Raw genomic sequence first — 144,179 nt, forward strand, 5'->3', positions numbered from 1 at the left:
GCAATCCAGTAAATACATATGAAACAGCAGCATCTGTTTTTCTTTAATGATTTTATGTATAGAAGATGATTTTTCTTCACCAGGTTTTAAGCTCTTTGAAGTCCCCCAAAGACTTTTATTTCCTTTGACTACCTTCACTATGTTCAGTAGACGATGGGGCATATTGATCCTAAAAATAGTCTTTGATGGGAAAGTAAAAAATAATCTCTGTGATAGGATTTAGACCCTCTAAGGGGCTAAACAATATAACTTCTTACCATTATTTATGTTTGACGCTTTCTCTAGGGCAACTCAAAAAGACATCTAGACACTTAGGATTCTATAACGTTAGACTGATACTGGACCACTAACAACCCAAAATAATAATACAAAAAATAACAACCAACTTTTACGATAATGAGCTAATAATGATTAGCGCTAATAATGATTAGCACTAGTAACGTGCCAGGCACTGTGGTCCGTGTTTATATTCATTATCTTATTTATTCTCCACAATAATTTTATTAAATTGGAACTGTTTTATTACTCCCATTTCACAGGTGAACAGACCAAGGTTTAGAGAGGATAACCAAAATCACATGGATCGTGAGAGGCAGAACGAGACACTGAATCTGGTCAGTACAGCTGCCGATACCCCAAGGGGGGTACCATTTCTGGAAGCTGAATCTACCTGATTTACCACACTAAAAAATATCTAGAATTTTAAATCAGTCTAGACCAGTGTTCTCAATGGAAGACAATTTTGCCACCCAGGGAATATGTGACAGTGTCTGGAGACATCTGTGGATGTCATGACTTCACATGTGCTATAGAAACCAGACGTGATGCTGAACATCCTTCAGATCAGAGCACCACACCCCCAGCCCCCAACAAAGAATGATCTGGTCCAAAATGTCAATAGAGAAAACCCGACCTAGACCTGTCTTTCCATGCCAGGGCAGTTCTGAGGTCAATCAGGGACTCCCTTCTAATGGCTCAGGCACTCATTGCAAAACATGACCTAAAAGGCCAGCACAAGAGCTCAGGGAAACGTAAAGAGGCAGCACATGTTCCCAGAGCTTCTATGAAAGGCAACATGATGTGGAATATTTTTTTCCCAGAGGTAGGAAGAGCATTCTCCTTTGATATGTATTATTTTTTGGTGAAATCTGAAATTTGTAAAGGTTTCATCTATAGTTCATTTCTCCCCAACTACCCTCCACACTTTTCATTAATTTAGAACAATGTCCTATTGTTTTTTAAAATATATAATCTAGCTGAAGATTATATTGAGCTGCAACTAACACAATACTGTAAATAAACTACTTCAATTAAAAATTTTTTTAAAATTTACAGTGTTTATTCATTTTTAGTACTTTGTTTTAAACATCTTTATTGGAGTATAATTGCTTTACAATGGTGTGTTAGTTTCTGCTTTATAACAAAGTGAATCAGCTATACCTATACACATATCCCCATATCTCCTCCCTCTTGCGTCTCCCTCCCACCCTCCCTAGCCCACCCCTCCAGGTGATCACAAAGCACCGAGCTGATCTCCCTGTGCTATGTGGCTGCTTCCCACTAGCTACCTATTTTACATTTGGTAGTGTATATATGTCCATGCCACTCTCTCACTTTGTCCCAGCTTCCCCTTCCCCTTCCCCGTGTCCTCAAGTCCACTCTCTACATCTGTGTCTTTATTCCTGTCCTGCCCCTAGGTTCTTCAGAGCCATTTTATTTTATTTTTTTTTAGACTCCGTGTATGTGTTAGCACACGGAATTTGTTTTTCTCTTTCTGACTTACTTCACTCTCCATGACAGACTCTATGTCCATCCACCTCACTACAAAAAATTTCGTTTCTTTTTATGTCTGAGTAATATTCCATTGTATATATGTGCCACAACTTCTTTATCCATTCATCTGTTGATGGACACTTAGGTTGCTTCCAGGTCCTGGCTATTGTAAATAGAGCTGCAATGAACATTGTGGTACATGACTCTTTTTGAATTATGGTTTTCTCAGGATATATGCCCAGTAGTGGGATTGCTGGGTCAATGGTAGTTCTATTTTTAGATTTTTAAGGAACCTCCATACTGTTCTCCATAGTGGCTGTATCAGTTTACATTCCCACCAACAGTGCAAGAGGGTTTCCTTTTCTCCACACCCTCTCCAGCATTTACTGTTTGTACATTTTTTGATGATGGCCATTTTGATGGGTGTGAGGTGATATCTCATTGTAGTTTTGATTTGCACTTCTCACATGATTAGTGATGCTGAGCATCCTTTCATGTGTTTGTTGGCAATCTGCATATCTTCTTTGGAGAAACGTCTGTTTAGGTCTTCTGCCCATTTTTGGATTGGGTTGTTTGTTTTTTTGATATTGAGATGGATGAGCTGTTTGTAAATTTTGGAGATTAATCCTTTGCCAGTTGCTTCATTTGCAAATATTTTCTCCCATTCTGAGGGTTGTCTTTTGGTCTTGTTTATGGTTTCCTTTGCTGTGCAAAAGCCTTTAAGTTTCATTAGGTTCCATTTATTTTTGCTTTTATTTCCATTTCTCTAGGAGGTGGGTCAAAAAGGATCTTGCTGTGATTTATGTCATAGAGTGTTCTGCCTATGTTTTCCTCTAAGAGTTTTATACTGTCTGGCCTTACATTTAGGTCTTTCATCCATTTTGAGTTTATTTTTGTGTATGGTGTCAGGGAGTGTTCTAATTGCATTCTTTTACATGTAGCTGTCCAGTTTTTCCAGCACCACTTACTGAAGAGGCTGTCTTTTCTCCACTGTATATTCTTGCCTCCTTTATCAGAGATAATGTGACCATATGTTTGTGGGTTTATCTCTGGGCTTTCTATCCTGTTCCATTGATCTATATTTCTGTTTTGTGCCAGTACCATACTGTCTTGATTACTGTAGCTTTGTAGTATAGTCTGAAGTCTGGGAGCCTGATTTCTCCACCTCTCTTTTTCTTTCTCAAGATTGCTTTGGCTATTTGGGGTCTTTTGTACTTCCATACAAATTGTGCAATTTTTTGTTCTAGTTCTGTGAATAATGCCATTGGTAGTTTGATAGGGATTGCATTGAATTTGTAGATTGCTTTGGGTAGTACAGTCATTTTCACAATGTTGATTCTTCCAATCCAAGAACATGGTATATGTCTCCATCTGTTTGTATCATCTTTAATTTCTTTCATCAGTGTCTTATAGTTTTCTGCATATAGGTCTTTTGTCTTCTTAGGTAGGTTTATTCCTAGGTATTTGATTCTTTTTGTTGCAATGGTAAGTGAGAGTGTTTCCTTAATTTTTCTTTCAGATTTTTCATCATTAGTGAATAGGAATGCAAGATTTCTGTGCATTAATTTTGTATCCTGCTACTTTACCAAATTCATTGATTAGCTCTAGTAGTTTTCTGGTAGCATCTTTAGGATTCTCTATGTATAGCATCATGTCATCTGCAAACAGTGACAGTTTTACTTTTAGAAGTATATAGCTAAAGTCTTGCCTATATTTGAGACTCTTTCCATCTAACAGTTATATGGCTTTATCTATGAGTAGCTAAGATAAATAGCTATGGCAATTTCATGGTAGTTAAAATCACATTTCTTAGTAATCTCTAGATTTTCAGGGACCATTAGAGATCCCTGTGTGAATCTTGAAATAATGAAAAGTACATTTTAGCAAATATTTTAGGTATTCTACTATTGCTGCATTGATTTAGAAACACATTTCTAAATCAATTTTTTTCCCTGCAATTTTAACTTGTAATAAAATGAGTCTTAACAAAAGTGCCCTTTGCAATCTAAATGCTTAGTCTGAGTAACAGAGGGCCAAATTGAGAATTAATTAACATTTTGAAGCCACAGTGCTATATTGCTTAATCCTAAATTGTACTTCAAATAGGGATCGATTTCTACACCGGAGCAAAAAAAAACCCTATTTTCCCTTTCCATGCTTTTTTTTTTTTAATAAAAAATATGGATGGCATGTCTTTAGACAATAAGATTAAATAATGCAATCATTAAATGTTTCTGATGAGGCCATAATAATATCCTATTACAGAATCCATGTTCTCCAAGTCATCTTTAAAACTTTGAGAAAGATTCATTACTGAATAAGGAAGACAGAAAACCAACCAATAGTGAACACATTAGTATAATTTAGTATTCATAAAACTGATAATAGACATCTATTTCTAAAAATCCTTAAAGCACAGGTAATAATGGAGCCAGTCAGCAATTTGCCACTTGCAATTAATCACTCTCTTCATATTCACAACATTCAATTCTTCTTGCTATTTGAGAGAGTAATGATTAATTGATAAAAGTTTAACAAGTGCACTAATAGCAGGTGCTCCTAATTGCAAAGTCTTCAGAATGATTCTCCCCAAACCTACTTTATGTTAATTTTTACAGCATGAGTCATAACACTTTATGATTTTACTTTTAAAACGACTTTTCTTTTAGTCACCCTAATTTAATTAAGAATTTTAACTAGTTACATGTATCAAGAACACCAATGAATTTTAAATTTGTGAGTTTGATTACCATAAGAGATTAACAAGAGGACTCATAAAAATGCACGGCTGCCAATTAGAAGCACCAACACTGTGTAAATTAGAATTTGTTAATTGGTTTAGCAAATGTAAATTCAATTTTTTGAAATTTTATGAACTGAAACATTGATTATATTTTTGTGAGCCTCCAGAAATATCTTATTAGTAATGGTATTTGTTTCAGCAGTTCCTGAGATTATGCTTGTATTTTAGCCATAAATATTTCTATTTCATTTATTTCAAAAATATCTGATTATAGAATTCATTTTTCATCCACACATGTTTGCCTCTCACCATCTACACTATTAAATGAATATTTAAGTACACATTTTTCTTTCATCTGTCTTTCCTCTCAGCAAAACAGATAAAATATGCATTCAAGGTAAGGTTTGTTACTTTGTACTATAATACTAAAGTGTATGTAATTAATTTAGTTTCCTTAAACACTATGTGTTTATGACAAAACCTAAAGATGCTTTTTACAAAGACGAATACTGAAACAGCATTTCAGGTGTGTAGATTAATACTGTTTGCCTCTAGGAAACAGACCCTGGAATCTTGTATTTTATAATTATAAGAGGAGCAGAAGCTGTACTTCAGTATGCATTGTGGAATGGCAGGGTCTCTTAGCAATGTAAGATTAAAATCCATTCTCAGCGACATACAGACACAGTCTGAGCACTAACCTCCCATCAGTCACTCCCAGGCTGAATTGCAGTCAAGAAAACTGAGGGCAGAATTGAGGACAGGCCTAAAATACTCTTATGGCAGAGTCTACATACTGTAAGTGAGGAGCTGGGGAAACGGTGCCTTGGATTGTTCTGTGAACTCAGCACTCCATTTTCCAGATAATGTGACTCGTTTGATAGTAACCACAAACACCCTCACTTGGCCCCTTAACTACTCCTACCCCTCCCAGAAATGTTTTTGAAAATCACAATGCATGATAATCTCTCCTGAAGGCTCCAAATTTAGCAGAAAATTATTTGGCTGTTCAATACCTCTTGCATTCATGCATTATCCTAAATTAGTGTAATTAGATTATTCTATCCATGATTAGCTCCCGAAAGGGATAAAACACAGGATGAGACCAGACGGAAAAGGAATCATGAACTCAGTGCCTTCCCCTTTTATCAATGTGGGTAGGAAAGGACTTGACATTTACAGAGAACACGCCTCCTGCGTATAGTTCCTCATCATCTTTAAGCAGGAACTGGGACCCACGCAGCCAGATACGGGAACCAAGTAGCAGAAGGAAAGCATCTGACCTGGGAGGGCTCCTGCAGGAACTCAGGGTTAAAAGAGATGGAGTTCCTAGAAGTCAGCTGGGTCACAGAAGCAGAGCAGTCCCTGACTGCCAAGAAACAGGGTGGCTTTGATTTTTCACCCAGATCCCGTCCTCCTTGTTACACTCACCCTTCCCCAACATGATCTTCATGTTATACTAGTTTAAACGAAAAAAAAAAAGTGGAAAACCACCTCAATTTCCAAAAACCAAAGATTGTTTAATAAATTTAGATATTAGGGGACTATTATGCCACTATTAAAATAATAATGAAGACATAAATAGAGAGAGAGAGACATGGAAATATGTTCACTACTTCTTAATTCATTGGTTCACCGAATATTGTTGCCTGCTTGTCATGTGTCAGGCTCTGATCTGTTTGAGCAAAGAAAACAGTGAGAGATTCAAAAAATTAAAAACTAAACAAGTACATAATGTAATTTCAGGAATGATCGTTGCTATGAAGAAATGTAAGGCAGGGGAAGGAATGGGGGGAGTATGTGGGAATGACACTTGAATAGATAAAGAGCTGAGACCATTCCCAGCAGAGGGAAAAGTCAGTGTGAAAGCTCAGAACTGGGAGTAAGAAGGCCAGACACATGGGGGGAAAGAACGCCTGAGGCTGAAAAGGAAGCAGAATGAGAGGTGGGACAAAGAATAAAGATTGCAATGGTGGCAGCAAACTGGAGATGCTCTAGCGCCCTCATTTAGCTATCCTTTCCCAGGATGGTTCCAAGAAAGGACCCATCATCTGCCCCGAGCGGGTGGTAGTTCTGGGTGTAAGAAGGCATCTCTGGATGCTGTGCCCTACACGTGTTAATAACCAGGGGTGTCGAATGCATTTGTCTCCTACCCAGTGGAGAGAGTGCAAGGACGTCTGCACCCTAAATATGTGCAATTAAAAATAAAACACTGTATAGGCCAGACGGATACATCTGTGGGCTGTATGAGGCCTTTGGGCTGGAAGTTTTTTCCCCCATTTTAAACCCATTTAGTGAACATTCCAGGACTGACTGTGCTGGAGAAATTGGGAAAACGTGTGTTGCAGTCTAAGGAAATTCCTTGAGCAGGAGACTTTCTCTGGGAGCAGGCCAACTTTCTGATACATTGCCCTTTTCCCTCTTTTCTAGATGTACCCTGGGACATCTTCTCTAGTAACAGAAGCCCGCTGTAAGTTTCACCACTTTGAAGCTCCCCCTCATAATGTGGTATTGGTAAACTTTATGGTCTGCTCCTAGCCAATACAGGGACTCTTAACTCTCAACTCTCCAGTTGAGGTATTTTGGGGGAGTCCTGGGCAAAACCATGCCACTTGAAGCTACAATTTCTTAAGCTATTAATAAGGAGAATAATATTTACCTTTCCCACAGGGCAGTGTGATGGTTGATTAATAAGTGCTTAAAGGATGCTTTGAAGATTACAAGTGTCAGCTATTACAGTGATTATTATTAGCTGATCCTACAATCCAGAATTAAAATGAGCACCAGGTTACAGCTGACTCTTTCATCTTCTGTACACACGTTCTATCCACCGGAGGAATTAAATTTAAGCCCAGCATAATTAATTAATGTTTATAAAGCATGTTTTTAGTCTCAACTGCTCTAAGTGCCAAGCGCAGTTATAAGAAACACCACAGCTTTGGTGTGCACCTTGTAGTAATATTACATTCTGATTGACTTCATTTACATCACAGATCAAGTACTCAGGGGCTCATTTCTACTTTCTGTGCAGTGCCCAGCAGCCTGCTGGCATATCATAACTATCCAATAAAAGCAGAAATAAAGTTGTAATCTCCTTTCCTTTTCTCTTGATTTGTCTTTACATATTAAAAAAAAAAAGTAGACTAGACAGGAAAAAAGATGCTCTCTTATTTTTGGCAAAAGATGACTCAAAATCTTTGCTAATGGGAATATGGAATCTTCTTTCTCCTGCCTACCAATCAGGAAAATGAAAATTATTTACTCCGGGATGTCTGGTTGTATCACTCTTAAATCATTTATAGTCCACTAAGTGCTTTGAATAATGGAGGAGCTAGGAGGGCCCCTGATTTAATTTGATCTCCTGTGTTCTTTAGTATCTTTGTGCTTTCTTACATTTAGGGGAATAGCATGGAAGAGAGAGTTAAGAATGATTTTTTTTAAAAAGAAAGCTATTAAAAGCTTTTACAAGCTTTAATAAAACCTCTCTGCATGCAGGAAGGCCAAATCTCCAGGGATTTGGAAAAAGGCACCCTCAAAGTTAAACATTTGAAGAGCAAACTAAATTCATGACTTTAACATCACTTCCTTTCTTCTCTCACCCTTATCCTCCTTGTAAGATACAACATTGGGTCAGCACATTCTTTAACCCCAAATCTCCAAGAGATTGCAGTATCAAATTATAACAGCACATATTTGTCTGACATTTTAGTTTATAAAATTCATATGTACTGGTTTTCTATTGCTGCCATAACAAATGACCATAAATTTACTGGCTTAAAACAGCAACTTATTATTTCATAGTTCTGTAGGTCAAAAGTATAGGCACAGGTTGGATTAGCTGGTTCTCTGCATCAAGTTTCACAAGGCTGAAATCAAGGTACCTGTAGGGCTGTAGTCTTCTTGAGGCTCTGGGGATGTATTCACTTCCAAGCTCATTCACTGTTGCTGGCAGAATTCACTTCCATGTGGCTGTAGGACTGTGGTACCCGTTTCTCTGAAGCTGTTGGCCAGGGATTATTCTCTAGTTTCACCGGCCACCCACACTCCTACACTGACGGCTTGCTTCCTCCATCTGCGAAGACAGAAATGGTAGATCAACGCCTTTTCAAGCTATGAGTCTTTCTGATCTCACCTCTGCCTCATCGCTTGTCTGCTTCCCACCTGAGAAAATTCTCCTCTTTTAAGGGCTCATGTGATTAGATTGGGCACAGCTGGATAATCCAGAATCTCACCATATCAAGGTCTGTAACCTTCATTATATCTCAAAGTCTTTTTTGCCTTGCAACATAACATATTCACAGATTCCAGGGATCAAGGCATGGACATCTTTGGGGATAGAACATCTTTCTGCCTATTATTTCATGGAATTATTCTACTAGGCAAGGAGAACACTATTATCCCAGTGTTACAGATGAAGAAATGCAGGATCTCAGTAGTATAAGTGATTTAACCCAGATCACAGAGCAAGTAGATGGCAGAATCCAAGGGTAATGACTAAAGTCTTTCTGTTATTTTCAGTTATTCTTTGCTTTCAATAAATATTTAAAGGGTGCTTTTTAAGAGTCAGGTTTTGTACTAAGCCTGGGAATAAAGGGGTGAAAACTGAAATTTCTGCATTCAAGAGGTTCACAATCTTCCAGGCTAAACTGACAAATATACAAGCCATCTTAATACCGTTTGTAAAGGCTTAATAAAGAACACAGAAAGAGCACAATCTCAGGGAAGGAAATGAGTGGGCATTAGGAAAGACTTCCTGAAAGAGGTGATCCTTGAAAAGGCTTTTCAAGAACGAGTAGGAGATCATCAATTAGATATCCAGGGTTTAGTGGGAAAAGCAGGTGCAAAGTCTTTGTGGCAAGAAAGTCTAGGGCTCCTTTAAGAGCCGGCAAATGGGATAAAGGGCACAGGTGAAGAAGAATTAACAGAGAAGCTGTAAGGGTGGGTAGTACTACATTGTGACAAGCTTAAAAAAAAATACTCCCCTTCCCACCATGGAAAGGAACAGTTGAAGCATTTGAGCCAGGTTTGACCTAATCTAATGAACATTTTAGAAAGGTATAAAATGAGGAGATTCAATTAAATGGAAGCTGAGATGCTGAACAACAGTGACCATCATATTCAAGGCACTTGTTAATATTTTGAGGTTTAAAAATACAAATTAAACATTTGTCCTTAATTTTTTTCATCTTATGTCAGAACTCTTTTGGTTGCAAGGAGCAGAAAGCCAATTCAAACTAACTTTGACCAAAGAAGGAGAATCTATTGATAATCACAGGGATAAATGGTTTCAAGCCAAGCTGGATGCCGGAGCTCAAATTATGTCATTAAGGGTCTATCTCCACCTCTGACTTCTGACTTTCTCTTACTGGACTCATTTCAGAGAGCTTTCTTTCATGTTGTACCAAAGATGACCAGCACCAACTCTAGGTTTACATGGACTTTACAAGTAATAATCCCAGAGAAAAGAGCATGTCGTGTCTCCCAGCATCCTTATGATTCAGAAAAAGGGTTTGGTTTACCCATGCCCAGCCATGGACCACTCTGTTCACAGGGATAGGGTAAGTCAATAGCTTACCTGAGCTATACATCTATACATCCACCTCTGTAGTAGAAAAAGTGGAACCATCCTCATGTGTTGGAGTTGGGGTATTTTTTGAAATAGGGAAATGATAGATTTTCTGAAATAGAGAATGGTAGGTGAATATATCAGATCTCCATTACACCAGTGCCTACAAATCACCTGAGGATCTTGTTAAAATGCAGATTATGATTCAGTAATGTTGGGGTAAGATCTGAAATTCCGTATTTTTAACGAGCTCCCAGGTAATACTGCTGCTGCTGCTGCGTGGACCACATTTTGAGCAGCAAAGCACTATACTATCTATTGAGGGAGCCAAGGTCAGCATGTGGAAAGATATAACCATAATAATAAAAAGTACAAATGGTAATTCAAGATGATGACAGAAGACATGTGGAAAAAGGGAATGTCACACAAACTGTAAAGGCCATAGGTAGCTTAGGATTTCAAAGAAGAGAGGGTTTCCTTAAGCTACATCAGCAGTTTTCAAACCATGGTCTGCAGTTTGACATGGGACCTTTTCAAGAGGTCCATGAGGTCAAAACTGTTTTTTAATGATAATCCTAAGATGTTACTTGACTCTTTCCTGTTAGCACATGTAGTAATGGTGTAAAAGCAATGATGAATCAAACAGCTGGCACCTGGGCATGAATCAAGACGGGGCATCAATTGTATAGTATTTATCATGGCCATGTTCTCATGAAAAGAAAAGAAAACAGCACTTTCATTTAAGAATGACCTCAATGAAGCAGTAAAAAGTATTAATTTTTATGAAAGCCCAAGCCCGGATTTTTTTTTTTTTTTTTTTTGCGTTACGCGGGCCTCTCACTGTTGTGGCCTCTCCTGTTGCGGAGCACAGGCTCCAGACGCGCAGGCTCAGCGGCCATGGCTCACGGGCCCAGCCGCTCCGCGGCACGTGGGATCTTCCCGGACCGGGGCACGAACCCGCGTCCCCTGCATCGGCAGGCAGACTCTCAACCACTGCGCCACCAGGGAAGCCCTCAAGCCCGGATTTTATTCAGTCTTTTTAATACTTTGTGTGGTAAAATGGGAATTACACATAAAACAATTCTGCTGCATCCCAAAGTAGAATGGTGTCAGGAGGAAAAGCACTTGTGTGATTGTTTGAGTTATAAGCTGAAGTAGCCACTTTTTTTTTAATGGAAAACATTTATTACTTGAAAAAGTGACTAGCAGATAAACTATAGTTATTCTAACTTGGGTATTTGAACATTTTCTTAAAAATAAACAAGTAAACCTACTTCAAGAAAAGAAATGATAGCATTCATTTTTAATGATAAAGTTTGAGCTCTCAAGCAAAATTAGAACTTCTGAAAATGTTTATCAGTCACCATGAGCTTCACAGCATCTCAAGTTTTAAACGCTTTTCTGATGAGAATGAAGCTATATTAATAAATGTGATTTTTTCCACATTGCTGTGTCATCATCTGGGTGGTTTACATAATTCAGTGACTCAAATTTTCCAGATGGCCAATGCATAGTGTTACAAAACTATGCATGGGTAAAACACCCAATGAAAGTGCAAGACAGACCTATAGATTTAACTATAACATGTACAAAAATACCATTGATATGGTTTCAGATTCCATATTGCAATAAACCTGTAACAAACTACCACTTCTTAGGTTTGAGTGTAGCATCAAAGAAGACTATCCAGAAATGTCAAAAAAAAGCTATTAAAATATTCTTCCCATTTCAAACTATATAGTGTATCCGTGAGGGCCAGATTATTTTCTTGTACTTCAACCAAACATATATTGCAGCAGACTGAATGTGGTAGGTGACATAAAAACTCAGCTATACTCTCTGAAATCAGACATTAGAGGGATTTGTAAAAATGTGAAACAAAGTCACTCTTGTCACTAATGATTTTATTTATCTATGGCTTTGGAAAATATAGTTATTTTTTCCTAAAAGGATGTCATTTATTTTAGCATGCGTTTGATTAAATGTTATTTTTAATGGCATAAAAATAGAAATTAAAAAAATTTTCCATTTCAAGTGTTCTAATTCTGTAAACATTTATTGATATAATCCACGTACAAAAAGCTCTTGGGGTTCTTAATAGTTTTTGAGAGTGTAAAGTGGTCCTGAGACTAAAAAGCTTGCGAATTACTAAGCCAGGCTTATCAGAAAAACTGAAGATTGCTAGTTTTTTACTGCGATTGAATTATGGGTATATCATAATAGAGCAAAAGCATGGATCCTCACTCTTAGAATAAGCTTCTGTCATCTAGTTGGGCAGAAGCTTAGGTCATTTCTTAGATATGGTATTTGGAATACAATCTATGCTTTTAGAATCTATCAGACAAAAAATAAAACAACCTCCCCCAAACACCCTTAAGTAAATGTAGTTGGTCTTATTTAAATGCCACTGAATAGAATGTGGCATTAATATTTGTCCCTTTGTTTAAAATGTGATTCTTCAAAATAAAGTTTAGAGATCAAGTCTCTCACATTTTTGAAATAAATGCTATCTGGCAGGGCTTCCATTTGTCCTAGTCTTTCTATTGCTTTCTGGGATGTCAAAACACCCTTAAACAGCTCTTTAGGGTTAGAAGTTCTCTTTTTTTTTTTTTTTGGCACTTTGCCTTCCCTTCTAATGCTACTAAAGGTTGGATCATTAGAAAGTTGACCGATAGATGTATTCCACCCAAGGTTATCACCTCAAGATGAGGTTATGAAACCCCTTATATGGATAGCCATACTCCTTCTACCTGAAAATAAAGCTTTAGAAAAATAAAACTTCAGGGCTCCGTACAACAAGGCTTGTACCACTTATGATATTCCAAGTAATTTTCGAGATGCTTTACAAATGTTGACCCATTTAAATCTTGTAACAATCTTATGAAGGGACAATGAAATTGAAGAACATAGAGGTTAAGTTACTCATTCAAGGTCACACAGCTGTTGCATGAGAGTCCAGAGAGTCCAGACAATCTGACTTCAGACGTGTGTCATTAACCAGGATAGTATGCTGAAATAGTGCTTTAATTGGGGATAATTTTAAAAATAACATTTCAAATGAAGAGTTGCTCGATTTTGGTGGACATAATCTTAATTAAATTTACTTGTGCTTTGGACAAATATGCTTATGCTTATAAAACTTCTGAGAAGAGATTCAGGAGCAACTGAAGGCACAGGGGATAGAAGCTGCAATGATTTGGAGTTGCCAGAAATCTAGCTACGCTGCTCAAACTCTGCCAGTAAAATACCCAAGAATGGCAGAAGTATGAGAACCCTGGTTCTCTGGTACTAGTGACAAATGCCTTTGAAATTTCATGCTTTCTTTTGTAAATGTTCTTGAATTCTGCAAACTATAATACTATATTTTAATACAAAAATCATGTTTTAAATGACTCCTCATTGAAAATAAATGAGGCTCCAAGAAGACCCAGTTACTACAATTCTTTGTTGCTTGAAGTGGTTCCTACCATACTGTCCCAATCTTAGAGAAGCCCAGCTCCATAGAATACTTTTGGAAGGCCCTGGAGGATGATCTCCTTTTTGTATCTCTTTTTCATGCACTATTGTCCAGGAACTCTGTACAAGTCCGAACTTGGTTACATAGCTCTAAAATAAAATGACAGTAAGATAGTGCAGGGAGCAGCAGGGAGGGGGGGGGGGCGGGTACTCTGTAAGCGCTATAAGTTTGGCAAAGCCATTGAATGGTCCCCCTTTCATTGCTCCTTTTAATTTAAACCCATAGTTATGGAGTCAAATATCTAAAGAGACAAGGCAGGCAACAAGAATGAATGAACCAAGCCAGGTAGGAAATGCTGGGGGCTCGCGCACATGTGCTATTTAATGTGGGCTGCACCACACACCTCCAGCCCAGTAAGAATGGGTCCAGATTTGCCAGGTATCCTGATTTTTTTTTTTTTTTTTTTTTTTGCGGTACGCGGGCCTCTCACTGTTGTGGCCTCTCCCGTTGCGGAGCACAGGCTCCGGACGCGCAGGCCCAGCGGCCATGGCTCACGGTCCCAGCCACTCCGTGGCATGTGGGATCTTCCCGGACCGGGGCACGAACCTGCGTCCCCTGCATCAGCAGGCGGACTCTCAACCACTGTGCCACCAGGGAAGCCCTAAAATATTTTTAATTTTAGTAAATAATTCCATTTTATAAAATATGTGGCCAACCAAAAGAGTTTCAGGCCTATGCTATACATTCTTTAATGTACAGCATTGAAAATATTAAAAATATTTTATTAAATTTCTATGATTTCTATAAAACCATTATTCACACTTTATTAAACTTCTATTCTGAATTTCTAGTATTTCTATTATCTATTAAACTTCTATTATTATCTACAGTAAAATATTTTTAATTTTAGTAAATAATTCCATCTTATAAAATACGTGGCCAACCAAAAGAGTTTCAGACCTTTGGCCTATGCCGTACATTCCTCCCAGAAACCCCATAAATGTTCAACATTCACAGTGCACAACTGTATATGTCTTTGGTTGGAAGATGGATACTCTCTGGCAGTGTGTGTTTCAGGGACAGTGTGAGAAGAGAAACTTTTGTCCTCTGATCATATTAAAGTTTTGTTTCTTCCTACTTACAAGTCCCAAGAGGGAGAATTAAGATGACTCTTCTTAAATAGGATAAAGAATGGCCTCTTTATCGCGTTTATGGTGTTATCCTCTGAGGATCACATATTTCTTTTGCTTTCTTTAGCGTAAAAGGGGAACAACTGTTTCCCGTCCTCTGAAAAAGTCTTTTTGTATTTTGAAATAGTTATTAAGGCTCTCCTTGCTCACATCTTTGCTCTCTTCAGACAAAATAACCCCACATCCTTCAACATTTCCTCAAGGATTTCTTTTCTTCTTAAATTTTAATTATTTTCATTATAGACCTCTGGACCCTCTCCCAAGTCTCCCATATCTTGCTTATTATGTGGTCACAGTGGAATGACTTGTCCTCATAAAATCTCAGCCAAAACTAAGTACAGATAGAAGATGATTTGCAGTTACTACATGTTATGTCTTTGTGTGACTGTCAAATGGCATTGCATCTCTGACCAATACGTTAACCTGTAATCTGCTCCAAGCCCCGTATCATTTCCAAAGTTTTTATGCGTAGCCAGTTTTCTTCTTATTCTCATGACATAATTTGTGACTTTTACTGCCTTATCGTTCATCCTATGTACTTTTCTTTCTGTTTACTCTTTTCTCTATACCCAGAGTGCTGGAACTTTAATGCCAACATCTACATAGTGCCAAGTATACAACAGGTTCTTAAGATATGTTTACTGAGTGAAATAACTCAAAATACGATTTAGGCAATATTCCCACTAAAAAAATTTTATTGAATCTAGTAGAAATTTCTGGTACCTTTTTCAAAACTTGACTAAATTTCTGGATTCTCTTTAGAGAAAGATCTGTGTATAAGTCTTGGCCCTTGATTCTTAATAGCTATTTGACTTGGATAAGTTATTTAAATTCCTTAAGTCTTTGTGTCTAACCTATAAAATATGCATAACAGTATCTATCTCAAGTTACTGTGACATTTATATGAGACACTGCATGTAAAATAATTGGAAGTGTTCTTAGTACATAATAAATCCCCCCCAAGATGCTAGATTAAGAAAAATATACTATCCCAAACAGAGTTCTATATCTGAATAAGTTAAAGAAGAGATTATTTCATCTCAAGTTTTCCCTTCTAAAAGGTCTTATGCTGGAAGTTATTTCTGGACTCTGAGAATTCTTGTTCATGGTATTCTCTCTTGACACTTCACTTTCTCATCTTTCTGCTCAAATTGAACACAAGCATAAATGTTTAGTCCCAGTAAAATACTCACTACACAATGTTAGCATCTCAAAATCATCAGTAGTTTTAGTTTCATCTTTTCCTATATCTTCATGAGCTAAAAATCTAAATGGAAGATAAGAGTCCACTGACACAAAAAGAAATTGTATAACTGCTATTGAAATACTTTAAGGAAGAATAAAATATTTGAGCATTCAAAGAAGACGCCTGGTCCCAATGCAAGGAAAGAAGCAGGTCTTACCCAGACTGTGCTCCAAAGAAGGTGCTGGATAAGTGTCTCTTGGCTGATGGTGGTGGTGATGGTAGTGGTGGTGTTGAAGTCGTGGACAAGTTCCCATGTCACAGAAAACAGGGTGCAGCCACTAGAGGAACAACAGAGGGTTAAGTATCCCAGTGAGTATCAGACGATGGCAAATCTTTAGGAATGACGGGAGAAGTAAGAGGAAATGACAGTACAGAAGTGATTCACAGCAACAGGAATGTAACAAGCCGTCAGACTTCATGGATGTTAAAATTCACAGTTCTAAAATGGTCACCAACTTAACTCCTGAAGTGTGTGTCTCAGCAGAAATTGTAGTTTAAAGTGGAGATTTACAGTTTCTTTAGCAGGAGGTGAATTGCTTAGGAACAAAACTTTTATAAGGCTTATTAGTTGTCAACAAATAATAGCATTTAGGCATGTCATCTGTTAGCACAAGTGGCTATAAGGTGATAACTCACATAAAGTTTATATTAAGCTTAGGATTCATTAGAAGAATTTTTGTAATCCAGATGACCTTGCAAGCAATTTTCATCTTTAGCCACTACAGTAAATCATTTCATTTCCTACTCAGAACTACTTCAAAATTATCATGTGTCCCAAGGACACACTGAACTTTATTTTTATACCTGCCCAGTTTTACCTTTTCCATGAAAAAGGTCGTTGACAATGAGATAAATAAAATCATAAGATCCTATAATCATCACTACTACTATTAGGCTCACTGATGAGGATACATCAAATAATGAAAAGATTACACTTTTTTACATTGAGGAATACAACACCTTTCAAATTATAATATATTACTAGCCTAAACATCTGTGCCAATTTGTTGTCTATATTTTCTTGGGATGATTGAATACAAAATGCCTCAAAAAACAGTGAAACTAACACAGGTCTAGGAATCAAATAACAATTTTGTATTAGTTCTATCACATTTGATACCTGTATACCATTTGTTAGGCAAAAACGTTGAGCCTCATTTTTCCCTTTAGTGAAATGGGAATGACTTCACAGTGCTATTTACTAGTACAAAGGTGATAATGAAGTTCATTTAAGACTCACAAGGGCTGAATGCACACATGTAAGGCTCAGCTACTACTACTATAGCTACTACTTTTACTACTATTACTGCTATGACAATGGCTACCACCACTGCTAACAGCATTATTCTTTCTTGGATTTGCTTCAAGCAGCTATTTCTCATCCTGGGTTTGTATATGATTAATATATAGATAGATAGATAGATAAACTACGTATGTACATTCCTCTCACACCTATATAATTAAAAACAATGAAAGATCATGGAGAGTGTGGTAATATGCTTTTATGTATTTATTTTTAATAAAATTAATACATATCAATTACAAAAAATGTCAAAAAATAATATAGAGTTTTAACGTAAAAAGTAAAGTATTTGAAGAAACAGAAGAATGACTGTCTTGCGTTATTCTCTCCCAATTCCATTCCCCATTTGAGTCTGTTTCTTCAGTCTGCTGCACTCAAGGCTAGCTGCTTAAGGAACAGAATATATACATTTTGAATGTAAACTGTTCCATACGAGGTAAGTTTCTACACAAGTAAGTTAGCAGGTAAGGGCCTTCAAATACTTTGCCTTTTAGTAAAAAGACAAAGCTAACTTAAAATATTGTCATTGACAAACAGATTTTGAGTGCCTGTTAGACACGGTGCAGAGTACTGGATACACTGACAAGTACAAATTCTCAGCTCTATTTTTTGCTAAGCCTCTTGCAGACTGTTTTTCTCTTCTATCTATGGTGACCATTATAGCATCCCTCTTTTTATTTTTAATAGATTTTAAGACTGTCTTACAGTCTTAAAGATACTGATTTCCATCCATCTTAAATGGAGTAGCTGGAGATCTGGAGATCTGAGAAACAAGATAAGGTAGACAGCGCTATAAGTGAGCCTGCCCAAGATTATCCAAGGATTATCCAAGTGGAGCTGCTACACCGAGGTAAAATCCGGTTGCTGATACTGACAGGACCAAGGCTATGTTTGGTCTGCGCAGGCAGGGGTCATCAAAGAGTAAGGCATCAAGAAGACATAAAACATGCTTTCACTTAAAATTAGAGCTGAAGCATTTCTCCATGTAAATTTAAATGACTATATGATAATCATGCAGATACCATTTACCACTGTTGTGTTACAGTGTTTCTAATGTTGCATTATAAATAATGGCTACGTGGAACGCATAAAGATCTCTACATATTTGTGCTCATTTCATTAGAGCGGAGTCCCTGAGGTAAAAGTTTAAAGTCAAAGAATATGAAAAATGTAAGGACTACATACAATATTGCCTAACTCACAACAGTTTCACTTACAGCCTGGATGCCTGAGATGATGCATCCCGCTGATTCCTCCACCTGCCCTCTGACTCTTCACTCCTGGTTTGGTTAATATACAAAATATATAAAGAACCAATAAAAATCAATAGCAAAACAACAAATAAACACCCCGCCCCCCTGACAACGATATGATTTAAAATGGGCAGAGGAGGAACTGAATAGGAGACATACAAATGGCAGGTACAGGAAAATGTGCTCCATATCACCAACGATCAGGGTCCAGGGTGCATGAAATGGTGCATGAAAAGGCACATGAAAAGATACTCAACATCACTAATCATCTGGGACATCCAAATTAAAAGCACAATGAGATATCACTTCACAGCTGTTAGAGTCGTGATAACAGCCACTGTCTAGGATTGGGAAAAAGAAAACCCTTTTGCCCCATTGGTGGGAATGTACGTTGGTGGTTCCTCAAAAATTTTCAAAAGAACTACCAAAGGATCCAGGAATCCACCTTCTGAGTATATATCCAAAGGAAATGAAAACAGGATATCAAAGATATATTTATACTGCTCTGTTCATTGCAGCGTTATTCACAGTCGCCAAGATATAGCAACAACCTAAGTGCCTGTCAACAGAAAGATGGATAAAGAAGTTGTATATACACATACAATGGAGAAAGAAGGACATCCTGCCATCTGCCACAACATGAATGAACCTTGAGGGCATCATGTTAAGTGAAAAAATTCAGAGAAAGAAAAAGACTGTATGGTATCACTTATATGTAGATTTTAAGAAAGCCAAAACCCATAGAAACAGAGACTACAGTGGTAGTTACCAGGGGCTAGGGGGTGGAGGAAAAGGTAAGATGCTGGTCAAAGGGTACAAACTTCCAATTATAAGATAAATGAGTTCTGAGGATGAAATGTACAGCATAGTGACTACAGTTAATAATACTGTATTAGATACTTGCTAAGAGAGTAAATCTTATATGCTCCCATCACAAAAAAGAAATGGTAATTATGTGACATGATGCACTTATTAGCTGACGCTATGGTGATAATCATTTTCCAATAATATAAATGTATCAAATCAATATGCTATATGTCAATTATATCTCAATAAAGCTAGAAAAAATATTTCTATTTTTTCTCTTGTGAATTGCTGATTAATATGGAAAACCTTATACAAACCTTAATAGTTTGATGTTTTATGTGGAAATTGTCTCAACCCATTGTCATACTTGTATAATAACATTGCTTCCAGATTTTTTTTTTGCCTTTTAATTTGGATTATGTTTTCTTTCATTTATAGAATAAAAAGTATTTTATGAAATCAAATTAATGGCCATTTCCTTTATTGTTTTATTTCCATTAAACAATGCAATTAATCACAGGTAATAATGCAAGGTCACTTAAATAACTCTAAACTAATACTACTACCATCACCAGCACCACCACTACCATTTTAGTTTGCAGTATACCAGATAAGAAGTGAAAATCTGTCTTCATCCAACGTCTCCACTCATCCAAACCCAAAGCAGAGATAACGGCCAGCAGTTTGATGTTTATCCTTCGTAGCTTTTCTTTTTTCCTTTCTTTTTTTTTTTTTGTGGTACGCGGGCCTCTCACTGTTGTGGCCTCTCCCGTTGCGGAGCACAGGCTCTGGACGCGCAGGCTCAGCGGCCATGGCTCCCGGGCCCAGCCGCTGCGCTGCATGTGGGATCTTCCCGGACCGGGGCACGAACCCCTGTCCCCTGCATCGGCAGGCGGACTCTCAACCACTGCGCCACCAGGGAAGCCCCATAGCTTTTCTTTTACATGAATTTACAATCTCCTTTGCCCTCATCCTTCTCATCCTATCATCCAATGAGCTCAGTAGATGTAACTTTCAAAATACATTTTGAATTCTCCATTTCTTTTTGTTTTCTTTTCTGGTCGAAGTCATCATCCTCTCTTGCAACAGCCTAATAATTGGTCTCCCAACTTCCACTCCATCTTCCCAACAATCCATTAACTTCATAGTTGCCCACAATAATCATTTAAAAAATATGCTTTCCTTTAAAGCCATTGAGTGGTTTTCCATTACAATTAAGTTAAAATATACATCTTTTTTTTTTTTTTTTTTTTTTTGCAGTACGCAGGCCTCTCATTGCCGTGGCCCCTCCCGCCGTGGAGCACAGGCTCCGGACGCGCAAGCTCAGCGGCCATGGCTCCTAGGTCCAGCCGCTCCGAGGCACGTGGGATCCTCCCGGACCGGGGCACGAACCTGCATTGGCAGGCGGACTCCCAACCACTGCGCCACCAGGGAAGCCCTAAAATATACATCTTTAATCAGCTTAAAATGCCCTGCAGGGATTGGCTCGTGTCTGTTGCTCCAGTCTCTTGCTTTGACTCTTTTCGGCTTACAGCACTATTTTTTTTTTTTTTACATGTTTATTGGAGTACAATTGCTTTGCAATGGTGTGTTAGTTTCTGCTTTTATTTTTCAGGTCCTTGGAGCTCTTTCTCAACTCAAGCCACGTACTGTTCCCTCTCCTTGGGCTGCTCTTCCCTCCCTATCGTCTATGCCTGACTAACTCCTACTCAGTCTTCGTGTTATATATTACTCCTTCTGATTTGTCTTCCCACAGTTTCCCCAATCTAAATAGTATTTCTCTTTTTGCACTTTTCATTTTTCCTAATAATAAGAGTACCACGTATTAATAATCATTTGTCTATTTATTTACTTAATATTTGTCTCTGCCAGTAGACCATAAGTTCCACGAGAGGGTCTAGTCACTTAGTGGAAAGGAAATATTACCCAGAATCGAACACCAGGTAAACTTCTAAAGTGCTGAAAGCATTTCATATCTTGATTTGGGTGGTGGTTACGTGATTGTATATATTTATTTTTACATGTGCACAAGCATATAAATTTGTAAAAACGAAGATTTCTGAAGTTTATCATATATGCATGTTATTCTTAATGTTTTATACTACTTTTTTATTCTTTAATTAAAAAGTTTAATGAATTAAATCAAAGATACACATTTTAAAATTTTCATAGTAAATATCAGATTATCTTTCAAAAGCTGTAACAATTTAGGTTCCCACCAACAGTATATGAAGGTACTCTTTTACCCCATGCCCTCATCAATAAACTCTTTCCACCAACATGACAAGCAAAAGATTGTATCTCACTGATGTTTAAATTTGCTTCCTGGATTAGTAGTAAAATTGAAAATTTTTAATCCATCTTGGATTTATTTTAATGCATGATATAAGAATTAATTTATTTTGCCGATCCTGTTGTCTGAGCGCCATTTATTGAATCATCTTTCCCTTCCTCTTTGGTTTGTTATGCCATTAATCTTTATCATAGTTTTGTGATGTCAATGGCCTTCATAATATAATAAATTCTTGTATGTAGTAGGATCTGTGTCTGAGATATCTATTCTCCTCTATTCATTTGTCTCTTTATTGTTTCACCAGTGCCATGCTGATTAAATTAACATAACTTAAAAACAGTCATCCTCATTAATCTTCTTTTTCAAATGTAAAAAGGATCCTGATACTCTAAATGATGTCTAAAATGGTTTTGTCAAGTCAAAAATTACCGACTGAGATTTTGATTTGAAATTCACCTTAGGTAGGTGGCATTGGGGATACAGACATTATGATGGAGGTTTGCATGCAGTTAGTTTATGGAGAATGCTCGTGGGAATAACCCCTGTGAAGGCTGCAGAGGAGAAGTCCAGCTACGATGAAGTTACAACAGAGGCTCCAGCTGATCCCATCAGAGGCTATACGGCTAGGATGATTCTTCCGGATTGACCAGAATTAAAACAAAGGGGCTACATTAACCAGGCAATAGATACAGGTTGAGGGCCAGTTCTTAGAGAAGGACTCAGCTCTGAGCTGTCAGGCGCCAACACTCAACCTCTGGAAGTGAGAGTCTCGATCCTGAACGGGGATATGGGTGGTGAAACCACAGCGTCCACTGCACAAGCTTCACAAAACTGCTTCCTTTGCCAGGGAAATGATTAGCCTTTCCTTTTATTCAATGTTTTTATATCTTAAATAACTTCTTGAGGCTAAAAATACAAAAGAAGACAACTGGAAAAGCTGAGTAACTTTTCTGTACAATGACTGCTAGTCAAAAAATCAACTCAGTAGACTGGAATAATGAGCCCAAATCAACAAGGGAATTTAACAGGAATAAACAACCATCTTTTATTCAACGTTCGCTAAAAGTATAACGTGGCCATTAAAAAAAATCCAGTTCTTTCCTTTGCTTCACTTAGTTTTTCTAAACTCTTTGCATCCTCCTTGGGTGACGAAGTAAATGTTACGAGCCTCCTCTCTTTCTTTTCCCCGCTAAGTCTGCTTCTTTTGATGTAGCTAACAACAAACACCCAGCATTTGCCTGCACAAATATCTGCTGAACATCTCTTTCATCCCAGTATATTCATTATCTTTCTCCCTCAAACCCAGTCCTCCCTTGTGTTTTCTTGGGGCATCTCCAACTGTTTTCCCTCATAGCCTAGTTTCAGTTTGTGGTCAGGATTTACCATGTCTACCTGCCTCTTGTTTTTATTCTCAATGATATGGACAAAGTTCACATCAATGTCATTTGTTGCGTGGATTAATGTTGTAAATTTCTAATTGATTTCTATATCTCCAATTATTCCTGTCTATAACCAATTATGTCAGCGACAACACCATCATCACCACCTACGCTCAAACTCATTGATGATTCTCTGTCATTCGTAGAACAATAAAATCTAAGTGTGTTAATACAGAATTCAAAGCTCCGTGCACTCTTGACCTCACCTAGAATTTTGTTCTATAGCCTAGCTTTACTGTACCACTTGCATTCTCATTCTTCTCATTCTTGCATTCTTGCATTCTCATTCTTCTCATGCTTTTCTATGTATCTTTATCCATCTATAAATATAATTCTCCCTCTGTCCCTCTCTAAAGACAGTATATTTATCTTCAAGACTCAGCTCAAATGCTACCTCAGGGAAGTAGTCTTACATTTCCACCGTAGAAATTAATTGTACATCCTTCTATTTTCCACAGTGGTTTGTTTATGCCACTTTTAACATGCATATTGCTTTATTTATGTTTATAAATATATTTATAATATATTTTATGTGTGTGTTTTCCTAACTAGACTGTGTTTTAGAAGGCAGATGTTTATTCATCTCTGTATTCTTCACAAAGCCTAGCCTAGTACGAATCTTCACTGTGCAAAATATATGATTGTGGACTATAATTCTGACGTTTAAAACAACAGGGATGCAGTTCTTTCATTCATTTGGTCCTCATTGGACTGCTTCTAGAGCTAGATTGTCCAACATGGTCACCACTAGCAAAATGAGGCTATTTAAATGAATTAAAATGATATGAAATGAAAAATTCAGTTCCTCGGGCACACCAGCCACATTTCACACGCACTATAGCCACATGTGACTAATGGCTATTGGACTGCACGGCTATGGAACATTTCCACCATCACAGAGAGTTTTGTTGGACAGCACCGCTCTAGCACGTTTGCAACAGAAAGCTTTCAGCTGTAAGTAACAGAATATACAACTTGTCTTAATTTGCGTTCCTTGAAAACAGACCCTAGACAAGGTCTTAGACACATGTGATTTATTTAGAAGGTGATCCCAAGGTCAAGGAAAGCAAATTTGAGGGGAAAAAAAGTGAGACGGGGGCTTCCCTGGTGGCTCAGTGGTTAAGAATCCACCTGCCAATGTAGGGGACATGGGTTCGAGCCCTGGTCCGGGAAGATCCCACGTGCTGTGGAGCAACTAAGCCTGTGCGCCACGACTACTGAGCCTGAACTCTAGAGCCTGCGAGCCACAACTACTGAAGCCTGCGCATCTAGAGCCCGTGCTCCGCAACAAGAGAAGCCACCGCAATGAGAAGCCCTCACACCGCAACGAAGAGCAGCCCCCGCTCGCAGCAACTAGAGAAAGCCCGCGCACAGCAACAGAAGACCCAACGCAGCCAATAAATAAATAAATAAAATAAATCTATTAAAAAGAAAAAAGTGAGACAAGGAAGGGAGACAACCCAGCAAAAGCTGAGTTAATAAGTGGGTTTCTGCTGTGGGCAACTTGGACTCTGTTGGAGCCCTTTGAGAAACCACGTTTAATGTGTTTCAGAGATGGGCCACCAGAGTCGGGGGAGACTTAACCCCCCAGCTCCACTAAATCCCATTTCCTATTGATTGAGGCTCAGGGAGAAGGGACTTAAATTCCTCCTCACCTATGATGTTTAGCACAGGACCTTCAAGAAGAGAAGAGGTTCAGGCACCTGAGGTGGAAAGCTATCAGAGTGCTGGCTACGAGCGGATCATCTCAGGTGGGCAAAAGGGATGGGTAGGGGCTTCAAAAGAGAGTGCTACAGTCCTAAATAGGGCTTAGGCAATAACTAAAATGGATTGCCCTACATAAGAATATCTGCAAAATGGAAGAATGAACACCTGTTAATTCAGTGGCTTCATAATAAAGGAGCCCTGGGTTGGTGGTTCTACAATAATCTTGGCTTTCCTCCTAGCATCATTTCAGGTCGTCTGCGGCACATCCAAACATCACCCCATGGGCGGGAAGGGGTGAAGCCCGGTCTCGGATCTTTTCTAAAGAGTGAAGAGAACTTTTCTAAAGGCTCTCCTGAAGACTTCCTCTTGAATGTTAGTGGCCAAGATTGCATCACATGAAGGTGGCAGGGTAATAAAATTGCCATGATTGACTTAAACTAATCAATATTCACGTCTGGGCTTTCCTGGTGGCGCAGTGGTTGAGAGTCCGCCTGCCGATGCAGGGGTTACGGGTTCGTGCCCCGGTCTGGGAAGATCCCACATGCCGCGGAGCGGCTGGGCCCGTGAGCCATGGCCGCTGAGCCTGCACGTCCGGAGCCTGTGCTCCACAACGAGAGATGCCACAACAGTGAGAGGACCGCATACTGCAAAAAAAAAATAATAAAATAAAAAAATAAAAAATTCACCTCTTGGGTCTGGGGGCGGGGCTGCCTTTCTTGAGCAACTACTACCACACCCTCCAATATCTGAACAGAACAGGCCTCTGCTGGCAAAGAGAAGGTGCAATCGGAATGGAGATGTGTATGCGCTAGGTGAGCAGCAGTCTGCCACAGGTATAGGCACCAAGTTTTGAGAAGGATATTAACAAACTCAAAGGAATCTGGAAGAAAAGGACCAGGATTTCCAGGGCTGGAAAATGCATCATATTTTGAGTAGAAAATGGAACGAGGTAAATCCAGATCTTGATGTCATTAAACAACCGAATTAACCAACCCTTGAATTTTCCTCTGTAATATACAGAATAGAAAACTCAAAGGGTATTATGATAACTATCATTATTGAAGAAATACCACTGGATAGTAGATCAAGGTTAATTCTGATGTACCAGGGGATATAGCTTGAATCAGTGTGGGAGTTGTATATTTTTTTCATATATTTTACGGTCTTCTCTCTTTAGCAATTAGAGCTGTTCATAACAACATGATAAAGTAGTAATATCCTCACCAATATTAAAATTGAGCAAAAGCTGAGTGATGGTAACAATTTACATTCCAATAATGCTTTATGTTTCTAAGTATAATTTCATTTGACTACTCTTAAAATGCTATAAGGTGGTAGTGTGTAGATACTATGACTTCTATTTTCCTGTGGAAGGAATGAAGTTCAGCAAGTTTAATGACTGCTCACATCGTGAAGCTAATAAACGGCATAGATGTGACACACTCAGATTTTCTGACTCAGAAATACTGACAATTTCTAAAACTTTATAACTGGTAGCCTATTTAAAAAGTCTTACGTAATTAAAAATACTTTTGTAGTAGACCTGGATGTGACACTCGTTCTGCTTTATTTCCTATAACTAGCACTATTTTCCCAGGAATGCCCATCATTAACCACTCTATTTCTCTCTTCCCTTGATAACTTAAACTTACATTTCTTATAGCCCCTGCTGCTATACTCTCATGTCTTACAGATTCTGCCTGTCTTCCCCTTTAGCTGAAGATGCTTTATTTGGTATTAGTCATTAGGTAGATTTTTTCCCCCTTTCCCAGTATTCTATGGGGTCCAGTTTGTGAATAGATAAAAACACAGCTAGAGGAAGTGCCCTTGTTTCTCTCCTTGATCAGTCTGAATTTTCTTTCTTTCATGGAGTGGTCTGGTTTATTTCATGATTTGGTGGAACATAATAAACTCTCTCCTTCCCTTCCTTTGTATGACATATGAAGGATTAGGACTGCTGTTCCAGTTACCCTGTCCTCTGTTCTTAACTTCCTTACTGGGTGGAGGTCAGTGCCTCTGTACAGCCAGCACCCATTGAGCTCTCTTCAAATCAATTAGGGAAGTCTAATCTGAGCTGTGGGATCTTTTGATTTAGTTCCGGATGTTGCTTTATGGCTCTAATTTTTATATTCGTGCAAACATACTATTTCTCTAGTTCTTGAGTTGGAAATTTTTAACAATCACCAGAGCTTCAAACTTTGCAGGATTTGAAGCAGCTATAGGTACAGGGGAAAAAAAAAAACTTCCCATCTCAAATATGCTTGATGCAGGGGTTCCTTCAACTTCTTACAGGGGTTACTTTTGAGATAAGAAGAGTGACTGTTACACTGTACTGGTGATTTTGATATGTGTTATTTGGGGACTAATCCAAAGAGTACCTAAGAATCTTTAACTCCAGATATATAGCAAAAAACACATGAAAAGATATAGATTAAGTAAATGACTTTCCAGTTACTGCAGTGATGCTTGCTTGTTTCTTAATGTTCACTTTGATCTGCTATTTTCTACTTTATTTTATAGTAGCAGTGACAAAAATAATAGTAAGTAACAATAACAGTTACTGAGAGTTTACTATGTCTGAGGCATGATTTTAAACATTTTACATGTATTAGCACAAAAACTTGGTCAACAGAGTACCATTGGTATCCTCATTTTACATATTTGAAAACTGAGGCACAGAAAGATTAAGTAATTGTGCTAAGTCACACAGCTTTAAATGGTGAAGCCAAGACTGCTAGTCAGCCAATCTAGCTCCAGAAAACCATACACTATTCACTATACTATTATATTATTATTATTATTAAATGTACTCACCATGTTGGAAGTTTTAGAGGTATGGCAGGAAGGCACAAAAGAAACTTGTGTCTTAGACGGTATTAATGCGTTTTTTATTCCCTTCAAATAAACTCCTGCTATTTCAACTTGCATGTTTATGCACTGGCCAACTTTATTTCATTTTTATTAATTTCTACACTTTGCCACCTACCTAAAGTGTGTATGTGTATATGTATATATATATATAAAATAAATTGTTAAAGGTGATATTCTTGCATTAAGTCCTCTGTTTAGACCTCTAAAATCTTTGAGGTTAGAGAGTGTGCCTTGTGAATTTTCTGAAAGGTTGACTTGAACTGTCTTTGAAGGAAGCCCAAACCAGGAAGTAAAAGAGAGTGAGAGGAACAAAACTAACCAGAGCAGTGACGAGAAGGATTCTCAGTAGTTGTTCAGACAATGAAAGCAAGTGAATAAGTGAGATAAAAGGTTTAAAACACAAGTACTAAAAACAAAATAGTTTACATAGTACAGATATTCTTATCTAGGGAGAAAAAATTGGGAATGTTAGGAAATAAAAGCTAGTCTAATGGTATTATAAATTTAGGATTAATTTTTATAAATCAGAGAAAAAAGAAAAAAGAAATTTCTACAAAGAGCTATAGATATATGCAGGAAAGAAATTGGAATCATTACTACAGAGCTTCAGAAAAATGAAGGAAAAGTCAAGGAGATGGATAGGGAAAACAATGTGACAAAGCAGTGAAAAAAAAACAAGAAAGAAAAATACTGAGGGCACAATATTTACAAAGACATTCCCGTGATTTTTAATGACTAAAAGCCACAGATACGTAAAATGTGAGAGAAAGGCAGAGTTGAGTCATTCCCACAGCTGGCTGCTGAAGGAAAGGCTGCAATGTTTCTTTATTGTGACAACTGACCGGCCAGATAAATTATGATTCAGTAAGTTACAGGTGTGGGAAATGGAGTGGAAACGTACAAGGGACTCGGCAAGCTGTAAACCTGCATTGGCTTTATCAGTGGACTCGTGTTGAGTCCATCTACTTGATGAACATCCTTATCAGCCAGCAAATATAAATGACTTATGGGAATAATATTTCAAGGAATAATGACACAGCTACATCTAGTCTTCTTCTAAGATCTGGCTTATTAAATATTAAATATCAAAGCTGTAAATTATAGTAGCAGCTTTATATAACTAAATTAATTTCAAACAAAACCTAATTTCCTTAATCATTGGCTGTAATCCTCCAGGAACATATGCTATTAACTCAACTACAAATGGCACTGAAATTGTATGACTTCAGTTATTTGATATCAAATTCTAATCCAGGGCACACTTCTCTGTAAATCTCCTATAGGGATTTTAATACTTCTACAATTATGTTGGCTTCTTACAGAGTAATCTTTTCATGCTCTTATTTCTCACTCCTTTATCCAATTTCTTTTTATCATACTCTTATTTCTCAGTCCTTTATCCAATTTCTTTTTCTTTTTTTCTCTCAGAGCATATTCTAGGTCAATTTTTCAAAACAAACTTCTGTGGAATTAAAAAAAATTATCCCAAATGATCACCAGAGTTAACATAACCTAAGATTCTGCACAGAGAAATAATTAAACTTAACTGGGGGGCTTCCCTGGTGGCACAGTGGTTGAGAGTCCGCCTGCCGATGCAGGGGACGCGGGTTCGTGCCCCGGTCCGGGAAGATCCCACATGCCGCGGGGCGGCTGGGCCCGTGAGCCATGGCCGCTGAGCCTGCGCGTCTGGAGCCTGTGCTCCGCAACGGGAGAGGCCACAAGGGTGAGAGGCCCGCGTACCGCAAAAACAAAACAAACAAACAAACAAAAACTTAACTGGGAGTATTTATAGATCCAATTAACTGTCTATGGCCATGTATGTCGGGGCAAACCCAAAATAGTTAAAAAAAAAAAAAAAAAAGTGATGCATGTAATTCAGCTCACTGTCTCCATGGCCAAATGTTTATCTTGGAGTTTGCTCAGTGATGACGCACATCGTGTCTATTGTAATTATGAACAAATGGCTTAAGTGAATTTATTTTGTGCTCTTCTTGGACAAATGTTATCCATTTTTTGAAGAGTCCATTATGGTCACAGGCTAAATAATATATGATTAAGAATCTAAAATTGCTTAAAGTAAAAGATTTTGAGAAGGAGAGAAGAATTAGTTCATCCTATGGGGATGTACACAGCAGTACGCAGATGAGAATCCTGGCAAAAGTAGATGCCTGGGAAGTTTGGGCTTCTGTTCATAAGTAGTGATGTGATGCATGGGGAGACTGGTGTTGATAGACACTTAGAAGAAGGAGAGTAATTAGTTCAGGTTTTAACCCTAGATGTCAGCCTTCCTCAGCGTAAGGAGGGGGCAGTCCAGGACTGCCTTGAATCCAACAAGATGGTAATTCAAGATAGTGGGCGTCAACAAGAGGGGATGGTTGCCTTCCCAGAGAGCAACAGGTCATAACCATTCCCCTCTGCATCTAAAGGCTGAAAATTCTTAAATGTTGTTTTCTCCAGCTCAGGCTTTCCCGGCCTTAAGGTTTTTCCAGACTCACTTTTGCTTGCCTATCTATATCTTCACCTGGATGCCTAACAGGAAGATCAACATAAAGTCGGCTCCTCTTATAGTCAGGGTCTCGTCGTGGGATATCTGGCATCCTTGAAGGTTAACTTTTGTCTAAGCAGGCAAGTTTAATGAGAAAACAGTTTACACAGGTGTGGGTAGAATGAACGGAGCCAATACCTGAAGCTGAAGCACCCAAGGATTGGTAACATTGGGAAGCTGTTATCTCCTTTAAGCCTACAAAGTAGGGACAAGGGCAAGGAGCCCAGAGAAAGATTTGAGCCACGGGACAGAGTCTATTTGATTGAAGCAGTAATCCCAGAAGGTAGTCACCGGCAGAGATGAGGTAGACAGGAAGGGATCATAAGGAATAAATTCTCCCATTTTTCTTTTCTCCTGTCTCCTGCTGTTATCTCACATATGTACACATCTATGGAATACACACATTATCTATCTATTGGGGTGGCCAGAAAGTTCGTTCGGGTTTTTCTGTAACATCTTATGGAAAAACCTGAACGAACTTTTGGGCCAACCCAATATCTATGTATCTACCTATCTACCTATCTATCTATAGTGATCTCTTATCCATATAAATTATAGAGACAAATTCCTCATTCATATATATTTATATAAGCATGTATATATGTATGTATAAGTCAACTTTGGTCTATATTTTAAGTAAACGTAAGAATCAGTGTCTGTACTAGTTACTGTAGATATCTAGGCTGGCTGATCCTTACATGCGGCAACTGGCTTTGAACTCTTACTTCTGATAGGGTCCCTCCAATGCCTAACAGCGGAGTCCCCAAAGGCTGAGTCCTCAACCCTCAACTCTTTCTCCTTATGTCCTGTTCTCAGAATTCAACTATTGCCTTTATGCTACTGTGGGCTCTGACCTCAAGGCAACAATTCATAATTCACAGGAACAGTATTTGATTAGGAGTGAATTTAAAATGAGGTCTCTCTTTTGCTATGAAAAGGTGTAGAATTAAAAATTAAATAGACCCGCTTTTGCCCTTTCTTGATGAAAACTGAAGCAACCCAAACAAAACAAACAAAAAAGAGAAAGGGAGCAGGTGGTCCGTCAAGCTAGCAGTGAACGTCTAAATTACATTCTTAACACTAGCCTAGGTTTGCTCTGTAATCATGAGCAAGGCTTGATCGAGTGTGGTTTAAGTCATATGTAACTCAAATGTTCCCAGGTCTCTCCAGCTTGTGGCTCTCCAGCTTATAGAAAAGTCACCAAAGGAGTCTTTCCTCAAGTCTCTGAGGGCCGATGGCTGTCAGGCATGATTGACACTCCCTCCGCCCTGTTTGAGGGTCAGTGCTCTTGAGACAGATAATCATCTCCATGAGGGCCAGGACTGCACTTACAGCTTCATTGCCACTTGCCTCGGACTCTCTGGTTCTCTTCTTTAAGGCAGCAGGAAAACGCCTTTCCGTTCTCACCCCTGTGCTTACAGGGGATGTCCCATGGTGGAGTGGCCTGATTCCCTAGTGACAGCTGGTTGTAATACTCACCCAAAGCATATGGGTGACTCAGGGCTGGAGGAGTTACAGAACACCCAGGACCTCTCCTTCCTCCCCTACTTGGGCTGCTCACCTGAGTCGGACTCACAGAGGCAGAATCCTTCATCCAGCTTGGTAAGTGATTTCTCTCAGGGGCCCTCCTACACTTTGTCTCCGAATTTAAACTCACAACCTCCAACCCCAAGCCGCATCAGGCTACATCCCTGCTGTGGATGAAATTCAAGTCCTTTGAGACTTACGGGTCCCACAGAAGCCTGGAGCATGGCTAGGTCTATGAGTTTGGAATGTACAGAGTTGGGGGTGACTGTGGAAAAGAAAGAATGAACAGCCTCTTTCTCTCTGAAGTCAGGAGAGCAACTTTCAGCAGCCCTGTGCAGCGTGGGGCTGGGAAGGGGTGGGGCAGTGGCAGGGGGATAGAGAGGGAGTTCGAGGTGTGCAGGAAAGGGAACAGTCATCCACCTTCTGTGCCAGCATGTCTAAGCCTCAGCTCTGCCCTCAAGATTCCTTGATAGGTTTCTGTGGCCAGCCACACCGAGGTTTCATTCCTTGTAATCAATTTTTAGCTTATTCCATTAAGGATATTTTCATCTGTGACTAAATTTTTCAGCTCTTAGTAGTTTGAGAAAATGGTAAAACTTGTCTTGAATGCCCTTGACTCAAAATTGGATTTGGTTGATTCATTTTTGAACTTAATCTTGAGTTTCTTATAAAAAGTACCACTGTCTATTAACCTACTCCCTACTGTTTCATCATTCATCACTCATCTTACCAACCCATCTTAGGGAATTTGTTGTTGTTGTTAGAAGGGCATCAATTTGATAGGAGTTAGTAACTTAGCAGGAGCTGTGTTGAGATACGATTTTTCTTAAGGCTCTATGGGAAACAAAGGCAGCATTGGTATAATTCTTGGACCTTGGGCTTGTTAAAAAATTCCTTTCTTTTTCCCCCTACATTGGGGATTTCTAAAAAATGCAGCAGTAAGAATTGCAGTCAATTTCATGCTCAATACAAAATGTTATGAACTGAAAAGTTCTGGAGGCTTCAAAGGAAAAAAAAAAGGAACATACGAACATATGGCTCATTTTAAAGGCATAAAGCTTACCTATTCAATTAGGTAACTTGGAGAGTATACCTTCAGCCATTGCTGCAAAGTCTCCACAATTTTCTGAAGAAAGTCACTCTTCAAACCACAACGGCTGTTTAATAAAAAGAAAAGATGCCGTAGTCATGGTATTTGCGCAATATTTCTGCATTATCAATTTCTGACTCAGAAAGGAAAACAAAAAACAAAAAACGCTTTAGTTTCCCCAAGCAAAGTCTGTACCAATCCATTGAATGAATCTATCATTGCGTCTACTGGAGAGTTTAGAAATACTGTCAGAGAAAAATTGTGCTGCTTTTATTTACAGCTTCATAGGTCATCTCTGAAAGCTATGAAGGCAGTACAGTGAAAAACGGAAACAGTGAGGGATGCCATAGACCCCACTCTGCTTGGCTTTTCTTTAGGACTTAGAGCATAAAGGTGGTATATTAACACTGAAAATATTTCAAGAGCTCTCTTCAACTCTGTCAAAAAAGTAGTTTTGCCCAAAGAATGAAAACCAACTCCTTAGGGGAGTTGGGGCCTTGCAACAAATTAGGGCCCTAGAAGTTGTGTGATTAAACACACACATACAGAGAGACACCAGACACCGTGTTTGTCAGTCTAGTTCATCTTCTAGGCATGCGTCCATTGCAAACTCCTTAGACCTAAATCAAATCTTCTACAACTCAGCAGGTAGCACAATGTCAAGACATCAGGATAACCAGGCCGTGGCACCTGCTAGCCCTGCCGACAGCCAAAGATGACAAGTGAAAAAGCATACACTCTCCCCAGTGAGGGAGGAGTAGCCTCCAGGTAAGCCTATATGTATAGTTGGTTTCTGCAAGAACCTCCAAATAAACTTTTTAAAATCAATGCTTTTTGTCATTACAACCCTAAAGATTCAGAGGAAGAAGTCCCCTAGCCCCACCCTGGAACCTAGGTCACTCACTAGAACACTACCTGCATCTTTTCCCCATTGTGTTGCAAAGGCTCAGCATATGGTCAGCTTTCCATAAAATGGACTGACCTTCTCCTCTCTTTCCCAGTCATCCCCTACTACTAGCAACTTTGCCATGCTGCCCTTGAAACAGCATGGGATGATTCAGCAATTTATAATTTATAATCCAGCCCTCAAAATATCAGGAAGGGTATTTTGGGTCTATGCCCAGCCTAGAAGTTTAACAGAATGGATTAGCACGTGCAGACAATTATTGGACTGATATACTTTGAATAAATTCCCTCTTCTGTGATAGTAACAAACGTCCTCAGGTAGGGCTGTGGTCATTACATTAGTCAGCTCAGGACAAGATACCACACACTGGGTGGTTTAAACAACAGCCATTTATTTTCTCATAGCTCTGGAGGCTGAAAGTCTAAGATCAAGGTGTCTGCAGGCTTGGTTTCTAGTGAAGCCTCTCTTCCTGGCTTGTGGATGGACACCTTCTTGCTACGTCCTCATATGGGCTTTCCTCTGTGCATGCACAGATTGAGCAAGAGACAACTGGTGTCTCTTCCTCTTCTTATAAGGACACCTATTCTATCAGATTAAGGCCCTACCCTTATGACCTCATTTAACCCTAATCACCTTCTTAAAAGCCCTATTTCCAAACACAGTTACATTGGAGTTTAGGGCTTCAGTATACAAATTTTGAGGGAACACAATTCAGTCCATAACATTCCACCCTCATAGTACTTAAGTTATGACTTATCAGTGAGAAGAGTAAATATCACTCAAGGGTTTTCTGTCCTCTTCTTGGAAAAGGCTTAGTGTGTTTGGCTGTACACAGGATAATTGTGTCATGTTACGTATAAGGATGACATTGTTATTTACCTTATTTGGAGATTAAATATGGCTTAAGGAGAAGTATATGGATGACAAGTTGACAAGAGGTGGACTTGTGATGATTAATTTTGTGTGTCAACTTGACTGGACCATGGGGTGCCCAGATATTTGGTCAAACATTATTCTGGGTTTTTCTGTGCAGGTGTTTTGGGCTCAGATTAACGTTTGAATTGGCAGACTGAGTACAGCAGATTGCTCTCCATAATGGGGATGAGCCTCATCTAATCAGGTGAAGGCACGCATAGAACAAAAGGCTGACGCTTCTACAAAAAAGAGAGAATTCTCCTGCTTGAGAGCCTTCAGAGTAGAAGCTCTGTTCTTCCTGGTTCTACAGCAGGCTGCCATTCTTCAGACCCCAACTGGGACACGGACTCTGCAGATCTTGGACGTGCCAGCCTCCGTAAGCACGTGAATCAATTCTTTATAAGTAATACATGTACATACACACATAATACGTACAAACATAAATCCTTTTTTTCCTGGAGAACTCTGACTAATAGTCATTCATGCATTTCAAAGGCTGGCTATTGCCCACTTGTCACTTAATCACGTATACACACATTTATTGTAAACGTTTCCTGTGTAGTCATGTTCACTCTTGTTGTTGCAAAATTTAGGAATCAGACAATCCTAGCCAGAGTTCCCACAGTTCTGTGACTCCTAATTTGAGTCAGAAATTTGAGTGGTTATAAGATATTCAGATGATTACAAAATATTTCCTTAATTCTCTAACTTACCAGCTGCACGAACTCTGATGAGTTATCTGCTCTGAAATCCAGTTCCTCATTTGGCAATGGGGATAAAAATACTTCCCCTTTCTATACTGTGAGATCACTTTGGAACCTCATGGGATGACTCGTAAAAGCTCTTCTAAAGATACAAAGTGTCATCACATCACTGGCTGTATTACTTTTACTGCATGACATGCATATGCATCTGTAACTGTGGGTTTATTTTGAATTAAAAATTCCCAAACTTTAGGAGACAGATCTTATCTCTTATCATGACAAACACCTTAGGTTAAACGAAGGATGGTTACTAAGTGGCTCATGTGCCCACTGCCCTGGCCAGTATCCAAAGTCTACCAGTGCACTTTACCACTGAGCTTGGGAAGAGCTTTAGAAATCTTCTAATGCCCGTATTCCTGGCAGCCACTACCAGTGGACCTGAGTAGGCACACAAGTGTATACCTTGTTGTCATCTCTGAATTAGTTATTAATTAATCAGTTCTGTGGGCCTTATGGACCTGCCAAAGGAATGTCTAGATTACTGTTAATTTATATAATGCAACATAGATCTACGGAAGAGTGAGGAACATATGTCCAACCTTAACTGCTGCATTTAGCAGCCATCCACTTTGCAGCTGTGTCCCACAGCCTTTGTGACCTTTGTGTTTGGAAATACAGACATGTCTGCTCTCCTCTGCAAATTTCTTTACAAATTCTGCAGGTTGTGGGAGCTGTCTTTGTAGAAGAGAGTTTTTTGAAAGGGAACAAGAAATCAGAGACACTGTGCCAAGAGAAGAAAATAGGCTAAATTACCCACCTTCCTCACCAACCCTTACTCGCCTTCCTCCCCAACTAGAGGCTCAACTAGTCCTTCTGGGGCTATTTTCCCAAGTCTTCTTCAGATTACATAGAAAAAAACAGAGCTCTCTGATTCAAGTTAGCCTAAGGTTTTATGTTTCTTTTTTCACTGAGTCATACAAAACAAACAAAACACATTCAGCTCAATCAAAATCTAACCAATCATATAGCGTTATTAAACACGGCATCGACCGAAAGAAAATATGAACTCCTTGCCCAGGAAGGATGAATGCCAAGAACAGAGTAATTTTCTGGCTTTGTCTTTCATATCTATAAATTTTATTTTTGTGCAAGTCACTACGTTCCTGAATAGCTGTTGATGTTAAACACTGGGGGAAACTTACAAATGGGCAGTGAAATGCATTAGGGATTACCAGATGTTAGCTAGCCACACTCCGTGAGAACCTTACTCACATCTGGTTTTGACCTCCAGAGTACATAAAACACTCTCTTCTCTCTTCTCTTATTCAATCTCCTTATTTTCGTGGCCAAGTATATACTGGATGCAAAAACTTTTCAGACCAAAACTTGGCATGTGAACTCTCGATCTGGCTGCAGTTGGGTTACTACCAATTTGCAAAATAAAGTATGAATAATAAGTAAGAGTGCAAGTAAAGTAAATCTTTACCATCTTATCAGGGAATATAAATCATTCTGGCACATACGTCAACCTTAATTTCTGTGTAAAAGTTCCAGATGTAGTTATGATTCTATTTTATAAACATAACCAACTTATTAGGAATAATGAGAGCGAAAGACCCCATGGATCTCATGAATGGCCCTTCCTCATGAACACAGTCTGAGCCCAGAGCCTTGGAATTCGACTGAGTTCACTTGACAATGTTGCCTCTACACAGGTTTTCCTGGTCTCTTTGTTCCCGTCCCTCACTCAATTAAACGCCTCTTCCCTCTACTTCATTTTCTGCCATGTATATGCCTCCTCTTGACCTACGAACAACAGATTAGCCTTTTGGGGTGCAATCAGGGCCAAAAAGGGCATTTCTTTTTAGAACACATATCTGCAGTAATGATTTAGGATACCACCCTCCACTATTTTTTGTATTTCAAAGTAGGCTTCAACATGAAACGCTTGCTATGGGTTTTCAAACCTAAGCTCTTGGTCATATCAGACTCCCACTGCTGCTCTGCCCGCCTGGCACCTGGGCATCACCACCTCTCTCTGTCCACTGTGTGCAGGTCTTGCGTAGACTGGTCAGACCACCTAGGATTCTCAGCCACTGTCAAAGTTGGCTCTCCTTTATTAGGTACCACTTACTGTGGTCCAGGTGCATTACCTTCTCCAGTGCCACAACAGCCTGTTAGGGCAGAACTCTTAGAATGAGGAAAGGGAGGCCTAGATTCATGTACTTGCCTGTAGTTCCATAGTTAGGTCACTTCACCAGGAGCTGCTTCTTTCCTGGCCATATTAGAAGCATCAGTTCTGACCACTCCTCCCATTTCTGCAATCCTTGGTCATTGAACAAAAGGTATCGCCACTCCACCTCCTCTCCTTGGTGTTTTTTTTATCCCCTACTGCTCTTCAATTCTGTACCCCTGAACAATGCCAACACCCCAGGTGCATTCTCCTGGCACCCCATCGAGCTTTTGCCTTCATCTAAGTGTCATCCTCTGTCAATGTCATCTGGGTTGAACATCTTCTGCCTCTCTTAACCCTCCAGACATCTCCTTTCTTTACTCAGAAGCTTGACACATGGATTGGTTTTCTTTTCTAACAAATTTAGTTTTAAGAGACTGTGACGTTCTCTGATTCTTACAGGAACGTTGGCTTTCATGTCGCTTTTATTTTCTTCCAGTCTGCTGACTTCCTTCTTTCCCTTTTTGCCCTGCCCACGACCTTTACAGCTGAGGTCCGAACAGCAAATATTCACCATCCTTGGTTCTCTTAGATCCCCACACTCTGCTCACCCTGTCTGGGAAAACTGAACCCAAGATGAAGGCTACAACCTACTTTCTCTGTACTCTCTCTACCGTTGGACAGTTGAAGGCTGCCAGAGGAAGCTGCATATTCCTGTATGTTGGTGCTAATGCTAGCTTGGAATGTTCGTTAACCCTTCACTTGCCTTGGATTAGAGTCCACTCTCTTCTCCCTCAGATACAGGCCCAAGGCTTTACCATACTCCTAAAGATCTCCACCCAGCGCCCTCCCCTCCCTGCCAGCACACGGCCTCACGCCCTACTTCACTGTGACGACAGCCCCTCGAGCCTGATCTGTCAACTTCCCGTCTTAAGATTTTGCCTTATCTAAATCCACATGCTTCCTTCCTTCCTTGCAATCTCAGAGGACAAGAAGTCTCTTCTCCTGCCTGGAATCCCGCCCCCCCCCCCCCCCCCCCCCGCCCCGTCTCTCCATTCGGCTAACTCCTCACTCCTCTGTTAAGGCATCTCAGATGGTCACTCTTCCAAGACGGGCTCCATCGAGCTGGTCCTATAGTTGGGTCAGGTGACTCCCATCTACCCTCATGCTTCTGACGTGCTAGTGTAAAGCTGCTTAGGTGTTTGCTGCCTGGACCAGGCTGGGAGGTCCTCAAGGTCAAAGACCTGATCCTTCTCACCTTTAAATCCTCAATGTAGTGCAGGCCTGTCACCTAAAAGGGACACAGTTTTACTGATTTGTTTTTGTTATCAACTTCCTTCCTTAACTGAGCTGGATGTGTTTCCGTAACAGTCTAGACAAAAAAAAAAAAAACCAAAACAATCCACCCCCCCACAAAAAACCCACCAGACTAACAGACTCAACAAGGACGTCCTATGCTTCTACATCTCATTTCTATTAAAAAGAAAGATTTTATAGATAATGCAGTATATAACATATATTATGTGCGTGTATATATATTTATACACATACATATTCATAATTTTTCTAGTACTTTATGTGCAATAAAAAATATCTTTTGTTTTCCATTCTTAACACTATTATACACTTCAAATAAGTCACCTGCCCATTCTGGGCCTCAGTTTGCAAAGTGAGGAGGCCGGACTTGGTGAGCTCAGTGAACTCTTCAGTAATGAGATGACTGTTTGATGACAGTGATAATCAAGCAGAGACTCTAGGCCTGGGCGACAGCAGAAAAATACTCGACTCTGCTATTCTAAAAGTATTTGCAAACTATCACATAATTATTCCCTTACCTGACATTTCTAAAGTGAGCTTTTGAATTTGTAAGCTGCTTTCACATTAAATGAAATAATCAGATAAATTCTGATATTAGTACGTCAATTTCCTTTTTGAAAATACACTTTTAAATTTTATAATAATTTTAGATTTACGTAAAGTTTGCAAAGATAGTGCAGACAGTTCCTGTATACCCCTCATCTGGTTTCCCTTTTGTTAATATCTTACATTACTACCAACTCAACTCTAGACCTCATTTGGACTTCACTAGTTTTCCACTGTCCTTTTTCTGTTCCAGGATCTCAGTGAGGACACCACATCCATTCATCATGTCTAATTAATTTCCTGTGGGCTGTGAGAGTTTCTCAGTCTTTGCTTGTTTTTCATGACCTCGATGGTTTCGAGAAGTACTGGTAGGGTATCCTGCAAAATGTCCCTCAACTTGAGTTTGTCTGATGTTTTTTCTCACGGTTAGACTGGGGTTATGGGTTTGGGGGAGGAAGACCACAGAGATACAGTGCTATTCTCATTACATCATATCAAGGGAATGTATACCGACATGACTTATCACTGTAATGTGAACCTTAACCTCAGTGTCCTTTTATGGAGCAATTTCATATTCGTTACCTCATGTGACTCTTTTAAGGATCATGGTATATACAAGCCTGGCATCCCCAGCTCCATTTTACAAAGGAAGACCTTGAGTTGGGGTTTGGAGACAAGGCATCATGACTGTCACACTATCAATCTCTCCCTAGCCCCCTGACGATCTCTTCTAAGTCACACCTAAAAGAAGCATTTACAAGAAGCATCTTACAATGCTTTCCTGTATACATTCATTTTAGTGCTCCTGTGGTTAAGAATTTTCATGATTAAATGCTACATGGTATCTTCACGACTACAGCTATAATCCTAGGCTTATTTGGACAAATCCAAAATGAATCAACATGTCCAATCAACCAATCAAGTAGCCAACTAATCATTATTTAAATTCACATTTGGAATGAACTTTCTTTTTTCAAATGGATTACTTGGTGTTTGATAGTCACACTTTATTTTCTGAAAGATTCAAGCCTTCTTACCAGACCCCAAAAACCTTTAAAAGAAAGTTGTTTCTTCATCTGTAAAATAGGCTTGTGATTTACATAGAGATACAATATTTTGGGTGTGTATTTCAATATGATAGGAAGGGGGCCTGACAACTGTCCCTCTGGAGACACTAGTAACAATAATAATCATTGGTATTATAATGATAGCAATAATAATATTAGCTAACATATTTAGCTCTTACTATGAGGCAGAATTTGTGCTAAATGATAATCTCATTTCATCATCAAAATCTATGGGTTAAGTGCTTGAAGCATTTACTTTGCTAGGGCTGCCATAATAAAATACCACAGACTGGCTTAAAGAACAGACCTTTGGGACTTCCCTTATGGTTCAGTGGTTAAGGCTCAATGCTCCCAATGCAGGGGGCCCGGGTTTAATCCCTGGTCAGGGAACTAGATCCCACATGCCGCAACTAAAATATCCCGCGTGCCTCAATGAAGATCCCGCACGTGGAAACGAAGATCTCACATGCCCCAACTAAGACCTGGCACAGCCAAATAAATTTTAAAAATAAATAAATAAATAAATAAATATTTAAAAAAAAAAGAACAGATATTTACTTTCTCACAGTTCTAGATCACAGAGAGCAGTCTGCTTCTGTCTGAGGCCTCTCTCCTTGGCTTGCAGACGGCCACCTTCTCGCTGAATCCTCACATGGCCTGTCCTCTGTGCATGTGCACTCCTGTTATCTCTGTGCACCCAAATTTCCTCTTTTTATAAGGACACCATTCAAATTGCATTAGGATCCACCTTAATGGCTACATTTTAATTTAATCACCTCTTTAAAGACCTTATCTTGAAATCCACTCACATTCTGAGTTACAGTACTAGGGGTTGGGACTTTAACATATGGATACTGGGAGAACATAGTTCAGCCCATAACAGGAACTGTGACTCAAACCCAAGCTGCATGACTCCCAAGCCCAAATCTTAACTATTTAGCTATCCTGGGAAATGAATCTTACAACTTCAGGGGAGTAAAACCACCAGCATTTTTAGACTTACTTATCATCACAGCCAATCATGCAGTGTTTCCACTGATCTGTGATCTCCCTCCATGTGATAGAATGAAGCACTGAGCTCATACCAATAATATTTACTACTTTATTATTTACCCCATCATTTACAAGCAGCTGGCCTTAGAAGAGGACTCGGCTATGATGCCAGCTGGGGAATAACATATTTCTGTTTTGGGGTGTTGCTTATTCAGCTCTCACTCGTATCTTCATTTATTTATTCAACAAATATTTACTGAGTGCTTGCTATAATTTGGGCATTTTTCTAAGCCCTTTAGAAATATCATTTAATTTAATCCTCATAATACATGAAGGTATTATCATTATTCTTATCTTACAGATGAGAAACCAAGGCTCAAAGAGGTTAAGCAACTTGCCAATCACCTAAGAGGTGGTGACAAGGCTTGTAGAAGGCAACCCGAGGGCAGCCTCACTCCAGACCCTTTGCCTATACTTCAGATTTCTCTTCCTTGCTAGCTGTTAAAGTTTCTGAAGGTTGATAATTACCTCTGACTTTTCCTTTTTTTAAAATGAGAGTAATTATTACAGTTATTAGTAACTTAGCAAAGATCTGTTTTTCCTCTACTATTATATATAATGTGAAATAGTTGCAATGAGAGTTCCTATTTAATCCTTATGTTTCAGAACAGTAAATAAATCTGTGAGTTTTCTGGTTCAAATTTGTGATCTAGCAGCTAAGACTTCACCTTTGAAATAACAGAAAAGATTTTTAAAGCTAGAAAGGATGCAATTAAAACAGTGCTTTGAAAGCATGGGGGGACAGACTAGGCATTTTGAGGAATTTCAGGAAGCTAGAATACAGATAGGATAGGGTCAATGGAGAAAGCAGAGCAGAAGAAAACAGCCTAAGAGAACAGAGATGAGCACAGCTCTTTCCATGAGAGCGCCTAAGACGCTAAAGTCATACCAGCGAGTGTGAAGAGCAGCTGTGCTCAAGGTATTTATTCAATAACTATATTCAGACCGTCTATATTGGGGACCACCGCTACTCCTTACCTAGAGCCCTCAATAATCTCGAGTTAAAATCTGAGAAGTGTTCTTGAAAGAAAGAGGGGGGTGGGCTGGGTGAGACTCCTAGTAAGCGTGTAAAGAGAATCAGAACACTCTTGGGGGTGGATGTGGCTCTTGCAGCAGCCAGGGCTGGGGGATGGGGTAGAGGAGAGAAATCAAGGCAGCTCTACCAAGGCCTGAGTGAGACGCACTAAGCACTAGCTCTCAGAGGCTCATGGGAGCCCTCCTTGCACTGACACCACTGCCTGCTTCTGTGTGTGTGCGTGTGTGTGTTAGAGTGATGTCTGAATAGGATCAAAATGGGGCTATGGGAGAAATGAACATTAGGAGGTTGTGGCTTTTGAGACCAACCTGCAACTTTGGTAGCTCTGGATGCAGACACGACTTTGGATTGCATCACTATTGGGAGGCCATGGGTGGGACCGTAATTGCATGCACACTCTTCGGATAGTATCAGGCGGGGACATCTCTAGCCCTGTAGGTGTGGGAGATTTTTTTAATTGCTCAGTGCTTTTTTCTTTTTTAAATGATTATCGGACTCTTGGCTTGAAGGTTTCAAAATATTTTTCAAAGCTTCCAGTTTTCTAAAACGGGTTTAGGAGAAAATTAAAAAGAACTAACCTTAAGGTGCTCATTAATGACAGTTTTGTTTTTCAGATCCAGAGACAACAAAACCTATACCGAATCTAAACCTTCAAAACAGAGAAAAAAAAAAAAAAGATGTGGGGAAGATGTCAGATTGACCTCCTTTCTTTTCTGTTAACCTTTCCCCCTGGAGAGCCCTTCTCAAGAGACCTGAGAAAGAGAAAAGCAACCCCCTAAAGCAGGCAACTGGTCTGGCACTGTCAGCCCGGTCTCGGTCTCCTCCTGGTGAGCACAAAAATTTCACAGCACATCCACTTCAAGCAAGGCCACTCTGTGAGCATGATGGATCAAGACAAAAGATAGGACCACTCTACAATCATGTCTGAACACAGACAAAACATGAACATTGTCCAAACCACAAAAATGACCAAACATTCCCCACCTATCTAAATTAGCATCAAGACACTCAATTGTAGAATTATGAACCCTACTTCCTGATAGCATCCAATTTAGAGTAAAGCCCCACCTTCTTCAGCCCTCTTTAAAATCACCTAACACAAGCCCAATCCTTTCTAGTAAGTCTTTTCTAACCTTTCTGACAGCTTCTTAGCGAGACACCCCACAGTTCTCCATGGAGTGTGTACTCCCTCCCTAAAAACGTAATAAAACCAACTTGTTCAGCAATAGATGTGTTCCTGGTGGTGTTGGGATGGAGGATTTTGACAGGTCTTAGGAATGTCAAGTTTCTCTCTGCACTTTCATTATTACTTGTCTCAGATCATCAAAGAGCAGCTCCCCTGGACTAAGTTTCCTGGTCCAGGCAGTAATTGCCAAGGTTTGCCAAGCTCTCAGGACGTGCCAGGAGCTTTATATGAATGAACTCCTTTTATATTCACAATGGCCCTACGAGTTGAGAGGCTTAGTACCCCGTTTATAGATGAGGAAACTGAGGTACAAAGGTTACACACAACTAAGTGGCTGAGCCAGGAGTCCAGGACAGCCAGTTGAGCCAGTGCTGGGGCTCCAACGTCCACACCATGCTGCTTCCCGCTGTACAGAATCACTGCTGTACAGTCACTGGTCACTGTGCCATCAGCCTGCACTGAAGGGCACTATAATAAACAGCCCCAGGATATCACTGCTAGGTTTCCTGTAAGATGTGGAAGAATGCAGACGCACAGGAAAAAAGAAATCTTAATCACAGCACCAGAAATAACTGAGTTTCTTTTAAGTAACTGGATTTTTTTTCACCTAATGAAGACAGTAATTCTATAATTCAGAGATTTCAACCTAATTTAAGACAGGGTTGGGATGATTTTAGACTGAATAAACCTAAGCAAGAAAGACAATTCTCTCTGAGTTTTACCTTCAATTTTACTAATGTGGTCAAGAGAGCATTCCTGCTTGGTAGTAAGAGGACTAGCTTTTTTTTTTGGCCGCATCACGAGGCATGGGGGATCTCAGTTCCCTCATGAGGGATGGAACAGAGCCCCCTGCAGTGGAAGCCCAGAGTCTTAACCACTGGACCACCAGGAAAGTCCCAGGACTAGCATTTCTTTATTTTCCCAGAAAGAGGGAGGTTGAGGCACAGAGGCTTGGAAGGTAATAATTAATATCTAGCAAGGTCTCAATAACTTAGCTTCATTTTATTCTATTGATTTTTGGTAATTACCTTCCATTTATAGCCTACTACACTGATTTTCCATTTACAAGTGATACAAAGATTTCTTTAAAAATTATTTCAGTAAAAATTTGAGATCGTTTAAGGAAAAATGTTAAGTTAATCGTGGTACAGGTGGTAGGAGACCAAACAAGGAAACAAAAATCATGAAGGTGCTTTGGGAAACGCTGACTTCAGTTGCCTCTTTGCCTTGGGTGCTGGCAAGTCGGAGTTTACTTCATGACTCATTGATGTCAAGGGTACAGTGTCCTACTCCATGAATTTCTCCGTCTGACCTAAACCTAGCTTTATCTTGTCTCCCCCTCACTGTCCCCTCTGCCCTCTTGTCTTGCCACCCTACTTCCTTTCAGAAAAAATAGTGTGTTGGGGGGGCGAGACATAATAAAGACTATCTCTTTGCTTTAATAACACCTGGTCCAAACAGTGGAAGTGACCCGGGCTACCCGTCTGCTAAGGGAGGGGCAGGGAGCTCTGGGAAAGCCCAGGGTGCCTCGTTTCCTCTGGTCCGGGAAAGTTTTAATTCTCCAAACTGGGCTGGAACCTTATTTCTAAACCTGCCTGCGCAGCAGATTCTCCGGCTCTCCTGCGTCCCATCTCAGAGTCACCGTGAGAGCCTGTTCCTGCAAGAAGTGTGAGTGAATTAAAGTACTTCAGTGGAAAAGTAAGGGAACCCCCCAGCCCCCGACGTCCCCCTCCCCCTTTCTGGCTATGCAGCCCCACGACCTTCAGTCCGCCTCCCTCTTTCCAATTCCTCGGAGCGGCGAGGTTCTCGAGGACCCCACGGAGGCCGGGCGGCGGGGGTCGAGGGCAGGGACGGAGAGGGCCCTCCCCACTCCCCGGGATTGGGAGGGGGATGGGCAAGCGCGGCAGAATAACGCCCGGGAGCCCGAGCAGCGCAGCCCCAGACTCCCCGGAAAGCCCGAAAAGCTGGGTGCAGAATCGCCTCTCTTTCGAGAGTTCTCAGGAAGTTTGGGGGAGGGGCGCTCCGCTCGCTCCAGTTCGCGGGAGGGTGAGGGAGGACGACAGCAGCGGCAGGTCTCGGAGCTGTGTCGCGTCCCGCCCTCGGGCGGGCTCGGGTGCTCCCGGCGGCGGGGTCTGCGGGGCGCGGGCAGAGCGCGCCGGGCGGCATGGAGGGACTGGTCCTGCTCAACGCCCTGGCCACCCGGCTGCTCTTCGTGCTGCACTCGCTGGTTGGAGTCTGGCGAGTGACCGAGGTGAAGAAGGAGCCGTGGTACTGGCTGCTGGCGCTGCTCAACCTCTTGCTTTTTCTGGAGACGGCGCTGACCCTCAAATTCCAGCGCGGCAGAGGCTACAAGTGGTGAGCGCACCCTGGGTGACGGAGGGCACGCCGAGTCCCCGGGCGCTGTCCCCTGCGGCACTCTCAGGCGGCCCAAGAGCCCGTCTCCCCGACGATTCTTTACTGGGATGCGGAGGACCCCCATTGTCCTCGCTGGGAGCATCGAAGGAGCGCGGGATGCTTGGGCGTCGCTTGGACACAACGGAGTGCCCCAGGGTCCCAGGGCAACCCGGGAGAGGGGAAGGCTCCAGTTGCAGCCACGCGCCACCCAACCCCAGGTTTAGCAACTTGAAAGATGGGAAAAAAGAAGGGAAGCGCTTGCATGCTCTGCAGAAAGTGCTCCAAAGTGGGAGAGTAGTGGGGCGACGGGGGTGTCATGTGCTCTGCGTTCTGAATTTGGGGTGTGGTTGTGCACGGCTTAGCCTGAGTGCATGCAGTTATGGGAATGCCCTTCGCCGGGCATCAGCGACTTGTGTAAGGGCTTGTGCACATCGGGCAGCGCTGGGGGCAGCACTTCCCGGGGTGACAAGCCACTCGCAGCACGTCTGTGGTTTCAGCCGCTTCCCCGCAAACCAGCCCCAGCATGGCACTAGCTTCAGGTGTCTTCCGGGCTTGGTTGCTTCCGAGAGCCTCGGTTAATGGTCAGCCCATCTTGTCAGATGTGTCATTTCTTGCTTGTTTCAAACAGCCTGCTTAGTTTCACTTAGATTTGTTCTATATCACCTTAGGAAGTTACCTTAGATATAAATGTGTGATTTTGACATTGGTTTCACTTAACCCACTTAGATTCATCTTAATTTGCTCTAACTTGTACTAAGATGGTACTTTTGAGATGAATGTGCATTTCTGAGCTTGTTTGCTCATATAAAGTTTATATAGCATTTACAACGTTAAAAAAAAAAAAAAAAAGATGGGTTACGACGCTGGTGAAGGTACTAGCAGGCAGTGGTTCAGCCTTCACCTCAACGTGCCAGACCGCAGACTCTTTAGTGATGTTTTATTTCCTCCCCAAAGACTTGGATGGCAATCAAAGAACTGAGAAAAAGATTCCCTGCCATTTACAAAGCGCCTCTACCTCTACGGCTCCACTCCCAGGAAATTTTCAGCCCCAACTTATCTGAGTTAGGCCTCTTTCTGTATTATTTTTTAAAACAATGAGTCTGTGTTTTCATGTATGCCATATTTAAGAAGAATACCAACTGCTATGAGATAGAGGAAAATACGGTTAGCCAATTCAAGAATTGTATACATGATGGCATATTAAGAAAAAATAAAAGAAAAAACCCCTCTGGACAGTTTTACATATTAAACTACAAAAGGCTGTGTATTTCACTACAATCCAAGGGAGAGAATGCGTTGTCTCTTAAAATCATGTGAGTCTTGCTTAAATTTTCCACTGTCGAAAAATTTCTAGAATTATCAATGAAGGAATTATTCAAGTAGAATCAATTTAATACAACAAGGATTGGAGGAATGTCACTGCCCCTCCCCCCATTAACAGCTTATCAAGCAAGAGAGATCTGAGGAACTTTCCAGTATGCCTTTCGGAAATCTCAAAGAAAAATAGTATTAGTTCCCCAAATAAGCCTTAGGGTTAAAGAAACAGAAGGGAGAAAAGTGTTCACCCAGCAAGCGGATCACATGAGATTGATTTAGCTTTTACTGAGTAGCTTTAACATGCTAGGGTAAAAAATATCTTCAGTAACATAAGGATGAAATCTGAGGCTTAAATATGTTCCATGGAAAGTAGTCCTGCCACCAGCCATCATCAGAGCTTCTGGGAGACATGTCAACCTCAGAAGAAGGAACAGCTCAACTGGCCCTGAAATATCCTCCTTCTTCTCCAAGAGTGAGGGCTTAGCTCACATTAAGTCAAAATTCCATGCCAGTTGTGTAGAAATACTGTAGGCAATGGAACCTTCATGTCCGTATCACCATTGACCACTGATTGACTCAGATTGACATGTAACTTAAAACTGAGAAAGGACAAAAGGATGGGCCAAAAACTGGTGATGGTCAATATGGCAAATTAAACAGGAAACTGGGGACATGTCTGTATATAGAGCATGGATTCAAAATCAGACAGATAATGGAGTAAAAATCGGGGCTTTCCTACTTACTTCCTGTGAGGCACTGAATAAGTTACTTAACCTTTTTGAGTCTCAGTTTCCTCATCTATAGATACTTATCTCATAGGTTGTTATGAATTAAATGAAATAATATATGTTGATGGTCAATGAATACAAAAGAAATGGTCTTTTCTAGATCCTACAGTTTTTCTTATTTTTCTTCTTATTAAAAAATATTCTGTGTCCAGTGGACATATTTTCTGTCTGTAAAAGTCAAAAAACTTTACTTGAGAGACTGGCCAGTAAACCATTGGTTCAGAGCCAAAAAGCAGAAAATAATTCTCATCTTTATTTCAGAACAGGCCCATGATGTATATTGTATATTATAGCACTAACTGAAAAAAATTTTTGCTGGCTCAATATCAAGATTATATTTGAGAGTTAGCAAAAAAAAATAAAAAATCCTTGATAGACTTGGCTATTACAAAATTTCAGGAACAAACGAGTCTTTGTAAAATGATCTAAACAGAAATGTGATAAGTAATTCTTTGTTCTACTGATGTTACCAAATAAAACCGAGTCTACAAATATCGTCATTTTCGTGATGGACAAAGGTCACATGCTGTTCTTTCATAACTTTGAGAAAAAAATCAGAAAGTGGAATGCTAAAAAAACATAGAAAATTATCCCAGATATAACATGGTGACACTTAAAAAGGGTTTGATTTGGGACATACTTCATTTCTGGATTGAAGTTTTCTGAGTAAGGAAAAGCATAATTTTTTGTTGTTTTTGAACATTAAAAAAAGTTGTCATTAGAAAATCAAGGCTGATGGAATAAAAAAAAAGATAAAGTAAAAATGATGGCAGTAGGAAAATGTTCCTCTAAGTAGGAAAATGTTACTACAGAGATCTTTATGTAGATCTACATAATATAAAGATATATGTATCTTTTTCTTTTGGCTGAGTTGGGTCTTCAATGCTGCGCATGGGCTTTCTCGAGTTGCGGCGAGTGGGGGCTACCCTTCGTTGCGGTGCGCGGCTTTCTCATTGCGGTGGCTTCTCTTGTTGCAGAGCACGGGCTCTTGCATGGGCTTCAGTAGTTGCAGCATGCAGGCCCTAGAGTGCATGGGCTTCAGTAGTTGTGGAGTATGGGCTCTAGAGCACAGGCTCAGTAGTTGTGACACATGGGTTTAGCTGCTCCACGGCATGCGGGATCTTCTTGGACCAGGAATCAAACCAGTGTCCCCTGCATTGGCAGGCGGATTCTTAACCACTGTCCCACCAAGGAAGTCCCTATATCTGTATCTTTCGATCCATTGGTCTTACAATTTTGACTCTACCCTATAGAACCAAAAGTACCCATATGCAAAGACACAATTACAAAAATACTAATTTTCATCTTGTTAGTGGAAAATAAAGCTAAAATCAACCTGATTATTCACCAATAGATTGGTTGAAAAATTGTAATATACCCATGCTATAGAATATTTTGCTGGTATTAAAAATAATGAGCTAGGGCTTCCCTGGTGGCACAGTGGTTGGGAGTCCGCTTGCTGACGCGGGGGGCGCAGGTTCGTGCCCCGGTCTGGGGGGATCCCACGTGCCGCGGAGCGGCTGGGCCCGTGGGCCATGGCCGCTGGGCCTGTGCATCCAGGGCCTGTGCTCCGCAGCGGGAGAGGCCGCAGCAGTGAGAGGCCCACGTAATGCTAAAAAAATTTTAAAAAATAATAATAATGAGCTAGATTTTATCTATTGACTTTGAGGGATGTCCATGATATGTTGTCAGAAGAATAAAGTTACAGACTTATGTATATTATGCCCTCAATTTTTAAACAAACTTGTCAAAGAACTACCCTTTGTATCAATTGAATACATTGTCTATTTACTAGTCAAGAAGAAGAAGGAGGGGGAGAGGAGGAGGTGGGGAGGCAGGAGAAGAGAATGAGAAGAAGAAGAAAGAGGAGAAGAGAAAGAAGAAGAGTTGGAGGAAGAGGGAAAACCCTCTCACACTGAAAATCAATCAATCAAGGCCTGAACGGTGGACTAAACTCTGTTTACACATGAAGTGAAAATTTCTCTTCTGGAATATCGGATCCATGAAACTCCTTTAGACCGCTCTAGGCTAGTTTGAACATTGTTCTTTTTATTAAAATTTGCACCTGGCCCCAAATAAATCAAATCTATAGAAATCATGGTGCAATAAACAGAGCTAGAGAGGAAAATGTGAAAAAAATTTCTTGAAACGCAGCAAACATATTACACTTGTCCAAAGAATGTTTCTTTAGCTATTCTTTGGATAGGAAAAATGGAACTAGAGCTGCTGAGCTCAGCTGTCCAGGGACAGGCAACATTACATCAACACTAAGAACTTGCCAGTTGGAGGAGCTTAATTTGTTGGAATCCTATAGAATAAAGAGGGTAAGCCAACGACACGTTCCTTGTTAAGTCCAACAAATGTGTGCTGGTGGAATTTGGCCCTTTTCCCCTAGTATTTATTAATTTCATCTGCTCTTCACTTACTTTTCATTAAGATGAAAATTAGTATCACTGCTTTATTTTTTCTTGATTTTGTTTTCTATTGTCTGGGCAACAATCCAAAGGGTCTGTGAATTACCATTTAGGTACAGTCAAACAGAAGATAAGATTTCCAGTTGCTTTCTAGCTAATACTGATAAAATATTCCTCAGGAAATAGAAAAACGATCAAGATTGTGACAAATTTGAAGCCTGTTCACTTAAAAGCAGGTGGTATCTGAGAATAAGTAGAAATCTAAGTTGAATTTATTGATAAAACTGTAGAATTGTAAGTACTGAGCTTTCTTCATCAAAATTTCAAGAATACAAGGTAAATATCATTGAGTTAATAAAACAGCTCACTTATATGGTCACCTTTCTGCATTGTCTCTTGCCCTTCTCTTTTTTTTTTTTTAAATAAATTTATTTATTTATTTTTGGCTGTGTTGCTACCTGCAGGCTTTCTCTAGTTGCAGCGAGCGGGGGCTACTCTTTGTTGCGGTGTGCTTCGATAGTTGTGGCTCGCGGGCTTAGTTGCTCCGCGGCATGTGGGATCTTCCCAGAACAGGGCTTGAACCTGTGTCCCCTGCATTGGCAGGCGGATTCTTAACCACTTCGCCACCAGGGAAGTCCCCTCCCTTCTCTTTTATTAGGTTGAATCAGACAACTACTTGTTGACCTGCCTACTAAGTAAACATGACACATGCTAGACACTGTGAAGAAACAGAAAACAGACATATTTGAGATTTTAAAATAAAATGTAGCATTTCAATGAAGTGTTCACATGTGTGGGAATAAGAATAATTGTGAATAGTTAGCATTTTGTGATGTTCGGGCTCTTTCAAGTGTTTACAGAACTTCCCACTTGATCCTGACAGCAGCTGTAGTTATTTTGTTTCTGTTTTCTCCCATTTTTAGGTGAGGAAGCTGAGGCACAGAGTTGTTACACCATTTAAAGATCATTGAGCTGGTGACGGGGAAAGCAGGGATGTTAAGACTCTAACAATTTAGAGGAGAAAAGGATGTGGGGAGGAGTGATGGGGCAGGGTGGGGACGTGGCCAGGGGATGGTGAGTAGGGAGGGAGAGGGGGCTTTACAGCATTTGAGCCGCAGCAGGAAAAGCAGATATGAGAGAGAAGAGTGCCAAGGCTGGGTAAGTAAAGGACATCCTGAGGGAGGTGAGTGTGGGGAAACGATGACAGATTTCTCTGGAGGAAACACAGAGCCTTATCATTCTTCATTCAGCAAAAATACCTGGAACATCTCAAGTGTGTTAGATGTTTTTTTTTAGTGCCAAGAATATGGAGGTGAATAAATCCTGCCCTGAAAGAACTTGTATCTTAGTCAAGGGACTCAGAAAATAAAATAAATAATAAACAAATGTGCTGACGGGGAACTGGATAAAGGCAGTCAAAAGGTACAAACTTCCAGTTATAAGATAAATAAGTACGAGGGATGTAATGTACAACATGATTAATATAATTAACACTGCTGTATGTTACATATGGACGTTACTGAGAGTAAATCCTAAGACTTCTCATCACAAGGAAAAACTATTTCTTCCCATTTCTTTTATTTGTATCCGTATGAGATGGATGTTCACTAAACTTACTGTGACAATCATTTCATGATGTACGTAAGTCAAATCATTAATGCTGTACAACCTTAAACTCACACAGTGCTGTATGTCAATTGCGCCTCAGTGAAACTGGAAGAAAAAAACCAGGTGTGCTGATAAGTAACAATAAGCAGGTAAACAAATGAGGGATCAGAATTATGAAGGCCTAAGTGGGATGGGTTACAGAGGGATGGAGGCCCGGGGGAAGGTTCCACTGGGTGGAAAGAGAGATGTCTAGCTGGGGAGGCGACGTGTGAGCTGAGTCCGTTAGAGAGAGAAGGAGCCAGGCAAGGGAAGAGCCAGGGAGACGATGAAAGAAGTGAGAGGAAGAAGAGCTATGCGTGCCTTGGGACACTTCCGACATCCTCCCAGAAGACAGAGAAATACTGACTTTCTCTTCTAGTCTTCATTGTCTCTTCTCCCCATGTCCCCTGCCTCCAAGTGAGAAATTCCTTCTAAATTTTATATTTGATCATATCTCATTTTAAAAAATTGAAGTATAGTTGATTTATAGTGTTTTAGGCATACAGCAAAGTGATCCAGTTATAGACACATACATACATACACACATGTGTATATATATAGTCTTCTTCAGATTCTTTTCCATTATAGGTTATTACAAGATACTGAATAGAGTTCCCTGTGCTATACAGTAGGTCCTTGTTGTTTATCTATTTTATACACAGTAGTGTGTATCTGTTACCATATCTCATTTGAAACATCATGTGTTTGAAAATGTCTGGCTGGCCCCCAACTAAAAACAGGAAAGATAAATTAAACATCAAAAGAGATTCCATCCTAAATTGATTGCAAATTCAAACCAACTGTGTAAAAAACTCAGTGAAATCTGATTTGATTAATCAATTGTATTTAGACGGTTCAGCAGCGGAAATGAAAAACCTAGACTAGACAGGTATCGTATGAGGTCTGACCCTGAACAAGTTTGGAGCAGTGTAGAAGAGCTCTGTAGGATTATAATGCTGTAGTATTTGATAATATGTATCTTCCTCTACCAAAACTGCTTACAAAAACGCCACAGAGGACGTTGGGAAATAAAAGCACTCTTCTCCTGATCTTGTTGGGTATCAGAGAGGACGAAATGAAGGCATTTAGAAGGAGACCCTATGATTTCCATATGGCCAGGGTGGGCACCGGAAATTCTCCCAGGAGATAAACTGTTTCTCTTCTTGTTCACATTTGCTGTCCAGATTTCCTGATATCTCTCCTTAACTTTTTAGTTATTCCAATAATACTTTCCACTGTGCATTGGACTTAACAGTACTGCCTGCAGTGTACATCCAGAGCTTTATAATATTCATTATCTTCACATGTGTTTGTGTGTATGCGTTTTCTATCCTGAACCTTGAGCTCAAGGCAAAAGGGTGACTTACATTTGCATCCTTTTTGTAGGCATACACTGAATGTTACCAGCAAATGACTTTGTTTTTAGTGATCCGAGTCATGGTTTAGGAGGAAGAGTCTTAACCTATCTTGAGTTAGTACTATGCTTTGCTCCTAAGAAGAAGTCGTATTTTCTTCCTTTATTTCACAATGAACTTGGGATCAAATCAATAATTATGGCTGCATTTAGAATGGGACCCCCAGGAAATTGAACCACTGAATGATGCCCGTGTTTTTCTCCACCAGTATGTTCAAGTGAGACATTTAAAACTGAAAATTAAGGCTATAATATTTTGTAACTTCGTGTACTTGACTGGGAGAAAAACAAAGTACAAATTAGTGTGGGCAGCTCCCATGAGTCAGTGTATATGTGTATATCCCTACTTCTAAATTTCAAGCATTTCTCCTTCTCATAGCAGTGACATTATTATGCATACAGCATCAGGACGAATCTGAATAGCTTCACTTTTATAACAATGGAAAATTCACCTTTACATGGAGGTTTATTTTCCCCATGTGCATTTCCCTCCCTACTCCAGAAGTTCCTCTAAAGTACCAATATCAGGCGTGTTAGACCTGGAGTGCATAAATCATTTTGTTAAAGAAAACCCGTGGTTTTTAAAAAATAAAATAGTATTTTTTAATATGCAGGTATGAAAAAATGAACTTTCTTTGAAAGTCACGTTCAGGATTGTTAACAGTCCACAATTTTAATATAAAATGCCAAGGTGGGGCTGATTTTGTTTATTTTTTCTGAATATAAACTTACCACCCATAGTTGTTCAGGGAGAGGGGTTATATTTTATCTTTGGGTTGTCTGACCTCCAAGAAGTAGCTGGTGCATGACTGGCTTAATGTTGTATGCTTATTAGAATAAAAATTAGTAATTCTTAGAAAAAAAAGAAGTCCTCTCTATGATGGATGCCTCTGACAGCCTCGGTTGGGTCCTACAAGAGTCCTTTGCTTTCTTATTTCCCTGATTGAGCCCCCTGTTCCACACACCTATTTTATTATTAGGAATAGCCTCTTAATATATTGGCTATGCCATTTTCTGACAGTCTGTTAATAATGGAGATGAGGAGGATGATGAAAGTGATGGTGATGATGCAGGTGGTAACAGTTATTGATTACTGAGTACTGACGATGCTCCTAGCCTGCTTTACATCCATTATCTCATGTGATCCTCACGACCACCCAATGAATTCGTTTTCATCTTTATTACTATTTTATGATGAGGACGCTGCGCATAGCAAGGCTAGGTCACTTATCTAAGGTCACGACTAGTAATAATAAATCACAAAGACAATGCCTAGCATATGGTGAGCCCTCACTTTTATTGAGCCAGGCTTTTGCACTGAATGGATTACCTCCTTCACTCCTCACAATAGCCCTCGTGCTACTATTCTAGCTCCTACTTGCAAATGAGGAAGCCAAACTCAGAGAAGTATTCCCACGCTCGGATTAAACTCCATCAGCCTGTTTGTTGTGCTCTGCATTCGGTAACCAGACTGGGTTTTGCCTGTGGACAGTACAACTATGTATATTTTGGGGGTCAAGGATTCCCTACAGTAGAGAAAGGGTCAAAGTATTTACTCTGTTTCAAAACTGGGGAGGTAAATCTCAGGTGACTTGCTAATGAGTACTAGGATGGTTTTGCTTAGAAGGTACAAAATTTCAGACTCCACATGGCCACGACTCAGAGACACTTGCACAAGCAGACATCCCTGTAAAATCAAAGCAGATGCAAAAGAAGACAGAAGAGGGGAAAAATTCTAGAGCGTCTTCATTTTTGGTCCTGAAGTGAAGAACCAATCTCTTCCACAGAACAGAAATAAATACCGTTGTCTTTTATAGAGTGAAATAAATTGAAGTGTTATATAAATAACATCCACAATGCATTTAATCCTCTGAGAGACCATTAAAATTCCTGTAGTCATTAGTGCTTAAGTTCGCTTGTTCATTAAACAATCATTTATTATAGTAGGTGCTATGATGGTGTTCTTGAAGGAATATAAAACATGCGCAGTTATATGAGGACAAGACAAAACAATACTCTGAGAACCAGATAATTTTCCACAAATTAAGTCCAAGAGTGCAGAAAGGCTTCAGAATAAAGACACGGTCTGTATGGTAGACTTGTTGGACATGGAAAATTTCTCAGGTATGTGCTTTATGTCCTAGCCTTTGAAGTGGCTGGTGGTTTTATAAGAGTGGAGAGAAGAGAGAAGGGCTTTTCAGGTTGAGGGAATATCATGATGGTAATACACAGGGTTTCAGCTGGAACCAGTTCATTTACGAAGATGTCACGATTTCCTTTGCCTCAGAAATTCTATGAGAAAAACAGTCATGTAGATCCTAAAAATCGATGCATATTTTGTCCCTAGAGCTCGTTTAGTCATCCTGAAGCATTTTGTTGAGGTTTGAACGTGAGCAACTTCAATTTTAATGGAGTTTGTTCTTGCTTTAGATATCATCTTGGAAATTCTTAAGCGAAGTGAAGTATGCAATACTAATTTTGCTAGTGGTTGATAATATACTTTGAGAATGTTACCTTATTGAAAAAAACAATCAGTGACAATGAACAAAGAAAGTTATAATTAAAGGCCTAGTGTTCAGCTTCAGAAGTATTCTCCTTTTTACAAAACCTAGATGTGGGCATTCTTCAAGGGCTTTGGAAATCTAAAGAACGACTCCACTGGAATAGGCATTCCTAACCCATTTGAAGTTCCTCCCTGTGTCTTCTATTCTCGTTATTAGTCTGCTCCCCCATAAGATCCTGGACAAAACAAACCCATCATCTGATCTTGGTACCTATGGAAACCTACACACTCCATATTCAATTTTCCATTGGTGGGGAGTTCTCACCAGCCTACGGCCATTTGGTTGTGGCCTCCCCTCCCCCTGCTCCTCCCTTATGGGCGGGTACCAGCAAAGGGCTCTAGGAGGGAGGTGATGACAGATTAGTGATTTCCCAGGCATTTGGGGGTCGTGTGTTCTAGAGGAGCACAGGGTGCATTTTGAGGGGTGGCAGAGGGTAGGTGCTATCTGGAGACTGTCGTATTGGACACCCTTACCCCCTGTGCTAACAGAAAGCCCTCCTGAGCAGCCCAGATGGAAACCGTGGCTGTTAAGGCCCACTTCAAGAAACCAGTCTACAAGTAAGGAGGCCAGACAGTCCTTAAGTTGTTAGACACGGTTTAGGGGCTCATGAAAGGATATCTTGACCTAGTTTCTTGATTTCCATGAAAAGAAGCCTATTAATATAAAGTGCTCCAGAAATCTTGAAGACCCTCGAGGCTGTTTAACACGAGATTTTGAAACCTGGGTCTAGTATATCCTGATAACTCCACGCTGCCTTTGTAGAGTAGGAAATACTGAGCAGTGAAATATAAATAAAATCGCAGTTCGCATCAAAGTAATTTTGGAACATTATTTTTGCTCCATTTAAATATTATCTATCTTCAGATTTATGCATATAATTACAAGATTAGAATCCTCACTGTTTGCAGAGAGAAAAGCTGATATTATGGTTAATTTTTCTTCTATTTGCCTACTTCCATTGTTGTATGTTTCTAAAGTGAATAAATGTTACTTTTTCAATAAGAAAACAATAATAAATATCATTTTGGGGAAGAGGAAGATGGAGTCCTAATTCTAGGCTAATGGTGAGTTGAAGTAGATATCCATTGCAGGGCTAAATTGCTAAATGTCATGACATAATCATTTTGTGAAAAACACTGTCATGTTGAAATGACAACTTTGTATGACAAATGATACTTTATATTTGGATGAACTGAACTGAAAATAAAGCAATGAGTATAGCTCTTTAAGAGCTCAGAGCAGTGTCTAGCATGTAGGAAGACCAACAAACATATTAGTGAACAAATAAGTACGTAAACAAATAGAGAAAAACGTCCTTTAATGTAAGGTGCTCCTGCTGTGTATTTAGAGAGAATTGGTGTGTTGGCTAAGGGCTGTGAAATAAAAAACAAACAAACAAATAAAAAAAAATTTCTGTGGAGAAAAATTATCTTCAGGAAGGCTGGAATTTAGAAAAACTAGCTGAGCAAAGGGAAAGCAATTTGGCATTAAAGTATTAATGCTGGGCATCTTCTATATGGTGATAGGGTAGTGATGGTTGGAACTGTGGTAAGTCTGAGTTTCCAAGGATAGGTAGCTCATCAGTAATCAGGTATTATCAATTTTGTAAAAATATCCCACCTGGACATGTCTTATTCATTTAATCATATATTTATCAGTTTTTGTCAGTCTCTCAATAGTGTAACATAATTTTATAAACAAGCAACCAGAAACCTGATTTATTTCTGAGATGGCTAGACCCCTCTCTGGTATTAGTGCTTGTGGTTGGTATCTACTTACTTTTGATACAATTAAGACATGAAAACTGGAGTAAAATGATTTGTAGCCCCTAAGAAAGGGCATGCAATTTGGTTAATTACCCAGAAAGAGGTGGGATCGGGCTTAGTTTTTAATTTTTAGAATTCACATTCTCCTTGGTTCCAAAAATGAATCGCTGACAATGAACTATCAAGAATATGACAAACCTTCAAAATAATAAGTAACAGCTAAATGTCATCTTGAAATATTAAAATCCTTCGTAGTGGCAAAAAATACCAAATTTATACAAGAACAGAATAATTAGTTTCCTTCAGAAAAACTTCTGATAAGAATCAATTTATGATGATATTTCAAAAAGAGATTTCTAGTCAAACCAGCAACAGAGTGTCAAGAAAGTTGGAATTATAAATCAACTAGGACCTTATGAAATCACTGACTATTTGGGGGAGCCCATCATGTGCCAAACACTGTGGAAGGAGCTGAGGGCATAATGTTGAGCAGACAAGACACAATTCTGTGCTTGTATTGGGTTGGCCAAAAAGTTTGTTCCTTTAGTGAATACGTTGTTCAATAAAGGTCTTCATGAGAATGAAAAGCATCCTTTATTTTTACTTAAAACCGAACGAACTTTTTGGCCACTCCAATATTACTCAGAATTGCTGGGAGACAATTAGTGACCACAGGTACACATACACATATATACATATATATAGTTATAAAATTTGAAACTGTATGGGGTGAAAGTGAAGAGTGTTATATATAGAACAAGTGTAACAAGGAGATCTAATATAGGCTCGAAGGACAAGGAAAGCTTTTCTGTGGAGTCCTATAGAGCTGACATGAATTTTGAGAAGGAGATAATCCGGTGAAAAGTGAGGGAGAGAGGTATTTCAAGGGGGAGAAATACATGTGTGAAGGCCTGAGTTAGGAACTCACTCAGCTTTTTTCCAGAACTGAAAGAAAACACCATTATAGGAGCTCAGTGAGGAAGAATGCAAGCAACAGAGACCAAGAGGTAGGCAGGGTGCTGATGGTACAGCATTTTATAAGTCATGATGAGCAAAAAGCCCACGCCAACCATGACTGTGTGACAGTAACTGCCTTAACCGTGAACGTGAAGTTAGACATAATGATGTCCACAGCACTGCAAACAACTTCCCTTGATTCAGGGAGTCTCAAATAGGTTTGGTTTTGAGAACCATATTTTAAAAATGGGATTGATTTTAAGTTATTTGAAGAAACAATCTTCTAACCAGGTATTCTGTGGGTCTGCTTTAAGTGTAGGTGCTGAATATGTGGCCATGAGTGTATCTGCAGAGCTGAGCCTGGGTAAGGCAGCAACTCACATGTATTGAGCATATACAGTATCAAGCTCATAACACTGTCTTATTTAATCCTCACAACCACTCTATGAGGTGGATATTATTATACCCATTTCCATAGACAAGGACATTGAGTCTCAGGAAAGGTAGCGACTTTCTAAAGATGAATGAATAGAAGAGGCAAGATTCAAGTTTGGGTCTCTCAAGTTCATGAAAATGCTACCACAGTGTCACAGTTCCTCAAGGGACACAACAAGAGGAGCATACTTGTTACCAGACCCGCTGAAATGGGAAGAAAATGTCCTCGTAGATGCCAGCAGCCTCCATTCACTTCATTTGCTCAATCCTCCCTTTATTTATAAATTCAGGCATTCAAGCATTGAAGTATTTGCTTAATAAACATTAATTAAAGACTTAAAAAGACACCTGAGACCACTGAGGAGGGGAAAAAATGAAGGAGAGGGAAGAGGGAAGGGACATAAAGATATATATGACTCAGGATCTGTCTTCAAGGAACTTAGGAAAGCGAAGTCATATATACACATAACAAGAAAACAGTGGAGAATGTGTGGGGTCACAAGAAAAATACAAGTTAAGATTAACTGCTGCCATTAATTCCTATATTGCAAAATACAGGAAGGACGTCGATGGGTAGAGATGTAAGAGGAGGGCTTTCCAAAACAGGCAGTCATAATTTGAAGGGACGTTTGCTCCAAAAACCATGTCAGAGCCTCTCTTCTCAGACGGACCAAGCTGAAGGGGCAATAGAGCCCTTTGCTCTTAACAGGGACCCATGGTCCAATAAAACATATGTGACATATGGTTGAAATGTCTTCTTCATGTCCCAAATAAAACCTATCATACATGTTTTAATACTTCTCTAGATTATAGAGACTTATTTTCTCCATAATTAAAAAAAAAAAGAAATTTCAGTTGTACAACTACCACAGCCTGCTACTGGGGGGGGGGGAGGGGGAGGGGGAGGGAGAAAGTAGGGAAGGAAGCTCCTGATTCTCATTTGCTATTGACCACTTTGCAGACTAGGCATTTCGTTGGTAATTCTACCTGGAAGCCTTTGGAAATTCCAGCAAATCCTCTTAGGTGTAGGGTTAAGAGGGTGGGAAATAGGGAGAGAAAGACTATGGACTCATACACTCTTGAGCTGAATATGATTAATTCTTGGGGGGTTAAATGTGATTCCCTCTTCCCACCCCCTTTTCACTTACATCAAATAGGTCTGATGAAGAGGGGCTGAAGTGAGGGAAACTTTCTAAAACATTTTGTTTTGTTTCATTTTAAATACACAGCAGGTTGAAACTACCGAGTTGCTCAGCTTGATAGAATGTGGTAAAGGAAGAGGAAGGGGAAGGGGAGATAAGATTAGATAATGGAGGCTTTGAATAGCAGAGAGAGAATTTAGATTTTCTGTAGTAAGCAGCACAGAAAATCCTGGATTTGGAAGTTTTTTGTTTTCTAATATAACTAGATTCCTAATTAGAGGAAATATGTTGAACCAGGATAGTATTTTTTTCCAGTTATAGAAATAAATCTTATGCATAGAAGATGTTAAGGGTTATTGTTCTTTTTTATTCTTAACCTCTTTCAAGAGCTATGTTATGTTCGGTCTAGAGTCTCCCTAGATTATTATTGTAACAGTATTGTTAGGGGAGTTAATCCCAAAATTAATTCCAAGAGAGTCAACAAAACTGCAGTCCAGCCAACATTTGATGTATCCAAACAGACATTTACATATTCCCTCCGACTGTCCCTCCAACCAGAATTCATTTCCTTTCCCAATTTCACAAAGGAAATATTCTCTCCTGATGTTTCCCTTGATATGGAAGGTCAAAGAATTAAGTGTTCCTTTTCTTTTTGAAAGCATGTTCAACATGGGGGCTTTTGATATCTTGCTGCAGCCCAGCTATCATCTAAATCAGATTTTAATAATATTATGACCCATACCCTTTTGTTTCAAAATTATTTTTTGCAGGAATTCAAAGGTAGGGTAGTGTCCATTTAAATACTGATTTTTTTAAACATCTTTATTGGAGTATAATTGCTTTACAATGGTGTGTTAGTTTCTGCTTTATAACAAAAGTAAATCAGCTATACATATTAAATACTGATTTTTTTAAAAGACTCTCTTTCTTTTACCCTTTCTCCCTTCTTCTCCTCAGAAGTTGAAAGGAGATATTAATGAAAGGGTTAACAGCCTTTAAAAAGTCCATTCTAAAAATTTTCCTGCATTTAGGATTGCTCACTTCTTCCCCCACTGGATTATAACAGTATGAATTTAGTAGCATTTCATCTCAAACAATTCTATTTTTGAGCAATTAACATTTCTATTTTTCAGGTCACTTTAAACCATCACATATGTGTACTAAAAGTATTTTAATAAAATTACATTGACTTACAATTTTGACTTTAAGATGATTCATAAAGCAAGATTCCAATCTAAATTAAATGAAATTGGAAGAAATAAATTTGGAAAGTATGTAATTTTCATCTTCTTTCAAATTTTTAAGGACATGTTTTCATTGCACAATGTCCCATAATTATATTAATAGTAGCTACTTGTTATTGAATGCCCAACTCTGCCAGGCGCTGCTTTATAGAAAGTACAGTTGACCCCTGAACAGTATGGGTTGGAACTGTGCAAGTCCACTTATACACATATTATTTTCAAGAAATACATACTATAGTACTACATGTCCCATGTTGTTTGAATCTGTGGATGTGGAACTGTGGATACAGAGGACCAACTACAGAGTTATATGTGGATTTTCAACTATGCAGAAGGTCAGTGATCCTAACCTCCACGTTGTTTAAGGGTCGACTGTATAATAAAAATTCCTGTGAGATAAATGTGACAGCTACGGACTGAACTGTGTTCTCCCCAAATTCATATGTTGAAGCCCTAACCCCCAATGTAACTGTATTTAGAGACAGAGCTTTTAGGAAGTCAGTAAGGTTAAATGAGGTTCATAAGGGTAGGGTTCTAAAATAATAAGATTAGTGGCCTCATAAGAAGAGAAGAGAGGGCCTTCCCTGGTGACGCAGTGATTAAGGATCCACCCACCAATACAGGGGACACGGGTTCGAGCCCTGGTCCGGGAAGATCTCACATGCCGCAATACAGGGGACACAGGTTCGAGCCCTGGTCCGGGAAGATCTCACATGCCACAATACAGGGGACACGGGTTCGAGCCCTGGTCCGGGAAGATCCCACATGCCACGGAGGAACTAAGTTGGTGCACCACAACTACTGAGCCTGGGCTCTAGAGCCCATGAGCCACAACTACTGAGCCCGCATGCCACAACTACTGAAGCCCACACTCCTACAGCCCATGCTCTGCAACAAGAGAAGCCACTGCCATGAGAAGCCTGCGCACCAAAACGAAGAGTGGCCCCCGCTCATAGCAACTAGAGAAAGCCCGCATGCAGCAACGAAGACCCAATGCACCCAAAAGATAAATTAAAAAAAAAAAAAGGGGCTTCCCTGGTGGCGCAGTGGTTGGGAGTCCGCCTGCCAATGCAGGGGACACGGGTTCGTGCCCTGGTCCGGGAAGATCCCACATGCCGTGGAGTGGCTGGGCCCGTGAGCCATGGCCACTGAGCCTGCGCGTCCGGAGCCTGTGCTCCGCAATGGGAGAGGCCACAGCAGTGAGAGGCCCACGTGATGCAAAAAAAAAAAAAAAAAAAGAGAGAGAGAGAGAAATCTCTTTCTGTCCTTGTGATGTGTATGCACTTAGGAAAGGACATGTGAGGATCTTGAACTTCTGATCTCCAGAACTGTGAGAAAATAAATTTCTGTTGTTGAAGGCATGCAGTCTGTGGTATTTTGTTATGGCAGCCTAAGCTAGTATATGACTGTTCCCATTTTGTGGATTAGGAAGCAAACAGAGGTCAGTGGCAACACTAACATTTGAACCTGATGTGTCTGACTACAAACAAAAGCACTCTCTTTGAATTGCCCTCTGAATTTTGAGTCTGAAAATAATTAATATAGATAGCTCTTTAAAAAAATACCAAACCCTTCATCTGTTGTTTGTTGGTATAGGCATACCTTGGAGATACTGCAGGTTCAGTTCCAGACCACTGCAATAAAGCAAGTCACATGAATTTTTTGGTTTCCCGGTGCATTTAAAAGTTATATTTACACTATACTGTAGTCTTTTAAGTGTGCATTGTTTTAAAAATCAATGCACATACACTTAATTTAAAAATGCTCCATTGTTAAAAAATGTGAACTATCATCTGAGCCTTCAGTGAGTCTTGGAAGTAACATCAATGATCACTGATCACACATCAGCATAACAAATATAATAATAATGAAAAAGTTTGAAATATGTGACACAGAGACACAAAATGAGCAAATACTGTTGGAGAAATTGCGCTGATAGACAGACTTCCTTCACGCAGAGTAGCCAGCAACCTTCACTTTGTAAAAAATACAGTATCTGTGAAGTGCAATAACGCAAAGCGTAATAAAATGAGATGTGCCTGTATTTTTATTTGTACCAGGTTTAGCAGAAACACACAAAGCCAGTTGATTTCCTTCAGTACATATCATCTGATTTTTGTCTTTTTGTACGTTACTATTTGAGCTCTCAGAATTTCAGGTTAATGTTGAAAAATGTAGCCAATCTTTCTGAAAGTACAATGTTCAAAAATCCAAGATTTACTATTTCTGTATTTGCTTTTTGTAAAATGTATTAAATACAAAATACACAGTTTTGTGCCTGAAACTAATTGGCAGTACCCCATTAAACTATATTAAAATTAACATCTATTAATTGGATTAGAAATTCAGTGAGAATGACAGCTGCTAGTGCCTTTTACAGTTATTTTGTTTCTCTATAATCCATATGGCAGGAATCACATAATGCTTTTTCCCCCTTAGAAATAAACACTTGAGATAAAATGGTCTGACTCAGTGTGGTCAGGGTATGTGCACTTGTTTTCTTTTTAAAAAATTTTGTAAAAGCTGAGCTATCTTTTTTTTCCTCTTTCACAGGTTTTCACCAGCCATATTTTTATATCTCATTAGCATTGTTCCATCATTATGGCTTCTTGAAATGCACCATGAGACCCAGGTATGTCCTTTTGGAAAGAAGGGAAGTGGAATACTCAGCAATAAACTACATTCACATTATAATCCAATTTCTGTCAGAAATGCACTTTTCTAAGGAACTGGAGTTATCAAGATTTGAATAAGTAAGAGGCCTCAGCGAAAAGGAAGTGAATCCATGATCTGTAAAACCCCATGAAAATGTTGCATTCATTTAAGATTTAAGACTACATCATTCATTAACAATTTGGGTTAGAGATCTTGTTCTTAAGACTTCCCCTCCAATATGCTACAGTTTACATGGGGATATACAATTCTGGTTTTAACCCTTGCCGCTTCAACGAGTTATTGTGTTAAGAACGGGCAGGGCTCAGTCATCTAGCATCCTATAAAATGACATTTTTAGGGACAACAGAAACAAAAAAGAAACCCCATCATCTGTACTCAGCTATACAAATACAATCAAACTTGGAGGGGCTATATGAAGTAGTCTGTCTTAAAATACAGGCTTTGCAGGTTACAGGAGATTCACTTTTGAGGGTCCTATGAACTGTCTCAGTAAAATAGGAATTTCACCCTAGGGACCCGAAATAAGGGTAAAGGAGAGGAGCCAGGGGACCCACCGTCAGGAAGGGTGGGCTCTCTGTTTTAAGACCACACTGACCTAGAAAACAAACAGTGGGTTCCAATAAGAGTCCCTAATCTATATTAGGGAGATACAGAGGGAGGTACTGATTTTTAAGTGAGCTGCTTCTTGCCTGGGCAACCCTAGGTAGCAGGCTCTAGGCTGGATTTGGTCATTGATTGTTGTAAATGCTCCTGTACAACACTGGGGGTGCCAGTTGGCGAAGTCCATCAGACTGCAGCCTGGACATCACATCTTCAGGGTGCAGGTTACAGGTTCATATGTTTTACAGTAGTTATAATATTATTTTAGGACATTTACTGGTAAAATCTGTGAGACTGTTTCACAGATTTCTTTGCTACAGTTGGTCATTTCATAGCAAAGTTAAGCCTCTTATATATGTTTCAGATATTCAAACCTTATCTGGAAAATGCTTGCTCCAAATTTTAGGCACACAGATGGGAATTTAGTTCTGTAGACTATTTCTGAATTCCACAAGCATGTACCAATGATGTAGGCATGAAGAAAACATTTGTCTGCCTAAATCTCCTGTTTAAAAAACACTGAAGTCAAAGACTCTATATGTTTGTAGCAAAAGTATTTTTGTCACAGTACATTGGTTGGTTCAAGTTATTATAGCTTTTAAAAACTGTACCATAAGGATTAGGGGACTGTTTCAATTTCCTTACTACTTACTGCTTTCAAGGATATGAAAATAAGCTCTGGTGATTTGAATCATTTTTTTCCTTCACATCTAATTCTATGACGTGGCTATCATCCACAATAACAATTCATTTCCCCAAATGCTTTTATAATATAAATGCTTTGCACAGTTAATTGATATACAGGTCCAATCCTATTACAACAAATAGCATGCAACCAAAAGCTCTCTTTTTAAGAAAAAAGAGATTTTTGAGCCCTGGGAAGTACCTCTTTAATTTTCATACTACAAAAGAAATTGGACCTTTAGCAGTAATGGATTTGACTCATTTTGACACTGAGAATTAAAACGAATGCCCAGTGATTGAATTGGGCAGGCTGGGCAGAGACAGAAGTAGAAAAAAGAGAGAGAGAGACAAAAAAGTATTGGCATTGCGTTTAAAGAAATAAGAAATGGCAGAATAAAGGGAGGTAGAGAAATTCTTAGTCCATTCATGTAGGAAATTTTGGTTATGATAATAATCACTTTTTTCATATAGTCCCTTCATTTCGAAGTATTTTCAGATACATTTTCTCATGTATACACCCAGCAACATGGTATATGGATTTCTATTTTATAGAAGAGGACCCTGAGACTAAGAAGGGTTAAGTAATTTTCCCAAGGCCACACAGCTAATCAACCACAGTTCTGGGGCTTAGAACCTGAGTCTTGAGCCCTAGTGCATTAAACCACACTGCCTTTCTCAATTATGTGTTCTGTGTGTTCCAGGAATTTGCATCAAAATCATCTGGATTTTTCATGATGGGAAAGGATCATTTAATTTCCTTTCACATTTTCCCTTTACTCTATACCCTAAATGCTCTAACCTATGACTTGGCATTTGAAAAACATGCTGACCTATTTCATGAAAACATTTCTCCTAGATGATCAATTCTGTACCTTCATTTCTGAATCTGGCTGGGTCTACCTGAATGGAAACAAAATGCTTATGACAACAGTTATGACCTTAACTCTTAGTCAAGTCTATTTATGAAGTGGCACAATTCAAGCAAAGGAAATTTTCTGGTCTTGATGGTGTCACAGTCTGGTTGACCCAACGGAGTACTTTCTAAGCTATTAAAACTTTTAAGACAGAGCCCACGAAAAAGTGACTTGTTGGCACCCAGGTCGTGCACGCCACTCACTTACACAATGCTGAATGTAAACAATATTACCATAAAAACAATATAAGTCAGGTTAGGTCTTAGGAGTTAAACCACTGTTCTTTGCAGTCCTAAGGCAGCTGCCACTTAAAGGAAAGTCGTATCAATTTATAACAAATAGAGTTCTAAGAATAAAGAGGGACTCAGGTCTTTATACCATAACACGAACTACAAAACTATTTGCTATCAAGTTATCTTATGCTGCAGTATAGATGACGATGTTTTAAAAATAACAAGATGTCTATGGATTTTCAGTGATAAGAATGTAAAAAAACATCAGGGTCACCATTTTAAATATACAATCTGCTTTTCATGCCTGTAAGAGAAGTGGTCAAATTTGTTTCCTATTGAACATGAGGTTCTTAGATAGAGTCACCAAACTCCTCTGCAATGAGGATTTGTTGCTCAAAGATTTAATTTGTTATCTTTATTATCTTTTCTCGGAGCCTTAGCTGTACAAAAACAAAGGGTACAAACAACTGCATTTTTGCTCTTAGAGTTACGGCACATGGCCATTTTTCTTAATTATTCTTGTCATTTCACCTGTAACACTAGTTGTCTTGATGGAAGGGAGGAAAAAAATAGCTTCTTGACAGACTTTCTTTCCTACTTTTCCAAGTAGCTCATAGAATGATCGATGAAGTATCCAGAATAACTAAGAAAAATACACTTCTCACAATGTTAGCATTTAAAAAATAATAATTTCTCTCTAAATCCAAATGTGTGATCATGTGTGTGTGTGATCATGTGTGTGTGTGATCATGTGTGTGTGTGTTTGTGCGTGTGTGCATGTGTGTGTTTGTGCATGTGTGTGCATGTGTGTGTTTGTGCGTGTGTGTGCATGTGTGTGTGTTTGTGCGTGTGTGTGTGTTTGTGCGTGTGTGTGTGTGTGTTTGTGCATGTGTGTGTGTATGTGTATGTGTTTCAAAAGTACGTTTGCTCTGCAGATGTTTTTAAAAAGAACAACCATATATATATATATATATATATATTTTTTTTTTTTTTTTTTTTTACCCATTTGTGAAATAATCATTGGCTACAGTTACATTTTCAAGTGCCACCCCTTTCCTCTCTTATGTACTTTTTTCTTCTCTTTCTGTACCTCAGAGTCCCAGCATCTGGCTGGATAAAAATCATCCACAGTTCACTTGTAGAAATTTGCATGCAAAATGAAAGAACAAGAAGGGGGAAAAGTGCCATTTATTTTAGGTCTATTGCTAAATTTTTTATAAACCTAAACTGACTTCTAAAGTGACACAAGATGTATATGTTGGTGGGTGAATATGTTAATTTATTATTATTTTGGGGGGGTTGCTACAGTGCTTAACAGGCATGATTGAAAGTAACTGAATTATCTATATTAGCAAAATGGTATTTTAGATGAAGAGGCCTCTGGACGAGAAACAAAATCTTAGAATGAATGCTTTGACCAGGATCATACATGCTTTCATTGGTTGTTGGTTTGTTTTATAATTGATCCAGGGTTCAAGGAAGGGAACACAGTGATCGATCCATAGATTCTATAGCTCTCCACAATGAACTCAGAGCATCTACATCCTCATAGACTTGTGGAAAAATAAGACATGTATAGTTGACTCTTTTCTCATATTAGCTGAAAACTGGTTTTCTATCTCAAGCCTATATTCTGATTTTCAGAAATGTTTATGCATACTATGAAACGTCACATATTTGCTCATAACCTCTTAGACACATTGAAGCCATCTTAAACTCTACCTACTGTGATATTTTTTGACATACTGCTTTTTAAAACACTTCTTAGTATTGCAGTAGCCAATCTGAAGGAATGTCAAAGAACACCAGCACCAAAGAAGACTTCAATCAAACTCTGTTGTCAACTGAACAAACCAACAGAGCGGATGATCTCATTGAAACGGTGAGAGCTTTCTCACTGTATATTAAAGGATCTAGCAGATCACCTTTTCACTTGGTGAGGATAACATACTCCATACCTTTCAGCTCATTCTTTCCTAGGGAAATTTGCCAATTGTTTGGCTCAGGAATTCACAAGATAATTGTATTTAAAAATACTATTAAACATATTTCACTTGCATAATAGGCATATATATCTTATATACATTAATAAATATATTTAACCTGCAGTATTAAGGAACCTTTAACACTTAGATCAGTCTATGTACAAAGAGAGATACATACATTTGTGAAGGAATGATATAATGGAAAGACTGGGATCTGCCCTATATATTTTTTAGGTGTTTATGTTAATAAATCAGGGAAGGTTTCCAGCCAAAATAGAATCGCTTGTTTGTTCTTCTCATGCTTGATATTTGGCAAACTAACCATGACCTATTAGAAAATGATATACTGGAGAGACTCAAGGCCAAGGCCCCTACCACTGAACCATGTTTTCAACAATAAGACAGGCTACAGATTCTGTGAGGTTGAACAGAGCTACTTCAAGCTTCAATCACAGCTTACCCAGATCACTTTGAACAAATCAATCTCACTGTCTCTCAGTTTATCATCTGACAATTGAAAATATTAACACTGCTAGTATGCTTCCTCCAAGAATTAAATAAAATGTATGAGAAGTCTCAAAGAAGTGTGCAAATGAAAGATTACTGATCTTCACTCACGGCTTCAATCAGGTTAGCATCCTGCCTTGTCTTTTATCCTCCCTTAACCTTTACACTTGACATCGGCACGTGATCAAGAGGGGTAAATAAATTTTGCACAGATATAGTTAAGTCACTTGTATACATCAGTTGGAATCACTATCCAATCCACTTAAGATCTACACCCTTGTCGTCTTTAGAGATCATAACTGATAGGGCCAATAATATACTTTAAAAGTTATTTGGAAGTTAAGTGGGCAAGAGATGGCATCCAGAATACATGAATGGGTTGTAAATTTTTCTCAGAGTCCAAGAATAGGGGCAGAATAAAATTTGCTAGCTTATGAATTTTTGAATAATATGTTAAATGTTCAGAGTAAAAATAACCTTATAGTTATTCTCTTTCTTTACTTTTAGGTAATGAATAAACACTATTATATATTTTCTCCTTTGATATAGTGGGGGTTTTTTTGGTTTTGTTTTTTAAGAAGATGTTGGGGGTAGGAGTTTATTAATTTATTTTATTTATTTTTGCTGTGTTGGGTCTTCGTTTCTGTGCGAGGGCTTTCTCTAGTTGTGGCAAGCGGGGGCCACTCTTCATCGCAGTGGGCGGGCCTCTCACTGTCATGGCCTCTCTTGTTGCGGAGCACAGGCTCCAGACGCGCAGGCTCAGTAGTTGTGGCTCACAGGCCTAGTTGCTCCGCGGCATGTGGGATCCTCCCAGACCAGGGCTCGAACCCGTGTCCCCTGCATTAGCAGGCAGATTCTCAACCACTGCACCACCAGAGAAGCCCTGATATAGTGTTTTATAGCAATAAAAATCAAAAGAAAGATTTGTACCATGCTAAAAATATTACCAGATTAGTAAATTCCGATTTGAAATCTATAAAAGAAAAATACAGGAATTTTTAAATTTTAATACGGAATTTTTAAAATGTTGCTATGTGTTATACTGGTTACAGAGACTGATGAAATGATAAATGAGAAATTATCTATAAAACATTCCAAAATTGGTTTTTAAAATATCATATAGTACAATGCCCCTAGTAAGTGAAAGGTTTAAATTACTTTCAGTTATCAGGCTACCCCATTTTAAGGACCACAGTAGCCTTTTTTTTTTTTTTTTTAGCGTGTTCAGTTGAAAAGAGTTTTGCTTTCTTTATTAAGTGAAGAATCATTTTCTGAAAATGACCTTCCACAAAAGCTAACTATTGACTGACAGCCATGGTGAAGAAAGCCTCTCTCTCTAAGGTGGTAGTTCATAATCCTTCTGTCTGTATGACATTTCTCTTAAACAGGCCAAAGTTTTTGTAAATAACTTATCTACAGTATGCGAGAAAGTTTGGACTTTGGGACTCCATCAGACATTCCTGCTAATGCTAATAATTGGAAGATGGCTTCTACCCATTGGAGGCGGGATTACTCGGGATCAACTCTCTCAACTTCTCCTTATGTTTGTGGGGACAGCTGCTGACATACTGGAATTCACAAGTGAGACCCTGGAAGAAGAAAGTGTGAGGTAAGAAGGCCCTGCAACGAAAAGACCTTCTTTTCAAGGTCAGGCCCACACACCTGTCTTTTTGTTCTATTATTTATATTCTGCATGAATAAGGATTTTCAGGAGATCATATATCCAGTGCTAGAATCATAGAATTTGTTGCTGTTCGGGTACATGTTAGGTACCAGCCCCCTAACACACACACACATATATACATATGTATGTATATACATACATATGTATTACCATATATCTATAAAAACTTTATATATGAATATGTCAAGGATGTTGCTGCTAGAGAAAAGGGGCAAATAATATTACCCATGGGTAAGAACAGAGAAGCTCTGACTGTTTGCATGACCACAGATTAGGTGAAGCCGTGGTTATCCGAAAACCTTCTGAGGGTGGAATGACCATCCCTAGCTTCCCTTTCACATGCTCAAGTGTCCAGGAATGTAGCCAATCATAAGGGTCTCTTCTAGAGCAGAGCAAAGCTACCATTCCAGGGAAGAACCTAGAGGTGACATGGAGAAATCACTCCTCTAGCCAGTTGGGGAATTTATACTCCCTGACGTGAATGCAGAATGGGGCAGATTAGGTTTTATTTTACTAAATTCTATTTTTAGTCAGTTTTGTTCGAAGTGCCCAAAGGCTATCTGGTGTAGATGCCTATAAATTAAAACTTACTGAGTTGGTACTTTTATTTTTGCCACAAGCAAATAAACTCAGAACCCCTGATCACAGCTGCTTATGGAACTACTTTCTTACCTTTAGGGATTTAAGTCTCAGTGCCTAATGTACTTTCAGCTTTGGTTGTTTTGCACTATGCTATAAAAATAAATTGCAGTGAGGCTGGCTTTTAATTCTACATTTTATGCTGTGCTTCTCAAACAACGAAACATAAAGCTGAGCAAAATACACTAACTTGCTGAGTGAACTTAATACCCCAGTTGCAGTACAAAGTGTATCTGTAATCATAGCTTACCTTCACATGATCATTTCCTGTTCCATTTCTACTAAGTTTTCTTATACCGTAAGTAGACGTCGAATTTTAAAAAGAATCCAATCTAAGTTGACCCATTGTCCTCAGAATGTTGACTTTAGCTTTGTAGCTTTAATACCAAATATTTGGTCAGTGCTTCACATGGTATAACACATTTTCAGATACATCAGAATACTTACAGTACAATGAGGTTACAAGAAAATCATGAAGAAATCATGACCGAGCACATAAAAACAATAAATAACTACAGGCACAGTGATATGGACATGACAATATAAGGATGATTAATTCTACCTAAATAGAAGTAGACATATAAATGCCAAATATCTAGTGAGATGCATGGGAAATAGGGTAGGAGAGGGGGTTCAGGAGGAATATGTTTTGAGGGGCTGGTTATAAAAATGTGAGAAACGCCAAACTCAGCTACCTTAATGGCCTGTTTATGAGGCCCATCCGCAAGTGACACCAAGAGGCATTTTATAGATCAGTGTTTCCCAACAGATGCTGAATATTAAATAAGTTAATGATTAAAATGTCAATCACCCGGGGGGGGAAATACCTTGAAAATTACGAGGGATCATTCATGCACCAACTCTTGACTGATCGTCTAGTGTGGGCCAGGTAGTGTGCTAGTGCTAGTGGAGACTGGGGAGCAAATGGTGAGCAACTGATGAAATAAAGGACACACAATCCTATCCCAACCCAGGTAATTTCAGTTCAGCAATTTCTTCACCCACCGATACATTAATCTGAGTGTTTTATAAATAGTTTTTTCTCATTTTAAACTTATACCATGTCCTGAGAATAGAACTGAATAAACTCTGCCCAGGTTATTGTTTTTAAGTTTCTTTTCAGGTTTCATGATCTCAGATGAAATCATTTTATTTTTAATATAACTGCATTGTGTCAGTGACCTTCTGTGGTCTCCACTAGACTCATGCATGTCTCCATCATGACCCAAAGACTCCAAAATCAAGGCCCAGAGAGAACTGAGAGTTTTTAATTCCCTCCTAAGGCCCACCTCCCAAGTTCTGATTTCATCTCAGGCCCCATCTATACTGCAAGAATTAACACTGCAAATTTCCATCTCTTCAAAGGAAATATTAAATCCTTCTCACTGTAGTGTAGCTTTCCTCTTTGGCCTCAAAAAGACAATCATGAAGGATAAATTTAATAACGACGTGTAGCATCTTTCCATGTGCTGATTAGCATTCATATATCTTCCTTGGTGAAGTATCTGTTCAAATTTTTGCCCATTTTTCATTGGATTAATTTTTATTGAGTTGTAAGAGTTCTTTATATATTCTGGATACAAGTCTGGTATTAGATACATAATGTAAATATTTTCTCCCAGTATATCATTTTTTAATGTTGTCATTTGAATAACAATTTTTTTGAATTTGATAAAATCCCATGTATCATTTTTTCTTCTCTGTAGTGCTTTGGCAATAATAGATTCTAAGAAATATTCTCCCCATCAAAAATTAGAAATATTTTCCAGTGTAATGTTTTCACTTAATTTTTGTGTATCATGAGGTAAGGGTCTAAGTTCATGTTTTGTCCTGTTTCATTTTGTGTTTTGGCATTATCCCAGCAGTATTTTTTGTCCCAGCTAGGACCAACTGTCTCAGCACCATTTGTTGAAAAGACTATCCTTTCCCTATTAAATTGCCTTGGTATCTTTGTCAAAAATCAATTGACCACATATGTAAGGAGTTTTTCTGGACTTTCTATTGTGTTTCATTGCTCTGTGTGTCTATCTTATGCCAGTACTACGTTATTGAGATTACTGGAATTTTATGGTAAGTTTTGAAACTGGATACTGTAAGCCCTCTAACGTTATTCTTTTTTCAAAAATTGTTCTGATTTTTCTAGCTCCTTTGCATTTCCATGTAAGTTTTATAATTAGCTTGTCAAATTCTACAAAAAAAATCCTGCTGGAGTTTTGATAAGGATTGTATTAAATCTAAGCATCAATTTGTGAAGAAGTGGCATCTTAATAATATTAAGTCTTTCAATTCACGAACATAAACTATCTCATCTTTTATTCAGATGTTCCTTAATTTCTCTCAGCAAAGTTTTGTAATTTTCAATGTATAGGTCTTGCACCACTTTTCCTAAATTTATTCCTAAATATTTTTCTTTTTGATAGAATCATTTTCTTAATTTCTTAGTATCATTTTCATGTTTTTTATTACCACTATGTAGAAATACAATTGACTTTTGTGTGACAATCTTGTACCCAGAAACCATGCTAAACTTGCTTACTAGTTTTGTAGACTCCTTAGGGATTTCTACATATGGGATAATGTCATTTGAAAGCAAAGATATTTTTGATTCTTTCTAATCCGTATGCCTTTTATTTCTTTTTCTTGTCTTATTGCACCAGCTAGAATTTCTTGTACAATGTTCAACAGAAGTATAAGAGTGGACCTTTCAATCTCAAAGGATAAGCATTCTGTCTTTCACTATTAAGGATGATGTTAGCTATAGATTTTGCACAGATATTTTTAATAGATGCCCTTGATCAGTTGGAGGAAATCCCCATCTAGGTTACTGAGAGTTCTTTCTTTTCTCTCTCTCTCTTTTTCTATGGACACTGAATGTTATTAAATGTTTTTCTGTTTTTCTTATGATCATTGTGTGGTGGCTATCTTTTATTCTATTAATGTGGTGTATTACATTAACTAATTTTCAGATGTTAAATCAACCTTGACTTCCTGGGATAAATATCACTTGGTTCTGGTGTATAATCCTTTCTATATGTTGCTGAATTTGGTTTGCTAACGTTTTGTTAATAATTTTTACATCTATACTCATAGAGCATACTGATTTTTAGTAATATTTTCAAATGATATTTTTCCTGGCTTTGGTATCAGGGTAATATCCTTCAATGAATACCTCAGGAAGCATTCCTTCTTTATTTTCTGAAAGACTTTGTATAAGACTGACGTTATATTTAAATATCTTTAAATATTTTATAGAATCCACTTAGGAAGCTATCTAAGCCTAGGGTTTTTTTATGGGAAGATATTTTATTACTAATTCAATATCATTATTTCTCATAAGTCTATTCAGTTATTCTATTTCCTCTTGGGTCAGTTTTGATTATATTTTTCTTTCTAGGAATTCTTACATTTTATCTAATTTTATTTTTTATATAAAGTTGTCCATAATATTATTCCTTTATACTTGTGTCAATTTCTATAGGGTCACTTATTATGTCCCTCCCCAACTTTTCATTCTGAGTTTGGTCATTTGCGTCTCCTCTATTTTTTCTTAGACTTCTCAATTTAGTCAGTCTTTTAAAATAACTGATTTTCGGTTTCATTGATTTTCTCTATTATTCTGTTTTATATTTCATTGGTTTGTGTTCTGATGTTTAATTTTTCCTTCCTTCTGCTTGCTTTGGATTTAATTTGCACTTCTTTTTTCTAGTTTCCTAAGATGGAAGCTATTGATTTGAAACCTTTCTTCTTTTCTAATATGGTATTCAAAGTTATGTTTCCTTCTAAGCACTGCTTTATCTGCATCTCATAAGCTTTGATATGTTATCTTTTTGTTTAATACAGTTCAAATTATTTTCCAGTTTCTCCTATGAGTTCTCCTTTGACCTATGACTTGTTTAGAAGTAAGCTGTTTAATTTCCATGTGGGGATTGCCCAAATTTCTCCCTGTTGTGTTCATTTTAATTCTGTTGTAGTCTGAGAATATACAAAATTATTTTAACCCTTTTAAAATACTGAGACTTATGGCCTAGCATATGGCCTATCCTGGAGAATGTTCCATGTGGGCTTGAAAAGAATGTGTTGTCTGGTTGAGTGTTCTGTAAATGTAAGTTATGTCAAGTTGGCTGATAGGGTTGTTCAAGTCTTCTATATCCTTACTGATTTTCTGTCTAGTTGTTCTATCAATTATTGAGAGTGAGGCATTGAAATCTTCAACTCTGATTGTTGAATTGTCTATATCTTTCTTCAGTATTGTCAGTTTTTGCTTCATGTATTTTGAGGCTCTGTTTTTAGATGTACACACATTAATTTTTTAAACTTCTTCCTCATGTAGTAACTGTTTTTCATCATGAAATGTCACTTTTTCTCTAGTAATATTTCTTGTCTGAAAGTCTATTTTGTCTCATATGAATCCAGGCACTCTATTTTATGATGACTATTGACATGGGATATCTTTTTCAAACTCTGTATCTTTACATCTAAACTGTATTCCTTATATACCACATATAGTTGGATCTTGCATTTTCCTCTCAGTTAGACAATCTCTGTCTTTTAATTGGAGTGTATATTAACTTCCCAGGGCTGCCATAACAAACTACCACAAACTGAGTGGCTCAATACAACAGAAATTTATACTCTCTTAGTCTTCAAGGCTGAAAGTCCAAATCAATGTGCCAGCAGGGTTGGTTTCTGTTAGAGGCTCTGAGGGAGAATCTGTTCCCTCTTGTGGCTCTCTTGTGGCTTCTGGTGGTTGCTGGCAGTTCTGGTGTCCCTCAGCTTATAGACACATCACTCCAATCTCTGCCTCTGTCTTCACATGGCATTCTCCCCAGTGTGTCTGTCAGTGTCTCCAATTTTTCTCCTTCTTATAGGGACACCACTCACTGGATTAGGACACAGGTTAATCTATTATGACCTTCTCTTACCTTGACTACTTCTGCAAAGACCCTACTTCCAAATAAGATCACATTCTGAAGTCTACGCAGCCATGAGTTTGGGGGAACAATTTCCAAGCTTTTGCAATATGTTTAATCCATTAATATTTAACGTAATTATTGATTTGGTTGAAAATTTTTTTTATCTATCTATCTATCTATTTATTTATTTATGGCTGCATTGGGTCTTTGTTGCTGTGTGCAGGCTTTCTCTACTTGCGGAGAGCGGGGGCTACTCTTTGTGCGGTGCACAGGCTTCTCATTGCAGTGGCTTCTCTTGTTGTGGAGCATGGGCTCCAGGTGCACGTGCTTCAGTAGTTGTGTCATGCGGGCTCAGTGGTTGTGGCTTGTGGGCTCTAGAGCGCAGGCTCAGTAGTTGTGGTGCACAGGCTTAGTTGTTCCACGGCATGTGGGATCTTCCTGGACCAGGGCTTGAACTCGTGTCCCCTGCATTGGCAGGCAGATTCTTAACCACTGCGCCACCAGGGAAGTCCTGATTTAGTTGAATTTATATCTGCCATTTTGCTATTTGTTTTTCTCAATGTCTCATTTCCTTTTTGCTCTTGTGTTAATTATTTACTGCTTTAAAAATATTTTTAATGAACAATTTTAATTCCTCTATTGATTTGTGTATTGTTTTATTACAGTGGTTACTGTAGGGAATACAGTATGATTTTAGATCTTCACACTCTATTACAAGTTAATAGCTCAATTCCCTCCCCCCTCTTTTTTGCAATTATTGTCATATACATTACATCTTTATATGATATAAGCCAGACAGTACAGTTTTATAATTATTGTTTTATAGACTTCTGTTTTTTTTAAGAAATTAAGAGAAGAAAAGATATGACTGTATATTTATATGTTCTCATATTTACTTACATATTTGAAGATGCTCTTTATTCCTTCTTGTGGATTTGAGTTACTTTCTGGTGTCATTTTCTTTCAGCCTGAAAGACTTCCTTTATTGTTTCATCTAAGGCAAATGTGCTAGCAACAAATTCTCCTAATCTTTGTGGAGAAATGTGTGTATTTTTCCTTCATGTTTGGAAAAATAGTTTTGTTGTGTGAAGAATTCTTGCTCCATAGTTTTTACTTCAGCATTTTATACGTATCATTCCTCTTTCTCCTGGCCTTCATTATTTCTGATGAGATGTTAGCCATTGTTTTGTCATTACCCTGTACAAATGAGTCGTTTTTCTTTTGCTGTTTTCAAGATTTTCTCTTTCTCTTTGGCTTTCAGGAGTCTGTGATGTGTCTAGGTATGGGTCTCTTTGTCTTAACCTTACTACAACTTTGTTGATCTAGGATCTGTAAATTAATGTTTTTCCTCAAATTGAGGAATTTTCAGCCATCATTTCTTCACTTTTTCTGATCCATTGTCTTTTCTTCCTTCTGGGACTGCTATTACAAATAGAAATGCTTAGTTGTGTTCCATAGGTCTCTGAGACTCTGTTCATTTTTCTCCTATCTGTTTTACCTACTAGTCTTCAGACTGGAGAGTTTTCACTGATTTATTTTCCAGGTCACTGATTCTTCCACTATCTCAAATCCATATGTAGAGTCAAACTGTAGAGTTCACCTAGTGAATTTTTCATTTCTGTTACCATATTTCCAAATCCAGAATTTCTGTTTAATTCTCTTTTTAGTTTATATTGCTTATTTCAGTTATTTATTTGTTGAGTCCCTGTCATCATATTTTTCTTTAGTTTATGGAACATAGTTTTCTTTCATTCTTTGAAAATATTTAAGATAGTTGCTTTGATGTCTTTATCTGCTAAATCCAATATCTGGACCCCATTAGAGTCAGTTTCTATTGATTAATTGATGGTTGTTGTTTTCTCCTGAGCATGGGTCATGCATTCCTGTTTCTTTGTATGTCTCATACTGTTTTGCTGAAAACTGAACATTTTGTATTATGTTTTGTAGCAATATGTTATCCTCAGGCTTCCCCACATGCCTCAGGAGTCTTCTTGTCATCTTTGTTGTCTCAATAAATTGCCTGAACTTAATCTGAGGACTCTATCTCCCCATGGATTGCAGTCACTGATGTTTCTGCTCGGACTTGTTTTTTGTTTGTTTTTTTAATTCTTATTTTTGTCTTTAGCATGGCTATTAGGGTCACACCTATGGTCAGCCAATGATTTGAGCAGGGTTTGTGATCAAACACTCTGAGCCCTTTTGAGTTCCACCCTCTGCTGATGGATCTGTGTATGAGCTGGATCGCACATTCAAGTTCAGAAAGTGTTCATATACAACCAGTTTTAAATTTCTACTGGGCCTTCTTGGATCGTCCCTGCACATGTCTGGCAAACTTGGAGACATTATCTAGCCTTTCTATGGCTCTCTTATTTTTGGAATCTCTCCATGAAATGTTAAGTTAGTCTGCCCCTCACCCCAGCTGGGGCTGCAACCTCTAAGTAGGAAAGCCATGGGCTTCCCCATTCATTTCCAACTAAATGTGTTACTTTTACTGACCACACCTTTAACCACGGATTTCACACTCCACTCCAAATCAAGTCAGCATACTCTGGTCACAAGGGGCCTCTGGTTTTCATTGCTAAGCTCTCCCTGGTAAAACCACCACTCCGACTGACCAAGGCAGCCTTAACATTCCCCTCAGCTTGATTAAACTTTAAAAAAGTTTATTCCTGAATATAAGCCTCTGCTCCCCCTTTCCTCAGAGCACTGATTTTAGAAAACTTGCAACTGTAATTTCTTTCTACGTCCCTTTGAGATGCAAGTCTTCTCTTAGACTCTTTCCAGTTTTACAGAGTAGGAATATCTTTCTCGAGGATGTGAGAGCCATCCCTTTGAAATGTGATCATCAGGAAAGATAACACCCCCATCTCCTAGTCTCTCTGGGACGACAGGAACCTAACTTATATCAGTGCCAATTAGCAAACATAGATGGCCCAATCACATTGACCAACTTCCCTCTCTAACAACCTCTAGTACTGTTCCACTAGCTCACCCCAGTGTTTCAAAAACTCTTCTGATTTTGTTTCAGTGGGGGTGAATTCAGTCTCTCTCCCTTACTGCAGACTTCAATAAAGTCTTCATTGCCTATTTAACTGTCTGGTGCCATTTTTCCTTCACATAGCAAAGCTGGAGGTTTAAGGGAACATCCCATGGGCAAGAATGCCTTAGAAGCTCACTGTTCTTAACTGTAGTTCTACCAGGTTTTCATGAATGAATGTTACTCAATTTGTTATTTGCCTTTGGTTTATTTCCAGAGATCTGAAGTGGTCGTTTTTGACAATTTGTCCAGTGTTATGTATGTTTGCTGGGGAGAGGATTTGCTGACCATTTCATTCTGCTACAGCCACCCTCCAACATTTTAACAAGTCTGAATTTCAGTATAATTGCCAGGAAGAGTTAAGTAGTTATTTACACCTTTGGAGATCACTCTCTGCAGTCTTTTTTGAACACAGATCATTTACTGAAAAGAAAAAACACACTTGGTAAAATGTTCCCGTAGCATTACTGCTACTTCACTGTGAATATCTGACCAAACAAAGGAGAGTTTTTCTACGTTTACGCTATGTGTTCTTTTAGTTTAGCTCTTTTTGCTTGATGAAGCATTTCTTCCAGGTTAGCTTAATAGCTCATTTGCTTGCTTTCTTTCCTTTTCTCTCTCTCTCCTTAATTTTTTTGCTCCTCTGAAGAGGTTTGTGGGATGCTTTTTAAAAAGCTAGAGCAACTCTATCCACTGATTATCTCTTATCGATAGGAGTATTTACACTTTCAAAAAGAAACAGTTAAGCAAATTAGCAATGCATGAGAATACACCCTCAAACCACGCACCAAAATAAACTCAGACTGGCTTAAAAACTTAAATATAAGACAAGACACCATAAAACTCCTAGAGAACATAGACAAAACATAAATCATATCAATGTTTTCTTAGGTCAGTCTTCCAAGGTAATAGAAATAAAAACAAAAATAAACAAATGGGACCCAATCAAACTTACAAGCTTTTTCACAGCAAAGGAAACCATAAACAAAACGAAAAGACAACCTATGGAATGGGAGAAAATATTTGCAAACGATGTGACTGACAAGGGCTTAATTTCCAAAATATACAAATAGCCGATACAACTCAACAACAACAAAACAACCCAATCAAAAAGTGGGCAGAAGATCTAAGTAAACATTTCCCCAAAGAAGACATACAGATGGCCAATATGCACATGAAAAGATGCTCAACATGGCTAATTATTAGAGAAATGCAAATCTAAACTACAATGTCGTACCACCTCACACTGGTCAGAATGGCCATCATTAAAAAGTCTACAAGTAACAAATGCTGGAGAGGGTGTGGAGAAAAGGGAGCCCTCCTGCACTATTGGTGAGAATGTAAGGTGGTGTAGCCACTGTGGAAAACAGTCTGGAGGTTCCTCAGAAAACTGAAAACAGAATTACCATATGATCCAGCAATCCCTCTCCTGGGCATGTATCTGGACAAAACTATAATCAAAAAGATACATGCGCCCCTATGTTCATATCAGCACTATTCACAATAGCCAAGACATGGAAACAACCTGAATATCCAGAGACAGATGAATGGATAAAGAAGATGTGGTACAAATGTACACTGGAATACTACTCAGCCATAAAAAGAACAAAATCATGCCATTTGCAGCGACATGGATGCAACTAGAGATTATCATACTAAGTGAAGTAAGTCAGAAAGAGAAACAAATACCATATGATATCACTTATATGTGGAATCTAAAGTATGACACAAATGAACCTATCTATGAAGCAGAAACAGACTCACAGACATAGAGAACAGACTTACGGTTGCCAAGGTGGGGGGGCGGGGTGGGAACAGCTCTTAGCTGTTCTAGGAGCTTTATATGTTTAACATATTTAAACAATATATTTAATTAAAATTATAATATAAAATCCAATAGCTATTATTACTGTCATCCTCACATTTGGGATTAGTAGATGCAAACTATTATACACAGAATGGATGAACAACAGGTTCTATTGTATAGCACACGGAACTATATTCAATGTCCTGGGATAAACCGTAGTGGAAAAGAATATAAAAAAGAATGTATATTTATGTATAACTGAGTTATTTTGCTCTACAGCAGAAATTAACACATTTTAAATCAACTACACTTTAATAAAAAAATAGCAATTTATGATTTTATTTTTACTTTTCACCCAATAGTTGTGGTGCACTGATTTACCAAATGCTAGTCTTTTATCCTCCTAGTTTTCCAAGCAGAGAAGTGATACATCTATAATTATACTTCAAATGATCTTTTGTCTCTGTATGAATAGAGCCCATTGTCTGCTTACATGCTTCTCAGTTGACGTTTATGAAGACAGATTACACATGAGAAAATGGGGCAAGACAAGTTGGGGAGACAATTACACAACAGAGACAATGCTGGAGAAATTGACTCCAAAATTCCTTCACAAATTTGGAGTGTTTGCCATTTAAGCTCAGTGATGTATTTATATTCCAGCGTTTAACCTTCCTGGGTAAATTTTACTGTCTGAATTAATAATACAAATTTGTCTGCTCCAAAGATTTTCTGGCCATCTTTTCCAAAGTTATTTTTGATAACTTTAGTAATAGGTTTCTCAACACCCACATTCTCCCATATTGTGTGTGTTCAGATAATAATACTTGGGAATGCAAAAGACATATATTTGGTATTAGAGGGTTAGAGTTTGACTTACTTAGGGCTAAGGTCAGTTTATTATTTACCCCTGTTTTGTATAATAATAAAATTAAAACACAAAGAGTTTAAGAAATATGTTCACATAATAAAAATAAAACTACTATTACTACTACTAACAGTAGTAGCGGATAATATTGATTTATCTCTTGCTGTGTTCCAAGCACTGTTCTAAGGGTTTTAGTTGTGACGAGTTACTTAGTCTTTACGACACCACCATGAGGTAGATACTGTCATTACCACGATATTATAAGCTGAAGAATGGCAGGCAAGGGAAGTTGCAAGAGTCTCAAGGTTACGTGGTAAAAAATAATACTTAACTTGTGGTGGAATACCATGCTTAGTCTGTATCCAGTGCTGCTCTAAGAGCTTTATATGTTTAATATCTTTAAACAATATATTTAATAAAAATGATCATATAAAATCCAATAGCTATTATTACTGTCATCCCCACATGGAAGGTGGGTAAACCAGAGCACATAGGTATTAAATTACTTGTTCCTATTCGTGTAGCTGGTAAATGATTAGTCTGGGACTGGAAGCCCACATCCTGTCTCTCTGGTGAGGGTTAGAGCTGGTATTTGAACCCTGGCAACCTAGCACCAGAGCTCGTGCTTTACCACTTCTTTCTGCTGCCTTGCAGACAAATTACACATGGGTTTTTTCGTAGAATTACTGAAGTCTGAGATGAGAAGAAACTTCAAAAGTGACCATCTATTGAGAAACCTATTTTACATCTGTTACAAAATCCTCTCCAAAATTTTCTCAAGTTTTTGTCCAGACTTTCTTTGAAAACTTTCACTAATAGAGAATATACTAACCCCAGGGGCAACGTGTTCTAGTTTGAATTAGTATTATTAGAAAGTACTTTCCTCTACTGGGATGAAATTTGGATTCTTACAGGTGCAACTCAAATCCTCTGAACCTGAATTGGCCCTCTGAAGTCGTAAGAAATAAGTTTAATTCCTTCTCCACAATGATGACCCTTTAAATGTATGAAATCAAGTTTTAAAGCAGTCTTCTCTAGTTTTTAGTTCCTTGAACTATGCCATGTCTAACATGGCTCTGAGTCCTCTCATCGCCCTAGTCTCTCTTTTTTGGACCAAAAATGTTTTCAGTGTTCCTCCTAAAACATGAAGGACAACACATAATATGTCAGTTACACCCTGAATATTGTAGAACAGAGCAGGGCTAAAACTGTCCATTTCCTTCATGGAAATACTACCATGGAAAGGTAAGAAGGTGGATGCTGAAATCACTGGCCAAAGAGAGATAATAAGTGTTCGTACTTTGTCGAGCTGGTATGAGGATTAAGTGTGATCGCAGAGCTAAACACTTAGAAAACTGCCTGCCACATAGTATGAGCTCAGAAACGGCAGGCAAGATTATTTAAAAATTCAGGCGCTTACTGAAGGTCTACTATATAGAGACATTGACTTTGCAAAGAGGGAAAAGTTATAGACTGCATTCCCTAGGCATTTTCACTTAAAATTCTAGACTTTAAACTTCTCGGGAAGAGACCTATGATTGCATCTGATTTTGGAAAATCATAAATCATGTCACACTGCGGACTCATAATTAGATAACAGGAAGGGAAAATCCTTGAGCCTTTTTAATGGCTGCTGCTGTGAAGTGCTACCTCTTCCATCCTATTCTAGGTCATCCAGTTACATCCTGTCAAGATCTTTGGGGATCCTGATGATGTCTTCTGGGGTATTGGTTTCTCATCCAGCCCCCAATGTCATATGTGCATATGAGAAGCCTTCCATCAATGTCGGCAACCAACTCAGTGATGAAATGTGAAGTAGAACAGAGTCAAAGGCAGAGCCTGCAGCGACCCTTGGAGAGCTCCCTTTACAGATCCCTGAGTCATTTACACAGTTAGGAATCCACCTAACTGTGCTCACACTCAGAACATTTCTTAATCTTGCTAATAAGAACACTATGGGAGGCTTTTTTCATGAGCCTTGTTTAAATCCAGTGTCTATTATTATGTATGTATCATTATCTGCTTAGTAATCCTAACTCTATTTTAAAAAAAAGGAGGGGGGGAGAGAGAAAATAATCTTAGCTGAGTGCCGTTGTTCTCAGGTAACCTGTGCTGATTCTCAGGTAACACTGTCTTCTTCAATAAGGGCTCTCAGAAATCTTTCAAATAATCAGTTATATAATCTAACTAGGGATTAACAGTAAATGTGCCTTTATAGTTGAAAATATACTTCTGCTTCATTTTGAAAGTTAAGACTTCATTTTTTTGTCACCAACCTTGTCTTCACCGTTAACTGCCAGGACAGATAATGATGGCTTAGAAATCTCATTTACAGATTCTCTCAGAGTTTTAAGATCTAATTTTTCAGGGCCTCAATACTCGAAGCATTTAAAGATATCCCTTACAATCACCTCATTGAGTTTGGTTTCAATTACTGTTCCCTGATGTTTTTCTATCTCTCTCCATTCTGGAAATCCCTCTTGACAGAGAAGTTGGCAACAAAATCTGTTATTACACCACTAACCTCAAATTGATAATTTCCTTTGGGATTTTGCTGTAAAAACGTGACTTTGAGACTTCTTTCGGATCCTTTGCGTTTTTGTAACCTCTCTTCTTTCTGACTTTAGTCTTCAAGACCATTTTCCTAGGTCTATGACATTTGTATTTCTTCCAAGTACAGATCCTTTGATTATTCGTTCAGCAATTCCTTCCACAAATATTTGTTGAGTGACTGTTATTTGCCATGTACTGTTATAGGCACTGGGGAAATCCAATGGTGAATGAAACAATCACATCCTTTAATTTACATCCTAGTGTCCAATGTATATCTTTGATGATTGGATTTATCTCCCTATGTTTTTTTTCACCTGAGGATAACTTTCTTTTACATGCTAAGCTCTTAATTGTTGAGCCTCATCTAGGCCTTTTGAGATGTACTTTTAAGCTAGAGTCTTGGGAATCTTGGAACAATTTTCAATTTCCCTCCTTGAAATTCCTTGAAATCAGTCCTCTGAATTTCCAGGTTAATGTCTAACTTTTGTCCTAGCATTTCCCTCCCATAATGTGTCCATGATTCTGTAAAACTAAATACAGCAATATAGGACCAAGAGGCTCTGTCATAATTCACACAGATGTTGGCACATGTGCAAGTTGGGTTTTAAGTCCCAGATTTTTTTAAACTTCTTTTTCATTATTCCATTTTAATCATGCATGAATTTTTCATGGATATCTTATATCACCAAGATATTCTGACAACTCTCAAGAGGTTTACTAGGATATAGTCAAATATGAGAACAAAAAGAGACAAGATTTTTCTGCATGTGTTCGTATTTTTCATCACTAATTTAAAATTTTGTCTGCATTCTAGGAATAGCCCTGCTCTGGTCTATGCCATCCTTGTTATATGGACCTGGAGTATGCTGCAGTTCCCACTTGACCTGGCAGGTAAGTGGCCGATGTTTGCTCAAAGAAACAGAAAAGTACAGCTCTTGATTATGAACTGCAGTGAAGCTAAGGAAGCATTTGAGAGGATTATCTTTTTTTTTTTTATCACTTCGATATCTCAGTGTTAGTTCCAGTTCAGTTTAGAAGACAACTAGGTTGAAACTTAGGAAAGCCATGATCCACTCTGGTACATGGTGAGCCTGACACAATTAAGTCGATAAGAGCACAGCTTTATGTTCATTTCATACAGTAGTTCCATCACTTGCAATGTGTAAAAGCTTCTGCAAATTAGTTAACACATCAGCGCCTCAGTTTTTCATCCATGCAATGGGGATGATAATTATTGCAGTGAGGACTGAGGGTCCTTGTGATGACAAAAATAAGACATAGTTTGTAGCGACTGTGCTTCAGCACGCTTACTGGCATGCAAATGCTATCTCCTGATTTTTTAAGGGGCCATTTTCATTCCTTTGTCAGACCCTTGTATTAGAACTTCAAAGGGAATAAGAGCAGGTTCAGGGCCACATGGGAAATTAGATTTTTCCTCAGTATTGGCTCTTAAGAGTCCCATTGGGCTTATTTTAATAAAGACATAAACCCCCAAGACTTTGCAAGAAGTAAACGGTTTTCTGGCCATTTCATACTGATGATCTAGAGCTGCATTATCCAGTACAGTACCCACTAGCCACATGCGGCTGTTTAGATTAACATTAATTAAAATTAAATAAAATTTAAAGTTCAGTTCCTCAGTCACACTAGCCTGCTCCGTGGCTGCATATGGCTATGATGTCAGACAGCACAGATATAGAACGTTTTTCCTAACACAGATGGTTCTATTGGAATGCATTGACCTGGAGTTATCCCATAACTTCTAGGAGCCCTGGAATTTTTTTTTTTTTTTTTTTTTTTTTTTTTTTTTTGCGGTACGCGGGCCTCTCACTGTTGTGGCCTCTCCCGTTGCGGAGCACAGGCTCCGGACGCGCAGGCTCAGCGGCCATGGCTCACGGGCCCAGCCGCTCCGCGGCATGTGGGAGCTTCCCGGATCGGGGCACGAACCCGCGTCCCCTGCATCGGCAGGCGGACTCTCAACCACTGCGCCACCAGGGAAGCCCGCCCTGGAATTTTGATTTGGAAATTCTCCTGGATGCCACTTTACTCTGAAGAAATTCTAGGATTGAATAGTTACGTTTTCCTGAAGTCTGACTCCTTTCTTACGGTACCCTACCTGATGGCCTCAGGGTTAGAATTAATCTTTGTACAGAGATATTTAATTTTTTTCTGCATCTTTTTTTGGTCCACTTTGATAGGCACAGAGGTTTTAGGGGCCATTTTAGACCTTAGCATCCACTTTGCAAAACAAAATTGCCAACAGAAGGAAAGAGTGGCTGTGGCTTTTTGGAAATGCCCCAAACCTAATTACTAGTTAATAACTGCAAACAAATGCATGCCAATAACACACACACACACACACACACACACACACACACACACACACACACACACACAGAGATTTTGTTGTAATGTGCCCCAGAAGGTACTCTATACCATTAATCAGCTGGTGTCCTCTGCGAGAATATTAGGCACCTTCAGTTTAGATGTCGAATAATACTTTTAGGAGGTCCTCTGGGAGCCATTTCCCGACCCTAACTTCTTAGGAACGGTGACTATTGATCTTACGTTGGTTTTTCTTTTGTCATTCCCTCTGCTGGGCCTCACCCTCCCATATCTTGTGGTTTACCGCCTTGCTTAGAAAATTTTTATTTAAGAAAGAAATTCTGTAAACTTTCAGGGGTGATAATGTTATGCAGCTGTTTGAAAAACAAAGACCAACTGTTACTTCTGACTAAATCACTATTGTGTTTCCAACAAACGGTACGTTATGTGCACCCATATCAAAGCAGCTTCACAATATTTGCAGGCTCCAGTAGACGAAGGCATTCTTTGTTTGAAAACTCCAAATGGAAGTCTTCATTATTATAAAAGGATTATTTTCTGCCCTTGACCCTGAATTAAATTTACATTTTAGAAATTAAAACAAAAAAGGTTCATTTGTTGATTGGACCTCCTTTTGTTCGACTGGAAAATCAGTAATCATATCCAGTCTTTCTTGTAAACTGTGCAACAAAACCATAAGGAATTAGACAAAATAAAATAACCATGGCATTTATTTGGGCTTTTTTCCCCCACCCCTGTTAGAGAGATATGTTTAACGTGACTTCAGTTTGAATTTGAAGATAAGTGCTTGAATTTTCACAACACAATTTACATAGAGGGCCAAGTGAGTCAACCAGTAAATAGGCAGGTACCAGAGAGGGGATGCAGACAGCTCTGGGCCACCGACACTCTGTTTCATCTCCCAAATTTAGCAGCCAGGTAAGTCATGAATTATCCTCAGGGAAGGACAGTGAGAAAGGAGAGGTGCCAGGGGTGTTAGTCTAATGGAACCAAAAACAGTCAGGGAATAGGGGCCCCTCTCCTCAAAGCTGTCATTGTTCTCCAGTTTTCAAAGGAGGAAACTGAGGTCCAGGCAGCCTAAGTAACTTGGCGTGCATCTTGCTGTTAGAAAATGAGGAAACCAGGAGAGGAAGCCAGGCTCCCTGACTTGAGGCTGAGAGCACCCTGCCGTGCTGCCTTCCTACTCTGCAGACTTCAAAGACAGACAGGGCGGCTTCTTCTGCTCTTTATCCTTTCTAGCCTAGTTAATTGTGCTTTCCCCAGTGTGAGTGAGGACTTGAAGATGAGCTGATTTTTTTTTTACGTGGATAGAAACCAGAGGCTGGCTTTTTTTCATGTGTGTCATTGGACTTATAACAGATGATCCATTTTCAATATAAAATGCCCAAGGATGTAAAATGGCAGGGTGGTTACACTTGTTTCCCTCCAGAATGAAATTACAGAATCACTCCCCATTGTGCATGAGCGTAACCCCCATGGCTGATGACTTGTCCCCACTTCACTCTGCCTTACTTTTCTGCATGTCAGAGAGCTACGGTAACTGGTCTCTCTTGCGTTTTCAGTACAGCATGTTGTGTGCCCTGTGTCTATGGCAACAAGGGGGTTCCCCAGCCGGTTCTTTTGCCAATACAGTGCCGACCTGTGGAACATTGGAATCAGCGTCCTCATACAAGACGGTCCCTTCCTTGTTGTGCGACTCATCCTGATGACCTATTTCAAAGTGATCAACCAGATGCTGGTGTTCTTTGCTGCCAAGAATTTCCTGGTGGTGGTGTTACAGCTCTACCGCCTGGTGGTGTTGGCCTTGGTTGTCCATGCTTCCTTGCGGAGTCAGCAAGAACGCCTGAAAGGAGAGCACAGACGCCCAGGTGTACCAGCTGAGAGTGGGGTCTCACCTGGGGTCTGGGCAGGTGGTTCGAAGGAGGGCTTGGCTATTCCTTTACAGGCCTTGCCGGTCACCTCTGACGACTCTCCCCTGACCCCATAGTTAGTCACCGAGAGCAGCATGCCGCCAGAAGGCTTGACTTTCCGGTTCCTATAGACAGAATCTTCTCTCTCTCTCTTTCTCTTTTTTTTTAACCTTGGCATATAATAATTTTCAAAAGAACAACATAAAAAGTGATCTTAAACCAAAGCCGAGGAACTTCTTTTTCAACGGAATGAAAAGAACTTTGATTAGTGGCTGTCGCTACCACGTCTGTGTGATGGCATCAGGTGCTACAGTTGTTCAACCGCTAAGTGATTTGTTTGTCTTGAACTGTTTGAAAAGCTGCGGACAGGGTTACAGTGACACATGCCCTCAAGACATTTAATGCAGACAAACTGTCCTGGCTGTTACCTGAGAATAGAGAAGCTTTGAACTTTGGCTCTATTGTCAGCCTATCTCATCTGATCTTTCCTGCAATGTCCCCCTGACATCAAAAAATGTACATGCAGTGAATGCAGAATAAATGAAGGGAAAAGTGCCTTTAAAATTACCTCACTGTGGGCTGGACGCAGTGAAAATCTCTGCCCAGCTGCCATAGCATCAGGAGCCCTATTCATCGCTGCACAGACCTTCCCAGGAAAAATCATTTTTCTGGGCTGCTGTAGTCTTCTGTCATGGCGCATATGCTCTTACGGAAATGTTACTGCTTTGGCTTGGGTGCCGCAAAACTCACAGCAAGCCATCCTGGTTACGGATCTATTGGTTGGGAGGCAGGAAATACTTGTAATGCTAGCAAAGTCACAATTTCCATTCTAAACATGATTTGCAGTATTCGTTAGCATTTTCCTTAACTCCACTTTACCATTTTCTATATTGCCAAGTCGAATTGCGTGGGTTGATGCAAGAACGCACTGCAGCAGTGACTAAAGGTGTTTCAGGCCCTTTAAGTGTTACCATAGTCGCTGGTGTCTGCCGGCTGTCAAGGTAGCTCCTCTGCACTGCCACATCTGGAGCCGGCCTTTGGTCTCAGGGAAGATGCTGGTGATGGAGACTTGCATGAGCCCTACTCACGGCCAACGGCCCTGGATTAGCGAAGGGGATCAGAAAATGCCCCAGCATCGTGGAAATCAGGAAATGCGCTTTTCTTCCCTGCATTACGACCGCATTTCCCCAGTACTGAAATAGCCATGCGTTCCCTTTATATGCCTCTGTACTTTCCAGATGGAGGCGATTCAGAACCTTTTAAAATGATTTTTTGCTTTTAAAGATACAGTGTGAAAATCTACCTGTTATAAAGTATAATTACTTTATAGCAGTAATTATGTAAAGCAAACAGCCCCCAAACTGTTCCTTTAGGGTTCAAAGCATAATTCCTCCTTGTTATTATGCTCAGGAATTGAAAGGGACATTAAAGATAAGGCAGGGTGTGACCTTAAATTGGGTGTGACCTACCGACAACCAATTGGGACAATTTCAACTATAAATCTATGGGAGAGGATATCTGTTCAAACCATTTAATAAAGAGTTGCATAGGCAAACTCTGTTCTTCTACAGAAAAATTAATACTTTCCAATTAATAGCTTCTCCAGTGCCTGATAGTGTTTCTATTTCTTTCTTTTTCTTCCTTGTGTTTCTAATTTTAACAATATGATGATTGTAAACTTACACATGAAGCTAATGGAATACATTTATAATTTTTCATAATAACTTTATGAAAGTTAAGATCAGGAAATTATATTCATATAAAGAACTTGACGACTTTTAAGGGCATGCTATTTAGAACGCTTAGCAATTGAAAGCAAAATAATAACTGCTATTTATAAAGACGCCTCAGCAGAATCTGTTTTTATGTTGACTGTCTTATGTTGAATGTTTTCCTCCACAACATGTATGTGCTGCTTATTATTGCAGATTTGCTCCTGGGCATACTTTTCACGTTCCAATTTTTTTCTTCCAGCCAAACAAATATTGGGCCTCTAAAAATAGATAAAGTATAAAGCAGTATGGCTGTTACAAGGATAGTTTTTAAGTGCTTTCAAATCTGAGACTGGGCTTGGCTCTGTGAAAGAGTTTCTAGTATTTAAGCATTTTGTAATTATAAAGCGCCCTGGACAGCAGTTACTTCCCAGAGGCTGACATTCTGGGGCTGGCTTCTGTTGTACCTGTAATAACATAACGGACTTAGATCATCTATATAATGCGATGCAGGCCATACCTCTCTTCCAGCCTCCACAGACACAGAACACGCATACCCCCAACCACTGAAGAAAGTGGCTTATTTGTGGTTGCTGGGGCTATTGTTATTATTGTTACTGTTGTTATTTAATTGCTTGATTAAAGCTCAATCAAATGTGCTTCCTAAAAACCTATCATTCCATTTGTGAGAAAACACAGTGCGCATGTTTTAGCGATGCTGTGTAGAAACACACTTCATAACCATCTTGTGGGCTTTCTTCACTTACTAGAGGAGTCTCCGAGGACATGACTTGACACTGCAAGATTAGTGATCTGTCTTTCTCTTTGACTATTCTGTTAATTTTTATTTAAACTGGAACAGATAACATAAGAAAATGGAAATTTTTATTGGCCAATAACATTCTTTCTAATCTTCTAAAATGAAGATTGTTACACAAATTCATCAGTTGGCTCTGTTGTAGTTCCACTAACATGTAGTAGCACTTCAGGCCTTTTAAGACCAAAAAGATGTGGCCAGTTAACTATCAGCATTCACTATCATAATATTAATTGTTAACTTGTTATTTCACAGACTTTTCAAAGCCCTGGGAAGGCATGCATTTCAGTGCACGTTTTAGGATTTCCATACAGGTTTCAGAGATCCACACTGACTCTTATTATCTCTGGCATTTGATCTCAATGACTCAATCACCTCTCCTGTTAAAAGAGAAAGGATTGCATAGGGCCACTGTCCACCTTCACTCTACTCCAGTGTAAGGAATGTGACATACATGCTGACATACATCTAGAGCCTCAGAGATGTAAATGAAACGTCAAACCGTCTAGAATTATAAGAACAGAAGAGACTGTTACTTTTTTCCCCCTAATTTCAGACTTCGCTATTTACTTAATGGACATTCTGATCCACTCTCAGAAACATCTGATTTGGGGTTAAACTAGGCAGCTGGACGACGTTTATGGCTTTGAGGCTTAAATAACTTTCTATATGATGGGAGTAACTCTAAACAACGTTTGAATAATCAGCTCCTACAGTCTTATATTTCATGGGTGTCCATCCTCTGAATCTTTCTTACAGAAGTATTTTATAAGAAAATTTTCTGTGAATTATTTATATTTATACTATTCTGATATGAATGACATTTGTATTATATTATATACATTAAATAGTTTGTGTACAACTTTATCTTAATGTCTGTTTTTTGCCTGCATTTCCTGTCTTTGTTCTCTACTGTAATTCAGTTTATTTATTTTTTAAGCTCTGGTTTAAAAAGAAAACTGATCTACTTAGAATATGACTAAAGTGGCATTTCAAACTAGTGTGGAAAGACTGACCAATTTTATAAATGATGTTGGGATATTTGGCGAACCATCTGGAAAAAATGAAGTTAGATTTTTATCTCATGCAATACATAGAGATAAATTCCAGATGGATCGAAGATCTAAGTGTAAAAGTGAAAACTATAAAATATTAGAAGAAAATATGGAATGTCTCATTAGCATCTGGGGAGTGGGAAATATCTTCCAAAGCAAGATATAAACCCCAGAAGCTATGAAAGAAAAGAATAACAGATTTTCTTATGTAAAGATTTAAAATTTCTAAATGGCAAAAGGTATCAGGAATACATCACTATTATCTACTTTTTGGAGAAAGGTGTCAGTGCGCTCAGACAAGAGAAATGAGAGGTAAAGAAATTAGGAGGGAGGAGCGAAATTTATCGCTTACTTCTAGAAGACTGAGTCTTGAATATGCAGGAAAAGCATAGGAAAACCTAAGAAACTGTTACAAATAATCTGAAATCACACAATAATCAATAGCTTTTCTATACACAAATCAACATCACATAGAATATATATCTGAATAAGAGATTTCCATTATAATACGAACTAGCATCATAAACTACATAGGAATAAATTGAATAAGAAATGTGCAAGATTCGTGTGAAGAAAACTTTAAAATGACTTTGAGGACCATCAACGAATAATTTAACAAATAGAAAGACATATTCTATTGGGAAGTGGTAAGAAGCCTTGATATTTTAAAAAGTCAATTTAAAAATCAATTTCTCCTAAACTGATCTATAAATTTAATACCATCTCCATAATGAATCAATAAGATTTTAATTTTTAATGACTACACAAGCTGATTCTAAAGATATTATGATTAATTAAGCATGAAAGAATAGCCAGAAAATACTAAAAGGAAGAAAAAAGTTGGAGAGGGTGCTTTCAGCATATTTAAACACATTAAAGAGCTACAATAAGCAAGAGAATCTGATTCTGTCAAGAAGAAAAATGGAACAGAATAAGGTCAAGAAATAAATTGAAATACATAAGGATTTTGATACATGGTAAATCATGGGGCTGGGGTTGATAGACTATTATAAGTGGTTTCAGGTCTGAAAAATATCAAACTGGATCCCTACTTCAATCCTCGTATCCAAAACATTTCCAGATGGATCAAAGAATTAAACACTAAAAATAAAAAACACAGAGAACTTTGCTTTTACAATTGCAATGGTGAGAATGTTTTCAAAGCAAGATATAAAACTAGTAACCGTAGATGATTCATATATTTCAACTTGTAAAACTAAAAATTTTACATCTTAAAAATACTATAGGTCAATTCAAAAGTTGAACAACAAACACGGTAAATATTTTTGCAGCAAATGTAACAAAGCAGTAGTTTTCAGAGCAAACAGTACTTACAAATAAGAAGAAAAAAAATACCCACTGGAAAAAGGAGCCAAAGAGGTTACATATATGATTTACTGCAAAAGATATAGTTAAGAAAATGGAAATCAGACCACAATGAAATACCGTTTTTCAAATCCAGACTAAACCATAAGATAGCATTTTTCAATTAGCAGGTTGGCAAAGATGCAAAAAACTTTTAGAATGCTGTATTAGAGGGGATCAAGGGAAGTGGGCATACTTATTCATTGGTGGTGAGGATGTAAATTGGAACAATCCTTTGGAAGACAGTTTGGCAATATCAGTCAGAATTAAAGGTACATTTATCATTTGACCCAGCAATTCAACTTCTAAGAATGTAGCCTGCAGATACATGTGTGCAAAAATATGTATACAAGCCTGTTCAGAGCAGTATTTTCTCAGTAGTTGCTACAATAGCAGCATAGTCTCCATCAATAGGGTCATTATTAAATTACGGAACATCTAGACTCCATAATACTATGTAGCTTTTAAAGAGACTGGAGTAGGTCCATAAATGCTGATAAGGAACAATCACTTAGCTATTTTATTACATCAAAGTAAGGGAGAAAACCATGAGGTGAGCATGTCACTCTTTTTATAAATGTTATCCATGCCTTGTCCAGTGGCTACAAATAGAGGAAATGATGCTCAAATTTCCAGTGATCATGGACAGCCCCCCATTTTTTTTACCTTAATGCTGTCTATAATTTGAAAGTTTTAAGTATGCATTACTTTTGTAATTTTAAAGACAATTATTAACAAAAAGAAATCTCACTGACTTATAGAGCCTGCTGCTATGTACAGAGACTCTAATATCATTTTGCAAATAAAGGAAAAGCCCACCATTCTTTTTCACCCAAGAAGATAAAAGACTTTGCCATTATAACTAAGGATGCTTTAGATAACTCAAAGGTTTAAACCGTATCAAATTCTGCTTGCCTTACGAAGTGTTAAACCTTAGGAAATGAAATAATGAATAGATCTAAAAGACCCTGGAAAAATCAAACTGACCAAAATGATTCACTGGGTCTTGATGAACACCGTGGAGACCACTTTACAAGAGCCAGTCTGACACTTTCACACTCCACAGAGTGTGAAAACCATAGAGGAAGACAAACCATAGCGGAATTTCACATTGAATTACAGAGTCAAGCTGATTTCCCCAGGACAGAGAGAGAACTAAAGGAACCCTGAAAGACAAAACTTCAGAAAAAATCTGGGCATCTGTTTCCCAGTCCATATTTACAGCCCATCTAACTTGTTTATGTAAACTTTTTAGATTTTTGCCAAATATTTACTAAATTTATAATTGATTGTGATAAGTGATCAAATGGATCATATGCAAATCTGATCAAATTAGTGAGGGAAACAAAAATTCCTAAACCAACTATATGTCAGATATCATATAGTCTTTGTATCTAAACTAAGAATTTCGGGCAAGGGAAATTGGATCTGCAAGACAAAATATGTTTTCTCTGTGGAAGGTGTTGTTCAGTTTCTACCAAGTGCGTAGCTGGAGAGTTCAGATGGTTGTGGTTCTGGGATCTTGGGGGTTGTTTCTACCTTCTGGCAACAAGTATTCTTCCCTAGTATTCAAGGGCTCCCATATGACCTGAGTGACAGCTAACAGCTGGGTCAAAGCTATAATTATTTCATCAGCTCTCTTGGTTTCAACTAACTCCTACCAATACCTAGTTATTGGCCTCTTTCCTGGACTCCGTGCCTGGATGTGCATCTCCCCCCGCCCCCGGATACTCTGCAAGCATATGCACTCAGTATACATGGAGTACAAGTTGTACCACACTTAACATGTAATATGCCCCTCTCCCTGTGTTCCATATAATGGCTAGTAGCACCACTAGCCTCTCAGGCACCCATGTTAAAACCAGAGGGCTCCCCCGGTGGCGCAGTGGTTGAGAGTCCACCTGCCGATCCAGGGGACACGGGTTCGTGCCCCGGTCCGGGAAGATCCCACGTGCCGCAGAGCGGCTGGGCCCGTGAGCCATGGCCGCTGGTCCTGCGCGTCCGGAGCCTGTGCTCCGCAACGGGAGAGGCCACAACAGTGAGAGGCCCGCGTACCGCAAAAAAAAAAAAAAAAAAAAAAAAAAACAGAGATCTCCTTGACCCTTGGTTCTTCTTGCTTATCCTCTCTACCTAAGTGATCTCCAAATTCTTTCAGTTATATAGCTTATAATTCCTTTCCATTTTTAACTTGCCCTCTCTATTTCAACTGCTACCATCCTAATTTAGTGTCTCATCATTTCTTGCCTCACTGACGGCAGTCATTTCCCAACTGGTCATTCAACCTCCTGGTTTAATCCCCCATAATAATATTCCAAACTGAATTCAGAGCCGTTCTGAAGTGCACAGTTTATCATATGTCTCTTCTATTTAACACTTTGGTGATGCCTTTCTTTCAACTAAATCAAGCATAAAGTCCCAAGGAAATCATTTAAGACCTTTCACAAGCTGGCCCTAACCTGACTTTTCAGTCTTTTTTTACCATCAATCACTGCACTCATACACACACACACACACACACACACACACACACACACACACACACACCTGCCACCATAACATACTACCCACACCCCCCTAAACTTGTCATTATCCTTTACATTGCTATGTATTTGTGCACCACGCTGTTTCTTTTCTTCAGATGCTCTCCATTGCCAGCACTCCATTACCGATACCTTGGTCTACTCACTCCTCCCTTCTCATGGGTAGCCCATTTCCCCATCCCGAGTTAATGGTTAGGGGAGGAAGAACAATCCCAACAGCCAAGATTATTCTGCACCCTAAGAGCACCCAGGAAAGTGAGCACAGACCTCCTCCGGGAGCAGAGACATCCTCCAGTCCTGGGTCACTGATTTCTGGAGTTTCCTCTGAAGCAGCAGAGCTGATGAGGACACCAGGTAAGACAACATGGACACAGAGCTATGGGAATTGTCACTTATCATGATCGCGAAGAAGAATCTACAGGAGAAGCGATGGGTCAGTGGTCTCCAGAAGTTTTCCCCTCTTCTTCTCAGATCTGGCTGAACTAGTCAGTTGCTCCTGTATTTACTAATCTAGCAGCTTCTATTTATATTGCCTCCGTGATGTCTTCCCCTGCTCCTGATGAAGAGTCCCCCTTCTAGCAGTATTCCTCACCTAGCGATCGCCAACCATGGCAGAAACCCGCAAAAGCTTCAGAAGGCTTAGCTCAGAGATCACATTTGCCTGTTTCCCAGATTGAGTGACTCTCCTCCTTTACTGTGTATTTACAGCACTTTGTACTTGCCTCTGTCCCAGTGGTTACAATAATATATGCAACGATTCGTTTCTGTGTCTATGAGCTGTCCGAGGGCACTGGCCATGTCTTAGACTCTATCATAATAACCAAGCAGATCCAGACACACTGAAAGTTTGTCTGTCCCCAGAACTCACCAAGCTTCTTTCTGTCTTGGGGACTTCGTTCCCGCTGGTGCTTTTTCCTGGGACAACTCCTACTTCCACCTCCCATTCTCCCAGAGCCGGCTCCTTCTTTTCATTTGGATTCCAGCTTAAGTGCAAGGTCCCCAGAGAGGCCGTCACTTTTTCCCTTTGCCAATGATTTCCATCACAACTATCTTTCCTTTATTCCTAGCAGTTATCATTAGTGGAAATTATCTCTACTTTATATGTCTATTTGTTTACTGTCTATCCTACCTATAATGGAAATGTAAAGGTCAAGGGTACCTAACTTGTTCATCTCTGTGTCCCAGGTGGGTAGCACATAGTAGCTGCTCAAAAACTACTGTTGGGTACCTTATTTTTCTGTGCTTATTTATACCTATAATTTTTTATAAAACTAAAATCAAACTACATATTTACATGTATATTCTGCTTTGTTCATTTATTATCATTTCTTGAGCTTTTCCTAATGTTAATTATTCTTTGAGAATATAATGCCCAGCTACTCTTTTGTGTGAATGTAGAAAAAGTTCTAAACACCATTTTTTTAGATTCCACATAAAAGTGATATCATTGTCTTTTTCACAGAGAACTCTACTCAGTACTCTGTAATGAACTATATGGGAACAGAATCTGAAAGAGTGGATATATGTATATGTATAACTGATTCACTTTGCTGTACAGGAGAAACTAACATAGCATTGTAAACCAACTATACTCCAATAAAATTAATTAAAAAAAAAGACCTCGGGCTTCCCTGGTGGCGCAGTGGTTGAGAGTCCGCCTGTCGATTCAGGGGACACGGGTTCGTGCCCCGGTCTGGGAAGATCCCACATGCCGTGGAGCGGCTGGTCCCCGTGAGCCATGGCCGCTGAGCCTGCGCGTCCGGAGCCTGTGCTCCGCAGCGGGAGAGGCCACAGCAGTGAGAGGCCCGCGCAACACACACACACACAAAAGTGTCCTCTCCCAAATCAGCTCCTTTTCTTGAATGCTCAATGCCTACAAAACCACCATCCTTCCAGTCATTTTGGCTTAAGCTAAGGTGTCATTTTTGACTGACTCTACTCGTTCACACATTTGCTGAATCTTACTTCATTTTTTTTTTGCATACTGAATATAATTTTGTTGCTTTTCTCTGATTACGCAAGTCATATGTGTTCAATGCAATGATTTCAAACATACAGAAAAGAGGGTAAAAATCACGTGGGATCCCACCTTACTGTAATGTTCATCATTAATAATAATCATTCTTTCATGAATCTTTTACTTCAGATAGAAAAATGATAGACAGACAGATGACAGCTAGCTAGCTAGCTAGCTAGGTAGATAGATGAGTTTACAGAAATAGGATAATATATTAATTAAACCTTTAAAGGTAAAAAAAATCAAAAGAGTTGCAAAAACTGTGGGTTAATTTAAATTTGTATGATGAATAATGTCAGCTCTCAATCTTGTCAGTATTATCTTTATGAAGGCATATATAACCTCATGTGGAGAAATGAAGAGTGTCTGTTTTAGGGTTTTTGTGAATTTGAAGCCTGGACCAAATGGTGCCCCTGCGGAAATTCTGGAATTGGGACCTTGTTTTATTCATCTTTCTATGCTCCATGGAGACTCTCATGGTCTATGTAGAATAATATTTTGCTCTATGAATGATCAATGGCCTCGACAAATATCTTTTAATACCTACCACATACAAGCCACTGCTAGCTATGTGAGAGATACACAAATGAATAAGACATTGCCCTTGCTTTTGAGGAAATTTATATCTATGGTTTTTTTAAAAAAATGTTTATAAACTCCATAAACCTCGCTCCCTACCACCTGTCTTCAAGCCTGTGAAGAGCTCATTTTGGTTCTCTCTGGGTTTTGTGTAGGACCTGAAGTTTCCAGCCTTGTTCCCAACATACACGTTGACACATAAGAGGGGATGCAAAAAAAAAAAAAAAAAAAAAAAAAAACGGAGATCTGAGAGGGTCGATTTAAAAGAAATGAAAGTTGTTTATTTTTTGAAAACACGTTTTGTAGGTGATGGCTCTTGATCACTGCGGGACGGCCACTGTAGGATCCCTCAAACATTGCAAGATCTCATCCTGGACCTGTAATCATTCTGGCTATAATCTGCTGTCTTCTTTTCAAAGGATGCAGCTATTCTGAAGAGGCTTCTTTCTGAACTCAGGCATATTTCTAGGCTCAAAGTAGTGGGACACTGCTCATGTGAAAGCACCATGGAAGACTTGAAAGCACTATATGGACCTACAGAACAATCTAAAGTGTGTTCCCAGTACATGTCCAGGACAGAAGATGCTCATTTGTCACATGTGAGGGAGCAGTGAAATTTATTTTTACAGATTCACTGGGCTGAAAGGAAGACTACGTGGGCCCATCACATTCTAGCAATTTCCATCACAGCAAAAACAATCTTAGAAGGAAGACATACTTGATCTCTACTTGAAGATTACAACCTCTTTCATTAACTCTTTGCAAGTACTTTTCAAAAAATTTAAGATTATACTTCAGCGATATATGGCATAAAAGCATTAGAGAGGGCTTCCCTGGTGATGCAGTGATTGAGAGTCCGCCTGCCGATGCAGGGGACATGGGTTCGTGCCCCCGGTCAGGGAAGATCCCACATGCCGCGGAGCGGCTGGTCCCCGTGAGCCATGGCCGCTGAGCCTGCGTGTCTGGAGCCTGTGCTCCGCAACGGGAGAGGCCACAACAGTGAGAGGCCCGCGTACCGCAAAAAAAAAAAGCATTAGAGAAAAAGGTAGTTGAAAATGTCAGTCATATTTAAGAGCAGATGTCCACCATTTCTCTCTGGGGAAGCAGCCCATTAAGCGGTATGCTGCTGAATCAGATGTGACAAAAAAGTTCATTCAGCCCAGTTTATTTTGCCTTGAGAGTCAGAAGCATGAGTGGCAATGGCTGGTCTTTCTGGATCTGCTGTTTCTTTTACTTTCGAGACTGTGGAGTCGGACCTGACTGAGCTCACGGACATCTCTGGCTCTGCTGCACACATGCGCCCCTTCACAGCCTGAGTGCCGGTGATCTCTAGCATCCTGGTAATTTGTGTTTTAAAACTGCACACCTACCTGCCCACATGTAAAATCAGCACCAAGCAGAATCAGCTTCCCCTCGAATCTGTGTGTTCTGTGCTCTTCCACAGAAGACTAAACACCGCGGTGTGGATCCAGGGTGCATGTTATATGGTGCATGACACCTCTGGGGGTGACAGCCACATTCATCAAAGCTCCAGTCCCTCGAAAGGGATAGTGTGCAGGAACTGTGTGAGCAGCTATTAGAGAATTCATCCTTGCCTTATGGCTTTTCTAAAACTTAATAAAAATCCTCTTTTCAATCAGAATCTTCCAAAGAATACAGACCTCATTTCTCCAACTTCCTGGAGAAGCCAAAGCAAACATCCACTACTATAATTTCTAGTTTTCAGTTTCGAGTGCCTCAGAAATGCTCTTTCACTTAGTGTCACGCTGTTGATCTCCTTTCAGATTTGCCTACACAAGGATTTTATTCAGGACAGATTCTGCTCTTTATTTGTACTTTGAATCACATACCTTGGAGCCTTTGAGCTTGAAGGAATGTTAGATCTCCTTACCTCTTTGAAGGCGAAGAGATGAAAGGTGGAAGAAGAGAAGGGGCGTCCTAGTTCTACTCTAGTGAATGGCACAATCAAGACCAAAATGACCTGTGCACAAAAGCAAAATACATACAACAGAACAAAAATTAAACATTTTAAATTAAAAATTAAAGTTTTCTGCCAATAACATGGTATCTGTAATACCCTTAGGATAATCTTCCTTGCTCAACATTTTAGAGTTTATGCAATGCTTTCACATAAATTGTTTTAATCCTCACAACCACTCTAGATGCAAGTTTTGTTTTCTTAAACAAATGAGGAAATGAGCATTCAGGGTGCCCAGAAGACTGGCAAAGATCATGTCTTTGGGTCTGAACAGGGGCTCAAGCCCAAAGGTTCAGATCCCCAGGCAGGAATGCATGATGAAATGATTCTACCCATCAGCGAGCAGCAACTTAAAACATCTAAATAGATTTGCTTTTTCCCATTGGTCTGTAATTTTCCAAACTTAGCTTTGACCAGCAAAATTGTCCTGCCGTACCCAGAAGTGGGTCCACAGACACTTCCAGAAGGTGAAAACAATATCTGTCAGAATGATCAGAATGGGATTTAATTACCACTCGATTTCTTTGGGCCCTAAACTGGTTTGTTCCCAACAGTTTCAATCCTCAGGAATATTAAAGTAATTTGACGGCTTCTTCCCAAAGAGAGATTTATATTGTGCAGATTGGTTCAAAGAAAAGTCTTGCCATTGTTTCTGTGGTACTGGGATTAATTATGCCAGACTGTTTTCGTTTATTGTCTCCTTTTCTATATTTAATGGAGCTAGGAAAAATAAAACTCATTTTTCTTCCTTCCCGCGCTGAAACCCCTACAATATTTTCTTAGGCAAATTAATAAAAGACACCGTTACAGGGAAGATGTGGGATTCTTCTACAGAAGACCTTCTGAGTTTCCCTGACACAGACTTCTTCCCTTCCCTTCCCCTCCAAGCTCCTCCTCTTTCATAGAAGCACTTTAAGTCATGGGGGTCAGGAGTCTGCAGCAAGTAAACGTGAAACGAAAACACTAAGTATTCCTTTTTCTTCTTTCTCTGATTTCTTCATCTGCATAAACTGAAACCTATTCTAAACTGGCTTCTTTGCTTTGGCACAAAAATAAGTTCTTCAAGTGCTCATGAGGTGCCCAGTCACCTCATCCTGGGTCTTCTGCTTCCTTAACTTTTTGTTCCTCAACTTGCCAGGCATATCTCTTGTCAGACCAGTATAATTTTTTTCTGTAAAACCTGAATTGGTAACCTTGGAAAGTCTGAATTGCATCCAAAAGGAATTCATTACTGAGTGGCGGTGACTTTGACTTTCATGAAAATGAATGCTCCGAAACCATCAGCTTTGGAAAATAATTCATTACACTTCTTTTTTTTTTTTTTGGTGGTGGGGTGGATAAAAGTGCCTTTCATAAAAGTACCTCTTGTATGAGTATCCTGTGTGACCTATCTCTTATGAAAGAAAATGTTAGGACAGTCAGCTATTTGGAAACATTGTACATGCAAGCTTTTATGCTGACTTTCACTGAGAACAAGATGAATCATGAATACTTAAAATTATTTCCCCATGGTCCTGCTTAAATCCTAGTTTAACTGTTTCAGAGTATGCACCTGGGGGAAGCCGTATGCAATATGGGTTTGGGAGTTAGAGCTTCCAAGAACTGTCCAGCTCTGTGGCCGGTGGGAATGCTGCTCCCTGGAATTTTCATCTCAGTCCCCTCTTGTCTCATTATTTGGGCAGATACATTCATATCTCTCTTTCTCTTGAGACAAAAGAATACATACCACTAGCCCGAGTATTTTGTAGGCTGGCAAAAGTTATGAGATTTTTCCTTAACTTAGAACAATTACATAGAAGAACAGAGTAAAAGATTCATACATCGAAGACCCAGATTTTTAAAATTTAATATTAAATTTGCTTCAGAAATTTTTTATATTAAATACATAAATAAAATAGGAATTAAGGAAAAATCTGCTTTGTACGTCTACTCAATGGTATTCTTTCTCCCTCCCTAGAGGCACACACTCTCATCAATTTGGGATATATTCTCCCAGACCATGTTTTTACATCTTTACTACCCATCTTTAAACATTTTATACTATTTGAGGCAGACGATTCTGTTTGCCCACCTACTCATTGTCATTCCCCTCTTCCCTTCTGTCAGGACACTGCTCTTGTTCAGGAAGCAGAGATCAAGAAGTCTATTCATTCACCCCTCCCAGGCTCTGGTGCAGCTAAAGAGTGGAGGGGCGGGTAGGGAACGACGTGACCTCGATTTGACCAAGGAGGTAGAAGCAGAAGTTCAGAAGATGAGGCTTCTGTAAAAACCATCATTTTCGGGCTCCCCTGGTGGCGCAGTGGTTGAGAGTCCGCCTGCCGATGCAGGGGACGCGGGTTCGTGCCCCGGTCCGGGAAGATCCCACATGCCGCGGAGCGGCTGGGTCCGTGAGCCATGGCCGCTGAGCCTGCGTGTCCGGAGCCTGTGCTCCGCAACGGGAGAGGCCACGACAGTGAGAGACCCGCGTACCGCAAAAAAAAAAAAAAAAAAAAAAAAAACCATCATTTTCTTGGTAAGAGGGGGTATATTCAGACTAGGTTCAGATTCATCTTCTACCCTTTCTCTCTATGGACCTGACACATGGATGAACTGTGTGGGGTGGAAGCTCTCATCTTGTCATCTTGAGGATGAAAGAGTGAAAGATAGAATGAGCTCTGGGGAAGGAACCCTGGTTGCAGGTTTGAGGACCCCTAAAAACAATTTTCAAGCTCTCCACCAGAGATGGACTAATTAAACATATTTACATGTTATATACCCTATCCCCTTTCTGGACCACCAGACCTGGTTAATTGTACAAGTGGCCCATCCCTCGCTTTGTGGGACCTGACTGATGGCTTCTTAGAGCCACCTTCATCTGGATCACCTTCAGCTGAACTCTTACAGGACAAAATTATAAACCTCTTTTTGGTTAAGCCACTGTCATTAAATTTCTTCGAATGCAACCAAACACAATCCTAACTGTTGATATATTGTTTTTAAGATTGTTAAAATGGTGGTATCCCAACGAGCTGTTTTACAACTTGCTTTTTTTACTCAAATTACGTTTGACCTCTATCCACTCTGATACATATCTAGTTCACTTACTTTTAAATTTATTTCCTCTATCCATTTCTTTTTGATGGCCCTTTAGATTGTCTCTAACTTTTCACCATTACCAAAATATTGTTCTGCACAGCCCCGCAGGCTCACACACACAAGAGTTTCTCTAGGATGTGTGCTAGATGTGGACTCTGACAGATCTTCCTGAGATTCTTAATTTGGGTCCAAGTTACTTTTTGAAAATAGAACTATTTGTACATTTAGAGGCAAGTGGGCAATGGCAGTCTGCAGGACTCTTTAAACTATACCGTGTCACATTCCCTAATTTTCTTACCATATTTGTTAGGCTTCTGACAAAACTAAATTGAAAGCTAAAATCTGGGGGTGGGAAATGCAGAAACAGCAGCAACTAAGTAAGAAAGATTCTGATTTCCACCAGTTCTCTAACCATTCCTTCTGTTATTCCATTTTTGGCCATGAAACTCTATACCAGGAGTTTCCAACCACGGTACTATGGACATTCAGGGCTAGGTCACTTTTTGTTGTGGGACCTGTCCTGTGTATTCTGGGATGTTTAGCATCCTCTCTGGCCTCTACTCACTAGATGCCATGAGCACAGCCCCTCCAGGTGCAACAACCAAAATGACTCCAGACACTGCCGAATGCACCCTGAACATGATACAAATTAACACTGATGTTTACTATCAAAGTTATTTAGCATTAGGGAGTGGGGGGGATCAAAATCACCCAGTTGAGAACCACCGCTCTACAGTTGCTAATCTTATGGTATTTAGGACCAATACAAACAGAGAATCCCACGGAGGCACTGGCACACTGTGTGATTTTTTAAAAACTGCCATTTTAAGCCCATTTAAGAAGCCTACTATGGATTCAGTTTCAGTAAAGCAATATTTCCAACCCTTAAGTTGGGGAAATTAATTTTGGATATTTATAAAACCTTTGTAAAATAAAATAAAAACATAAGAAATAATAACAACAATAATAATAGCATTTATACGGTATTAGTAAAATAAAATAAATAGTAAAATAAATAGTAAATAGTAAATAAAATAAAATAGTAAAATAAAATAAATAGTAAAATAAAATAAATAGTAAATAAAATAAATAGTAAAAGAAAATATCTTATAAAAATATAAGAAATAATAACAACAATAATAATAGCATTTATACGGTATTAGTAAAATAAAATAAAAATATAAGAAATAATAACAACAATAATAGGATTTATACGGTATTAGGAATTTTCCTAAACATGATACTTTGCCTGCTTGTTTAATCCTCACAACCTAGCTGTGATATAGGTACTATTGTATACCCCTTTCACAGATGAAAACACTGAGGTACAAGAAGGTTAAGACTTGTTCTTCACAGAGATTCTTTTTAATTCTCACAACAAGCCTTCAAGCTTATGTGTAGCCTTCAACAAGCCTACACACTATTACTGCCATTTTGCAGATGAATAAATTGAAACAGAGATGAACAAACCTATTAAGCAACTATCCCACAGTATTAAACTCTGAGGTGATATTCAGTGTGGATTAATGTGGTTATACCCATGAATGTGGTATAAATGAAAATTGATATTTACTATCAAAGTTATTTATTATTCAGCATTAGAGGTATGAATCCCTTAAGATGAATTTAATTACCTCTTTTGTAAATACAGAAAAATTAGATTTTATAACTTGTAATAGAAAATTATATTTATGTCTAAGTTTAAAATTTTCAACTTTCTCCCCGTTTCTCTTCCTCCCTAAGCCCCACATTCTTTTCAGTAAGGATTTAGGTAAGGCAGCTAACCAGATGTACAAAGCTAACTAAACATAATAAAACGTGTTATAGTAACATAAAGTGGATTCAGAAATAATGAGAAAACACTTCCTATATGGACATATACACTGCTATGGGAAGGCTATAAATGAGAATTCTGCTCTCTCACTGCCATTATTAAAAGGGAAATGTGGTCAATCACATAGTTCCCAGGGCCCACTAAATAAAAAACAAACCCATTACTCAGAAGTACCACAGTGGTTGGTACTAAGATCAGACAGGAATTTCTCCCATTGCACCTGACAAAGTTACACTGTACACAGTGTTCAGAACAGCATCCTCTACAGTATGCAAACAATAAATGCAGTGAGGATTTTCATAAGTCTGGGTGGGCTGCAAGCCCAGTTCAGGGAAAGCGTGATTATCACTTGTGAGTTGTCCTTTTTATCCTGACTGCAATTTGATTCTCTGATGAACATTTCTGAAGTCATCAAAATATCATCAAACTATACAAGAATTTTAAACATCATTCTGATCTTATTGGTTTTTGCTGATTCTTTGGGCTCTCCATTAATCTCCATTTGACACTGCCTTTATAAATCAACAGACATATTTACATATTTTAAAATATACTTTCTTTTTTAGATTTTCAAAAATTCCTGATTGTGCCTGTTCTCCAAAACTACTGTACTGAGCCACCGTAGGGTCACTGTGGTTTATGCTATTAACTTAACAGTGATTTATGTAACTTTATTGCCCCAGCCTGCTCAGTTGCTCATATTCTGTAAGGCTCAGGGCACTTTATAAATTAATAATTTTTAAAAAGCCTACAATAATATTTGCACAGGTCTATTAGCAACCAGAACAATGGTGAGGATTATAATGGTTTTTCTTGCATTACATCTTTAAAAGAAGATTCAGCAGAGTAGGTCGAGGTGAAAATAGCTGAAACTTCTAGTTCCTATTGTAATTCAGAAAGTACTGATTTATTATTATTATTAATAATATTATTATCATCATTATCATTACAAATAGTGAAAGTAGGAATGCATAAATAAAGTCTGCCCTAGGGGCAGCCTGAAGCTATATTCCAGCAAGTAACTGTGCATCAGTATTATGAGAATTTTTATCCATCATCAATAAAAAATGAGCATAGCAGTTATTATGGAAGTTTCCACAGTCAAGACTGTTTCTGCTATTACATCTCTTAGTAAAAGGGGTGATACGCTCTCCATTACACGATGTCAACTCATCCACCTTTCTGACATTAAAGTATAGTGTACCACCTTTTACATGGATTCTTCCATAGTGAAGTCACATTTCCATGCACTCGGGGCAAGGACACAATGGGGCCAAATTAACTGAGGGCAGAAAGTAAAGTAAATTACATTTTTTATAAACCAATAGGGGTACATGAGCTGCCTTCATTCTTTTTCTGGAAGGGAATGAAGTTGAAATAAATTTGATAAAATAAGGGCTTCCCTGGTGGCGCAGTGGTTGAGAGTCCACCTGCCGATGCGGGGGACACGGGTTCGACCCCCGGTCTGGGAAGATCCCACATGCCGCGGAGCGGCTGGGCCTGTGAGCCATGGCCGCTGAGCCTGAGCGTCGGGAGCCTGCGCTCCGCAACGGGAGAGGCCGCAACGGTGAGAGGCCCGCGTACCGCAAAAATAAATAAATAAAAATTAAAGAATGAATATTTTACAAGGCAGGCTTACGTTCACCAGTGGTAGAATTATGCCAGACCAGTGCCCTTGATGCTCCACTGGGCACACTCCCCGGCAACACAAAAGAAGCACGTACTTCTCTACCCCTACACTCTCCAGCACCATGGATACGAATAGCGGCCTGAGCAGCTGCCTGGTGTTGCAGCCATCTTTCCAGCAGCACGGTAGTTGGCGCTGGGCTCTCGGAATACCAAAGTTCCCATCCCTATATGCTATTTTTTTCTCTCCCAAGCCCTTTTTATTTTGTCTTTTAAAAAAAATATTTATTTATTTATTTAGGCTGTGCCAGGTCACAGTTGTGGCATGCGAACTCTTATTTGCAGCACGCACACGGGATCCAGTTCCCCGACCAGGGATCGAAGCCGGGGCCCCTGCATTGGGAGCGCGGAGTCTTACCCACCGGACCACCAGGGAAGGCCCTATTTTGTCTTTCTTTTTTAAGCCTAACTACTCTTGCTTATGATCATCAAAGGGATATAGTAGCTTCTTGGGTAACTCACTAAAGAGTATGTGTGGAGAAGTCTGAGAAGCACAAGATTTGGAAGAGAAGACCCCACTTCAAGTCCAGCCTCTACTTTCCTTTGATGTGTTACTTTGGGAAAATGCCTTTCCCACTTCTTAACAGATATTTTTAAGGGTCTATGACCAGCTCAAAATGATCGCCATTTCTCTGGGAAACTATGTCCATCCTGTCTGCACACTCCTCACCCACCACGAACTAGACCTTACCCATCAGATTTTCTCCCCCAACAGGGTTGACAAAAGGTAAGCTATGGAAAGCTTCATTCTGTCATGTGGACAAAAGAGCAGAAAAAGTTGATCTGCAGGTAGCAAATAATGTGATCGAAAGGAAGAGAAGAGGCAATACAGGAAAGGGAGACTGAGTCTTGTGTATTCTTAAGCCATCCTAGGAAAGAAGCCAGAGTCACCTTGGCAGTGTTCCCATCCCATCACCTCCACTGAGACCCTACTTGACATCTGTCTGCACCTCTACACTCTGGTTCTGTGAGACCCCCTAAGTCATGACACTCGGAGTGCTTTCTATTGTTTTTCTAGATTTTGTGGGTCTTTGTTCCCTGCAACTGCAAGAATTCTAAAGACACTCTTGAACTCTTGGTTCTCCTTTTTCTACCACAGAAATAAGAATTCCTGACCCACTATTATCATGGGCTCAAAGGGAGGGGCAAGTGAGTTGATGGACAGGACGTTCTTTGTTAATCATTTTCAAGCTCATTCATTTTCGCAACGAATGTTTACCTGGCATCCGCTATCTCCAATGCTCTGGATGCGAGTATAAAGCACAGAGAAAAAGAAATTATTACCAAATAGAATTTATGTTCTAAGGGAGGGAAATAGACAATAACTTTTTTTTAGAAGCTAGTAAATATATTGTATGACAGATAATAAAAGGAAGTAAAAATGTAGTGTAAAGGTGGCAGGGAGTGATGGAGGTGAAGGAGTTGCTATTTTAGGTGGATTGCTTAAAGAAAGCCTCAATAATGCAATAACACCTGAGACATGATGCAAATTAGGGAGTGAGCTACGGGGACATCTGAAGAACAGCATTCTAACAGAGGGAAGGTCAATGCAAAAGCTCTGAGGCAGGAGTGGGCATGTTGTGTTGAGGAACAGGAAGAAGACAGGAGTGACACCACAGAAAAGGAGATCCTCCAGGGGCTGATATCCTATGGTAACAACTTTGAATTTTACTCTGGATGAGATGGGAAGCTACTGGAAGCTTTTGAGCAGAGATAAGATGTGATTTGACTTCCACTGGAAAAGGATTATTGAGATGGTGTGTTAAGAATAGACAACAGAGGGGAAAGGTAAAGCCAGGAAACTTGTTGGGCAGCCAATGCGTGGTCCAGGTGAGAGATGTTGGTGGCTTGGGTAAGAATGGTGGCTGCAGAGGGACAAGGAAGTGCCGGATTCTCATTTAATTTGAAGGTAGAAGCTATCAGGGCTGCCGATGGTTTAGAGATGGTTTTGAGAGAAGACAGGAGTAGAGGAAGAGTAAAGATTTGGGGTCAGAGAGAAAGATGAAGCTGTTGATGAGATGGCAGATGACTGCAGGATCCTGAGTTACTGAAGGAGGGAAAATGAAAAGTTTCATTTTTGGAAATGGGAAATTTCAAACGACTATTAGACATCCAAGTAGAAAAATCAAGTTAAGAATTTGTATATGCAAGTTTGGAGGTCAGGAGAGAGCTCAAGACTAGAGATCTGGTTTATGTTCCTGCCTTTCTATTGCCCTTTCCCCTCCATAGAAACATCCCACTTGGACCTGCTAGAAGATTGATATTTTCAGTCAGTGGGATTAAGAAGTAAGGCGATTACAGACAGCATGATACTTTAAGATCAAAGTGTTTGTAAGGGAAGCAAGAGAATTTTTTAAAGCCCCAATTGACTTTCTTGGCTTTCTGTAATTAATTTGGGTCAACGTACCTTTTATCTTTGAATAAAATACTATCAGCAGCAAAACATCTTTTATCTATAAATATATTTATTGGAAACACTGGGGATTCCGAGTCAGAAAACAAATATAGACATCACGATAATAATAATTAACAAATTATTCTTTGATGTGTGAGTTGTTGGATGAGCATGTCAGTCATTGAACATTTATCAAGCACTGACTTTGTGCTGCTGAGAACAGCCTAAGAGTGTAACACTAATATAACTCAGTCCCTGCCTTAAGGGGCTTAGAGCAGAAAGCCTGAAATCCGGCATAATCCCAAGGTCAACTCACAGCAAACTGTAAATTTGCAAAATTTGTCTTTGGTCCTTTTCTACCACCATATTCAGAATTTAATTTATCCTATAGCACATCCACTTTCCAAACCAATCTGTAAACCAGAGAAATTGTATCCCACCGTATACCCTGGAAATACATGCAAATAAAAAGAACCTATATTTGAGATGTGAAATAAAGCTGAGAACCACGAAGGCAACACAATTTGGTGTAAAGAGAGCAAGGATAGAGCCAACTTCTTAATCCTACTCAGCATGTCACTTACCAACTGGGGCATATACGATAAACTCATTGATATGGAACACTTCAATGCCTCACTGATGCGAGAGAGCAATTATCCTCCACTAAAGCCTTCAGGATTTCTATCTCCAGTCCTTCAAACCTTCTTCATTGTGTTACATAGCTTTGTTTTTTAATCCTCATTTTAGTGGGGTTTACCTACCCAACTCCAAAATATTTTATTGTGTAATTATCACACATGGCACTCATGAGCCCAGTAAACGTTAATTGGGCACCTACTGTGCTACAAACTGGTGACACGAAGAATGAGATGCACACCTTTTCAAGCAGAGAGGAAAAAACCACATAAACATAATGCATTACAGAAACTGCAAAGGTGGATCTTTGCATGAGATATTATAAGAGCCCAGAAAAAGGCACTTATCAACCCAAGAAGGTCAGCAAATTCTTGCTCGGGGAGTTTTTTAATTTTATTTTTTGGCACTGCCACACGGCATGTGGGATGCGGGATGTTAGTTCCCCGACCAGGGATTGAACCCGCGCTCCCCGCAGTGGACGTGAGGAAGCTTAACCACCGGACCTCCAGGGAAGTCCCTAACCTTCCTTAGGGAGATTTAGAGGACAAGTGGGAGTTCACGAGGCCAAGGGACAAGCAGGCCGTGGGTAGGAAGAGAGACCATTCCTGCAGGGGGAGAAATAAGACCCAACAATGAGTCAGTTGCATGAGATTAAGTGCGGTTGGAATATAAACTTCAAGACAGTCATGAGAGCTGCAACTGGAGGTCAAAGTTAGGGTCAGATCATGGGGGCGTCTGATGGCCAAACTTAATTCTGCTTTTGCTAGGGAGCCATTCTTCCCTAAGCTAGCTCAAATCCTTCTCTCTTTTTTTTGGAGATGGGGGAGGTGTAGGTGGGCCGAGCATGTTAAACAACTGAGAATGAAATAAACTGTAGACGTCTCTTCTTTTATGTTTTTCTGATGCCTGGGGAGAAATGATGCAAAAGGCAGGAAAATAAATATTATGGAGATTAATTAATTAGAATATTGCTTGCTATATTTAAAATTCATCAGAAATAATGATACAGGCTACAAGCATCTTTTAAATGATTATTACCGATTACAATCAGAAAGCATAAATATTAAGTCAATGACCTCTGGGGTCCCTTATAACAGTTGTAAGATTCCAAAATTATGACCTTGTTTTTTAGCTTGTGTCTGCAGAATTGCCAGAGGGGAAGTATCTCTAAAGAAGGAATTAAAAACTCAGTCTCAGCTTGTGGTGCAATATCTCTGTTCTCAGAGCTCACTTCATAGCAAACAATGAGGATATTTACCAAGGGTTTCTCAGAAATGATTTCAAATTTCAAGAAAGTGCATTATAGGAACTCAAGAGATTAGCCAGATAGAAGATTATAAGAAAGATACAAATGATATAAAAATATTAATTTAAGTAATATAGCAAACTAAGCTTACTATAAGCTTAGTTTATAAGCTTATAGTAAGCTTACTATCCTTATATAAGGATATAGATGTAAATATACAAACTATACCTCATTAGTGCTTTTTATGACATGTGTCTGACTCTACGACTAAAAATATTATCCACTAATACACATATTTTTGATCCAGTACACTTTCATTTTAAAAATCATTCCCCAAATCCTATAATTACTGAGGTCGCTGACCAGTGCTATTTGAAAATTATTTGTAATCCAGGTTACTTATCATCATGTTGGATAAAAATAGGCAAATGACATCTGCTCCCTTTTAAGAAATAGAGGTCCTGGCTTCATCTAACCTAATTAACTGGTTAGAGTAGCCATCCATAAAAACAGAAGCTAGCACTTCAGGGCCCATTAGCATCACCCTATGAAGCTGTTCTCCTTAGCTGGCTGACTTCTCTCTTTCCAAGCCTAAGGATCCTGACCCTGAATTTGTGGTAGGTCCCATTCAAGTTTCCTCTTACCTTTAATTCTGTAAGTGATTAGAGTAGGATGCTAATGAGGTTAAATAATGGGCTGAAGTCCTAGGCAGAGTTTTTTGTTATTATTGTTCTTTGAGTTCATACCTTGACCCAGTCAGTTCCACCAAAATTAAGGTGACAGACAGTCAGTTGTGTTTATATCAGTATGTTCTCTTCTAGAAAGCACACTCTAACTTAAAAAAAAAATCAAACACTGAATTTTAAACATTTGTTTCATAGAACACTAATTCTCAAAAAAAAGAAAGTATTACTTAAAAAGCAAAGGAAGGGAGGCTCCAAGGCTAACCCCTACATGTTTCGTGTTGACCATGCGTTTCAAGGTCAACACTTGAAGTGTTGCATGGATGGCTCGTTCAGGAAGACTCCCAACTATGAGCACATTAAAAGTCCTGAGACTTTTAGCAGTGAAGAAACCTGTTTCCCTTCATTTAAACAGAATTATCAAGCCTATCTGATCGAGGAAGGTTTGTTTTTCTTGAAAAAATATGTTAAATATTCCATGAAATTCCACAATGTCGGAAATGAGAGATATTAAATCAGAATTTTGGAGTCCGCAGTGTCCAAAATTTATTCATTTTCTACATCTACAACAAATCCCATTTGGCAGATAATTTGAGGGTCATAGATATCATTCCAAGGTTGCCTGGCTCCTGTTGCAGAACTGTTAAGTGGCAATAAGGTTTCCTTATTTCCATTCCAAATCATCTCATTGTTACCAAGAATTCTTGGTTACTTGCCTGAAGATATTCTCCACTAATTTTTCTGGAGGCATAACACACATCCTACCAGACTTGGCATAGGAGCATATTTATAATTTTCAATCTAATAACAAATTTCCAAACATGTGCAAAATGGAGCAGAGTCTACATTTTTACCACATGTACAGTTCCAAAACCACAGCAATAAGAAGTAAAATATAATACTAGGCATTACAACGGTCCTAATAAGGCTCCCCAAGATAAACTCTTAAAGAGATGAGAAATAGAAGAAAAGGAAGATGGTAAACAAGACTGAATCCATGAGTCCACATTCAGGTTGTAGCAGCTACTGTGGGAAATTAAGAGTTCTAGATGATATTAGGACCAAAGCTAGAAACACTACCTGAAAATAGGGGCCAGGGTGTTCTCCTGCTCATGAAAAAATAAAGCTGGGAGGAAAAAAACAAACCCAACTACTGCTGACTTGCTACCTGGAACTAGGGCATTGTAGGGATGAGGGAAGGCAATGACACAGGCTCAAATGAAAGCATAATTAATAATTCCTATTTACCAAGAGCAAGAATCTACAAAACATAAAACAAGTATATATATAAATAAAACATATGTACATTAATACATTCATAAATAAAACAAGCCTGGGGAAGATGAAACAGACTGAATCACAGACTCTGGAAGTGAAAAATATAGTCATTGAAATTAAAGAAAAAAACGCAATACTCATTAGGTGAAACAATTCTAAAGATGAAGCAACGTGGTAGAAAAGAGAGAATTAATGAATTATATGATTATACTGAAGAATTAACAAAGAATTCATCACAAAGAGCAAAATAAATTTCTAAGGGATAAGGAAAAGCACCAAAGAAATATGGATGAGTGATTTGAGAGGCTCCAGAATCAGAGAACAGAAGAAATGGTGAACGAACAATATCTGAACAGATATAACTGGCAATCTCCCCAAAGTGAAGAAAGACAAAAATGTTCATAACAAATTATTGAATTCTGAGGAGTGTGCAAGGTAAACCATAAAGCTAGAACTGAAACATTGAAGACATTAAAAATAATCCTAGGGCTTCCCTGGTGGCGCAGTGGTTGAGAGTCCGCCTGCCGATGCAGGGGACGCGGGTTCGTGCCCCGGTCCGGGAAGATCCCACATGCCGCAGAGCGGCTAGGCCCGTGAGCCATGGCCACTGAGCCTGCGCGTCCGGAGCCTGTGCTCTGCAACGGGAGAGGCCACAACAGTGAGAGGCCCGCGTACCGCAAAAAAAAAAAAAAAAAAAAATCCTAAAAGCTGGAATCGAAACCTTATCTGAAGAAAAATGGCACTTAACTCGTCAGGAGATTTCTCTTCAGCAATAAGAAACCCCAAAAGACAATGGATTTATTTAAGGTGCTGAGGCCAATACCTGTGACCTAGAATTTTATACCCAGTTAAACTAAAACAGTGAAAGCAAAATGAAGACATTTTCAAATATACAAATACTAAGATTGTTAACTACCACAGATACTCAGCTTAAAAAAATTAGATTGTCATCAAGCAGAGAAGTGAACTCAGAAACTAATATGTCACTAAATTTAATTATTTATTGACTGCAAAAACAATTTACTGTTTTATATGTTTTTAGAAATGTGAAATATAACTGAAAATAATTAGATGATAGACTAAAATGATTAGTTCATAGCTGTAGTATGATAGGTTCTGTGTTATGTATGAGAGAAGGGAAAAAATGTTGTGCAGCTGTAGAATTTGCTAGAAAATAAAATTAACCTTATATGTTTTTAAAAATTCCAGAATGCCTGGTGAAATAATAATATAATTGAGCTTCTAGGCCTCTAGAAGAAAATAAAGTAGATTAAAGTTTTTATTAATTCAAAAGAAAATAGTAGAGGGACTTCCCTGGTGGTCCAGTGGGTAAGACCCCACACTCCCAATGCAGGGGCCTGGGTTTGATCCCTGGTCGGGGAACTAGACCCTGCATGCCGCAACTGAGAGTCCACATGCCACAACTAAGAAGTCCATATGCTGCAACTAAGAAGCCTACATGCCACAACTAAGAATCCGCATGCTGCAACTAAAGATCCCGCATGCCTCAATGAAGATCCTGTGTGCCATAACTAAGACACGGCACAGCCTAAATAAAGAAAATAGGAGAAAAAAGGAACAAAGGAAAAGAATGTGAACAGAAAATACATAATGAGATGATAAGAATAAGACTAAACAGATGAATAAATATAATAAATGTAATAGATTTAACATTTAACAAAGCTAACAATGAACAAAAGACTGTGATTTATTAATAAGGTTTAGAAAACAAAATCCATCTAAGACAAAACTACCCTGAGAAATTTAAAATATGAATATGGGTATCTTATAAATTATAAATCATACTGTGTCATCCTACCTTCTTTTTTAACTTAACCTTATGTTTTTGGCATTTATTAATCTTGGTATGTGTAGCTCTAGTTCATTTTTCTAGAAAGTTGTATACTTAATCAAAGTTTTCAAATTTTTAAAACTTTATAGTGTTCTCTTACAATTTTTAAAAATTGATATATCTGTGGTTGTGTTTCCTTAGTTCATGATATTTAAAAATGTTTTTGTCTTTCTTGATCACCTGGAAGTGTCACTATTTTACTAGTTCACTAAATGAACATATTTAGCTTTGTGATCTTTTCTTTTGTTTCTTTGACTCATTTTACAGTAATTTCTTATCTTACTTTTGAAATGTTCTTCTCTCTAATTAAGAGTTTGGTTTTTGTTACTTTTCTAGCTTCTTGCGTTGAAAGCGAAACTCAGTTATTTTCAAATATTCTTGTTTTTTTAACTAAAGGCATTTAAGCCTATGAATTTATTCAAACTATAATCTTAGATACTATAAATTTTATTATTTAATACTTTTATTTTTCAACTCAAAATATTTTAAAATTTCTATTAGAAATTTAGAAGAACCATCTTAAATTTCTAAATTTTCTAATATTAATTATCAATTTGTTGTTGAATTATTAATTCAGTTTTGTCTTAGAGAGTGTGGAATGTATGAACTCAATTTTAATAAATGTTTACTGTGTACCTGAATGAAAGTATACTTGCTATTTCTTTGATGTAAAGTTCTTTCTCTCTCTCTCTGTCTTCCCCACCCAACCCCTGCCCTGCTATTTGTAAATGTCTCATTCAAAACATCTATATCTATCTTAACTACTTTACTTTTGGCTGTTTGACCTATGGAGTTTCTTACAAGCTTGAGTTGAAATATCTCATCGTGATTGTGAACAATCTGTCAGTTTTTGCTTTATACAAGATGACATTTTTAGTAGCACACAAACTCATGATTCCTATGTATTCCTTATGAATTATTTTTTTATTACTTTTTGTTCTTACTAAGTCCTTCTTGCCTTAAGTCCTGTTTAATCTGATACTAATAATTCCCTGCCTCTTAACTTCTGATTAATGTTTATTTGACATCTTATATAAACTTATATACACAAATATAAATTTGAAAGCGCACAGAAAAACATCATATATTGTTTATGGATCCACACATATACAGAAATAGTCATAACAGTCAGAGAGAATGCTGTTGCTGATAATAGCAGACAAGCAATTTAGATAAATACACCCATAAGGAAAATCTGTATGCATGTTTGCATGTATTCTGGAAGAGGCAGTTGAGAAGCTGTGGGTGAAAGAAAAAAAATCAAAAGGAAAAGTAGAATTTTTAATGTATTTTGAATTGATGATAGTGAAAAGACCACATATCAAAGCTTGTTTGCTGCACCTAAAGTCATGTCAGAGGGACATTTTTAGCATTAAATATGTTTATCAGAAAAGAAGAAAAACTAAACAACCACGAGCTAAGCACTCATCTGAAGAATTTAGGAAAGTAAATTAAATTCATAGAAAGCACAGGAAAGGAAATAATAAAAGCAGAAACTTTAATGAAACTAGAAAAAAGGAAAACGCTCTTCAGATCATTATTTGAAGCCAAGAAAACTGTGATTTTTGAAAAAAAAAAAAAAAACTCAAGACATCAAAAGAGAAAAATTATAGGCCAATTTTACTTAAGAAGATAGATGCAAAAATACTGAGTAAAACATCAGCAAATAGAACCTAGCCATTTATAAATGGAGTAGCACAACACAAAGAAACTGAGTTATTCTAGGAATGAAGGTCGTTTAACATGAGAACATCAGAAGTGAAGTCACCACATGTACAGCCTAAAGGAGAAGATAGTATGATCATTTCAACTGATGCAGAACATTTATTTAATAACGTTTATCATTTGTGGTAGGCTGAACGTACATATCTTAATCCCCAGAACCTATGAATACAATGCCTTAAACTGTAAAAGGGACCTTGTAGATGTAATTAGTTTAAGGATCTTAATATGGGCATATTATCCTGGATTATCATGATTGGGCCAATCTAATCACAAGAATCCTTACAAAAGGGGGGCAGGAAGGTCAGTGTCAGAGAAAAAAATGTGACAACAAAAACAGAAGTTGGCATGATGCAAGGCAATGAACAAAGGAGTGTAGACAACCTCTAGATCCTGAAAAAGGCGAGGAAACATATTCCCTCATAGAGCCTTGAAAAGCAATGCACCCCTGCTGACTCATTTTTGGGCTTCTGACCTCCAGGACTGTATGACAATATATTTGTACTGTTTTAAGCCACTAAGTTTATAGCAATTTGTTACAACAGCAATAGGAAACTAATATATTATCATTTATGGTTAAGAAATCTTAGCAATCAGGAAAAGCAGAGAATTTTTTCCATCTTAAAAGGGAAACTACAAAAAATACAGTGTGAACATCATCCTTAAAGGTGGAATGTTGGAAGATTTCTCTCTGAAATCAGAAATGAGACAAGGATGCCCAGTATGACTTTTTCTATTAAACACTGTACTGGAGGTCCTACCCAATGCCATAAGGCAAGAAAAATAAATGATAAAATGATTGTGAAGAAAGAAAGAAAACCACCATCATTTGCACATCTCATGATTATATATTTTAAGATCCAAAAGAATCTATAATAAATTTTAGAATAAAAAAGTTAATTTAATTTAGCAAACTGAGGAAACAAGTCTCCTTGAAGATCTTGCTAATCCCAAAATCATTACAGTAAAAGTAACAGATGAGTCTGGAACATTTTATTATGTTGAAAAGAGAAAAGTACTCCCAAAATGAAGAAGACATGTCAAAATTATACAGAACCAACTTGAAGACGCTCCCCACTGGCCATACTAGGGGCAAATTTACCCTCAAAATGAATAATGACAGTCATTACCATTGAATAAAATAATAATCCTTGACTCCGTGCTGAAAGGAAATAAAACAAATATATAAAGGAGAACTGAAAGTTTTTTTTAACAGTACAATGATTATATAATTAATTCAGGCAAGAATCATAAATGAATGTTTAAATTATTGGGTAAATATTTGGAAAGAAACAGAATATTTACTTAATCTCAAAGTATCTCTCCTTAGTTAACTTAATTAAAAATAGAAATAAATGGTAAAGAGAAATAAATGGTAAGCGTAAGTGGACCACAGCTGGTGGACACCATCTTGATCAGAGGTAACATCACTAAAATGGAAAAAACTTACAATATGTGCCTTCTGATGTAATGCACTGGGAAGGACAGATTAGACAGATAGATAGATAGATAGATAATACATAAATACTTATGTCTGTGTGTCTGGGAAATACTAAAAACTGGTAAATCTGGGTGAAGAGTAAATGGGAATTATTTGCACTAATTTAATGAAATATGTGAAATATTTGTACATGGAAAATTTGGAAAAATTTAGAAAAATTAAAGACCTAAATAAACGAAGAAGTATATCATATTCATCAATTAGAATACTCAATACTGTAAAATTTTAAATTATCTTCAAGTATACCAATTTGTTCCATACATTTCCAAACAAAATTCTAGCAGGTTTTTTCTGTGTAAATTAATAGGGAAAAATACAAGTGCTGAGAATAGCCAAAACACTCATGAAGAGTGAGTTCTCTCATCCTTTTCTCTTCTACAAGAGGCAATAAATGTGAGGGAAATTTCTACATCAGGTATCAAGGCTACAAGATTACAAGGTATAAAGCTACAGTAGCTAACTAAACAGTCTGGTATTAATACAAAGGTGGACAAATGGTTCATAATAAAGAAAGCAAATCCTCTTGTCTGTGATTTATGTTAAACACACACTGAATAGCACTGGGTAAATAATGGCCTTTTAATTAAATGTTGCTGATATCCATATGGGGGAAAAAAAATGAAACTATACCCCTACCACACCCTGTATACAAAAATCAATTCTAAGTAGTTTGAAGAACTTAATGTGAAAGGAAAAGCAATAAAGGTTCTAGAAGAAAACATGGGGGAATATCTTTATGACTATGGGTTGGGGAAATATTTCTTAAATAAGATTTTTAAAAGGCATATCCATAAGGGAAAATATTATAATATATACACATTAAAATTATGTACTTCTATTTATCAAATAAAAAATTATATGAATGAAAAGGCAAGTTGGGAATATATTTCTAACATACATAAATTGACAAACAGCTCACGCACATAATAGAGAGTTCCTACAAACCAATAAGAGAAAAAAACAGACAACTCAACTGAATACTGGGCAAGATGCTTGAATAGGCACTTCACCCAAATGAGCCGATAAACATAGAAGAAAAATGCTTAATCTCATTCATCATCAGGGAAATGCAAATAAAAATCATGGTAACACTTTATATTTATCAAAATGGCTAAAAGTTAAAAGGCTGATAATGCCAAGCTTTGCAAGGATGCAGAGCGATGGCAACTCTCAAACCTTGCTGGTGGGAGTGTGATCGTTAGAATCACTTTGGAAACTATTTGGTATCATTCATTAATTCTACAATTTCCTTCTTTGATTATGGCCAACAAAAATCTATGGAGATGAACGCCCATGGCAATATTTATTAATATTTGGAAACTAGGCACAATCCAAATGGCATTAGCAATAGAGTGATTAAATCAATTCTGGTATACTAATACAACTGAATACTATACAGCAATGAAAATGAACAATTAAAGCCACATGCAACCACAAGATGAATCTCACAAACACCACTTTGAGCAAAAGAAACCAAGTTGAAGGAGATATACATGTTGACTCCTAATATATCAAGTTCAAAAACAGGTAAAACTGATCTATGGTCATAGAAGAAAGAATACTGGTTACTTTTTGAGAAGGGTAGGGGGATAGTGGTTATAGGAGGTAAAAGTTTGGGTGGGGAGGGGCTTGAAAATGTTCTATTTTCTAAACTAGTGTTTGCATGAGCCTTTTTACTTTATGAAAATTAATTGAGCTGTACACTTAACATTTATCTACTTCTTCTTTAACATGTATTTAAAATTCAACTAACGGGTAAAAATTGTTTTAATGTATGGGAATAACAAATAGCAAAATTATAACAGTGGTTACTTCTGGAGAAAGAGGTGGAAATTAAGACTTGGGAGGGGTTGATGGTGGCGCTGGGAAGAGTTCAACTCTATGTTTTATTTCATTTTAAAAGAATATATATATAATGTAAATATTTAGCAAAGAATTAAGATGTAATTAAGCTGAGGGTTTGTTACATAGCTGTTTGTTATACTACCATTAATCTGTATATATTTCTGTAAATTCAAAATCCTTCCCACACCAACAAAAACCAATCAGTGAGGTTATCCTAAGTAGTATGTTGGTCAATGCAAGAGACACTTCCAGGATCATGCCATTATGATCTCCAAATTGCTCTCAGAGACCAAAAGTGTAGCAAGTGAAGATGTGGTTGAAGACTGTGCTCATTACATTTCACAATGCTCTTTATTAAGCCTTGGCAGAAACCTCCCTGGCATGAGTGCTGGGAATGTTAAGGTTTTCCTTCCCTTGAGGGAAATAACAGACATTTGGAATTATCATATAATTGGTTTATTTTAACTCTTGTATTATTAATTAGAAACCTCAGAGCCAAGTTTGGGGTCCGTTCCTTATAGAATGCGTTTTTAGTATTAATCTAAATCTTAGACTAATTTTACATATTTTAACATTAATTATTGTTTGCCCCTATCTACTTTTAAATTTAATCTTGAATCATTTGTTAAGGCCCTCCTGGAATTTGACAAGTTAAATATTATTAAACACAGGGTTGAATTTGACCCAATGATTTTTTAAATGTCCTTTTCGTCATGTATCTTCTGTGTTTGTATCCATGAAGAGATTTGCAGGACAGAAGAACTGGTTGAAGAGCAAGTGGCTCGAATGATATACTATTCTGTAGCCTAATATACTATTCTGTTCTCTGTAGGGAAACGTGAAATCTTGGTGACTTTTCCTAGGATAAACACCTTTATGAACTCTTCATGGGACCCACAAGCCCTTCCACATGGAGAAAATTTACATATTTACATGTAGTTCATATGGAAGGCAAAACTAGTTTTCTGACTCTCTTTGCTGAATATCTTGTATTGATGTCATATTGGCAGTTTTATTACATTTGTTTTATATTTTATTTTGTTAAGATTATTTTATTTTAGTTTATAATTAAAAGATACTCTGGTTTATCCTGTTCCCCCATATTCCTTTCATCTGTAGACACACATGCAAACACACACACGTGTGCACACACACACACACACACACACACATCTTTTAAATAATCATGGATGATTTATAAACTACTTCTCACCCCATTTTCCATTTCAGTCTCATTAAAACTTCCAAGGTCTACCCCTCAGTTCAAGCTTTCTCAAAAGATCAGTGCAGACTTAACTTACCATTGGGTTTTGTTGATCCATCCTCCAGGAAGCTAATTTAAATCTCTCCCCACTAGGTAATATGCAAAGACACTACCCTATGTCAATATTTGCTTTAAGTTCTTTCTCACTTGATGGAGTTCATGAAACGTGTAAAGCATTTTCCTGGCTCTTCAAGAGTGGGTTATGTATGTATGTAAAAATAGAAAGGAAACGAGTGTAAACTTTTCCAAAAGGCCTTTCTGAAATAAATGATCATTTTATTATTTTTCTCAGATAAAATTCGTCACTTGAAAGAAATACAACACTCATATTTAATGCAAAGTATTGAGATGAGAGAATGAAATATATCTATATTTATAATTCATCATAACATTTTATATTCAATTTTCACTTTGCCAAAATGCATCCATCACTGTATTTAGAAAAATAGGGGAATTCTTAATACTTCACGAATGTAAGTCTGAAGGGGAGGAATTCCCTCTGGCTGCGGTTTTATTTCAATACAAGTTGGTATCTTCAATTCTTTGATGCGGGCAAATACCCCAAAGAAAACGTTTAAATGTTATAACGTCCTCTTACTGTTTAAAATATGAGAAGTAACTTCCTAGACTTAGAAACACAGCTACAATAGCAACCTCCCACCTCTGAGCCCATCAACTGTAAGTCCCGATTATAGGATGACAGGAGTTGGCCAGTGAAAGAATAACATTTCTGAGAGTTCATTTTACCCTTGACTCACTTTTGCATGAAATGATAGCATCTTTTGGGGGCTGGCCTCAATGCCTCTCTCTGTAAATTACTTACCATATCATCAGTCTTGATTCAATAGACTATAATATATAGGTGCTCTTTTATTGTCAAGAACTTAGGACATTTTTACAATGGAAAATAATGCTCCCCAGCAGGAAAACTTAAAAGAATTAAGAGTTATGCGACTACAGGAGAAACCGACCACTACCTCTCTTGAAAATTCCCTTCCCATATCTTCTCTTCTAGATCTCCCAAGTACCGCCTTCTAACTCTTCTGCCAAAGAAGACTAAAGCTGTAAAAATAATTTCAACTCAACCTTCTTTGATTCAATTCACATAATTAATTTAACAGTAGCTCAAGGTTTCTTCTTTTCCTTAAACCACTCTTTTTTTCCCTAATTGCCTGATTTTCTAATAGGAACTGGAATCTTTTCTGTCCTCTCAGAGCCTGATTTAATCTACATCATAATACTGGGAGACTAGGAAACTGGATTGCATATTAAGCTTATTCTATTCTATTTTAAAGCTTTTTGAATTTGGTTCCTCTTGGATATTAAATTTCTTTAGTAACTGAGAAACCATGGAAATGACAGTACAGAATGCTCTGATATAATCAGAAGGATTTGTGTCTCCATCTTTAACCATTATAAAGCATTTCTCTCTGAAATAAAACTGTATATCTGGAGCACAGTTCTGAGTTTAAAAAAAAATTAATTGCTGTGTTTAGTTTAGATGTGGTTTAAAAGGTTCAGAATAAAAAGTGGGCTCAACCTTTAAGGAAACTGTGGCATAAACTCAGGCGCACACACACACACACACACACACACACACACACACACACACACAGGCAAATCCAAATAGAGGCTCCACGAAGAGCCATTTAGTGCAAATGAACTCTTAATAAGGTATAAATATGAATTCAGTTTGGAAAGAAAAAACAGTAGTGTGGTTCCCAAAGGAAAATCTTCACTATTAGAAAAAGATCATCGTGTGAGAGTCACGCTGCTACCCAAGGTACCTAGCCTCAGCCTCTATTTTCCTTTTTTGTTTTTCCTCTTGCCAAGAAGGGAAACAAGAACAAGCAGAGACCAAGCAAGAAATAAACAAGGCCGGGGAACGTAAAATCGTAAGAGAAATGAAAAAAGGTAGAATCCCCAAAACCGGAAAATGAGACAAGACGTTAAGGCAAATACGAGTTAGTCAATATCTCCATGCCAGCAAGCTCAACTTCAGGCAATACATTGCCTGGAGCGATGAATAAAATGTGTGACTCTAAAGAAGATAAAGTTACAACTTTTCATTTCATACGTGAAAAACAAGGCTGAATTTACTAAAAAAGCACCAATGACAGAAAAATCTTTCACAGATCCAATCAGTTTCTTACAAGAGAAACTGGGAGCCGGAGGAATTCAGTGACATGTCCAAGTTTATACACCTTGCTGATCATGGGACCAGGACTAGAAGTAACATCTCCTGGAACCTCCACTGGCACCCTTAATACTCAATACCTAAAAGGTTGTGTGTCTTTAAAATTTTCATTAATTTGCACTCATTCCACATTTATTTGCTCAGCGTTTCCTGTGTGCCAGGAACTACGTCCAGTCCTAAGGACACAAAACAGACAAGCAGTATACCAAAGGTACAGTCTTTGTACTCAGGGGGCTTAGAGTTTTGGAAGGAAAGCAACATCGAACCATTAATTATGAAATGAATTAGAGCTGAAATGGGTGCTATAAAGAAGTGGAGGATAATACAACAATTCTGGAAGTATCAGCTATTTATCTAGGACTTTTAGTTCTACTGCTCTGCCAAAACCTCTCATGAAGGTCATTAAGACATATTTCTTTCCTCATTTTACCTGAACTCTCTTCAATTTTTGACATTGCTAACAGTTTCTTCCTTCTTGAAGCTCCCTGCTCCCTTGACAGGACCTTTTTTTGGGGCGGCGTTTCATCTGCCTTCCAAACAAAGCAATACAAGGGGTTTGGGGATGCAGGCCAAGTTAGAGAATTACTGCAGGACAGGCTTGTGGTTGCAAACCTTGGACAACACAGGAGCTAAAACACAGCTCTGGGGCTGAGGCTTCAATGGAGTCAGATGGTTGGCATAAACAACTTGGAGAACATGAGTATAGGCCAGGTGGACCCAGTGGAAATTTTCCCAAAGAGCTTCATTTTTCTAGAAATATCTAAAAATGCATATAATTTTTCTTATAGTACAAGAATTCCCAAAGCAAAAGTGAATGTAAAATAACCAATTAATTAAGAGATGTGATTTGCATTACATAGACTGCTATTAGACATGAAAAGAGGATAACTTAATACTAAAAATATTAAGCATATATATTTCCATTTCCCCCTAAATCAGATTGCCCTGCAGCCCTTCTGCCATTATAGTTACAAGAAAGAAGGGCAAATAATACCTCAGGAAAGAATAAGATATGATGTAATGGAAATCCCTTCCAGTTATGGAAGGAGAAAAAGAGGAAAAAGAAGGATAACAAGTCTAGGGGAAATGTCCTATCCTTTTCAGAGTTGAAACAACCTACCAGGTGAGAAGAGCAGAAACACCAGACAGGTTATGTGTGCGTGTATTTATACGTAGGGCGGATGACAGCGTAATAAGAAAAGAAAAAAAAGTTAGAATCTTCAGAGATGGAGGGAGAACATAAGAATATTCAAGTAGAAGTTTTGTTTTCCCAGCACATCCAACAAGGCTCAGGGGTGACAATGGCATAGAAGGAGGGAGATGAGGGATGGGCTGCAGGGTGTCCTGCTGGCTTTGCATCCCTACATGTGGTACATAACAGATTCAGAAATTTCTGAGGGCCTCTCCTCATCCAGAAAGCTGAGTTGCAAACTTGCAGGTCTGCCAGGAAGCTTTCTGTAATGAGAGGCAAAGTGGCCCCAGCACGGAAACTGTGGGGTGGACATCATCAGTTAAGGGTGAGGTGAAGGGAAGTAGCTGAGAATGAGAGGATCTGCACGCCAGCAAAGGTAGAAGTGGGTAAATACAGAATGACCACATGACTCAGCAATTCCATTCCTAGGTATAGACCCAAAAGAGTTAAAAATAAATCTTCAAATAGAAACATGGACATGATTACTTATAGCAGCTCTATTCACAATAGCCAAAAGGTGGAAACAACCCAAATTTCCATTAAGAGATGAATGGATAAACAAAAAGCAACATATCCACAAAAAAGAATATTATTCAGCCGTTAACAAGGAATGAAGTGTTGATACATGTAATGACATGGATGAACTCTGAATACATGATACACAAAAGGTCACATGTATGATTCCATTCACACGAAACACAAAGAACAGACAAATTCATAGAGACAGAAAGTATACTGGTGGCTGTCAGCAGCTGGGGGTAAGAGGGAATGGGGAGAACTGCTTATTAAGTACATGGATTCCATTTGGTGTGACAAAAAAACTTCAGGAACTAGAGTGGTTGCACAGTCTTGGAAATGTACTTAATGACACTTCCTTGTATATTTAAATGGTTACAATGATAAATTTTATGATATGTGTATTTTACCACCACCATCACCATCATCGTCATCACCGTCATCACAGAAGTAGGGCCTTGTCAGCAAGGAGTGACGGCTAACTCCCCAGTGGAATACTCAACAAGCCTTATACATTCCAAAGAACATGAATTTCACTAACATTATGACTTCACTAAACAAGCTCTTCATTTTTGGAGACCAGAGCTGGATACCCACAGGTGGTCAGTGGAGATCCAGAAAAGACTGTGAGGACCCTGGGCCCCAACTACCTCACCATGAGGATAGAAAAGTAGCCCTGGAAACCAGAAGCTGCCTTGGGGAGAGAGAGGAAAGAGTTAGATTGGATAGGACTTGAACTTCGAGTTGCCTTAATAATTTCTGAAACAAGACTATTCTGACCAAAAGAAATTATTTGAAACTGAAAGGGCCCGAGGTACTGTAATTTGCAAGTTTTGAAATATTTTTTTTTTTGCCATCAGCAGGCATGGTGCCTCAGCGTGAGATGAAAATAGTTAAAGAAAATTAAAAGATCATTGTTTTGCTGCATATGTGAGAACAGTGTGTGTATTTCAGGTTTTAATGAGATGGAAATCAGAAGCAACTAATGCAAAATGCACTTGTGTTTATACCCATCTCTTTTGTCTGAGTGACTTTATGATTTGTTTATCTTAACCAGTGCTGAGGAGAGTAATGGAAAAGTAAGAAGTTCTGTATCAGTGATGGTGCTTGTGGTGAGAGGTGGTGTTCTTGGGCAGAAGTCTATGCGATGTCAACACTCCGTGATGCTTAGGTATTATAGCTTCACACTTACATGATGATAAAAACCACCATTACTGTAAAACTCCTACAGGATGAAGACTCATGTTATAGAGAGTCCGAAACTCGAGCATGGAATCTCCACTTTCCCATTGAAATAACTGTTCTCGTAAGGAACTTTTTGACAATGTGAGACTTCCAGTAGCTCAGTTATCATGTCCCAGCACAGAGGTCTTTCTCAGAGTTCTCAAAATAGCTTAATTGATTACTATTTTTAAAAATTGTCGTATTTTATATATATGTGTACAGATTTTAAGTTTTCCTTAAAGTGTTTGTAGAGCTTGCTCTTGGGCTTGAGTCACCACGTGGCAACAATCAGAACTGAGTCTCCGGCTGCCCTTATTGTCTCAACAACGAGTTTCACTTCACTCACTTTACATATCTTGACCCGTGGACATTGGCGGTCACACTCCCTGCTGTAGCCAAGTGTGTGTTATTATATCCAACGAAGATGCGTATGCTGCTGAATCATATCATTTGGCTTCAGTGGCAAAGTCCCAGAAATTTTCTATCTCTGGATGACCAACTCCCTAGCTCCAAAGGACTGAGGTCACAGCAAGTGTACCATCACCCTAAAAGCAGAACTCTTTACTAGTCAAGAAAGCATTATGTAAATTAGACTGTAAAGTGCAAAGTGGTCTGCATATATAAGGCACAGTTATAGTGTGGTCATTAATAAGCACCCTGGAGTTTAGCCAAAGTAGCTAGAAGACTGCGTGATGGTGAGGATAACTTTGGTCCAGAGAATACAGCCCGCGGGTCCCTAGATTATCTAAAAACCAAGCTAGGAAAACTAAAAAAGCCTGAAGACATTCATTTTAAAAAAGTAGCATTTGAAATCTCTACATTTGTATTAGAGAGCATGCAACCTTCCCAGCACACAGGTAAGTTAAAGCATTAATTCTGAAACACAGATTTTTAATTTTAGTGCATGAATCTGTGTTTCTCAATAGCTGTAGGTACTTTCAGGAACGTGATGTCTTTAGTCCTTCTGGCATCTCTGCTGATTTTGTAGTTTAACTCCCATTTTCACACAACATAAAAATGAAACAGAGATGAAGTAACTGGTTGAAAGTCACACAGTGACTCGATTCAGAGAAAAAATAAACTGTGCCTCTTGATTCCCACACCAGTTTGATATTGTGACCTAATTCTTCCCAGGTACCAAGACTCAGTTAAATAAGCTTTTCATTTTTCATTTAATAGAAATTGATTAAATAATGGTTTAAGATTGTCATTGAACTTTTATTATTTTAATTGCATAGCTATCAATAGTTATGTTGAGATTCATCAAAGATTGGTCTTGATGTGATGTAAGAACTGATTTTCTTTCAGACAACTGATCACTCAGAATTTTGAATGTGGAATTCTTTTAGAACTGTTCTTTGATTTCTTAATAGGATTATGGTTAATCTCTTGATGAATGATAATGCTTCCTTTATTCTTGGCTTTATGTTTTTTAATAGTTCATTTTGTTATACTCTCTGATTACATGTTTTCGTAGGCTCTGTCAATAAGTACAAATATTGAACAGCCTAAGAATCTCTTTTACTGGCCTGCTCTCTCCCTGAAAAGTATTAGAAATAAAATGAGAAGATAAAAACCGTTTGCTATTTGGTATAAAATAAACTCACCGTGGGAGATAAAGAGAGACAATTTGCAAGATTTACTTGAAAAAAATCTACTTTCCTAGACATTTTTGTCCAGGGATAGGTATGTCATCGTTTACGATCTCTGTGTCCTGTACATAAATTATGAATTTCTGGTAAGAAACAAAAGTGGGACAGTGGGAAACACTGTAATTGAGACAGCGATAAAAACTGAAATTTGGGGCTGTGGCTTCCCTTTGTTTCAGCTGAGACACAGCTGAGGTTTTCTGCTAAGTGTAGTGGAAAATAAGGAAAAGGAATTATTGCCAAAAAAGTAAACACAATGATGGCTGAATATATATATTAGATTATTTCCCAAGGAGCTTTTGTGTGAGAGCCTGTCTGATAATGTACTTCAATACATTTACATCTTGGAATTTTAAAGGATCTGTCTATCAGTGTGCTTTCTGAATGGGTTTTCAATTGCACAAATGGTCTCTATCACATGAAAAGCAATACTGTTTTTTGAAAGGCAATGCACTTATTGTGCTACTCACATGGGACTATCAGTGCCTATTGGCTACCAACAATTACCTTTGAAATGAAAAATATTGTTTGTATCAAAGAACTGTTTGAATCTAAAGAAAAAGCTTTGCAGCCTGCCAATCATCCCCATATCCTGAGGATTATATTGTTGGGAGTTTTATACAATTTACATGCAGAACCTGAAAATGACTTCAGTGAGTTATATAACCCCATGGGGTGTTTTCACTCTGGTTAGGTTGCATTTCCTGACACTGTTGACATCAGATTCTTTTTGTGGCAGTAGGAACCAATGTCCTTCTATTTTTAGATATCTGGAGTCTGTCCGGCAATTGTTATCATCAGTGATTACTTGGAATGCCTCTTGCCTCCTGATTTCAGAAAATCACCTTTATCAGTTCAGCTGGGGATTAAGGAAAACAATTATTATAAACATCTCCCAGGATTACTGGTTTGGCAAAGCAGCAAATAGAATAATGAGTGTCACCTAGATTACCAGAATAATTTACCAAGGCTACTAAATTTCCAGTAACCAAAACAAGTTCAGGCATCTTTGTAAATCAGTATTTTAGAACTAATTTTTTAGCCAAGGTTTTTTGAAAAGCTTTATCATTCATTTTTAACTCATGGAGCGGAGCCAGGCTGTCATTTCAAAAGTCATTCCTTGCTCAAAAAAATGCATCTATAATTTCTTTATAGTGTGTGGATGCCATGGCAGGAAACTTCTCTGGAGACAGAAGACATGCCAATGTCATTAAACAATCCATATGTCTGCCTAATGCACGAGAGTGAGTTATTGTAAAGCTTGATATAAACAGATATGTTATTTGATAAATATATAATAGGGTATTTAGTGAAGGTTTAAGTGTTACCAGACACTCATGGGGTCTCCCTAGGCATATTTCCAAAGAAACTGCAGCCTTAGCCTTGTCTGAAATTAATTCTGATTATTAACAGAAAGAGATTTTTTATTTTAATCAAAAACACACAGACTTTATATTTCAAATACTAAAAGGCAAAAACAGGTAAAGGAGAAAAGGATTAAGGAGATGTAGAGAATATTACTGCTCTCACTTATAAATTAAAGCATACTGGAGTTACAAATATTCACTAACAGAAGGGATCACACCATGAGTAATACCTCTCTGTGTGTATGCATGTGTGTGTGTGTATGCAGATGTATTTATTTATATTTTGTATATAATCATGACCACAAGTGTGTGTGTGTATATATATATATCATGGAATATATATTATATATATACTTTTAGTAGATATACTTACTATATATATATATAGTATAGCATATATGTAGTAGAGATATATAGTAGTTATTTTATATTTAGTTTTATTATTATTGTTTCAGATTCCCAAATTATCAAGAGACCATACAGCAAGCATAAAAATCCCCCAAACCCTTTACTCTTGGAAACTTCCCCTTAATTTCACATAAATCCCAAACCACAAACTGGTGAAGTCAAATCAATGAATATTTACTCACTGGCTGTTTGAGTGTTTAGGCTTTTGCTGTGTGCTATGACTAGTAGAAATACAAAATGGTATTAAAATGAGAAATTTTCAATCCACTCACTTAATTTTCCTGCGTCACAGAAAAAGATTCCCATTATTTGTAGTTTGCAGTAGAGCACGTGGCTGCCAACGAGAGTTAAGCATAATTTGAGAGCCACTGTGTTAAGCAGTTGAATTTTGCGGATTCTTAAGGGGAGAGGAGATAAGATGATGAAAGCAGATCTTTTTGGCAGCAAGCGGGTGTGGATGCTGCAGACCTTGGGTGGCTGCTAGAGAAAGAGAAGGTGGCTGGTAGGTCAAGTGTGAGTCAAGGTCTAAAGCAGAATCATCCAGGCGAGTAGGAGTCAGCAACAGGTAGGTTAACTCTGAATCACCATGTACGCAACAGGAACAGAGTCTGTCCTACTCTCTTTCCTTATTGACTTCTATTTTTTATTTCTCTACGCTTGACCATCCTAACTCCTGAAAGAAATTAAGGTGTTTACAAAAGCCATGAGGTCAAAACAATTTCTGGGGCAGAGATGGATGAAAAAACTGGGAACATTTGAGTTCTGTGTTCAAAGTGATAATAGGCAGGGAAACTTGGTTTTGGGTCAGGGTATTGGTAACCAAGTAGATGGCAAGAGTAGGAACAGAAATGGACAAGAAAAACCACTGAGATTATTAATCTGGCATTTAGAAACCTATACAAAGAGGCTGGACCCAAAGGTGATAAGAAAGAAGACTGGACTGCAAGAATGTGACAACTCTCACTCTGATCTCTTCTTGGCAAGAAAGAAGTCTGAAGCTTAAGCAATGTGATGGCTCAGTCCAGAATGTTTGATATGCTTCCCGTTATGTCTTGAACAAAACCCCAAGCCTGTTGGGACTTACAGGGGAGAGAGATAGAGAGGTACCTGAAAGAAGTGGAGAAGAAGATGGATGTGAATAAAGGTATTCCTAGGAGGAAGACAGATGGGTACAGGAAGAGATTGAAGTCAAGGATACAGGTATGAAATGATAAGAATATAAAAACTAAGGGAAGAGCAGTAGGAATGGAGTGGAAAGGAAAAGGGAATCTCAATGAGAATGTGATATCGGCACTGAAATATAACTCTACTAATCTAGAAACGGCAGGTGCATGTCTATTACATCTTTTGCTTTCTTTCAACACCCTTAACTTGTATTCTTACTAGGGTTGTCCTAGAAGTACTTGCTCTGTTCCTTTCTCTTCTGTCACTTTGTTCTCTTGTCCTGTTGTTGCTTAGAACCTTCTGTGACAATCTCAGAGCTGCTGGCATTTTAACATCAGAATACCCAAGTTGTGATGTCTATATATCACAACTGCTAGGATTACATTACAAAATGATAGTTTTCAAGATCCTAACCATGAATCAATGTTTTACGTGTCTTCACATGCAGCGACACTAGAAAGAAAAACAACACAGCTTTGCTTTTATTGACAGGAAGGAAATGTTTTAAGGTAGTGCCGTTTCTTTATTCTCCATCAATGTTGCTTCTTCCTGGTGGCCCACAGAACTTGTTTCTATGTTTTTCTATATATACATCATAATTTGAATGCAACCAGAACATTCTAAGCTAATTAAAAGAAATACAAGCTATTTCATGTTTAGAGTCATCTCAGAAATCTAAATTGAAGATATTTTCCCATTCTTTTCCACCCCACTCTCTCACTTACTTTCTTTCTCTTCGAATTTACTGATTTCTTACAGTTTTCCAGGCCCTCTGTGAGATACTGGGGAAATTTTACTAAAACCACCTAGTATCTTCTCCCTTGGAATGTACAATATACAACTCAATATAAGTGCTATCAAAGGACAAATAGAGGGTGCTAAACTGGCGAGTCTAGGAGTGGACAGTATCAAGATAGATTTTCCTGAAGAAAGGGTTGCTTCAGTTAAGGGTAGTAGATTATAATTTTTAAAAGTTGGTGTGTTGGGAGAAAGAGAAGGCTGGAAGACTGTGCTGGGGAGAAAAAACATCACGTATGATGTGTGAAAGTAAATTTATTAAAAGAACTGAAAAAAATTCAAACAGAACCAGACTGTTGACTATGAATATTAGGGGAACTGGCAAGTGAAACTGGAGAGATAAGCAAGGGCCAACACTATACCAGGAATGTAAGGATGGTTTGATCTCTGAAAGTGGATTAATGTAATACACAATTTTTAAGAGAATAAAAAAGAAAATTCAGTATGTTCATATCAACAGACGCAGAAAAAAGAATTCGATAAAAGTAAACACTGAATCAAAAATTTCCATGCAAACTGGGATCAGAAGGACACTTCCTTAACTTTATGAGTTTCTCCCAATAAACCTAAAGAAACAGCTTATTTAATACTAAAACATAAGAAGCATCTCCTTTAAAGTCAGAAACAATGTACTTTCTATCACCACTTTTCTTTCACATTATAATGGCAGCTGCAGCCAAATAAATAAAAACAAAAAGGAAGTAAAATATAAGTAGAGGCCATGCTTTGCTTAGGAAATTTCCTTTTCAGCTAATAAATAAATTATTGGATTGTGAAGAGTTAATCTAACTTTTATACAAACTGAGACACTGATTAAAGCAAATAATTTCAACCCACCAAACACTCCAGTTGATGATATAACTTAAACGTAGCAAGAGCTTTGTGTCAGTGAATTACTACCTAAGTAAATGGTCCATGTTTGTCCTTAGTATTTTTTTTATTATTTATTTTTATTTTTTGCAGTACGTGGGCCTCTCACTGTTGTGGCCTCTCCCGTTGCGGAGCACAGGCTCCGGATGCACAGGCTCAGCGGCCACGGCTCACGGGCGCAGCCGCTCCACGGCATGTGGGATCTTCCCAGACCAGGGCACGAACCCGTGTCCCCTGCATCGGCAGGCAGACTCTCAACCACTGCGCCACCAAAGAAGCCCTGTCCTTAGTATCTTTTACTAACCAACTGTCTTCAAATTCCTTGACAGTTACATTTCAACTGTCACTTGATGTGTGCAAGCAAACGGTAAGGACTGTGGGAACATGCCCTGTCAGGGTTATTTTTTTGTAATGTGCCCAGAATCTGGTTGAAAATTATGATAACCACAAGATTTTATTTTAATAGAGTCTTTTAGGACTCTATTAAAAGTCCTAAAGAAATTTTTTAACAATGTCCTCCTTTAGTTGCCAAAAAAACAAAACAAAACAAACCCAAAACATACTAAATGACAGTTTTGAATATTAACAACTATCTTGACTATGTAAATACCACAAAGGATATTTCTCTAGGCATCACTGGCTCTTTGGCCTCTAATTACTTTTCTTCACCTTGTTAACTGTTAGCTGGCATCTGTCATAGTGAGGCCAAGCTTCACAGGAAACATTGTAAATCTTAATGTCACAGGTACTCTACATGTTACATAAATAATCTTAGGTTTATAAAAATTACGTTATGGAACAAATGTAGTTTTATATGAAATCCACGGGTTTATGCATTTCAACTCCATGCTATACTACTTATAAAATCTGTAACCTAAGTAATATTTACTTAATGTCCTTAAAGCTTAGTTTATCTGTGCAATGTGCAGGATAACACCTATTTTACAAGAATCTGGTGAGGATTAAATGAGATACGTATGGTCGAGTCCACAGTGACTGCTGCTACTTGGGGCTGAGTAAATGATAGTCCCTTCCCTTTATTCTTCCTGTCTAAAGTATCAAATAGTAACTCATGCCATAGCGTCAAACCCTTAGCATGCTTTCCAACCTTCAAACTACTCATCGACTTACAGGGAATAGATATAATACCCTAACCCAGGGGCACCATTAGAAAGGCAAGCTCCAAAGATACAATTTTAGTGAGGTTAGGGACCATGTCTTTTTTATTCATTATTGTGTCCTCACAGGAGAACATATTGCCTGTTATAGAGTGGAGGCTTCATAGAAATTTACTGAATAAGTCAATGAATGAATGAACAAACTATCAGGGATCTTGAATATCATCCAGTACAGTCACCTTATATTTTTTATTGCGAAAAAATTCACATCATATAAAATTCACCACTTTAACAATGTTAAAGTGTACAATTCGGTAGCTTTTAGCACATTCACAGTGCTGTACAACCAACACCACATCATTTTCATCACCACCACTGCCCACCTCCACGAAAATACCCTGTACCCACTGAACAGTCACTTCCCACCCCCCTCAGTCCCTGTCAATCTCTAATCTGCTTTTTGCCTCTATTAACCACCTTATTTTTAAATGAAGGGAAGCTCGGGTCCAGAGACGTCACATGACTTCCCAAGTTACACAGTCAGTAAACCTCAGAGCTGGGGCATCAATTCAAGTTTGACTTCCTTTCTAGAGCATCATTGCACATTGCTTCACATACAAGTCATTTGAGCAGCTTCTACATTAAGAAGTGTCACTCACTTTTGCCCTCTTTTTCAGGGACGCATAAGACAGTAATTCATCCTGATTTTCTTTCTCCGCTTAAGTGAGTGATTGAAGGAAGGCTCTCTATTTTCCAGAATGTGTCCCAAGACTAACTCACACATTGTCTCAGGCACTGTTCTAAGTGCATTACAGACATCTAACTCATTTCATCCTCACTACACCTACAAAATAGAGACAGATATCCCATTTTTCAGGTCAGGAAATGGCAGTACAAAGAATTTAAGTGACTCATGCATGATCACACAGCTAATAAATTCATAATCCAACTATGTTAATAGGATTTAATTTTTCAAGTGGGAGGATTTGGAAATAACACAGATTTAGGGAATGTGAAAATCAACAATTAATCAGTGTTGTACACCACAGTATTGCTCAGGGCTTTTAATGATTCAATTGCCTTCAATGGATTAAGAGTCTTTAATTGATTAACCATGAATTCGTGAGAGGAGAATACAGGATATAATATTTCTCACACATATTTGAGCAAAGGAATCTTTAAAACCAACTTACTGAGTTATATTTTACATGCAGTAAGTAAACTCATTTTGGAGCCACTCCCATAATCAAGGTCGGGAGGCACTCCATCACCCCCTCCCAGAGGATTTCCCCATGCCTGGCCTCAGACAACTACAGGTACTTATGGACTCTTTTGGAGAAGCAGAAACCAGAGACTCTCACAGACAATAATTCTCTTGGTTATGTGGTAGCTGTGACGTGGAAGGAAAAAATAGAGCTGGGAGCACCTCCTTCATGTCTGACATTTTGTTGAGCATTTAACACACCTTACTTCATCAAATCCTGGAATGTTAGGAAGTCATTCTGAGGACCACAGTCAGAAAGTACTTTGTGGAAAGGATGCGTGCATGTGTGCGCATGCATGTGTGTGTGTGTGTACACACTGTGTTAAATACAACAGAGAAGTCAGAGAAATCTTAACCTCTTTCTGGATGAACCGAGCAGGTTTTTGTGACAGAATATTAATCTAGTTTCAGAGTGTAGACTGTTGGCAAGTGCTTTGTTGAATGTAATTAATAAATATGAAGGATTAGATGTTGGGCCTGATATCTGTTGACCTTGTAATTCTCCAGAGCTTACAGGCAATAAAATGTCCCTGTACGTTGTACTGAATCTGTGTCTTGTTTTTACAATTATCTTTGTAACTGGTCCTGCTCCGTTACCATTCCAGAGAGCCCCTCTTCCCTATTATAGCACTAATAAATTAGGGGTTCCATAAGTGCCTTTGTTCAGATTCATTTTCTTCTTTCAGTTAATGAACATCTGCAGCTGCCCCTCGATCTTAATCCATCTGCATGGAGATGCCATTGTTATACAGAGCATTCTATAAATATTGCTATGTTGACGAGCTGACTGCAGATGGGGGGAGATATTTTTATTATTATTATCCCTGATTAAGAGAGAGGCCAGACTGACAACACAAGGGCTCTGAGGTCCCTTCTCTTCTGTAAATTGTCTGTCCACATAATTATATTTCTAGTAACAATATTACGGTATGCATTACAATCATCATTGTGGTTGTTATTTGTTATTCACTGAGTACCACTTCTGCACTCTGCAGTGTGCAAGGCACAGCATATAGGAAGACAGAGTTCAGACTTGAAAAGATTAAACATTTATGTTGTAAAAAGGAATCTTAGCAGCCTAATAGAACTGAGCTGTTAAAACATAGTGTCCTGTGCCACATTTACATGCCACGGACTAGAGCAAAGGAGTTGTGGTGCACCCTCTGTTATGTCAACCCTTCTCTTACACGATGAGATTGGTCTGAAGTTCCTAAGGTAAAGCAATGCATTAGAAGAGAAATGGCTTCATTTAAATTCAGAATATGAATGCTTTTTTAATGAGACAGCTTGAGAGATGACAAGTTCACAATTAGTGGGAAGAACTTTCATTACCAATGACTTAGGCTGTTTCTACTCAGCAAAGTGGAACAGAAAGAAATGATCTAGTTGGTTTGGGAGAGAAAAAAACCCCACTTATCGTGTACCTAATATAGGCTGGGTGCTGGGAACACAGTTGTAAACAAGACAGCAGGAGGTTGTGCTCTAGTGGACCAAGATAGACACTGAACAAGTGATCACAACTGTAATCACGCAGAAGAGCAAGGGGCTGTGGAGTATGTAACGGAAGGATCCATGGGAAGAAAGGCATTCGAGCAGTTGACCTGTAGTAGTTTGGAGGGTGGCCCCCAAAAGCTACGTTCACCTTCATCTCCAGAACCTGTGAATGCTGCCTTATTTAGAAAAAGGATCTTCTGGAATATAATAAGAACCTTGAGATACGGAGATCATTCTGGATTATTGGGTGAGCCCTAAATCCAATAACAAGAGCCCTTATGAGAAAAACGCAGAGGGAGATTTGAGATGGACAAAGGAGGAGAAGACACGAAAAAGAGGGAGAAGCACTGTGGCCGTGGAGACAGAGATTGGAGAGATGTGGCCACAAGTCAAGGAATGCCGGCAGCCACGAGAAGATGAAAGTGGCAAAGAACAGACTCTCTGTCAGGAACTGAATCGTGCCTCTGTGGGGTTGGAAGGAGATTGTTCCCTATTCCCAAAATGAGAATGCAGCTCTTTGGACACCTTGACTGCAGTCTGGTGAGACCCTGAAGAAGCGATCTAGCTGCCTGGAGTCCTGACCCACAGAAACCGTGAGATGCTAAATGTGCGCTATTTCACACTGCTGAGTTCGTGGTAAATTGTTACATGCAGTAAAAAGCTAATACACCCAATGAAAGAGTGTTGAGGTGTGGCAGGGTGCTCCAGCCAAAAGGAGCTGTAGGTACAAGAACCTAATGCAAAAGAGGCTTGGCATGGTCCCAAAACGGTCTGGCATAGCTGGGGTGCGCTGTCTGAGGAGGAGTGTTTGCAATGAGGGTGAAGAGGCAGATCTTACAGGGCTCTGGAATTCAGGTAAAGGATTGTAGACTCTGTCAGTGCAACGGCAAGCGTTTAAGGCTTTTAAAGCAGTAGAGCGATATGTCAAACTTGAGATTTCACAGGATCATGGTAAGAGTTGGCTAGAGCAACGCTAACAAACTACCACAAATAGTGGCTTAAAACAGCACAAATGTATTTTCTTCTGTGGTTTAGAAGTCTGCCACGGTTCACGGCGGACTACAATCAAGGTCGTAACAGGGGTGCGTTCCTGTCTGCAGATTCTAGGGGAGAATCTGTTTCCTTGTCCTCTGGAGCTCCAGAGGCCACTTGTCTTCCTTGCCTAAGGACCCCCATTCCTAGTCTGCAAAGCCAGGAATGTGATATGTTTCTGACCATTCTTCTGTAGTCACATTTGCCTCTACTTCCAAGCGGCAGAAACTCATGATTAGGTTGGTCGACCAAGGCAACATAATCTCCCATCTCAGAAGCCCTTAACTCAATTACACGGGCCAAGTCCTTTCTGCCATGTGAAGTAAGTAACACGCTCACATGTTCCAAGGATTAGAATGTGGACTTTGGGGAAGGCCGTGATTCTGCCTGCCACAACTGCTCTGACGGCCTGTGGAGAACGGAAGAGAGAGAGGCCGAAGTGAACGAGGGAGCCAGGGCAGAGGGCTATTCCAGGAGTCCGGGAGAGACATCATGGGAGTTCAAACCAGGTGGTGGTAGTAGCGATGGAGAGACCTCGTCAAATCTGCAAGCTATCTGGGCTGTGTTTGTACTTGCTGTGGAGGTAGGAGCGAAGGAAAGAGAGATCAAGGAGAACTCCCAGGATTTTTGCTTCAGGATCTGTGTGGTTGACGGGGACACTTGCTGAGCCAGGAAATACTGGAGATGGAGCTGGTATGCGCCTCCAGCTTTCTGTACCAGAGAGCTTCCTTTGACTCTTCCACATTTAATCTCCTCTCCTCACCATCCTGCTCTCTGACCCAGGAGGCTGATCTTTATGTCCTACTCAATAGACGACTTTGCCCTCTCACTTCCAACTGGGTTCAATGAATGGGGCAGAGGAAAGAGATCAAAGAAAGAGAGGAGAGTGAGGATTGGATATTTATTTCACTGGGTCTTTTCCTACTGGGTTTTCCTTGGTTGACTTTGTCCCACCATCTCTCAGACATTCCTCTCCATACAGCTCTCTCGTGCTCTCTGTCTCTCTCTCTGGGCTCTTGTAACCACTTCCTTCTCTTGCCCTAAAGACTCAGAGGGCTAACAGCTTCCTGCTGTTACTAGGTCTACAGTAAAGCATCAACCCATGTTGCTTTTTCTAAATCTTGTCCACCATTTTGCAAATAGCTTCTTTATTAAAATTTCTTCTGTTTCCTGCCAGAAGCCTGGCTGATACATGTTCACTTTTAGACACACTGGTGACTGTAAGACATCCCAGTGGAAATTTAGATGCATGGGTTTGGAGCTCAGAAGCAAACTGTGACCTGATGGTGTAAATGTGGATGCTACTGGCACAGAGATATTGACTGGAACTTTGGCAACTGATTAGGTTATCTAAGAAGGAAGAACAGAATTAAAAAAAGAGACAAAAATCTTAGGAGAGAACACGGAGGCGTTTTAATATTTAAAGGCTGGTGGAAAAGCAAAGGAGACTGAGTAGAATCAGCCTGTGAGATAAAAGAGAAACAAAAAGAAAAAGATGTCATGAGAAAGGACAAAAGGGATTTGTATTAATCTGCTTGGCTGCCATAACAAAATGCCATAGACTAGGTGGCTTAACCGACAGAAATTTGTTTTTCACAATTCTGGAGACTGGAAAATCCAAGATCAAGGCACCAGTGAGAGCAGTTTCTGGCAAGAGCTCTTTCTGGCTTGCAGACGGCTTCCTTTTCATAGTGTTCTCATATGGTATAGAAAGAAACAAAGAAAGAGCTCCCTGGTGTCTCTCCTTATAAAGGCACTAATCCCACCATAACGGCCCCACCCTCATGACTTCATCTAAACCTAATTACTGCACAAAGGCCCAATTTCCAAATTACATCGCCCTAGGGTTAGGGCTTCAGTATGTGAATTTTGGGGAACACAATTCAGCCCAGAGCAGGATTTAAAATGGGAAAGTAGTCAACTGTGACAAATGGTGCTGAGGAGTAAGTTCCAGGGGACGCTGAAAAGTGACCACTGGATTGTGCAAAGCAGATTATGCATTCGATAAGTGCGGATTTTAATAACTTAAGTTTATATAGCAATTTGCTAGGTGCTAATGGCATGTAAACTCACTCGTTGAGCTCATGAAGTTTCCCACCCAGCTGCAGTGTCAAGTCATAAATATATATCAATTTAAGTGCATCAGTAAAATAAAGAATTAGTACAGCACTCTATGAAGGTCTGAAAGAAAGAAGATAATTTCAACTCCCATTTATTGAGGTGTATTTTAGATGTCAGACACTGTGCTAAGAGCAATACATATATTATTCATTCTAATCTTTGTAAAGATGCCACAAGGTAGGTATTATTATTATTATTCCCATGATTATATTTTAACAGGAAAGGAAATTGAGACTCGGAGACAATAAGTTATTTTTCATGACCTATGGCTGCTAAATAAAGAGCTGGGATTCAAGGCTACTTGACACCAGAACCCAGGATCTTAACATGCATTTTAGGGCATAAATTCATTAAAACAACGTTTTTCACCTTGTTAAGAATAACCAATATATCGTCTATGGATTCCACATAACTCTGAGAGGATTTTAAAAATACTTTTTGTGTTAAAATAATCATACAGGAAGTTGCAGAAGTACAGAAAGTTCCTAGGTACCCTTCACTCAGTTTCCTCCAATGGGTACATTTTACATGATTATAGTACAATATCAAAACCAGGAAGTTAATATTGATACATACGCCTGGAAATTCTATGTCACTGTTTTTTTAACTTGTGAGTTTTTTTGTTTGTTTGCTTTGCTTTCTCCCCCTTTTCTTTCATCTATTTATTTATTTTTGGCTGCACCGGGTCTCAGTTGCAGTACACAGGATCTTTAGTTGTGGCATGCAAACTCTTAGTTGCAGCATGAGGCATCCAGTTCCCCCACCAGGGATTGAACCTGGGCCCCCTGCACTGGGAGCGTGGAGTCTTACCAGACCACCAGGGAAGTCCCAAATTCTATGTCATTTTATCACAGCTGTAGATTAAGGTAACCATCACTACAATCAAGACACAGAACTATTCCATCACCAGGAAGATTTCCCTTGTGCTACCTCTTTAGAGTCACATCTGCCCCCGTTCTCCTACCATCCCTAACCCCTAGCAAGCACTATTATCTATCTCTATAATTCTGTCATTTTGAAAATGTTAAACAGAATCATAGAGTATAGGACCTTAGGGGACTGGCTTTTTTCAGGGGCATAATGCCCTTGAGACCTATCCTAGGTATTGCCTGTATCAACAGTCTACTCCTTTCTATTGCCTAGTAGTATTCCATGTTCGATATACCACAGTTGGTTTAACTATCACCTATTGAAGGACCTTTTGGTTGTTTCCAATTTGGGGCTATTACAAATAAAGCAGCTACAGACAATCATGTACAGAGTTTTGTGTGGACACAAGTTTTTATTTCTCCAACACAAATGTCCAGAAGAGCGATGGCTGGCTTGTATGGTAAGTGTATGTTTAGTTTTTTAAGGAACTGCTGAACTGTTTCCTAGAGTGGCTGTACAATCTTACATTCCTATCAACAATGTATGAGAAACCCAGTCCCTCAGCATCTTCAGCAGCATTTGGTATTCTCACTACTTTGTATTTTAGCTGTTCTAATAGGTATACAGTGATATCTCACGATGGACTTAATCTGGTTTTCCCTAATAGCTAGTGATGCTAAATATCTTTTCATTTGCTTAGTTGCCATGCTATCTGTATATCTTTTTTGATGAAATGCCTCTTCATACCTTTTGCCCATTTTCTAATTGGATTTAGTTTTTTTTTTTTACTGTTGAGTTTTGAGAGTTCTTTACATATTTTAGATACAAATTCTTTGGTCAGAGATATGATTTATAAATATTTTCTCCCGGTCTGTAGCTTGTCTTTTCATTCTCCTAACAGAGTCTTTCACAGAGCAAAAGTTTTTAACTGCATATATATGCACGTATATATGTGCAATTAAAGTAATAAATAATTTAAAATAATGTAGACATAGATTAAACATATACATGTTATATATATGTATACATATGTCTATATATTAAACATATACATATTACATATACAACATGTATATATAACTTTATCTATAAAACTGCAAAGATATCAACTTGGAAATCTTTCCAAATGACACTGTCATTTGCACCAGAAATTCTGCTAGTGTTTACGAGTCGTGTCTTGGCAATAGCACACAAAACAGCAAATATCATGGCTTATTCTATATCAGGCACTTTACAAAAATATGCACCCAAAACACAGACAGGCATGTGGGCAAGCTGCTACTAATCCACGTAAATTGTACGTTAAGACAGCTCATACTTTGTAAGATTTTCAAAACACTTTCATTCAGGATAGTAACCGTTTCATAAGCAGCATGAGGGGAATTTTCAGAGTCTGAGATTAAGAAAATTGGAAGGTGGCATTCAGGAAGACAGAAATCATACAATATAATTTAATACAATTTCTTTAGGTAGCAAAGTTTATAGGAAACAGCTGTATTATATTTCACAGTTGATTAATCTAAATATATATATAGTAGAAAGAAAAATCTAAACTTTCAAAGATTTGATTCTATAATGTACATTTGAGAAATAGGCTTTGAAAGAGTAACTCTATGGGGTGACTAGGTTTATTTAGGTAGTAAAGTGAAAATGGAGACAATCGTCCAGCTTTTCAAATTGTCTAGACTTTATTTATTTTTCTGGATTGATTTAAATCTCTTTAGAAGTAGTAACATAAAACAAGAGGATGAGTATCTTTCCTTCTACGTATTAGACTCAGTGTTATTAATTCTAGGTCTTAACCAATAGATGAAATGTATATTATAACTATAAATGGTATTGTTTTAATTGTTGTCTGGCTAGAGAAGCAGGTAATTTAAGTCTATGAATGTCTAATCTCTTAATCTGCATTAGCTGAGGGGCAACAGTTTCCCTTGGCAATTCTTTTTATATAACCACAAAGACTAATTCCAGAAATAACAAAATATTCTAAATTCTAAAATAAGTTTGTCTCCATAATATAACTTCAATATTTTATTTGAAATATCTTCTTAATATGCATCTAGAAAAGGTATCCAAGGTTTTAACTTAATAATATATCCTAAAGTATTCAGAGCTCTCTTGTCAGGAAATTTTTTTTACAAGATGATTGTTTGAACTAGAAAAAAGCATCGGTTTTGAAATTAATGGATTGGTAGCATGTAAAATATTTGACATAGCTTCTCTGCTTTTTTCCCCACTCTGTGAGCTGCCAGCTTTGGACAAAGAAACTTTTATGGTGGCGACTGACTTGCAGAAGCATCCAAGACCACCCTTTCCATGAGGAAGAGGTCTGCAATTAGATAAGGTGCTGGCAGACTGACCTGAACACCAGGGGCTGTCCAACTGGGGCTCAGGGTTCATTCTGTCCTTTCAATAAAACTCCTAACAGATTCTTGAGGAAATAAGGGGGGAAAGGGCAAACTGGCTTGAGAATCAGAACATATAACAGAGGGTAAGAAGCACAGGAACAAAAATGTATTCCAGATAACTCTTTCCAAAGTCAGCAAACCAAAGTGTCATGGAAAGGGCAGACCTACAAATGACCAAACAGTACCCTCGCAGCCCCGTGATAGAGCTATTTACTTTGGTGAGTGGCAATGAACTCCAGGAATATATTTTAT

At 38.7% G+C, this 144,179-nt stretch overlaps 1 protein-coding gene across 2 annotated transcripts; it reads left to right on the plus strand.

Annotated features, from left to right (window-relative positions):
- Nucleotides 1-45,267: 45,267 nt before the first annotated feature.
- Nucleotides 45,268-92,542, plus strand: TMEM26 (transmembrane protein 26). Of its 2 annotated transcripts, XM_019935855.2 has the most exons (6): nucleotides 45,755-46,069; nucleotides 64,350-64,428; nucleotides 68,672-68,785; nucleotides 70,784-71,004; nucleotides 85,711-85,787; nucleotides 88,805-92,542. In XM_019935855.2, the coding sequence occupies exons 1-6, from the start codon at nucleotides 45,879-45,881 to the stop codon at nucleotides 89,227-89,229; spliced, it is 1,107 nt and encodes a 368-aa protein (XP_019791414.1). In that variant the 5' UTR covers nucleotides 45,755-45,878; the 3' UTR covers nucleotides 89,230-92,542. The 2 variants fall into 2 exon arrangements, with proteins under 2 accessions (XP_073649665.1, XP_019791414.1); XM_073793564.1 differs by lacking the exons at nucleotides 64,350-64,428; nucleotides 68,672-68,785 and having other exon boundaries at nucleotides 45,268-46,069.
- The last annotated feature ends 51,637 nt before the right edge of the window (nucleotides 92,543-144,179 follow it).

Source organism: Tursiops truncatus, chromosome 16 (assembly GCF_011762595.2).
Source record: "Tursiops truncatus isolate mTurTru1 chromosome 16, mTurTru1.mat.Y, whole genome shotgun sequence".
Lineage (NCBI taxonomy): Eukaryota > Metazoa > Chordata > Mammalia > Artiodactyla > Delphinidae > Tursiops > Tursiops truncatus.

Coding starts and splice junctions, on each gene's coding strand:
- TMEM26 (XM_073793564.1), top strand. CDS start 45,605: ATGGGCAAGCGCGGCAGAATAACGCCCGGGAGCCCGAGCAGCGCAGCC. Junction 71,005..85,710: donor CTGGAAGAAGAAAGTGTGAG/GTAAGAAGGCCC, acceptor TCTGCATTCTAG/GAATAGCCCTGCTCTGGTCT. Junction 85,788..88,804: donor GTTCCCACTTGACCTGGCAG/GTAAGTGGCCGA, acceptor TTGCGTTTTCAG/TACAGCATGTTGTGTGCCCT.